General features: G+C 44.4%; 2 protein-coding genes across 6 annotated transcripts; one reads left to right on the forward strand and one right to left on the reverse strand.

Moving 5' to 3' along the window:
* The first annotated feature begins 8,529 nt into the window (after nucleotides 1-8,529).
* DAO (D-amino acid oxidase) lies at nucleotides 8,530-59,743 on the forward strand. 5 transcript variants are annotated; one of them, XM_083145930.1, is made up of 11 exons: nucleotides 8,530-8,629; nucleotides 39,578-39,790; nucleotides 41,192-41,306; nucleotides 44,465-44,541; nucleotides 46,575-46,640; nucleotides 49,670-49,724; nucleotides 49,828-49,932; nucleotides 50,440-50,522; nucleotides 50,647-50,764; nucleotides 52,384-52,482; nucleotides 57,654-59,743. In XM_083145930.1, the coding sequence occupies exons 2-11, from the start codon at nucleotides 39,597-39,599 to the stop codon at nucleotides 57,780-57,782; spliced, it is 1,041 nt and encodes a 346-aa protein (XP_083002056.1). In that variant the 5' UTR covers nucleotides 8,530-8,629; nucleotides 39,578-39,596; the 3' UTR covers nucleotides 57,783-59,743. The 5 variants fall into 5 exon arrangements, with proteins under 5 accessions (XP_083002056.1, XP_083002084.1, XP_083002065.1 ...); XM_083145958.1 differs by lacking the exon at nucleotides 8,530-8,629 and adding an exon at nucleotides 17,106-17,180; XM_083145939.1 differs by lacking the exon at nucleotides 8,530-8,629 and adding an exon at nucleotides 28,433-28,547.
* A 1,053-nt stretch (nucleotides 59,744-60,796) lies between these two features.
* Nucleotides 60,797-112,535, reverse strand: SVOP (SV2 related protein). Its single transcript, XM_083145907.1, has 16 exons — nucleotides 112,290-112,535; nucleotides 97,951-98,111; nucleotides 95,930-96,015; nucleotides 92,952-93,050; nucleotides 92,518-92,589; nucleotides 92,286-92,410; nucleotides 91,127-91,190; nucleotides 88,378-88,503; nucleotides 87,195-87,323; nucleotides 86,776-86,849; nucleotides 76,420-76,496; nucleotides 73,276-73,383; nucleotides 70,756-70,867; nucleotides 68,646-68,727; nucleotides 67,040-67,129; nucleotides 60,797-63,628 (listed from the first exon to the last, which is right to left on the reverse strand). Exons 1-16 carry the CDS (start codon nucleotides 112,322-112,324, stop codon nucleotides 63,422-63,424), a joined length of 1,647 nt encoding a protein of 548 aa, XP_083002033.1. The 5' UTR covers nucleotides 112,325-112,535; the 3' UTR covers nucleotides 60,797-63,421.
* Nucleotides 112,536-129,669: the final 17,134 nt, after the last annotated feature.

The following is a 129,669-nucleotide window of genomic DNA, read 5'->3' on the forward strand; positions in this document are numbered from 1 at the left end:
TTGAAGGCCCAGCGATTTGGAATTAAATGAGATCAATCATAAGCTTCTGTGATGCCGTGGGGGGGACTGGCACTCGTCGGAACCGGGTGGGGGTCGGAATTGACGGGTCCCATATTATCCTATGGGGAAAAAACGTTACAGCTTTGCCAGGTGATATCTCCGGTTCCCGGGGGGCTAGAGACACGGGGCTGGGCTCGTTGGAAAGCCCTGGTCCTCAGCTACAAAAGAAATGACAGGGGGGGCACGTGCCCGGGTGCCCCCCCCCCCTGAATCCGCCACTGTCTAAGACTGACATTATCATCTCCTGTCATCCACCATAACCTCACCTCCGACAATTGTATTATCTAATGATGGAATAACGATCTCCTCTAGCCAGGGGCGGATCCAGGATAAAATGACAGGGGGGGCACCATGATAAAAGAGGGTTTGGGTGGGGGAGGGGCGGTGTTAGTGGTGTCAGTGTCCATGCTAAGAGAGCGGCAGAGAGAGGGTGGGAATGGGATTAAAAATAGGCCCTGGCATTTAAAGTACGCAGGCCCACCATGGCGACAAAAATGAAAGATGTAGTTGTGCGCACTGAAGACGCGCTCCAGAAAATGGGGTGTGGCCACTCAACAGGGGGCGTGTCCTTGAGTGTAGTGTACCACACCATATACAACTTCTACACATTATACAACAAAATACTAGACTCAGTGGCGTAACTAGGATTTTTTTGTTCCCCCCCGCCATTATAGGAGGCGCCTCCCCCGCCCCCTAGCCCTTCCAACACAGCCCCCCCTCCCCCACTCCCCCCTTACCCCGCCACATGCCGCCGCCGCATTCCCTCTGCGCAAATCTCCTCTAGGCTCCGGACCGTCTCCTCCTGACGTACATTGCTAATGAAATGTTACATCACAAAATGGCTGCCCCCTAATAGCAGACAGTTTTTAAGGATGCTAGAGGAGGCCGCCGCCGCCTCCTCTAGCATCCCTACAAAAAACTGTCTGCTATATGGGGGCAGCCATTTTGTGAGAGGCAGTTTTCAATAGCACTGTACGACAGGAGGAGACGGTCCGGAGCCTAGAGGAGATTTGCGCAGAGGGAATGCGGCGGCGGCATGTGGCGGGGTAAGGTTTCTTATTAACTCTACGAGGGCGGGCGGAGGGGAGGGCTAGGGGGAGGGGGGGCCGCGCTGTCTGCCCACACGTCCTGGTCAGCCACACACAGTGAATAGTAACATAGCCCCGCAGCGCAGACCGGCGCCCACAGTTACACAGCGCCTCCCCGCCATGGCGGGGGCTGCGGGGCTATAGTTACGCCACTGACTAGACTCCATTATACTTGCCCATTACACATTACGCCAAATGGAATGAGCCAAAATTCACAAAATGCCACATGGATTGTGTCAAAATACACATAATGCCACACGGATTGAGCCAAAATTCACTTAATGCCACATGGATTGAGACAAAATTCACATAATGCCACAAGGATTGAGCCAAAATTCACATAATGCCATACGGATTGAGCCAAAATTCACATAATGCCACACGGATTGAGCCAAAATTCACATAATGCCACAAGGATTGAGCCAAAATTCACATCATGCCACACGGATTGAGACAAAATTCACTTAATGCCACATGGATTGAGCCAAAATTCACATAATGCCACATGGATTGAGCCAACATTCACATAATGCCACACAGATTAAGCCAAAATTCACATAATGCCTCATGGATTGAGCCAACATTCACATAATGCCACACAGATTAAGCCAAAATTCACAATACGCTTCATAAACATTACATTACATAAACATTGTCCGCCAAAGGCGCGCATTAAACATTTACACCATAATGTCCATTACACATTAAGTAACACACCATAATGTCCATTATGTATTATGCCAAACACCATAATGCCTATAAAAAATATGCTACATAAGTGCTGCTTATCTACATGCTCATTGCAAAGGGTTCCATGCTCATTGCCAGAGGTTCCATGCTTGTTGCCATGTGGGATTACATGCTCACGGGAAATGGGGGACAGCCGCCGCCAGGCAGAAGTGATAGCCACTGACAGTGGCAGAGCCTGGCTGTATTCAGAGCACTGCAGGTCCCGGCTATTTGAAATAATAACCCTCTCACACCAGAAAATGCATTCCCAGGTTGGATCCTTTTACGCCAGCCTAGTCCCTGCATTTTCTGGTGTGAGGGGGAGAGAAAACCACCCCTCCCCCCCTTTAACCAGTTATCTAATTTAACCAGCTATATTTTCGGAACCAACTGACACATTTATATGAGACAAGTATCATATTGAAGAACTTTTGAGTGGGCTTTGAATTATTTTGGTCCAGTGAAACTGAAACGTTTGGTTCCAGAGTAATCTGCCCTCAAAGAACATGAACAGCCATGAAATTACATTTCAAAAATAAAAAATCAGTTTACACGCAATATCTCTGGAACCGATTAACCAATATGGACCAGCCTGGTATCATATTGAGGGCCCAGCGATTTGGAATTGAATGAGATCAACCCCAAGCTTCTGTGATGCCAGAGAGGGAACTGGCAGCCATCGGAACTGGGTGGGGGTCAGAATTAATAATAATTTATATTATCCTATGGGGAAAAACGTTTTAGCTTTGCCAGGCGATATCTCCGGTTCCCGGGGGGCTAGTGACACAGGGCTGGGCTCTTTGGAAAGCCCTGGTGACAGGGGGGCACGTGCCCAGGTGCCCCCCCCCCCCCTGAATCTGCCAATGCCTCTAGTCCCATGTACGCTGTTTTGAAATCTTGAAGTTATCACTGATTGCTCCCTCTCCACTCTCTCTCTCTCTTGCAGTTCTACCTTTTCCATCTAAAAAAAATATTTTCCGGGATCAGGCCCTTTCTCACCATAGATGCTACTAAGGCCCGCATCCACACACTGGTCATAATGACTAAACTACTGTAATTTTCATCTATCTGTCCTCCCTGACAAATGCTATTTTCCACTTCTATCCATCCTCAATGCTGCACCTCTCCAAATGTGCTATGTCCACCTCCCCTCTCTTACAAGCCTTACACTGGCTCTCTAGTTCCAAATTCAATTCAAGCTTCTTGCACTTACTTTCAAAGCCCTCATCAATTCCTCTCCCATTTATATATCTGGCCTTTATATCCTTTTACACTTCCATTCTTGCCTACAAGATTTTATGTGTGGTGCTTCCTACCTATAGAATTCTCTACCACTTCATATCAGACTCTCCACCTCTCCCACAAAACTTTAAATGGGCTTTCAAAACCCACTTTTTCATCAAACCTAGCCATTTCTCATCCTAACCCTCTGTTCCATGCTCACTTTTTACTGTCTGTAAATACCGTTTGTTGTATCACTGTCTCCTTTTGTAAAGCGCACTGGAATATGCTGCGCTATAAAAGAAACTGTTAATAAATATTAAAAGGTGCATTACAGAGGCCAAAGAACATTACAAGGTTGAATAATGAATGTTCCGAGTATTAAAAGATGTTTTCCATTCCATCTTCTTTTATCCCTACATCTTAAAAGCTTAATTTAAGACAAGTTGATTTTAGTGAAAATGTTCTGCAGCTCAGATATCAAAGAAAGAGGCAGAGGGTAATACTTTTTGAAGGTGATTTTGTTAATTGCTCTGTAGCCTATCAAGGGTCTAAGAATGTGACCTTTGTTCTCTACAGAGAAAGTCTGCAAAAATATAAATCTCTGTCCATGTTTTATCTTAATGGAACAATCTTTAGGACAGAACAATGATCAGTGTGCTGTAGTGCAGCTCTGAGTGGTCAATCACTGTGAGCCAAACAAAAAATTAATAATTTATTAAAATAATCACATAAAATAATAATGTGCTGATAGCAATAAATAAAAAAGCACTTGCAGAATTTAGTCACTGTAAACAAGCAAATTGTTAAGCTCTAAGCAAATGACAGCGCAGGAATTAATAATTAAGCAATATAACTCAGCCACCTACTCATAATGACTTGTTGATCGTGGCCTCCACTTTATGTCGATAATAGTAGAACACAGTCCAGAACTGTTTGCTAAATTTGATTGACAAACTGCAGGTATTTTATAAAGAGTGATAAACTGGAGAAGTTGTCCATATCAACCATTCAGCTTCTAAAACCGCTTACAGAATAAAATCTCAGGTCTGACCCAGGATTTGGAACATGGGCCCTCATTCTGCTTGACTCAATAAGCTGCGAAGCTCGCAGCTTACCGAGTCCCAGATAGCCCAACCGGCCCTCCAAGAAAATATACAAATAGCAGCGCTGAGTAAGTATGCAAAATATTCTAAAGGCCAATTGGACTGGTTTTAAAAATAAAAAAGAACAATTTATTAGACATAGTATGACCAATGTAAAACAATGTAAATACAATTACTTTTTAAATGCTCAGGTGCTAGTGCACTAGACTTAAAACCCACACAGTTCCTGGTATATCAAAAACATTAAACGTTAGGATCTGTCCATTCCTATTAGGCCCTTTATTTCACTCCCAAGATGAAAAATAAAAGGGGTGTTGTGACCGTCCACTATGTATAGTCCAGGAATGCCACCCCTATAGACTCCGGACATAGCTCTTAATTACCCTTACTGTCCGGAGTAATCCCGGATGGGTTGTAACTCTAGCTAGCTCCGCGTGGTAATGGGACCAGGGTCGGATCACCTGTTTTATCCATTTACCCTGCCCAATAACCTGGGTTCCATCCAGGTCGCTACCGAGGTTGAAATGGTACGTCATTAGATACCAGATTTTTTACAGGGACCCTTTCAAACTGAGCCGTTACCCTGGTTAACATGGCAATTACCCAGGTCAAAGAGTTGGAGTGAATGGGACTTAACCGTCACTTATCAGACGGGATGCGGTCATTTGGTCGAATGCATTATGGTCGAATGTCATTACATCGAATCCATTAGGTCGAATTGCTAAAAGGTCGACATGATTCTAGGTCGACATGGGAAAAGGTCGAAATGATTCTAGGTCGAAAGGTCATTAGGTTGACAAGGTCATTAGTTCGACATTGTCTAGGTGGACATTCACAAAGTCGACATGGGGTTTTTCACTGTTTTTTGAGCCGACATGTGCTGACAGGCGGTATTTCATGCCCTACCATCCACTAGGGCGTGGTGGGAGAATAAAATAGTGTGCCGAGCGTAGCGAGGCACCGTGCCCGACGCATTGCGAGCGCAGCGAGCGATGCGAGGGGATGCAGTGCACTTTAAACTGTGTCCATGTCGACTGTGTTGACATTCAGGTAAAAAACAGTGAAAAACCCCATGTCGACTTTGTGAATGTCGACCTAGACAATGTCGAACTAATGACCTTGTCGACCTAATGACCTGTCGAACTAATGACCTTTCGACCTAGAATCATTTCGACCTTTTCCCATGTCGACCTAGAGTCATGTCGACCTTTTAGCAATTCGACCTAATGGATTCGATGTAATGACATTCGACCATAATGCATTCGACCAAACGATCCCAACCCCCCTATGGCGCATAAGCAATGCGAAAAGTTCAATACCCACAATCATTATAGACCTGACAGAAGGCTTTTCCTACAATGTACAGAGTAGTTGCCTCCTTTTGTGAAGTAGTGTTAGGTTCCTTTTACGGATTTAGATAAATTAAATCAGTTAATGAGGTGAAATTGTAGGGGGTGTTCCTTGCTGTTTATAGGGGTGTAAAGGCCCCCATACATTAGACCGACTTGTCCAAAGGACAATTTGCCAATTTCTACATGGGATAAATCGCATGCGATTTATCCCATGTAAAATTCCCGGGGAGCTGCGGAGGCAGGAGAAAAAAAAATTCCCGAGCAGCGTGTGGTCCGGGCTGCATGAAGAGCCTGGGGACTGTTGATGCAGCGGCGAAACGGGGTGTAAGCAGTGTCCGGGAAGTGCTGAGTGAACACTGCGGACAGCAGCAGCAGAATTTGAAAATTCAAAAGATAGGCTGGCCGCTGATCGGCTGAGAGTCAGCCAATCTCAGCCAATCAGTGGCCGGCCTATTTTTTGAATTTTCAAAGTCTTCCACCGCTGGCTGTAGTGTCCGCTCACTCAGCCTTTCCCGGACACTGCGGACTGCACCCACAGCCCCAAGACGTTTCACACAGCCCGGAAACATCTGCCCAGTTATTTTTTTACGTGCAGACTGCTCGCCCCACCGTCAGGGCCGGTGCGAGCTGTCCCAGCACCCTAGGCGAATCACCACTGAATTGCTTTGTTTGTTAAACTATTCATGTCCTTTTAAATATACAACATAAGAATGTGGCAGGACCCAATGAAACTTCTATTATTCGCTATTTAATTTTATGGCTTTGCTTAGAATGGATATAGGGGGTTATTCTGGTCCCATCGTTCCCCCCCACTCGCTCGCATGGGGGACCAATGTTTTGCTAATGCGCATTTCTGCCCATGTGCATATGCCGGGTGTGAGTGGGCATGGCGAACTGCTAGTTCACCGTCCCATTCATACCCACCAGTGCAGACGGGGGCATGCGGTGTTGGCGAGGGGGCGTGCCCATGGGAACGCCCAACATTTCATAGGTGTTCCCATGAAGTAGTGAGGAATAGCTTGCCGTCACAGCTTGCCGTCAGTATTCAACTGCCCACCCTTCACTCGCCGTTTCCACCTCGCTGGTTCGTTTCAGTGAGGTGGAAACAGCAAGGCTCGCCACAAAATGCAGCAGACTCATTTGCGACAAACCTTGCTGTTTAGGGGGAGAGGACGGCAAGGATTTACCCAGAACATTGAATAGAGTGAGCTGCTGGCGAGGGAGCTGGATGGCGAGTATGGCTTTTCCTCATTTCAAACTCCATCCTCGCCATACAAACCCAACTCGCCGCCGCTTGCCGATGGCATTGCATAAACTCCTATGAAGCAAGTCTAAAGCCCCATACACACAAAGGCCCTTCCGAGTGGATTTAAAAAAAAAAAGACAGGTTGTGTCAAGTTGGTTGACCATGCAGGTGACATCACTGAACAATATAATTTATTGATATTGTTAGGTGTGTATGCTCAATTCGGTCAGCCATGGCCGATAACATTAATGATATCGGCCTCGTTGCGTGTCATCTGGTGTGTACAGGGCTTAGGTCATAAGATGGGGCAGATGGATTTTTAAAGGGAGTGTATATACAAGGGATTTTTGAATCAAAAGCAAAAAATTGTTTGGGGATTCGCTCAGCTCTACAGTGATCTTGCATGGGTTTGGGTCATTGGGTTCAACACATAAAATAGGCCGACATGGCTTGACTCAACATGCTTCGGGCACGGTACCTCGCTGCACTTGGCACACTATTTTGTTCTCCCACCACACCATAGTGGATGGAAGGGTATGAAATACCTCCTGTCGGCACTTGTCTGTTCTAAAAAAACGTGAAAAACTCACGTCGACCTTTGCCTGTCGACCTTCCCATTGTCTACTTAATGCTTGTATGGACCTTCCAACCCTGTCGACCTTCAGTGGTCAACCCAATGCATGTTGACCTAAATAGGGTCGACCTAGTGACCGTATCCCTCTCTTGACGCTGCAAGCCAGGATTGTTAGGATCACTGCAAATCACTACACTGCCTTCACTAAGCCTTGAAAAGTGATAAAATGGAGAGTGATAAACCACCAACTAACCAGTCCTTAACTGTCATTTTTCAAACACAGGAGCAGATGATTGAAGCAGTGATAACGGAGGAGTTGTGATAAAGCACCTGTACTTTATCACTGGCCAATCAGCTCCTGACTGTTAAGTTACAGACTGGGTTTAAAAAGGGACAGTTAAAAGCTGATTGGCCAGTACCAGGCACTTTATCACTTCTCCTCTGTTATCACTGCTTCATACATCTCTGCCCCTCAGTCTTTAGCATGACAGTTAGGAGCTCATTGGCTAGTAATGTGGGGGTAATTCAGACCTGATAGCTGGGCTGCTATGGCAGCACCATAGAAAGTCCACACCCCCTTGTTTGCAGTGGCTGAGTATCATGTGACTGCAGCGATGAAGGATGGCAGATCCGGGGCCGGAGTTGACGTCAGCGGTCCTTCCTTCCAACGCCTTGGTCCGGCTACATTTTCTCCTTCCTCCACCAAACGCCAGCAGCCTGTCAATCAGAGTGTGTATGGCCAGTGATGAAAAGCAGTCATTAACTTTCAGCACATGATGGTCTTGCTTCTGTGCACTAAGATCAGTACGCATGCGTTCGATAATCGCTGGTGCTGCCAATTTGCAGACCAGCATACGGGTCTGAATCAGGCCCTTTGTCTCTCTCCACTTTATCACTTTTTACACTTATTACTTCTATTGGTGTTGGACGCTCAAAAATAAATAGACTCCTAAATGACTAATCTCTGCAACAACATAACATTCTGTCCATAGTCACAGCACATTTACATGTTGAATATATAACTAAAAGAAACGTTAATAGGATTACTGGCTATTACATTAGTGATGCAGACAGTTACGTTTCCCTACGTGCTACAATCTCTGATTTTACACTGGGTCATGTGACCATAATAACCTTTGTACATTTTTTAGAACTCAACCTTTGATATATAATTGATTGCGCATTTACAGCCCTCTGTGTCTAGCGTTTGCAGACAGACCTCTAGTAGTCTCTCGTAAACCTGCAGTTTACAGGTGAGTTTGGAATCTTAATGCTTCATACCAATAATAATGTGTAAATGCATTTATTGAAAAACATTTAGCTCACTGTACTTACTGGGCATTTTTTGGAATCTCTCATACTACATGATTGGAATTTGGAAGTGCCTATCTGTTATATAATCTTACTATAAACTGATGATGTGTGAAAGCTTCCACTGCCTTTTATCATGAAGTTTAGTTATCATATTATGACTATGATGATATGTGTCAATCAAAGTATTGATTCTATGGAAAACACCAAACCGGGGTCCCATGAATTTTACTACCTAGTGATTATACTACTTTTATCTGAAACTGATAATAACATAGATATTATAAAATCCATTTCTATTTCACCATGGAAACGCCTTCTGTCACCAACTCCACATCAACGTCGTCTTCATGAAGGCTTGGCATGAATACACAACAGATGGGTAGGGTGCCCATTATCTGACCAAACCATCTGCGACAGACCCATTACTATTTAGCCTAAATGAATTCTCCTTTTTTGTGTGGTTTTCTTTATATCACTACTCATTGTGTATTTGACTTGCTTGACTTTCCCTTTCCTTTTTTTCTGTACCCTTAAGGCCCCCATAGACTAGTGCGATTTGGACTGTATTCACCCGATTTTGATGGATCGGGCCAGGAAATTGGGTGAAATTAGGATAAAAAAAAAAAAACAGAGTTACATTATTTCTCCTTTCCTGATAGTAAAGGCAAATAATTGAAAAAAGGTTTGAGTTTTTGCCAATTTAATTTATCTAAATGCAAGGTGCTGTGAAAAGTGATGAGTATGCATCTGTCAAAGTGTAGGTGGTAGTCTGCACTGTACAATATACATACACAAACAGCCTGCATCTGGCTATGAACCTGCCATAGTGGTATACTGTATAATACCTAAGCTTTGGAGTTTGTACCACACCACAATAAACGTGTTATTTCCTGCTAAGAGTTGCTGACTCTGAAAATGACTTGTTTGCAATAATATGGGCTAAATAAGCTAATCCCAGCTTGCCATCCCTTGTGAATACTAATTGTTGTATTGTGTTCAGTGAAGTCCTATGGCATCACCATCTGTTCTATACCGTTATATTTTGTCTGACTGCCTAAATAGCCAACTCTTGTGAGTTTATATCTATATGGCTGTGTTAAGAAGAATACATATCTCATGATGATTAACCTGCTATGTTTCTGCTGATTATGACAGTCTGGGATTTAATATTAAACTTACTTGGAGACACAGTAATGCTGTGTACACATAATAAAACAGGCAATAATGACATTGGCGGTGCCTTGAATTGCCCAGTGTGTAAGCACCGACTGCGTGAGTATGATTTGTGAGATAGTCTGAACTTGCCAGATTTATAAGTGTGTAATGGACATATAAGGAAAACTGCATTGCCTTCCCAGATCCGAGCCAGCTGGGTGTGGTATAGGGTTCCGACAGTCATTAGCCCGACGTCAGGACCCCTTTGCTCGAATCAGACCGAATGGCGAGCGCAACAAAGCCCCTTGCAGGCTCGCTACGCTCGCCACTTATTCTATTCTCCCTCATGGGAGTCGTGGACCCCCACGAGGGAGAATAGCCGGTGGTCGTCGGGAACCTGTCTGTCTGTGTTTTAACAGTTGGGATCCTGACGTCGGGTAAATGACTGTCGGGACCCCGTACGGCACCCAGCCAGCTGATAACATCTATTTTGCCACCAAGCAGTAATTTATGAATAGAAAATATACTTCACATTTATGTTGAATTTCATTTCAACTGTAAATATATTCTGTAGTGATACAACAGGCGTAATACAAAAAATATTTCTCTATACCTCTATTCAAAAAATGAAATTCCCATGTGAAGCAGCTCCACCCGAGAATTTCATTAAAAGGGTTGAAAGGGTTGATCCGGATCTTAAACACCAGGTCTCTGACCCTGCAAATGACCAGGGTCGGAGACCCGGAGGCAAAAATCCTGTGTAGTAGAGCAAATCTCCGGGTCTAAAATCCTGTGTGAAAGGGGGGGTCTGACAGCGGAGGCCGAAAAACCCAGTGCTTCAAATGCCAGGTAATTGCCGGGTTATTCGATCACCGCTGTCTGATAGCGGTATTATTTACACTTTTCAAATGGAATTAAAAAACCAAAGGGGGTGATTCAATACCGCTCACTAAGCAGCAGTTGTTTGTTGCTTAGCGAGAGGCTTAACGCCATCTGTCATGTATGCAAACAGATCACATAACATGCTGCCAGAGGGGAGATAAATCATTGGATGGTCGCTGACATAAGTTGACGAGGGCACCATATAAATGTACTGCGCCTCCTTACACGGCTTGCTTTGCTTTGCCATGCTATTATATTCTCCCTCTATGTCCACGTGGATAGTTAAGTATGAAAAAGCACTTTAAACAAAAACATGAAAAACTCATGTCATGCCCTTTTTTACATCAACCTATTGCTTGTGTCGACCTTTTGCCTGTCGACCAATAATGGTCGAACTATTGACTGTCAATCAAATTACTGCTGACCTATCGACCACATTCCTGAAATCTTCTGGCTCCGGGTCAGAAAATTTGCTGGGTCACTTCATTTCTTATCTTTGGATTCTGCCTGTGCCATACTGGGAATAATGCCACAGGGGGACAAAGAGTATCAGGTGATTTTTGCAAACCCTTACTCAGTTAGGCAACAGCGCAAAATTTAACCGGGGGTGGGGGTGAACTTTTTCACTTTTAAAGAAAAATTGTTTTGCTTATGCAGATAGGATGGGCCGGAGACTTCTTTGCTTAAAAAATCCCAAATCCAGAGTTGCTAGGTTCGGGAGAGCTACATATCTACACTTCCCACTTAAATGAGACTTTTTCTTACGAGTGCTTTCAAAAGAGAAAAGGAAGTATGATTACGGTGTGAGAAATAAGGCCAGCATCTTTATTCTTGTCTTCTAGAACCAGTCACAGAATAAAGAGAAACCATTGTACAATCTGTCAATAACTAGTTTACTAATGTCCAGGACAAGTAGGAGTTCAGTGTACATAGTGTAGGCATTTAATGTCTCAGTAACAATCTTCCCAGACAATGACATTTGTTCAGAGAAGAGGTTGTGTTTGTATGCAGTTGTGGCAACTTATTTTGACAACAGGCTTATTATGTAGAAGTTGTCAAGGCAGTATGCTGTTAGTAGGTAGACAGTGTCTAGGTCAGTGGTTCCCAAACTCTCTTGAATTACAGCACCTTGGACCTTCAGCATTTTTTTTTTCAAAGTGCCTGAGGATACAAGTTTTTTTATTGATACGTTTTAAATTTAAAAAAATCTTAAATGAAGTACAGTAAACTGTAATCGGTACTTGTGTATTATCACGGCGTCCACTTCGGCATTTGCATAGTGGGCTATTCAGGGTAGTGAAATCGCATTGCATGCCATTATTGTATGGCATGCGATGCAATGCGATTTTCCTATGTAATATATTCACTGCTCTCTGTCAGTGAATACATCGGGTAAGATAAAAAAATGCATTGCATCGCATGCCCTTATTGTATGGTATACGATGCAATCAGATATCGGTTTCCGATTGGACATATATTAATGCAATTTAATGTGCTATACAATTAAATGACATATAATGTCATTTATTTAGGTCCCCCCCATTTTCCACGTCATCCCGAAGCGTGGCGAGCCCCGTGAGGGGCGGTGGAACACGTCCGGCAGACCTTTTCATACCCCCACTATCCACGTTGGCATGGAGTTAATTCTATATAGTGTGGTGAGCGTATCGTATCGCATCACATGCCATACAATAATGGCATGCGATGCGATTTCAGTACATTTGCGTATGTAGTAAAATCGGGCGCCGTGATAATACACAAGTACCCTGTCATCTGTCATCCTTAGGTTCAGTTATGTGGTGGTGTACAGGTGTGCTTCTGATTGTCCACATTGGCAGCCACTAGCACTGGTTTTTCTATCACTTGGGCTATAAGTAAATTGTTTTGGTCCTGGACCACCAACCTGAGGCACCCTTGTTAGAGCCTTGCGGCACCCCTGGGTGCTTAGGCACACAGTTTGTGAACCACTGGTCTAGGTAGAGAGTCAATAGGTTGATACCAAATGCTTCACATGGGCATGGTTGACATAGACAGGTCGACATAGCAATGGTTGACACATGTAATGGTCAACCTTCTGTCCGCTCAATTGAAGACGCCAGGCAGCAGAAGAGTTGATCTTCTAACACACTGTTCTAATTCTTTCTCCTGGATATCATTTAAAAGTATAACCATACTACAGTTATATCTTCCCTGTGATTACTGAGACTAATTATACAATATATGGTTATACTCACAATTATTATTATCGCGCGTAAATGTGGGTCGTTATCATGAATGATTAAAAAACAATTTTTTGATACAACATTACATTGAATTTGTCTGTAATTGTCCTATATAAGGACTAGATTAAGTCCCATGCAAGGACTTGATCCAATAAGTAGGAGCTTTAGTTACTCAAGTGTTAAACAACACCACCACTGTATAAATATAATTGACTATTATACAGTATTTTTGGAATCTTTGTGTTCATATGTTTTGTATGTCTTTTTGAGCTTTATAACCACTATATTTGTCTTTGTTAGCCAACAAGTTCAATCTGGGTGTATTCTGGGTGTATTTACACTTAAACAGATAGAGGGAGATAGGAGGGGTTGGTTTGGAAAAAAAACAAGGGTAGTGGATCAAGAATAATTGGATACAAAATAATTTGGTTAAGGTGTATATAAGGCTTAAGACCATGGTAATTTAACAAGGGTACAACATGAGTATCTTATTATGTTCTACATAGAAGAATGTATACAGTGCAAGAAAATATAACTCATGAGTATTAAAAAAAGAGTAAACAACAGTGGAAAGATGGTGTGTAAGGGCGCTTAGGTGATTGATTGATTCACTTAAATAAATAAATAAAATAAAATATATAATAAAATATATTTACACACAAATTCAAGTGGTCTTATTGCTGGTCTGATGTCCAATAAATTTGTATACCGGGGGGTTAACCTTATAAAACAAAAAACATCGCCAAACATAGTGCAATATGATTTAAAATATGACAATTTATTAGTCTTGCAGTACATTTACAAACAAACAGGATAAAGAGCATATAACCATCGATTGTGGTGAAGTATTCCTGTCCCACCAGGTTGACGACGTCCTCATCAGGTCCCAAGATTGAATGTAGGGAGACTGAGGGAGAGGGTGCCGCCTCCACAATCCTCCAACAATACTGTGCTTCCCGCTGTCACCGAGCTGACAAGCCCGTTGCAATGAGAGTCCTTTCACAAGTGACAGAGATAGTTGTGGCTGTTGTAACAATGAGATTTCTATACAGAGTTGCAGCTAGTCGTATTAGCTATTCAGGTGGGGTTACACAGATTAGCCACAAGATGTCACTGTTTACATAGTGTTATATCTGTGGAGCGTTCAAAGGAAAAGGCAAAAAAATAAAAAATTATCTTCGTTTATAGCAGGCATGTCCAACGTTGGCCCTCCAGATGTTTTGAAACTACACATCCCAGCATGCTTTGCCACAGTTTTGCTATTAGAGAATGCTAAAACTATTGCAAAGCATGCTGGGATGTGTAGTTTTAAAACATCTGGAGGGCCAACGTTGGACATTCCTGGTTTATAGTGAGTGTTCTGGTACTCTTTACCTAGAACGGCGACCATCGCGACCATCGCATGCACTAAAAAACGGGTGCGATGCGATGCCCGCGATGGCCGCGATTTCCCATAGGGATCAATGTTAAAAGTGTGATTGGACGCGATTTTAGTGTTCAATGGCTCAATGGCCGCGATTTTTCCATAGGAAACAATGTTAAATGGGCCACAGAGCCCAAATAGTCACCCTAAAGTCAGAAATGGCCCCCACAATTGTTAACGCCACCCCACAATCAACGTCAACCCGAAGCGTGGCGAGCGAAGCGAGCCCGAGAGGGGCGGCGGTACGCGTCCTCCGACCTTTTCATACCCCCACTATCCACATTGGCGTGGAGTTGAGAATAGAATAGTGTGGCGAGCGCAGCGAGCCACCGAGCCCGAAGCGTGGCGAGCGCAGCGAGCCCCGCGAGGGGACACGGATACCTTCACAGGTAAACGCGTCCCTTCGCGGGCTTCACAGGTATCCGCGTCCCCTCGCGGGGCTCGCTGCGCTCGCCACGCTTCGGGCTCGGTGGCTCGCTGCGCTCGCCACACTATTCTATTCTCAACTCCACGCCGACGTGGATAGTGGGGGTATGAAAAGGTCGGAGGACGCGTACCGCCGCCCCTCGCGGGCTCGCTGCGCTCGCCACGCTTCGGGTTCACGTTGATCGTGGGGTGGCGTTCAAAATTGTGGGGGCCATTTAAGACTTCAGGGGGACTATTAGGGCTCTGTGGCCCATTTAACATTGTTTCCTATGGAAAAATCGCGGGCATTGAGGCATTTAACACTAAAATCGCGTCCAATCACACTTTTAACATTGATCCCTATGGGAAAATCGCGGGCATCGCGTCGCACCCGTTTTTTTAGTGCGGGCATCGCATGCCCGCGATTTTTTACCCCCGATGACCGCGATGGACATCATGGGCGCCGTTCTAGGTAAAGAGTACCAGTGTTCTTATAGAGTTACACACCTTTGTTCAAGACTCACTAATCATCTCTCTCTCTCTCTCTCTCTCTCTCTCTCTCTCTCTATATATGTCTAGTGTCCATTTGTGTTCATGAAAGACTGCCATCTGTTGGCAGCGAGTGAAACTACATCTCTTTCTCTCTCACACATGCACAAACACAGAGGCAACCTCAAGGTAGCAGATTAGCTGTCAAAGCATTTGCATGTGGATCGCTGCACTCGCCACGCAGCGGGCCCGCTGCGCTCACCACGCAGCGGGCCCGCTGCGCTCACCACGCAGCGGGCCCGGGGCCTTGCTACGCTCGGCACACTATATTATTCTCCCTCTATGGGTGTCGTGGACAAAGAGGGGCAAAGTACCGGAATTGCGGCGGTCGACCACCGGCATATTGACCGCATCCTGTTAATAACCATAGCTCCCCCTCCCTTATCTGCCAGCTATATACAGGAACTAAATCCTGGTTTTCCTGCAGATTCTTTAATGCTTATTTTTGGATTTTGTAATATTGTTTTTCAAAATAAGTTTAAAGTGTCGAGAAGAAGAGGGATTTGGGTTTGAATGGATTGTAGACACTTCATCAGTATATTCTACCTGATCTGAGAGGATTTTTTTAGTTTGAATTTTTGAGGGAGTTTGTACATGAAGTGCTGTAAATCTTTGTACACTTCAAAGAGATCTAGCTGGCCTGATGGGGAAAATTTGAGTCTTTTTCTCAAAATGTTTACTTGTATTTAAGATTTTTGTCAATTTCAATTCATCTCCTGATCCGTGATTGTTGTTACTAAAAATGTTATCTACTATTAGTTCTTCATTTAATAGGGGTGATTTATTTTTTACCCATTACCCACCATTATGTTGTATAAATAGTACATGCACACTTTAACAAACCAATCATTTCAACAAGAGGGTATGTCACATGACTATGTTTGAAATGATTGGTTTGTTTGGGCTCTCACAAAAAAAAAAGCAAATGGTTTATTGCACATATGGGTAAAGAAATCACATATCACCTGCATCTGCAGATACATGTCCCTTGTTATTAGGGTTACCACTTGTCCCGGATAACTCCAGACAGACAGGTAATTAAAATCTGCGTCCGGAGCAGTGTCACTAGACCGGACCCCGGAGCACTGGACTGGACTATCAAACTCTGTCTTCTGGAGCTTGCAATGTTCGGTCCGTGGGGGGTGCCTGTCTGGGAGTGTCCAGTCCGAGGGGGGGGGGGGGGGGTTGGGTTGGGATGCCTGTGTTAGCTTTCACTGGGTACATGGGAAAGGGTCAGATAATAGCCCCCTTATATGGTCCAGACTGTTCTGGGTTTTTATTATATCCCTGAACCATGTGGGGAGGCTTTATTCTCCCCCTTTTCCTCTACCTGGTGACAGGTGTCACAGCAGCCCCACCGGACGGGACACCCCACGGGCAATGCATCCCCCAGACCGGACACTACAAGCTCCAGATTGACAGATATTGATGAATGAAGCATGTCTGTTCTTGTGTTCCGGGGTGCTGTCCGGTTCTGGTTTTTACCCAAAATCAAATACTGGCAACAATCAGTACAACAGAGAGATTAAAAAGAGTTTATAATATGTAATAAGTGTAATTTCACAGGCAATTACAGTAGACTATTTCACTCTTTGTACATTTTACAATCTGTTTTCAATTATTAACCAGCGTTTATCTAATTCAGAAAGTGTTGCCCAGAGTTCTGGTACACGCAGCATTGCTGGTAAGGGAGAAGTTAACACCCAGAATTCTCTAGAACAGGCTTTGAATGGCTCGCTGGCCTATCAATCTTGTTTGTTAAACCAGTAGTATTCCTTGGAGACAGTTGACACATTTGGTACAGCACTTCTTCCTGGTTGTAGAGTGTAGAGAGAGACATGGAAAAAGTTAAACGTGAGTAAACATGTTTGGATTACTTCTCCCTTCTTTTATATAACTTTAGTTATACAGTCATTTGATCACACTCCCTAACTCACTTTAAAATACTTATTTAGGTGGAAATATAATAGTACATCCACCTCAAACTGTGTAGAATAAACTACTGTTTGGAAAAGAGGCAGTAATATTACAGTTTATTATTTCTTTATGTATGCTATGCTATATACAGAGGATTAATGCTGATTTATCTGTCACTGGTTTTAAGTAAGATTACTTTACCATATAGCTTTTTCTGGTATTGATTATAGCTTGAACTAAAGCAATACAGTTAACCTTTGTTATAATATTGACAGAATGCCAACCCAAACATGACAGTCTACTACCAGATGCAAATAACCCTTAAAACATGTCCAATCCCGGTTTGTAGAAGTGAAATAGAGTGTACATGGTTTTTGGAGTGCTAAAGCTGGCCATACACTAGTGTGATTTGGCAACTTTTCACCCAATTCCGACGGATCGGACAGAGAAATGAGGGGAAAATGTCCAAATCGCAAGTGTTTTACGTTAGATACTATCCGATGCGCAGTCCTGTACACATCACATTGGAGTCGGAGATCCGACGTGCTGCGCGGACCGCATACCATATATTGTGTGTTATCGCGGGAGGGTCAGCTGTGACTTCTCACCTCGTAGAAGTTGCAGTAGTGTATGGGGGCCTTAACCCTTGTGCCAAGGGAATTTGTCAAAATAGGTGTGAAAATTGGCAAGCAACTTTTTATTTATTAACCCTTTGAGTGCCAATGTTGCTATGAGATATCCTCAAAAATGCCAGCGCCGCTCACAGCATTGGCATCAACAAAAACCGACATCTCAGCAAGCAACCCACCGGCTCTAGTCCTGCAGCGGTACAGATGCTACTCAGCACATGAACAGATTTAATTGGACTGATTAATGCATTCCCTGTGACCAATTATCCGCCATATTTGTTTGGTATAAAATCCCTCATGGGTACAGCATACATCTACCTTTAATAAAGCTGTTTGATATGGCGAAACACATTAGGTCCTCATTTACTTGCACCATTCAACCTTGGATCCATCCGAACCAGCACCAGGTACAACCTGCACCAACGTGCTTGCCACTTTGGACTTCAAACTTGCCACTTTGACTTGCAAGGCCTGCTCAAGCTGTTCTCTCTGGACTCTAATCACCCAGCTTCAGGAGGCAAAGGAGCATTGTTTAAATTCTACACATATGGCAGACGATACTATTACAATCGGGATGCAGTTAAGATCCCGGCGGTCGGGATCCCGGCGTTCAGAATCCCGACGCCGGAATCCCGACTGCCGAAATCCCGACTGCCGAAATGCCGACACTTTCTCCCTCCTGGGGTGTCCACGACACCCCTGGAGGGAGAATAAATTAGTGTGCCGAGCGTAGCGAGGCACCGGGCCCGCTGCGTGGCGAGCGCAACGAGCCCGCAAGGGGGGGCGATCCACGTCCCCCCCTTGTCGGCATTTCGGCTGTCGGGATTCCGGCGTCGGGATTCTGAACGCCGGGATCCCGACCGCCGGGATTCAATACTGAATCCTTACAATCTACTTAATTCCAGCTTGGCTCACTGGGGCATTGTAGGAACGGATAGTCTATTTTTGAAACTACCAAGGACTTAATGGGTGCAAAGTATTTCACATGTGCTTTTAAGATGTATCTTTGAAGTATTTATGGATAATGTCAAATGTAATCTATTTTATTTGTTTATGTTTTTATTAAATTATTATCAATTGTAAAATAAGTTTGTTTTTGCATTATTTTTTCAAAAAACATTTTATTTATAGTTTTACATTTTCATGATAAACATTGGTACAAATATGTAGCATAACATATACGTTAGATACAAAGGATCCACATAACATCATGGAGAAATTCTCATGAGAATAGCATTTACACTCAAATTTCAATTTCTTATCATTTCTAAATCATTGCGTATGCCATATAAAATAGTGGATTTGAACTCATTATTGATTGTCTAACAGTTTTCGATCTGCCTGCAAGATTTGTTATATATCGCAGGAATTTTGGAACAGAGGAAGGTTGACCAGGACTCTCACGTAGGACATAGCATGGTATCCATCATATCACATTTAATTGCCTAGTATCAAGATTAAGACAAAGTAATACTAACAAAAACACATATAAACACATATAAAGGTTACACACACACAAGGATAATACAAGGACAAGTGCTTAAAGAAGACATATATAGGAACATAAAGGATCTTCGCTCAATATAGCATATTTTAGGAGGATCCAAATATCTGTCATGGTCTGAAGAAGACCTGCATGTTCCTAGATTCTTGAGTTATATTGTTTGGATCTTATCTTATTATGTGTGTTCTTATTATTATGCTACTACTCTTATCTGTACTTGAACCTTGCTGTAACACTGAAATTTCTCCATTGTGAGACGAATAAAGGGATTCTATTCTATTCTATAATATGTGAGAAGCTCCAACAATGCACATCCAGATAATTTCTTACATTTCAAGTAAGAGCAGAGGTAGAGAGTTGTCTATATAGAAACCAGTTGGTGGTTTCAAACAACTTCAAAATATGGTCTATGGTGGGCAAGTCTAGAGAGACTCTATATAAAGACCCCATTTCTTAAAAAAAAAAAAAAAAGAATTATACCTTTTTCAACATCAGTTCCAAATATATAATTTTTAGTAATAGATTCTTGAGTTCTTTGATAGATGGAACATAGCATTGGATCCAGTGGTTTAATACCAGTCTATTAGCAGTGCCTAATACAGTGATGGCTAATCTCCAGCTGTTGTTGAACTACACATCCCAGCATGCCCTGCTACAGTTTTACTATTTGACCATGCTAAAACTGATGCAGGGCATGCTGGGATGTGTAGTTCAACAACAGCTGGAATGTCAAGGTTAGCCATCACTGACCAAATATAACAGTCAATATAGGCAAAAGTTCCTTTTTATTGCTTCCCAGATCCCATTCTTTAAAATTGAATAACAGACATGCAATAGGAGATTTGGCAAGTCTAATTTGAAACAGAGTTAATATAATTTATTAGTCTATTCCAAAAGTTAGCTACAGTATTCTTAAACAGTGCCATCAATTATGGAATAAGGATTCCACTCGCCCCTTACATTTCACACAGCAGTCTGATGTATCTGGCAACATGTGGGCTCTTTGTTGTTTTTACATTCCTTAATTACAATTTTGAGTGCGGCGACCATCTAGTTTTTTTTTTTCTATCAACGATGACTACTTCCAGCTTGTTTCAGTCGCAGATTAGTGGAAGCCTCAGATCTACTCACAATTGAACAGATGGCAAAAACGATTTGATGGATTGTGAACTCTGCATTGATTTGCGAAAGGATATCAATCATTGATCCATTCCCAATTCTCTCGTAAAGGGTCATATTCTCTTTCTGTCTGGACATCGGCTCTCTGTTCACTGCAAATTCTCACTTGAATAATCCATGCTGAACCAGGCCCCTAGTATGTACACACTGAATGATTTTAAGAATTTGTTGCACCGAATGATTCTTATTGGCAAATTAGTTCAAAAAGTAATCAAGTGTGTACATGACTTTACTTGTATTCCTGTAATTTTCTCGTGTTTAGGAAAAGCCAAGAAATTACATAATGCTGTTCTGTATACTGTTCTGCAATAAATGGTTTAAAATAAAGTACAAACAGGGAAATACCCAAATCCATTTTTACTCAACTTCTTCATTTTTATATTTTCTTCTGTATTACTGTATATAATACGTTGTTTTCTGCAAATTTCTAGTTCAGTTAAGTAGATAGTGAATTTTGCAACATTATTATTTTAATTAATTAATTGTGTTTCAGATAAATATAATATTAGACATGTACTTACATTGTTATGAATGCTGTGTGTGCCAAGTTGTTAAAAGATGGAATTCCCCTGCTGCATCATTAATATTGATAGCAATTGACAGTGAAACTATGACACAGCTGGGAGTACAGGACGAAAACAGGTGACCCGGAGTAACATGTCATCCTATCATGTGATGACAATATTCAATCCTAACACCACATACTGTACATACATACATACATACATACATACTTTTTTTTCTTCTCATCTGCATATCGGGGTTGGAGCTTGACGCCATTTTTGTCAACTTAGCCCCTCCGCAGACAGCAGTGTTTGCAGGCAGAGAAGGGGGAGGCAGAGGTGTCTGTGGGCATGCGGGAGACTTGCCTACCTTTCTGGGCAACCTAATTTCCAGGAGCTTCCTGGCCATTCTGGGAGCATAGCCAAGTGTGAGACACCCTCTTCAGTCAGTTACATACCATCACTGCCCAGTTCCTCAGCCAATGGCAATAAACAAGTTCTCTATCCTCTTAATCATTCTCACATTGGGGGTGATTAATGTTGGCTCGGTAAGCAGTGTACACTCGCTGCTTACCGAGCGGCTAGATGCTGCCCATCGGGCGAGTGAACTCATGCCCCCCTTCCCTAGACGAATGGCCACTTTTGCATGCAAATGGATGTTTACGCTCGCACATGCATTCACATGCCAGTGTATGGGGGAAAAACACATTCAATGGTCGACGACCATCGAATGATTGTTACACCCATTCACAAATAAAAGTCAATCTAGGCTGACTTTTATTTACGAGCGCCTGGACAAAAACTGGGCATTGGCCCGTCTGGGCATCCCCATGAAAACGCTGGGCGTTCCCCTGCTCTGGCCCGATGTCCACCCCCCCTGCCCACCCGCTCCCTCCCCTACCTGTGCGAACACCTATGTGAGTGTGATACTTGCCAGAGGCATTCACACAGCAGCCCTGCGCATGTGTATATTCTCATATATACGGTACTGTACGCATGCGCAGAACCGCACCATGGGTTCCCGGTCTGAATTTGCATTTTTGTGAGCCAACCTGACTCACCCAAAGTTGTAACACAATGCTTTATTATTTAAATGGCAACAAAAAATAGGGCACTACTCCAATAGCAAAACATTGCAAATAAATGCACAGAAATACTGTTTGTTTTTTTAAATAAACTTTTACTAAAGACAGTAATACATATAGGATGCTTTTCCTAGTCCCTAAGTAAGTATTTGTTCCATGTCTTATGCTGGGACACTAGGACAACAAGGGTCCGATCCCATCAATTCCGACCGATTGGATGTAGATTGTGTGGTGATTGGGCCCTTTTCTGTCCTGGTGTGGACCGATACCGATCCGATGTGCGGTCCCGCGGGTCGGTCGTTATTCAGATCCTACCTGCACCAACTCCTCCTCAGTCTGTGGCAGATTAAAGATAGTTAATTTGTTGGCAGCCGTAACTGACACAATGTAATAAGGTGGTGACAGAATGCTGACTGACTACGATAACTGCGTAACGCTGACTGACTACGCTTGCCGAGGGAACACTACGCTGATTTTGACAGGGACGCTGACTACGCTAAGCTAACTACGCTGGGCACGGGAATTGCCGCCGTGAAATACTGACTATGCTAACTACTTAAGCGGCCGTGGGAACACTACGCTGCTTCTGACAGGGATGCTCACTATACTAACTACGCTGGCCGTGGGAACACTACACTGATTCTGACAGGGATGCTACGCTGACTACGTAACTGCCACCGTTAAACTACACAGGTACCGAAACTTGTATTATAAATGCATCTAAATTAAGGATTACAATGACATTGTGTACATAGCCTAATATACAATGCAAGACAATTACATAAACCATGGGGGTTATTTTGAATGACTCGGAAAAGCACAATCACTCTCTAATGGACAAAACCATATGCACTGCAGGTGGGGCTGATGTAACATGAGCAGAGAGAGTTAGATTTGGGTGGGGGGTGTCCTTCTAACTGATATCTATATTGCAGTGTAAAAATAAAGCAGTCAGTATTTACCCTGCACAGAAACAATAAAACACCCAAATCTAACTCTCTCTGCACACATTACATCAGCCCCACCTGCAGTGCATATGGTTTTGTCCATTAGAGAGTGATTGTGCCTTTCCGAGTGAATCAGAATAACCCCCTATGTTATATCATGCTTTAGTACAGCAGACCGTGCAGTGTGTATAAGGACATGATATATCAATACACTGTATCAGTCTGTTGTGAGATCACTGGAGTATTACAGCGTATCCCGCTTTAACGTCAATGACTAATTATAGTCTCATATTTTCCGTGTACATATGCTTGTACATAGAAATTCATTCAGACATGATTGCTGATCTGGGAATTTGCATGCTGGATGCTTATTGAAGAACTGCACATGTATATGAAATGTTGCATGCACGATTCCATCCAACGATAAAATCCAGCGTAATTTTTTCAATCTCTGGTGACAGGAAGTGTACCGCGTTCTCTTGCATGGCTTGCGTATTCGACATGGTCACTGTCAAAGTGTACCGCGTCCCCTCGCATGGCTCGATGCGCTTGCCATGCTTCGAGCGAGCTGCCTCACTAGGCTCGGCACACTATTCTATTCTCCATCCATGCCAGGGGCTGACTGGCAAATCTCAGCCTGGGGGGGGGGGGCAAACACAAGCAAGTGGCCTCAGAGTTAGGGCGCTATATTTTAAAATGTAAAAAAAATGGTGCCTCTTTTGTGGGGATCCCGCTGGCTCAGTCTAAATGTACCATACCCAAATACACCTGTTGCTATAAGTATAGAGTCAGTATGGGGTACCAGGTTAGTGTCTTTTTGTGCATATGTATTAATCCTGGTGATGGTGGGAGAGCCTGCAGGGGCAGGGTGATGGTGGGAAAGTAGGCAGGGGGCAGGGCAATGGTGGGAGAGCCTACAGGGGGCAGGGTGATGGTGGGAAAGTAGGCAGGGTGATGGTGGGAGAGCCTACAGCAGGCCAGGGTGTCAATGGAAGAGCCGGCAGGGTAATGGTGGGAGAGCCTACAGGGGGCAGGGTAATGGTGGGAGAGCCTACAGGGAGCAGGGTGATGGTGGGAGAGCAGGCAGGGTGATGGTGGGAGAGCCTACAGGGGGCCAGTGTGACGGTGGGAGAGCAGGCAGGGTGATGGTGGGAGAGCCTGCAGGGGCAGGGTGATGGTGGGAGAGCAGGCAGGGGGCAGGTTGATGGTGGGAGAGCCAGCAGGGGACAGGGTGATGGTGGTAGAGCCTGCAGCAGGCCAGGGTGTCAGTTGAAGAGCTTGCAGGGGGACAGGATGATGGTGGGAGAGACTGCAGGGGGCAGGGAGAACCTCTATGTAGTAGGGATGGCCATCATTGCCATCAATGGTTGCCATTAATGGCAATAGTGCTACAGGCCATCGATAGTGATAAACTATGCAATGGATGACCATCAATATTTTTACCTATCGATGGTCATCCATTTTGTTTGACTGATTGGCCACGGGGTGGGGCTTCACAGCATTTTGAAAAAGAAAAGAGAAGCAAAACATCGGTTTTGCTGTGCAATTGATGGAGAGAAATGGTTCTCCCCCATCAATGGCAAAAGTATTCGACATCGGCCAAAAACCATAGATGATCAATGGCCATCCCTACTATGTAGTACTATGTTACTGTCTGTCTGCTGTATTAATCAGACCCAGCCTTCTCCTGAGCGGTTCCATTTGTAGTAGCAGAGACCCAGGAGGAAGGAAACTTTGAGAGTAAGAGAGCTGGGGGCGGGGCTACTGCAGAGCATGGAGAGAAGTAGGGATGGCCATTGTTGCCTTTGCCATCGATGGTTGCCATAGATGGAAAAAGTGCAACTGACCATCGATAGTGTAGTACCACTCAATGGATGAACATTGATGTTTTGACATATCGATGGTCATCCATTTTCTTTGATTGATTGGTCTGTGGGCCAATCAAAATATGGGGACAAGGCTTCGCGGGTGTCGGGGGTGGCACCTTGGGGAAAAAGCAAAAACAAAACTATTTGTTTAACCCCTTGAGTGGTGGGTTTTGCTGGGGTAGGACAAACCTACCAGGACAGGTTTGTCTTGCCCCAGCAAAACCCACCACATATCATAGGAGCCCCCCCCCCCCCCCTCACCTTCGCTCCAGCGTTTGTACGTTGGAGGCTGAGCTTCCCGCTAGTCCCATGTGTGACCACAGGTGGCAGGCTCGGGGATGTTCACGGCAGCTCGGGAGGACCCGGGCATCTGAACTCCTGAGAGCTCCTGGGTCCCCCCCGAGCCGCCCCGAACATCCCCGAGCCCGCCGCCTACATCACTGCTGTAAAGTGAATGGCGGCTCAGGAAGCAGCAGGGGTCAGGGGAGCACCGGCATATGATCGCCAGAGCAGAGGTGATGGGGGGGGGGAGGGAGAATTTGGGGGGGGGGGGGGGGGGGTGTGCCCGGGGAGGAGGGGGGGGGGGGGCTCTAGAGATGGTGTGCCATCGATGATAAAATTATTCAACATCGGCCATAAACCATCAATGATTTCTAATCATTGATAGTCGATGGCCATCCTTAGAGAGAAGGAGAGCTGATCTGCTGGTGGGGGATCTGAGGGGGAATCTGTCCATTATAAAAGATTCCAGGCTACAGGGCTCTTATGGTCTGGCTCTGCAACAACTATAAATCCCCCTTCTGGTGGCCTCATCTGTATTTTCCGGCCCCTCTCACTCTTCTCACACTAATGATCGCTGGCAGGAAGCAGCAGTGTGCACTGTGCAGCAGCTGCAGGCTGACACTGACAGCTGGGAGACAAGCACAGGATCCTGTGTCAGGTAATATGCATACACAGCTCGCAGGGGCCCTCATTCTGCAAAACTACTGGCCTGGGAACTCTATACAATCTAAGTGGCACAAGTGGTGTACCTATAGAGAAAAAAGAAACCTTCCACTTGGAATCTCCTTCCAGGTGGACCATACTACAATACTGTCTACTGTCTCTGTTGTTATATGAAGTATTGCCCTGGATTCTCTTTCCCCTACCTCCCACTTCCCCACCTGTCTCCACCCCTGTGTGTCTGTCCTTCGTGATCTCCTGCACCTGTCTGTATGTCTTGTACCTCTGTCATTTGTCTAGTTCCCCCCCTTGGGTTATCTTGGTCAGTTTCTTTACCGGCTGACCTGATAAATTCGTCGGTACCTTATAGACCTGTGTTATATTGACTCATTTGTACCTTACATAACCATTCTGCTATTGTTAATATCGGTTATGACCTCATGTGAGGTACCTCTTGTTCAAATTTGTACTGACTTAATAAAAACTATTCTTTAAAAAAAAAAAAAAACTACTGGCCTGGGGGGCACATGGCACCTTGCCCTCCGGCCCAACCCTCCACTTCTCCACGCCCTAGTGCAGTGGTTCCCAACCTTTTTTCTCTCCCGTACCCCTTGATTAGGCTTTTCATTGAAGAGTACCCACTCCTCTCAATTTGAAATATAGACAGTACTTATGAGTGGAGTGGAAGTGAGCGGTATGCGAATCCTTATGCATGTCCTTATATTAAGGAGTAGCGGACAGGAATCGTGCCCTTTCTGTGTCTGGCCGCTGGTTGTGTATTGTCTCCAGGGTTCCCACTAACACCTGTAGGATTAATGCTGCTGCTTCCTCCACCTGTGTCAGTGCAGGGCAGATGATTGCTGATGTCTGAGGGCAGCATGGGAAGCTCCCAGTGGATTGCTGGTCAGGCAAAAGCACAAGGAGACACTGATGATGCTGATGACGCTGAAGACAGAACCGTGACACAACATGGTTCTTCTCCATGACAATAAGGTCCTGTGACATCAAAATACTTTTTTTCATCTTCCGCCATTACCAATTTTATTTTCAAGTACCCCCAACTGTTATGCAGAGTACCCCCAGGGGTACTAGTACCCCAGGTTGGGAACCACTGCCCTAGTGGATGGTAGGGCATGTAATACCACCTGTCGGCACATGACGGCTCTAAAAAGTTAAAACTCATGTTGACCTTTTGATCTTGCAATTGTCTACTTGATGCTTGTGTCAACTTTCCAACCCTGTTGCCCTTGCCATGTCAACCTATTTCAGGTGTCCACCTTCAGTGGTCGCCCCGATGCATGTCGACCTAACGACCATATCCTGACAAGATACCAGTTTGGTGCTCTCCTCCCTCAAACTGTCCACAGCGCTATATTTTTGCTGCAGGTGCCACTAGTGTCTTGTGTAAAATCCACCTCTGGTTGCCTGCTCTATCCTTTGCACATAATACCCCTTCCATTCCTTACATATAGGCACTGATTTCACTGCTACCTCCACATGTACTAATGGGTACGGTATGATTTACCTACAATCAAAATCCTGACGGTCCTGGGGTCCACTGACGAAGTCCTATGCCGAAACGTGTAGGGGTGTGGCTTGTGTTATGCATTCCGTGCCGCTGAGTACAGAGCTGTTTTGCCGCCTGCTTCTAAGACGCTGAGTCGCCGGTGCCCGGAAATATCTCTGTACGAGAAGCAGCCTAAAGGTCCCGTGAGTCACATAGCTTCCGTGCCTGCAGTTTTGCCAGTGGTTGTGGTTTTATCTTGTGGTAGCCAGCCCACACCGGAGGAATACCTCGGTACGGGCTCAACCATATCAAAGAGAATTTTACATTGAATTTCACATCTTTTTTAATGAACGATATTACACTATGAGGCGCCCCCTCTATTTGTTTTAGGTTGGAATGCTGTAAAGCACCCGTGGGAATCGGGATCATTCGGAGGGGAGCTGCAGTCCACAAATAAGGATTGGACTTGTGTGGAAAGGAACACTGAGGAGAGTGTGTCCTTTTAAAAAAAAACATACGGACAGAGGGTGTCAGCGCACCTATATAATTTTGCTTGTGTGTATGTATATATATATATATATATATATATATATATATAGCACAACAACAGCAGCTGCCGCTGTTGCTGTGCTGTGATTGGACCCCAAAAATATTTTCAGAAGGCACCCCAGCAAGATGCTTCATGTTGGAGTGCCGGGCATCACCCAACTATATATATATATATATATATATATATATATATATATATATATATATATATATATATATATATATATATATATATTTAATGTGCCATACCCTAGCTGTTTGACATACAAACCATTAGCTCTATCACCAACAAGTATATGTAAAAATTAGCTAATTTTGCGGAGTGAATGAAAGGACAATTGATTCAATCGCTATCTCCTCTGCTGATGAACATCCACCCATACCCCATCCATCCACCCTACTAAAGTAATCTGACTGTAAATGCTGCATTATACTGTAGTAGAATATTTGCTTATGGGGCCACTCCCCCTAGCTGAGACCCCGCCCCGGGCAGCTGTATGTGACTGTTCTCAGTGGAGCGTGCCCCTTTCGCCGCTGACTCGCCTGCAGGCTGCAGCATGGTTTTGTTCCGCTGTTAGCAGCATACTGTAGGTTAGTAGTAAAGTGAAAATGAAACTGCCGCGCCAGCTATACGTTGCTGTATATTACTTCCTCGTGTCACGTCACACGGCTGCTATTTCCCCCCTGCTGCTGCTGCTGCTGCTGCTGTTGTTCTACAGATCGTAGGCTGAGCTGCATGTTTGTTATGTTCTGGAAAAGCTTTTCATCATGTCTGAAGCGCACCCACAGGTATCCCAGTTTCACATAGTGTAAAGTCATAATTACTTTTGGTCATATAGCGATGTAGCACTTACTAGTTACATATAAATTACAGCTAAAACAAAAGTTGCTTAACATATTGTAGATACTATTATGTTAGCATCAGGTGAGAAAGAATGTATGTGTACTGTTTGTTCTAGGTTAGCTCTGGCTGTAGGGCATTTACCTGCGGAGACCTCCAGTAGGGATTGTGTTGATGCTGTGCAGGGCCACATTCCACAATCTGCTAATCTTCTGAAAACGTTACTTAGCCTGCTTAATTTGGCATGCGCTTCGATTAATCTTATAAATACCAGGGCTGGCAAAAGAAATCTTGGGGCCCGGTACACTGATATTTCTGGGGGCCCCAATACCCCGCCCCCTTGAGCAGAACATTTTTAGTACACTGTAAATTAAACGTGTTATTTATATTATTTATTTGATTATAAAAGTCCAGATAAGCATTAACATGCATACAGGTTAACGCCACCCAGCTAAATTCTCCCACCTCGCTGCGCGAATCCCCTCTCTACCATGTGAGGGGATGTGTACGGTAGCACATCCCCTAGCATGCGGTCACAAGGAGGAGAAACCATTAGATGGTCGCTCACCAGCCATCGCTAAGAAAAGTCAGCCTGGAATGAATTTTTTGTACTTATGTAATATCTTGGCTCCCGTTTTTCTTATGAGACCGCGTCCGCTCGCCACGCTTCGGGCACGGTGGCTCGCTGCGCTCGCCACACTGTATAAAATCAACTCCTTGCGTAGTTGGATAGTAGGGGTATGAAAAAATGGGGTGCATTTAACATGGGAGCCCAGATAATACATAACTACCAAATTTTCTAGCGGATGGGGATGCCCATAAAACGCTGGATATTCCCCTGCTGTTACCCCCTTCCCTCCCATTATGGAGCGAACGGCACGGCGAGCGTGAAAGTGTGGTCAGCCACCATCGAATGATTTTGCCCCCGTACACTACCCTGCAAATGGATGTTTATTCAAAACATCCATTCGCAAAGCGGCGGGAATGTTCGGAGCATGGGGGGGGGGGGCTTGGGGTTGTTAGAAGGCTAAAGCCCCGTACACACGTGGGAGATATATTGCTCAGCCATATATTGCTAGCAATATATGGCTGATCTATATATTGCTCAGTTTCTCCTTTTCATCAGCGACCAGAGATGGTCGCTGATGAAAGGGAAACTCTGCCAGGGGGTGCCGCAGAGGTAATCAGCTGGTTGCAGGAGCAAGCTGGTCGCAGGAGCAAGGGGGCTAAAAACGGGAGCGCGCACCCGGCGATTTATCGCTGGTGTACACTCCAATCACTGGCAAAATGGTCGCCAGCGACCATATTTCCAGCGATTTCAGCCCCTATCGCCCCCATGTGTACACAGCATTACTTAGTGAACCAACCAGAATCACCCCCCAAATGTGCTTTGCAAGTGAACCTGAATCAGACCCCTTAATGTGTACACTCAACATTGACTGTCTCAGGGTTTAAAGTAAACAGATCTGTATAGGAAAGTACAACTGTAGTGGGGAACTAACATTATATCGTTCACAGCTCTTACATACAAATGGCGCCAATAGTTTAGGAGGAAGTAATGAAGTATCCAATGGAAACTGGCTAAATGTCTGCTCTGGCATTCCAATCACTACACTGATTCACAGAGGCATTCACAGCTGACAATGGGTGGGCATGGTCGGTATAATGGATGTGGGCACAGCACTCTGATGTCAGTGTGCACAACTCTGCATCCCCAATGAGACTAAATGACTTCACCCATAATACTGCCAAATCTCAGACAAGGCTCTTCTGGACTGTGGGGCAAGGTTTTATTATATGAATCCTGTCAGATCATTTGCAGCGTAAACAACTCTCTCCGTGCTGCTGTGTAGGTCTGTAATTTATAATGGGTAAGTGTGGCACCTTTATACACCTTTAAACATCGCATGTGGTATGACAGTCTGACAGGGATGATCCCGACGGTCAGTATCCTGACTGCCAGTGCGCCGACAGGGGGTGATCGCAAAGAAGCCCCTTGCAGGCTTGCTGCGCTCGCCAAGCTGCGGGCTCTGTGGCTCTCTTCTCTTGCCACAGATTCTATTCTTCCTCTATGCGGTCTTGGACCCCACAAGGCAGAATAGCCCCTGTGAGCTCTTCACATTTGGCAGGAATTCTATTATTATTGTTTATTTATACAGCAATTCCAATGTTTTTTGGAGTTTCGATGAAAGCCTGAGAAACACACACACAAACTCATGTCAACATTTTCCTTGTCAACCTATTGCTTGTGTGGACCTTTTGACCATGTTGACTTAAGGTATGTTGACCTTTTCAGGTATCAACCTATGATCGACATATTGACCTTGTTACTGTTGACCCTATGACCCATTCTGCACGTGTAGGCATTTATCACCCATTTCTAATGGGAAAAACAAAACAGATGCTTTGAGTGATTCTCGCCCATCTGTTTGTGTGTGTCACACTCTGCATGTGTAGGGATGCAATGAAAGCCAGGGATTGTTTGTGGGAGGTAAAAAATACAGGTATGTGTTATGACCGTTTCCTTTGGGGGGTGTCTCGACCTGCATTTGTGATTCCATCTGAAACAACAGTGGCTCCAACGTCTCACTTCCTGTGGTCATGCTGTGCGGCCATAGGGCAACTCAGAAGCCCAATAATAGACTGAGTGACCTTTGTCCACAGCCCCTGGGACTTGCAAAGAACTGGGTCGTTTTTCTGTATGAGGGTTGACCCTGGACTGAATTACCAGGACTTCAACTTTTACCTTTTTTTTTTTTTTTTTTTTTTTTTTTAGCGGATCTTCCATGGGTTGCCAGCTGTGTGAAAGGGTTCAACACGGGTTATTAGAAACGGGTCGCGGTTAACAGCACTTATTGGCTGAGACAGCGGGTCAGTGGCTGATTGGCAGGTTCTCCCTGATTGGCTGAGCGGCAGGTTTTCCCTGACTGGTTAAGTGGGCAGGGCCCTGGCACTGAACATTACAGTATTCTATCAACACCTTTTCAATGGCCAAATTCACAGAGATGTATTTTCCATCAATCCTATATCTCTCCTAGGGGCTTTGTTATGGGTATCATAGAGAGACATGCTTGTCCGGAATGTAATGAAACTTCAGCTGATTTGTATCACTGCCTTTGGTCCTGTCCTGTTGTTTCTGGCTGAGGACATGGAGTTCTACTACTGACCAGTATGCCCAGCTCACTCCAGAATGGGTGATTTTCAGTCTTCTACCCCCAGATATTCCAATTCCCAGAGATGTTAGTCTAATGTTAGCGGTTTTTGCATCTGTCTGTTAAACCATCTTGCATTTATGGATACAAAATGTGCAGAGACCCCTCCCCTTTTTCACATGGACTGGCTAGAGCATCTCTTCGAAAAGAGATCCATACAAAATAATTATGTGCTAAATGTGAGAGTTTCATAGACTTTCTGTAATAACGAGGCTGTATTCCAATGTTATATGGATGTGGTATGAAGCACGCATTTTTCTTAATGACTCTCTAAGGGGGGGGTACACACCAGAACGATTAGGGCTCAATTCCATCAATCTGGATTTAATTCCGACCGATTGGATGCAGATTGTATGTAGATTGGGCATGTTTAGATCCAATTCCAATCCAATGCGCGTCCCCGTTGTCGTTTGGTTGTTTTACAGATCCTACCTGCTGCTGGTAGGATCTCTAAAAGATCCATTCAACTGGATACAGACTCAGATCGGATTGGGATCAGATTGGATGCAGATCGTTAGCAGATCGTGTGCTCCAACAGATCGTGCGACCATCACACAATCTGCTAACAATCTACTAACAATCAGGATCGTTCTGGTGTGTACCAGGCCTAATACCTTTTGACTAATGGTGTGTACACACAGTGAGATTCCCTTGCAATGCGACTTCAGAATCGATTGCTATGCAATCTTTGGTAACTCTGTACTATTTACATAAAATTCATTCTATCTACATTTGATTGGCACTATATACTGTAGTCATTGCTGCCCTGTCTATTTGGCTATTCGATTTCAGCTGAACAGGAGTGTGCATTGGTATTAAATAGGGATAAAAAGCTTAAAAACATGTTCTACCTCCACATGATTTATATGCGATTCAATTTTGACTATATAGTCAAAATCGAATGTCAAATTGTACCATGTGTACACAGCATTAAAGTACAAGACAGTATAGACATGTACATGGTATATAAACATTGTTGCATCACGAGACAGGAAGCTGAATACACACTATATGATGTGCCATTCTGCGGCACCGCTAACGATATAGCGCTAAAACACTGAACAATATCGTTAACGATATTGTTCAGTGACGTCACAGGACCAAAGCCAGACAGGCAATGGCTGACGATATTGTCAGATTTGGCTGCACCCGCTAGAGTTTGCATGGTTAACGATACAGTGGGTACACACTGAACAATATGCATGATAATATCGTTACCGATATTGTTATCGTGCATAGCGTTAACGGATATAGTTAACAATTTAGTGGGTACCCTGATTTAGCATGGGAGGAACCAAGGGTTAGGTTCCGTTTAAGGGAGAATGGAGTAGAATATAGCCTGCGGGAAAGGCACCAGGGAAGAGGGTATAAACATGGGTGTTAGCCTACTGTACATACTAGCATGCTATGCTGTGTTACTGTGCTATGCTGTGTACAACTAGAGCTCGTTACTAGGTATGTTCATCATGCAGGACACTGTAGCGTTTGTCCTGCATGCAAAACAGTTTGTAATTTCAACTCTGACATAGTTTGCGTATCTCCAGATTATGCACCCATAACTCTCTATATCAAACCAATAATCTATAGTAACCTAATGGCCCTACACAAGGTGTACCCTAGCTCACTTTTTACTGTATATTTATACCCCATTATTTGAAAGGATCGATTCTTAATTCAATTGTAGTGGACACCTGCATTGATTGGTTTAAGTGAAAATCTGTAGAGAACAAAGGATTCTCTATACGCACTTTTCCACACCATTAGTGTGAGTACCCTGAAAGGTTTGTTAAATCCTAATAAATCCCAACCGATGGACAATAAGTGTCGCAGTTTACGTAATGTGTCCGTAAACTTTTACCCTTTATTCCTAACTACGGGCGAACCAATGCGTAGCGCCACGTAGTGTACCTTATCAGTGTATCTCACGCTACACCGATACCCTTATGGTGGTATCCTTTACAGTACTAAGTACTTATAACACACTCTCAATGTACCAGGTATTATTCCTGTAGACTCTTCCGCTTATTGCGAATAAATTACACAAGACTTGGTATAAATTTGGAGTAAGGGTAGAAAGTCCTTCACCGTATGTATTTAGTCTCTAATGGACAAAGGGGTAACAGAATATGAAACAATTACACCATTTAAAAATCTCGATACAATTCTTAACAATAACTAACGAAAAGGGGAAAAACAAATGCAAGCACAATCAGCTACAGTACAACTACAACAATACAAAGGTACAGTTACCGTCTCTCAACTCGCAGGCGCCACTCGAACCGGGTGTCTGTATTAAAAGTTCTGAGCACAGTCAAGTAGACCGTCCCTAGCCCGTGCGCAGCAATATATAGGGTACAGTAAAGTTCTTCATTGGCCAAGAGGTCAGGTTTCGCTTCTCCTGATTGGTACAGTAAAGATGCACAGCTGTGTCTTTGTTCAAGGCTTCGTCATCATATGTCCAGGGGTCATGTTGTGCATCTGGTTTCTTCTGGATTTCTTTCAGTTAGCCCTTCCTCCTGGCAATGTATAATTTAAGATATATATTGTCCATAACTTCTGACTGGTATATGCTGTGCTTTTCAGACAAATACCGGAAAACTGCGAGTTAGAGACTGATCACATTGATACTAAAAATGTCCATTAATACTATTTGTAGCGATATTAAACCTATAACTATATTTTATTATTTGTGATTGTCAAGTATAGGTCTATGTGTATTAGTATGGGTGCCCTTTGAGTTTTCACAATATTCCTACTTGCTTCTATACACTATTTACGTAAATATGCAAACTGAAATGGTGGCCATAGTATACTAGTGCGGTGTGGAGGCAGTACGACTTCGACAGGGGGAATCCCCCGAATGTATTAATTTTCCTTCCCTGTTAATATAACCTTTATCATAAGGCAGTGGTTCCCAAACTGTGTGCCTAGGCACCCTGGGGTGACTCAGGACACTTGCAGGGGTGCCTTGGGTTGGTGCACCAAGATCAATTCATATTATTTATGGTCAATGTACCAGGCAAAACCAATGCTTGTGGCTGCCAATCATATATGTGGACAAACAGAAGCAAATCCTGTCCCTCACCAGATAACTGTGATATATAAACACAATGCACTTAATTTAATATATTTTTTCAGAATTTCTCGATAAGAAGCATTTGGCCTAGGGGTGCCTTGAAAACATTTTAATGCTCTAGGGTGCCGTGATTCAAAAAAGTTTGGGAACCACTGTCATAAGGCAAAACTTCAAACTGTTGTATCAGTATTGCACCAGGGCGGCGCTTTCTCCTTCTTGTTGTTTTTCATATTCGTCAACAGACTTCTGAAAGGACCGTATCTCATCTCCATAAAAACCAGGAAAGTATCGTCCATATAGCACTATGTGATAAGTGAAGGGCTATTCTATCTACCCTGTATGAAAACACCCAGATATTTAATATGAGATGAATTTAAGAGGAAAAGGAATGGAGGAAGTTGACAAAGTATATGGGTGCTTGACCAAAAGCAAGAATTCAGATTTATCCGAACTGATATTTTAGCCAGAGAATTACTCCAAATTATTAATGATTTGAAGAGATGACGAAGAGGAGACCTCAATAATCAATGACCTTTCATCCACAAAAAGGGCTATTTTATGATCAACTTTAGCCACATGAGTTCCTCTGAACAGGGTAGAAGATCTTAAGGCTATAGCTGTAATAGCTTTTGTATATTGGGGATCTCTGACTAGAAATTGTAAATATGTTTGATAAATACATACTCTTATAATACTATAATGACTAACAGGCCAATATTAATCAGAAAATGTGAATTGTATGTGTTGTCACCCACTACTATCAGATGGATGTTTGTTTAATCAATGAATTTCATATATCATTTATGGCATACATCCTATATTATATGTGTGCCAATTTATCGCAGAAAGAGTGCCCAAATTGCAGGTGAATGACAGCAGATCTGATGCAATGCGCAGTCCTGTGCGTATTGCACCAGAGCCCGCAAGTCGCACAAGCAATCTCTTGGATTGCTTCTGAGGCGGGCATGCTTGGCTGAGATCGCATGTGATATATTGCATGCAAAAGGGCCACATGTGATATATCGCATGTAATCCTGCTGCCCGGGACAGCTCAAGGTGGGATCGCTGGCAACTTCTCCCCTCGGAGAGTAGTAGTAGTAGTGTATGGCCACCTTTACTGGTTTATTCCTAGTTGCACTTACCAGTACTAATTAAGTATCAGATAATCCTTCTGATATATTTTATTAAGGATATGTGTAATAACATAACCAATGTTTTTTTTTTTTTGGAGGGGGGGGGGGGGGGTACAACACTATAGCACCAACATTTCTATGTGAATTTGAATACTTTTTTTATTCCCCTGAAGTCGCCTAAACACTTTCTGTGAGAACCTCCCATTATGAATCTCTGGCACGAATCTCTCTGTGTGTGCGCTCATTGGGGGGGATGTTCTAACATCCACACCCCAGCTTCGCCACCCATCGCATTCATAATTATCGCATATGCACTAACATATGCGATAATTATGGCAAAGGACAGCTCTTGCGTTAATAGCTGTCCTTTGCGGTGAGAGTCGGCGGGTCCCATCGGGTCCTGGCAGCTCCCCCCTCCCTTCCTTACCCGGCGCTGCTGCGCTGGGCTCTCCTCCTCCCTGCACCTGGAAGAGGATCATAGTGCAGGGAGGAGGAGGTCACCGGTCCAGGCAGCACAGCTCTGTGCTGCCCGGACACAGGTGAGGGGAGGTCGGTGCGGGGCGGCAGTGGGTCGCGTTAGAAGCCCATAGGCTTCTATGAGGCATCCAGTCACGATAACCCGGCGGGGGATGCTTAGAGCATCCCAAAATGCGGTGAAACCCTGGTTTTTACCACATTTTTAGTTTAGAAAATCTCCCCCTATCTCAGAGATTCAGTTTAAGGGAAATCTCTCATGCTGAACCTCCTATGAATCTCTGGCACAAATTTATCTGTGTGCAGGGCCCTTAACAATTAATTTAATGTAGCAATATACAGTTTAGACAGCTTCATTATAGAAGGAAGTGGAAAATGTTTTTCGGTGAGATATGTGCTAATAGCATTATTACACTGTATCAGCAATGCATTGCACCAATAACTCTGATTATCACTAACAGCCTCACAAGTTGTTATTGCTGCAATCAAAAAGTTACTTAATGTTAGCTGCCAATTAAATGAGTCTGATAGCCAGGATTTTCCCTTTACTCATGATTATATCCATTGAAATCAGGTTTGTCTAGAATCTGATTATGAAACTGTGACGGGCACCATTGTTGTTTTGAAGTCAGCAGATTACACCAGTGTTGATCAGAGGGAAGCTTGTTTGTAGATTTGTAGCTGCACGATCCCCATTTACACTGGTGCATTGGTACCAAGATTTTAGCATGGCATTGCTCTGCACTTTATGGTACTTGTTTCCTATCACAGCGCCCAGTAAGCAATTTGCTTAGTGGGCTATTCTGTGTAGTGAAATCGCATCGCATGGGCCATTTTAGGGCCATGCGATGTGCGATGACTTGCGATTTTCCTATGTAATTTATTCACTGCTCTCTCAGCCCCAGGCCATCGATTCTGCCGTAAAATCGCATGCAATCGCATGTCATTTTATAGGGTATGTGATGCCATGACATTAGGTATACATCATATGATTGTATGTCCCCAAAAATAGGTTTAACGCACCCCCACTATCCACGCCAACGCGCAGCGAGCCCCGCGCGGGGCGGTGGAACGCTTCCTCCGACTTTTTCATTACCCCACTATCCATGTCGGTGTGGAGTTGATTTTATATAGTGAACCACCGAGCCCGAAGCGTGGTGAGGGGACGCGGAATACATGTAAAGTAATCCGCGTCCCCACGCTTCGGGCTCGCCACACTATATAAAATCAACTCCACGCCGACGTGGATAGTGGGGTAATGAAAAAGTCGGAGGACGCGTTCCTCCGATGGTGTAATGGTTAGCATTACTGCCTCACAGAGCTGAGGTCATGGGTTCGATCCCCACCATGGCTCTAACTGTACGGAGTTTGTATATTCCCCCCGTGCTTGCTTCGCCCCGTGCTTGCGTGGGTTTACTCCGGGTACTCCGGTTTCCTCCCACAATCCAAAAATATACAGATAGGTTAATTGGCTTCCAACAAAAATTAACCCTAGAATGTTTGTGTGTGCGTGTACATGTGGTAGGGAATATAGATTGTAAGCTCCACTGGGGCAGGGACTGATGTGAATGTTCAAATATTCTGCGGAATATGTATGCGCTATATAAGAAACTGTTAATAAATAAATAGTGTGTGTGGGTCGGGGGGGGGGGGGGGGGTGCGTTAAATCTATTTTTGGGACATACAATCATATTATTGTATACCTAATGTCATTGCATCACACACCCTATAAAATCGCATGGGATCGCATGCGATTTTGCGGGACATGCAATACTGTGGTGTAAAATTGAAAAAGAAATTACATGAAAAAATTGCATCGCATCGCATGCTATGCAATTCCCTTACAGTGCCGTACATAGAAAATCTGGGCGCCGTGCTACGAAACAAGTTCCCACTTCTTATAACCTTCAGTGATAGCAGATCATTTCAGTCATCATGGGATTCAAAATGCAACACAGATTGAGCTCTTTGGCTGGGGTGCCGGACAGTTTCCCAACAGTCGGGATCCCGACAGTCATTACCCGACCTCGGGATCCCGACAGTCAAAACCCCGACACTCGGAGTCCCGATGGCCATGGCTATTCTCCCTCGTGGGGTTCCTAGAATAGGTGGCGAGCCCGCAAGGGGCTTTGTTGTGCTCGCCATGCTGTCTGAGTCCGGCCGTCGGGCTAATGGCTGTTGGGATCCTGACTGTCGGGACCATATACCACACCCTTTGGCTGACCTCCTCCAATCTGTGCAAATACAGGGCTGGAACTGTAGGACAAGCATAGGTAAGTATATATTTTGCATTTATAAATTACTATCCTATTTTAATACACATTTCACTTTCTTTTATTTAGTCTATTAGGTGGAATTCATATCATATTAGTTAACCAGAACACCATTGCTTATTTAGAAGTTGGAAATGCATTATACAGTGAAAGCCTGTGGGGGATATTCAATGTAGGGTCACGACTGTTGGGTTGGCGTGACAGCGTGACCATGACCCGTTCTCGGCTGGCTCGACACTGATTTGGCAGGCGGGATTCAATGCCATGGCTGTCAAGTGCAGAGAAGGGGGCATAGCCGCGAGAAGTGGACGGAAATCGGCGAGCTGCGGCCGGGAGCTCGACAATTCCCGGCCATTCTCTGCAGAACGTGCCTGACCGCTTGTGAAGTTGGGCACGTTCTGCCGAGATCCCTGCTCAATGCTGTTGGGGAAGACAGTATTGAATAGGGCCCTCCGCTATTTCCCCTGTCGGGAATAGCGGCGGGAGATTGAATACCCCTTTATGTGGGTAATTGTGCTGTATGTATGTATGTGTTTGTTACAGTATTGAACATGAGAAATCAGCAGTCGGAAAGCTTACAGCCATGTGTAACCGATCTCTTGTATCCTGCAGGGTTGTAGCGATCAGAAACATGCACGTTGCAGTTATAGGAGCCGGAGTGATTGGACTCTCTACCGCGCTATGTATTCATGAACGGTATCAGCACTTGGTGCGACCACTGAGGATTGAAGTGTATGCGGATAAGTTTAGCCCACTCACTACAAGTGATGGAGCAGCTGGACTATGGCAGCCATATCTGTATGACAATGGAAACAAGCAGGAGACGTAAGTTGTTTTTTTTTCAACCTAAAACAGGTACATTGAATGCTATCCAATCAGATTCTGTCTGTCATTTCTCCATTGCATCATAGAAAATGGTAGTCAGAATCGTATTCATTTTTAGAAGCTTTAGTAAATCTACCACTTAGTGCCTAATCCAGACCCACCCCCTAGTGCAGGGGTGTCCAAACTTTTTGCGACGAGGGCCAGATTTGGTGAGGTGAAAATGTGGGGGGTCGACCATTAAGCCTGACATTCTTTGAATCATTAATCACATCAGAATGGTCCCCTCACTCTGCCCCCATTCACTCTATGTCCCCCAGCCTGCCCCTTCATTGTACTCCCCCCCCCCCCCAGCCTGCTCCCATTCACTGTATGTCCCCCAGCCTGCCCCTTCTTCACTGTATATCCCCCATTCACTGTATGTTCCCCACTCTCCACACCCATTCACTCTGTCCCACAGCCTGCCCCCCTTCTCTTAATGTCCATCAGTGCCTCCATTCATTGTATGCCCCCAAGCCTGACCCTCCTTCACTGTATGACTCCCATTCACTGTATGACCCCCATTCACTATGTACCCCACTCTGCTCCCATTCACTGTATGTCCTGCAGCCTGCCCCTGCTCCCCCTTCTCTGAATGGCCATCACTGTATGTCCCCCAGCCGGACCCTCCTTCACTGTATGTCCTCCACTCTGCCACCTCCCTTCTCTGTATGTTTCCCAGCCCCTTGTGTAAGCCAGAGGAAGGAGAGGCAAAGCAGGCACTGCAAGGACAGGAGATGCTTGGGCTCCCGCTGCTGCCCTCCTCCACTCTGCATGTTACGGGAGCAAGCTTCCCCCTTGCTGCCCCCCTCCCCAAACACTGCTGTCACTGTGATTGTGGAGTAGGGTGATATACGATTGCAGCAGCAGGGGTAGGACGCCAAACATATCTGACTGTGGCGGCCGGCACCTCCTCACTGCAGCAGACAGCAAGGTAAAGGTGTGCTCACCAAGGCCCCACCTTTAGTGTCCTGTGCTGTGCTTCCCACATCTGATGCTTTGCCCGCTTCCAGCTGGAGGCTGCGGGCCACTTGAAATGACAGCACGGGCCGCAATTGGCCCCCGGGCCTGACTTTGGGCATGCCTGCCCTAGTGCCTTAAACAAACTCTTCACAATGATTAATATGGTAGTATGAAGATGCGTTTATATGAAGTCAGTCACATGATCATACTAGTCCGCTGTCTGTCCTTCCTCCATTTCACCATTCAGTTTGCTACCTTACAGGAAAATTATTATTACTCAATAGACTTGAACATAGGCTTCAATGAAGGTGCCTTGGGTTTTATATCTGGTTTAGCAATACATTCTGATAGAGGTTCACAAACCACTATAATCACTTATTTCTAATGATCTTAATTTTTTAGCCGATGGAACAAGGAAACTTTTGACTATTTGCTAAAGTTTGTACACTCCGAGGATGCCCAAGACATGGGGTTGTTTCTGCAGTCTGGATACAATCTTCTGAAGGAACCTGCACCTGTATGTAATGAAATTATACATGGTTATGCCATATGTTTTATTTATGATTGTTCGATAATATTCAGCAGCTTTCTTAAGGAGCATACACACTGAGCAAATTTGTGCTATTTTCTAAGCAATCTGTCTACATTGCTTAGAAAGTAAGATGTGTGTAACTAAGTCAGTGCATGCAGTCAAAATCTAGTCAAATTGCTTAGCAAGTGACTGCAAATCTCTCTGTGTGTACAGAATAAGCGATACTGATCGCAATCTTTCATTCTGAACCACTACCCGGCTTTTTTTTTACTTAAGCAAAATCACTTAGCAAATTTGGTTAGCACAAATCTCTGCATGTGTATGTGTTCCTCATGAGAGATCTGAACTCAGGGAAATTGCCTACCCTAAATAGCTTAGCAAAATTGCTTAGCACACATCTCTATGTGTGTATGCCCCTTTAAATACAATTATAGAGACTGGCCAACAGTAAACGGGCTGAATGAGCCACAACATGACTAAAGCATGTTTCATATAGGCAGTGAGGAAAATAAAGGAACTACATTTCACATTATCTGTAATACACTTTGGCTTGGGGGGGGGGGCTTGGACTGCACACCCTAATTCCAAATATAATAAGAAATGCTATAATGTTGATATCTGAAGTTCCACCCAGAAAAAAAATAACCCTGGTCCTCTGGCAGTAGCTGGCTGGTGCTGAGAACACTGGACTGGGAAACTGAAAGGTGTCTTCAGATGACCTGTCGGCCTTGAAGCCGGAATGACAGCGGTGGCTTAGGAGCCATTAGGACTTGTCGACAGCCTGGAAGCCAGAGATAACTGTTGGCAACCTGGGGGTCATTAGGAGTGATCCGTAGATGACTGGTGATGGCCTGGGAGATGTTAGTTGTGTTGACGGCCTAGGAGCCGATGATGGTGGTCGATGGCCTGAGAACCAGAGGGCGAGTGTTGATGGCCTGGGAGCCATTGGGAGATGTCGACGGCCTCGGAGCCAATGACAGTTGTCGGCCTGGGAGACGGAGGAGTGACGACAGCCTGAGGGCCAATGACAGTTGTCGGCCTAGGAGACAGAGGAGTGTTGACGGCCTGGGAGCCGCTAAGAGATGTTGACAGTCAGGACACTGTTGGCGAAAGCCTCTGGTAAGGTACAATAGCCGCAGGTTGACCTGGGATGTCGACTGTCAGGACTCTGGTGGAGAAAGTCTCTGGTAAGCACAGTAGCTGGTAGTCGACCTGGGTGTCGACGGTGACTGTCAACGGTCTGGACAAGATGGTGACAGTCTTGGGTGAGATGCAATAACAGGCGATAGGCCTGGGAGCGAATATGGATGACTAGCCTGGGATGGAATGAGCTTGGAGTGACTGGCAGGAGATGGGTTAACCCAGGGCTGGGCAACACCGGCCCTCCAGATGTTCGTGAACTACACATCCCAGCATGCCTTGCATCAGTTTCAGCATGGCCACATAGCAAAACTAATGAAAAACATCCTGGGATGTGTAGTTCACTAACATCTGGAGGGCCGGTGTTGCCCAGCCCTGGGTTAACCAGATCAGCAACAGTAGGACATAGGAAACACTGGAAGCACTCGGTAGCCTGGACCCTAGGAACTTCTGCCACTGGAGTAAGCACACAGGGAACAGAATAAACATTTGCACAAGGCAGGGCGGCTGGGCCAGAACTCTGACTGATATCCCCCTTGCCTGTTTGTGATTGGCTGAAAGTCACAGCACCAATCAGAACCAGGAAGTACCTGATAATACCTTGGTTCTGGACACAGGTGTACAGGTCAGTGTTCAAATGGAGAATACTGAACCACTGCTAGTAGGGAGCTAAAGGGTTACAGCTGTCAGAAAACTGGGTTAGAGTCTCACAGGTGTCTAGGGAGAGCTGACCACAGTTTCACATACGCAATGATTGCAGCCTAGGTGCAGGCTGAATGAATCCAGGCAGAACACACCGAAAGACCATGCAGAAACTGGGGAACAGAAGAACAATTCCCCAGGTTTGTGACACTGTGTATACATAACATATGCATACTGTGTGTGATGGGCAAAGCAAAAACCATTTGTTTAACCAAATTTAATGTATATGGGAAGAAGAAAAATATATTTTTGCTGGGGCAGTAAGAGATACAGTTCATGTTTGGATTCTTGGGAGGACCAGTAATAAGCTGTGTACACACGGGGGCGATAGGGGCTGAAATCGCTGGAAATATGGTCCCTGGCAACCATATTGCCAGTGATGGGAGTGTGCCCCGGCGATAAATCGCCGGGTACGCCCTCCCGTTTTTAGCCCCCTTATGATCGCTGGTCGCAGGAGCTTGCTCCTGCGACCAGCTGATTACCTCTGCAGCTCCCCTGGCAGAGGTTCCCTTTCATCAGCGGCCATCTCTGGTCGCTGATGAAAAGGAGACACTGAGCAATATATTGCTGAGCAATATATCTCCCCGTGTGTATGGGGCTATAGAGTTATAATCAACTCTTGAATATGTTCTAACTAATACTTTTGTTATGCTGGTTTAACTAATGAGAACAAATAAATCTTTATGGATCAGATCTGTGCAGGTTCACACCCCTTTTTGCTAGAAATCCAGACAGCAACATTTTCAGTACTAGTTGAAATTTTCCTCCTTTGCATGAGCTCCAAACAGAACCTTTGATGATGACCATAGGGATGTAATTAAAATGACTATAAAATTGTAATAAAGTGGCCGGTAATAACGCAGCAGCCAAAAAGCCCCTAACTGGCTAGTATTGAAACATGACATTTAAGAGCTAACTTGCTGCTGCGTTATTACTTTCCAGTTTTTCACTTCACTATGCTTAATACATCTGTCCCAGTGTCACAGGAATACAAAAATCAACTAAAATTACAACATCCCTACAAATTTTCGACTAGCTATCAACTTTACACCGGTACTTGTGTTAATTCTTTCTTTCCATTTCTCCTCATGATTATGTTCAATAGAACCAAAAGTGTTTCCAGAGCATAAAAACTAGGAAATGGTCTTTATTTCAGTTGACGTTTGTACACAGTGATATTTTCATTACCGCAGTTCCATATATTTTACATATAAAGTGTGCCTGCTCCTCATATATCCATATAATTGCCAGATTTATTTCACCTCAGGTTGCTTATTATAAGTATGATTCATGTTTTCCAGGATCCTTCATGGAAGGATGATGTCCTTGGATTTCGCAACCTGACGCCAAGAGAGTTAGAATTATTTCCTGGATATAGGTGTGTAAGCCACATATTTACATTTACCTGCCAGGAACCTTCTTTCACATTCTGATTTCATAAGAGTTTCTACCAGCTCTTGTGTTCCTTGTTGTTTAACAAAATTAGAGGACACATGCAGACTTAACCGCATTTGGTCATTATTTTGTTTTGCAGGCAACAGGGTACATAATTTATATTGTAAACCCATGTCACATGTACTTATTACATGACAATATTTATTACAATGTAGCCGGGGATTATATACTTTTTTTTTTGTTTATATAATTAGTTTTTTATTATTATTTATATAGCACCACCACATTATGTGGGGAATTACAGAGACTGTTTAATCATTTACATTAGTCCCTGTCAATGCTTGATCTTTCAGTCTGATAAGTGGCCACAAAAAAAGTATTAATGTCTAGCATTCTTATCTTTTTGGTGTTGATTCCTTCGAAAGCATTAGGCAGGGAACCCATACAAATGAAACTCACACATGTTGTATAGAATTACAGATACAAAGGGATCATTTCTATACAAAGCTATATATATATATATATATATATATATATATATATATATATATATATATATATAGAATAGCTCTTTGTCCTCATCACTAGATGCCAGTTCTCTCGTCTTAAGAATTGAATGGAACCTGAAATCTTTGAAAGTGATTTTTTTTTTCTATATTGAAGTACTATTTAATTTTATTGATTGTCTGCTATTTAATGACTGTAGAAGCAGAATAGTTGCCACAGAATTCTTTGTTAAATAGGCTTTCCCGTTCACAGTGGTAATCTTATTGACATTGCAATTACCTCTCTGCTGAGGCTAAAGCCTTAATAGTGTAGATGGGGCGAAATGAAAAGAGACCAATCACAGGGTTTTCTGTGTTGGATGTAGACCCTTTAAAGAGTAACTGGCCAAAAATGTTCCTGCTTTGCATACAGTCGCAAAACATTTTCAATATCACACAAATTATTCCTAAGCATAGCCAGTATAGTAATCCTCCAAGTGCACCTTTCACCTACATACAAATGAAGATATCCATAGTGTGGGTGTTGTACAGATATTCATGAGAGTACAACCAATAGCGAGCAGTATTTCAGGTTGATTATAGGAGTGTCTGTGGCTGACTCTCTATGGTGCTGATCCAGAAGTAACTGTGGTTTTGTGCATTTTCAGATGTAAGCCTGTGCCACTCATTGATTTAATGCCACCCTCCGCATCTGACATTTTTAGTGTCTGCACTTGTCTGAGACAAAATCACCATTTCAGTCTGTTAAAAGGCAGCTTTATTTAAAAAAATATAGCCCCATTGGTCTCCCACCTCCACTTCTAAATTAAAGAGACAAACTGAAGATTTTTCTAGGCAGCCTGAGCTCAGGGGACTGCTCTAAGCAGCTTTTTTTCAGGGCTCCTTCATTTATCAAACAACCACAGCTCAAAAACAGGAGTGACTGTGAGCTGAAAGACCAATCATAACCCCTCCAAAGCTGGTGAACAAAATAGTTTTTCTTTGAAGTCTTTTTTCTCTCTGCAATAATGCCAATATTGAAGAGCAAGAGCCATCTAGTGGAAAATGTTTGTAACTGCAATATTAACTAAGGGCCTGATTCTACTTTACTAGGTAAACTATGAGGATTGCACCATAGATGCCACCCCACCAAATTCAGCCCCGTCCAAATGAATTAGAATCAGCCCTGAAATTCACCCTTGATATGATCAATTACTATTATTGTGAACAATAATAATAACTAATAATAATAACAACCTATAACCCATATAGCTCCCATATCCCAAAATAAAATAAACAAAATATTTTGAGCACAACTAAGATATATTATTAAACATACTAGTTAAATACTAGTTTAATTGCAATTAAAAAAATAAGTGGCAGAAGCAGGCAATTGAATAGCTGGTGAAATGGGACATTGAAGGTATGTGGCTAGGGTTCTAGATTAGACTTTTATAAAAATGTATTTTCTAAGTATTTCAATCAAGATGTTTGACTGTATACTGTATATAACATTATATTGTTATTGCAGCTATGGCTGGTTTAACACCGCCCTGATGATTGAGGGGAAGAGTTACTTGCCTTGGCTGACTAAAAAGTGAGTTCCACCTATAAGCCTATCTGCTTTTTGTGTTAAGCTGGGTACACATTACATGACAGTGCATATGGTATGATAGCGCTAACAATTTACCTTAAACTGCCTGGAACTAGTGGACAAACGGTATAGTTCATACACATTACACTATATTGGTAACGATATAGTTCAGTGGCCACATCCAGGAGCGTGCTGTCATTGATGATATAGTTAGGATTAGACTGCATGTACAGATGACAGAGGGGGGACAATAGCAACCCGCTGAAGTGCACATCATTGACAAACTAGTGCGTACAGATTAGCCAATATGCACGGAAATATTGTTAACATTATTGTGCGTATCGTTAACGAGAATTGGCTAATGGGTACCCAGCTTGAGATCAAAGTGTATCTGTGTGGAAGTGAATTTTTCATAGTACAGGCATTGATGTGGATGTGACTTTCAAAAAATGTATTTCCATAAAAGTGGCATATTCAATATATATTATGTTGTGCATGATAATGACTCTTTAGGCCCATACACGCTTTTAGATTTTCATTTCAAAAGACTTTGCCAAAATCTTTGATAGATTTATCTGTCACCAAAGTAGTGCGTACACAATGAGCTATTTTCCCCAAAGAGCAAGAGATTTTCAGGAGGTGAAAGACTTTGCTGAAAATCTTTCATTATAAGCTATTTACATAATAGGCAGGGTTTGAATTCCAATGGTGGGAGCAGCGGCCATTTTATTCAGTGCATTTCTGTTCTTGGTGCCTGATTCATTGGGCTGCGTATATTGAGAGCCCAGTAATCAGGTAAACGCAGGGCACGCGCCACCACTAAGCAGCTCACTGGAGGGCGTCATTTGGGAGCAGCTTCCTCCCTTGGTTAGAGCCAGGTGAGCAGCGCCCGCACCAAACCCCCCCCCCCCTTCCCCCACCCGAGCGGCAGCCACAGTCCACACACCCCCTGGACTCGGCGGCCGCATCACCTCCTCCCCCCCGGACTCGGCGGCTGAATGAAGCTCCTCCCCCAGACTCGGCTGACACAGGGGCCGCTTCACCCCCTCCCCCTGGACTCGGCCCGCCACATCACATCCCCCCGGCAAGCAGGGAGCACCCACCTCCACCGCCTGGGGCGCTGCGGTGTGTCACACTCGCCCTGGGTAAACACTGCCCCATGTCGCACCGCCAGGGAGAAATCGCACCCACCTGCACGGCTGCGATTTCATTTGCTGCCGTGCACATAGGTATAAACAAAATATACATTGGTGGGCAGTGGTGCCAGTTATGTATACATTACTGGCTTATACATTACGTTGGTGGGCAGTGGTGCCAGTAATATATACATTGCTGGCATGTGCCAGGTGCCGGGTTCATATGTATGATTTATGTATGATTTATATTTTTGATGATGATATTATAGTTCTGCACTGGACGTTTGCTTCTTAGCCTGGTCAGTTGTCCTGAGGAAGGGGCGCAATGCCTCGAAACTTGTCGACACTTACAAGCTGACTTTGTTTTTCACGTTTGTTATGATTTGAATACAGTTCATCACGTTGTTTGAGAGTGCCGCCTCCTGTCTTCTTTTGCTTGGGACTCTGTTTCCTTGTATCTGGAGATACGCTGCTATAGTTAACCTCTGGAAGGCACCTCACCTGAGTTAACCCCTGTTGGACCAAGTGCCAGTCTGTTGTCCACATATATATATATATATATAGATATATATATATATATATATATATATCTGGCTTGGAGACTAGCACTCCCACTGCATGGTATAACTTTGTCTGGTGCCTTCACAGCTTGGTAGCAATGTAGATAGGCAGGTAGGTGCTGCACTCGATCTATAAATCAATTCACGACAGTACAATGTCTGTAAATTATCAACGTTTCACTGCTCGATTTTATTAGGCACTATCGTTCGGATACGATAGTGTCTAATAAATCGAGCACTGAAACGTTGCCTAAATATGGCAGTGTAACGTTCCATGGCCTGTGCATCTGCCCCCTCCTAAATACTGCAGTGTAATGTTCCATGGCCTGTGCATCTGCCCCCTCCTAAATACTGCAGTGTAATGTTCCATGGCCTGTGCATCTGCCCCCTCCTAAATACTGCAGTGTAATGTTCCATGGCCTGTGCATCTGCCCCCTCTTAAATTCTGCAAAGTAGCGTTACATGGCCTGTGCATCTGCCCCCCCTAAATACTGCAGAGCACCGTTACATGGCCTGTGCATCTGCCCCCTCTAAATACTGCAGAGCAGCATTACGTGGCCTGTGTATCTGCCCCCTCCTAAATATTGCAGAGTAGCGTTACGATCTGCCGCCTCCTAAATATGACAGTGTAATGTTCCATGGCCTGTGCATCTGCTACCTCCTAAATGCTGCAATGTATCATTATGTAGCCTGTGCATCTGCCACCCCCTAAATACTGCAGAGCAGCGCTACGTGGCCTGTGCATCTGCCCCCTCCTAAATCCTGCAGAGTAGCGTTACGATCTGCCGCCTCCTAAATGGGTGTGGTACAGGGGTCCGACAGTCGGGATCCCGACGGTCATTAGCACGACGTCAGGATCCCGACTGGCCGGACCCAAACAGCATGGTGAGCGCAACTAAGCCCCTTGCAGGCACGTTGGATCGCTATGCGAGACACCTATTCTATTCTCCCTCTATGGGGGTCGTGGACCTCCATGGGGGAAAATAGCTGACGGCCGTCGGGAACCCGGCTGTCGTGTTTTGACAATCGGGATCCCAACTTCGGGTAAATGCCTGTCGGGATCCCAATGTCGGGTAAATGCCTGTCGGGATCCCAACGTCGAGTAAATGCTTGTCGGGATCCCGACTGTCGGGACCCCATCCGGCACCCCTCCTAAATATGACAGTGTAACGCTCCATGGCCTGTGCATCTGCCCCCTCCTAAATGCTGCAGTGTAGCATTATGTAGCCTGTGCATCTGCCACCACCTAAATGCTGCAGTGTAGCATTATTTAGCCTGTGCAGAATAAAGGTGCAGTGGACTGTAACTCATTTTTTTCCTGTATTATTGTTTGCAGATTATTAGAGCGAGGAGTCACATTTATCCACAAAAGGGTGGAGAGCTTTGGAGAAGTAAGTGTTCCGTTTCTTATTCATGTTCCGTATGTGCAGTTCAGAATTGTTCGTTCATCAGCGAGATAAAGTCATCACTAATCCACCTCCCCTGACTCCACAGCTGGCTACGCTTGGGGCAGATGTTATCATTAATTGTACAGGTATGCGATCAGGGGACATGCAGTCTGACCCAGAACTAAAACCAGGACGAGGACAGATACTGAAGGTATGTGTCATTTATTGGGAAATGCCGTAGTCCTTATCTTCTCTTTCTATGCTTTAGATGCCATAGAACAGCTGTGGGCTCTGATGATTTATTGAATGTTGGTGCCTAAGGAAGCACAATAAGTATTACTGCGTGCACTGACACCTGAAGTGTGCGTCTCACTCCTCGCATATTGGGCCACATACAGTAGATGTACAAAAGGGAAGGACCTGTAAACGCCATTTGCATAAGGTTGTAGATGGGTGACGTCCAATAGACGCTGCTGCGTGCCACTCAGAATGAGGCCATTTGGGGTAATGTGTGTGATACATTTGCTCTGAACACTGAGTTTGCTTTCTCCCCTAAATGCCATTATGTCCTCTGTCAATTTAATTTATATGACATTGCTGCTTTTATGTCATTATTTGGGCTTACGTTTCTTGTCTGACATACATATTGTAATCAGAAGAACTGTGCCTTATCCTCTGGAAAATATAAGCATGTAGAAGAAATGTATTATGTTTTTAGGTCAAAGCTCCTTGGATGAAGCACTTTATTCTGACACATGATCTCAAGACAGGCGTGTATACCACACCATATATCATTCCCGGGTAAGAAACAGACATAGTAGTTACGACTGCATAGCCTGCATGTACATGGGAAATTGATGTTGCATAAATTGATTTTTACAACATTTTTGATACCCTGAGGGTTTAATAAATGCTTCCTATGCAGGTCTGAGACGGTTACTCTTGGAGGGATTTATCAGCTGGGAAATTGGAACGAAGAGTCAGTCTCCAGTGATCATAAATGGATTTGGGAAAACTGCTGTAAACTTGTTCCCAGCCTTAAGGTGAGAGAAAGGGAAGAGGTGGAGGCAAATGTCGCTACCTCTTCCTACACAGCTGCAGGAGGTGTATTTTGTATAAAAGATGTACACTACTGGCTTCCCAGATCTGACACATCATCAGATCCACAGTGCCATCTTCAATGGCCCATCAGGCTTCTTAACAACCCACAGGCTGTCCAACTGAGTTATACTGCCATGGCCTGCAAACTTGTATCTGAGGTATATGCCACTAGCTTCGGCACACTCAGAACACAGGGCCGATACACTCCCATTTCCTGGAATGCTCCACTGACCCACACCCAAATTACTGCAGACTGACTCTCGCACAACGTCTACAGCTGCACTGTGTGTGCTGTTGCGGGGCCAGATCTGCATGTCCGCAGAGCAGCTGCTACATATGTGCAGATCAATTAACATCAGACACTTGTGTGAAAATTTAATTAGCATCCAAGAGGTCCAATCTGAAATACATTAGACATTTTTGATGTGATAATAATACAGAAACATGACCATAGTATAGCATAATAATGTCAGCACCACTCATTAATGACATAGATGTGATACCTTTTAAATATCTAACCAAAAAAAATAAAGAATAAGTAATTGTTTAGGTCGGACGGAACATGTATGCTTTATCTCCATGAAAGAGTGTTCAGGTCGGACGGAACATGTATGCTTTATCTCCATGAAAGAGTGTTCAGGTCGGACGGAACATGTATGCTTTATCTCCATGAAAGAGTGTTCAGGTCGGACGGAACATGTATGCTTTATCTCCATGAAAGAGTTTTCAGGTCGGACGGAACATGTATGCTTTATCTCCATGAAAGAGGAGGTTTAAGAGTTGTGAGAAGTTTAGATCAGGAAGATAAACAAGGGAGAGAGTCAAATTCCCTGAAAGAGTCCAATTCTATGATCAGCAGGGTCAAGTTTATAAGCATTACACATAACAGTGAGAATGGGAGAGGTAAAACAAAGAAAGACTGTCACAGAGTATCACTAACCTATTCTTAGGGGTTTATTTACTAAGAAGTAGATTCTGATTGGTTGCTATCTGCAACATCTCATCTTCAACAGAACTCCCATAGTAAATAAACCCCTAGTAGTACGGTACTGCCAAACTCACAGTTATATGGTCACAGCACCAGGGGGCTTTGTACAAAAATCTGCCAGCCTATAGGTAAGATGGTGCAGCATTACAATTTACATGCTGCTGCAACAGCCTGCAGTGGCAGTTCATGGGTAATTGGACTGACCCTTTAGCATGAGTTAAAGGCTGACCAGAGAAGAACCAGATCCTAGAAGAACCAGAGAAACTGAGAACTGCAATTACCAGTTTGATATTTATAACAGAGAAAGGGACATACCAAGCACGTGTAATGTGCCAAAATATAGGGCATAGATGTTCTTATCAGGTGCATCTGTGCACCATGACACCTGCTGCCTTTGCATTTGTTCTACTGTTATCAAACCTTCTGTTTTACAAGCTTTAACCACAAGCTGCTGTTTGAGCTAATGGCAGGAGGAAGTTATAGAACCTCAGGGTACCACATTCATTGCAAGTTTAATGGTCCTTTTTTATTTGATAATAAAAGCAGCTTTATTTAACTTTGCTCCATTTGCAGAATGCAAAGATTATGTATGACTGGACGGGGCTGAGACCGGCACGCAGCAAAGTGAGGCTAGAAAGAGAGTCCTTTGTGTCTGGACCTCTTAAGAGTGACGTAAGTACAGATTTATACCAGCCACTCCTTGGAACAGAAAGTGTTATCAGTAAACTTAAAATATTGTGCACATACTTCATCCCCTGCCTGCCCACTCTGAGGCTTATTTGGGTATAGCAATCTGCTGCGCACATCATACTTGGGGCAAAAGATGCATGTAAGGAAAAGTGCATATGTACAGTCAGGTGCTTCTCAGGACAGGAGTTTTGTCCAGTGTTGGGCAAAGAAAGTATAGAGAACTGTTTGGCAATGCTAGTAGTAGATGCTTAATGACATTACCCTAGCTGGTGTACGTCATAATTAAACAAAGTGTCACACAAGGGAGAATGTTGATAGTAGAAAATCTCATGTTCCACATAAAATTACATGTTCCTAAGACACAATATATCATACAAACACCTGTTTCTTCATGTTTTGCTAGACAAATGAGAATCTGCAATAGTCATTGTAGAAATGAAAAGTAATGCAGAGACAGTCTTATCTTTATGTCCTCTTAAAGAACACAGCCAAAGAGAAAAACTCAATCAGCCAATCAGAAGTGGCTGCATAGTAGTATTGTATACGTTGTGTATCGTTGCACCAGTCCTTATGCTCCGACAACATACGCATCTCTTGAAAGGTGTTTCTATGGAAGCGTTCATTACTACGGGGGGGGGATTCAGGTTGGTTTGCAAAAGCAAACTCCTTCTTTAATGGACAAAACAATGTGCACTGCAGGTAGGGCTGATGTGAGAGAGAGTTATATTGGGTGGGTTATTTTGGGTTATTTTGTTTCTTTGCAGAGTAAATACTGGCTGCTTTATTTTTACACTGCAATATACTTACACTGCAGTTTGAACATACTCCACCCAAATGTAATCTCTGCACATGTTACATCAGCCCCACCTGCAATGCAGCATGGTTTTGTCCAGTAAAGAAGGCATTTGCTTTTGCAAACCAACCTGAACTAGGTCCTACTGTGCTGCAGTTACATCCTGAGTTCAGCCTACGCGTACAGTTCCTGTCTTTGTACCCTTATTTCTTTGTCTGTTCATTTAGATTGAGATATATGCTAAAATAAAGTTTAACTTTGGTCACAATAAAGTGTATGAATACCAGAAGCATGTTCCCTCCACTGGCCGCTCACAGAGGAGTAGTACAATGCATTCCTAGCACAGGATGTGCATCTCTTCTTCTCCACTTCTTTAGTAGGTAAGGGGAAGACGAGATAAAACCACAAATTCATATAACCATAAGTCGGCTCAGGAATGGCCGTGGATTCCACATAAAATAAAGATGGGAAAATATAGTGTAATACTATTTACTGGGACAGCGATACAGAGGCTGTTAGCTGCGCCAGAGAAAGCCAGCTCACCCTGCTGTCTGTGCAGGGTGAGCTGGCTATGCTGCAGACAGACCAGTGCTGGATCCTGGATTGGTAAGTATATTGGTGTAAAAGTGAGGTGTGTGTATGTGTGTGAAATAAAGTTATAGTTTTCTGTGTGTGTGTGTGTGTGTGTGTGTTTTTTTAAAACATTCTTTTTACAGGTGGACTACAAGTCCCAGCGGGCCCATTAATTCCCTGCATGCTGGGACTTGTGGTTCTCCAAGTCCCAGCATGCGGGGTGGGTCTGCTGGCATTTGTAGTTCTCCTACATAAAGCAATGTTAGGTATGTGAGAATTAACCCAATCATGCCGGCGTCCACTGGCCACGGACGCCGGTGACAGCCCCGGGCTTCAGCCCTGGACGGGTGAAGCCTGGGGGGGGACCTCTTTATTGGGGGGTCCCCACTCCTCCAGGTACCCCGTCCAAGGCTGACCAGCCACGGTGCTCATGTTTCGGCCGGGGGACCTTATATAAAAAGTGTCCCCCGGCTGTGGCATGACACCGCGGGCTATTGGAGCCCGGTGCTGGTTTCAAAATACAGGGGACCCCCAGATTTTTTGTCCCCTGCATTTTTGGAACCAGGACCGGTCTAAGAGTCCAGGGCTGGTTTCAGAAATACGGGGGACCCCTATGCTTTTTGTACCCCGTATTTTTGGAACCAGGTCTGGCTCAATGAGTTATGGTTATGCTCAGGAGGGGGGACCCCACGCCGTTTACAAAAAAAAACACTTTAACACATTTTTAAACACAGGACCATGCATTGAAGTCAACGTCCCTGTCGGCGATGGCGTCCGGTGTCCGGGTCCGACGAAATCCATGGAGGAAGCTGTGGAAGGAAACCATACTCACCTGTCCCAGCGCGACGTAGTCCAGGTAAGGGTCTTTGCAAAAAAACAAACCGAACACCCCGAATCCAGCCGGACAGAGAGCCGCACGGTGTTTGTTTACATCGTGCGGCTCCGCCTCCCGAATGCCGCTATTGGCCGCCTTGCGGCCTAGCGGCTCCTGATTGGCCGCTAGGCCGCAAGGCGGCCAATAGCGGCATTCGGGAGGCGGAGCCGCACGATGTAAACAAACACCGTGCGGCTCTCTGTCCGGCTGGATTCGGGGTGTTCGGTTTGTTTTTTTGCAAAGACCCTTACCTGGACTACGTCGCGCTGGGACAGGTGAGTATGGTTTCCTTCCACAGCTTCCTCCATGGATTTCGTCGGACCCGGACACCGGACGCCATCGCCGACAGGGACGTCGACTTCAAGAAGGACGTCGACATGAAGAGGAACGCCGACACAGGACCGGAGGATATCAGGACCAGGGCTACCTACGGGAAGAAGATAGGTAAGTATTAGTATGTGTGTAATGGATGTATTCAAGTTTTATTTTAAATGTGTGTCAGTGTGTTTTGTGCACTATTTTTTTAACTGTGGAACTACAAGTGCCAGCGGGCCCTTTAATGCCCAGCAGGCTGGGACTTGTGGTTCTCCAAGTCCCAGCTTGCTGGGGAGGCTTGCTGGCACTTGTAGTGCCACAGTAAAAAACAATAGTTTTATCTATTTTTTTACACCATTTATCAGCTCGATGCCCACCGCCCAGGGGCATCGAGGACAGCACCAGGCTTCAGCCTGGTCAGGTAAGTCCTGGAGGGGGGGGACCCCTTCATTGGGGGGGTCCCCACTCCCCCAGGGCCCCTGGCCAGGCTGACTGGTCGGTAGGGTTAATGTTTTGGCCGCGGGACCTTATATTATAAGTGTCCCCCGGCTGTGACATTACCCTGCTGGCTGGTTTTGCCTGGGGCTGGTTCTTAAAATACGGGGGACCCCTAGTCATTTTGTCCCCCGTATTTTGGGAACCTGCCCCGGACCTGGAGCCTGGGGCTGGTTGTTAAAAATCGGGGAACCCCTATTTGTCGGGTTCCCTGATTTTTAATTACCGGCCCCGGCTCCCTCAGCCTGGTGCTGGTTACAGCTGTGGGGGGGACCCCACGCCGTTTTTTTTTTTAATATTTAATTTTTTTTCTATTTTTTTACACTGCAGCCTGCACGGATCTGACTGATCCGTGCAGGCTAAAACGCAAATAGAACAGGAAAATGGTGTTCTATTTTCCTGTCGTATTTGCGTGGGTGTTTTACACCACTAAGCAGCCGTATTATCAGTACGGCTGCTTAGTAAATCAGAAACCACCATTCTTTTGAATGGTGATTTCTGTCGTATCCTATCGATGGTGTAGGGCATTCGTATTTGTAACTACAAATACGAATGTCCCATCTTTAGGACTACGAATTGTTGTATTTTTGGGATTGTAAATCCCGAAAATACAAATTCGTAAAAAAAAGGTGTATTTCTCTCTACGAATACACCTTTTTTCTACGAATCCATTTTGGTAAATGTCCCCCTAAATGTCACCTATAGTAACTGAATTTTTGGGTGTAGACCCCTTATAGCAGGTATTTTAGTAGCGTTTATAAAAGCAATTAATGCAAGCTGAATAACCTACAGTTAGATAACATGGGTTAGTGTGTTGGTTAATTGTTAGTACCAGAGATATTTCAAGGCAGTTCCATACAGTCAGAGGTGACAGGATTATCCTTATGTAACTTGTTAGTAGATTAATGCCAGTTTGTGCACACAGTCACTAGCAGTATACCATAGGATTACCTTGCTGTGGATTCATTTAAGGTTCATGTCTGGCCAGACAGAAGTCATGATAATACCTTGCAATGGAGCAGATGCTCCCTTGTGCCTCCCAGTTGCTGACACTGAATGTCTTTAGTAGGCAACTTTATCCGGAGTGAAACACCAGTGCTGATGGGCAGATTTCTGCAGGTACAAGACGTCAATCTTAGCATGCATAAAAGAGATGGATGTTTGGAGCTCTTACACGTTTCCCCGCCTGCTGTGAGCTTCAGAGGCTTCCTCAGAGAGACTTTTTGAAGAGTGCAAGGAGCACTATTCTGGGAGCCACATAATGTAAAAATTTAAGCATTCTAATAATCTTTATTATTGCCTAATTGATTTGAGTTGAGCCTGATATTTATGTTTGGGTTTTGTCACTGATTTAGTTTTAAGCTGCTCGTTTTCTTCAGAAATCTTATGTGGATTCTATGACCATTCCTGAGCCAACTTATAGTTATACAAATTTGTGGATTTACCTCATCTGACCCTTACCTACTAAAGACGCGGAGAAGACGCCCATCCCCTGCAAGGGATGTATGGTACTACTCCTCTATGAGCGCCAGTGGAGGGAACACGCTTCTGTGTATTCATACACTTTATTATATGTGGTGCGGGATCATCACTTTAGTGTACCTTCTACAGGCTGGCTCAGTGTGCATATTGAGGAATTCTATTCTGTCTTTTTTACAAAAGTTTAACCTGAAGCCTCAGACCCCATCTTGTCCACAGAGACACCTACTGCCAGCAAATCACGCTTACATACAAAAGCGGAAACATCAGACACACATTGGTTGACTATGTCTATGCTGCCTCTGAGAGGGCGGCTCTCCAGCTGTGTGTGATTTAGCAGTGACTGCAAATTCACCCAGAAATAAAGTCCTGGCACAGCTGCGTTTTTCGGGCCACTTCTTGTCACATCCATCAAACGGTGACTACCTGTCACTCACTTTGCAAATTAATCCTCTGTGCATGCAAACTTGCAGCTTAATCACTGTACCTGTGCAGTGCAGGCTTGGCGCATGCGCAATGGCAAATAATCTCTCCACTACATCGCCATTACATACATCCCTGAATCAGGTCCTGTGTGCATAAAAGTTGGTCAAAAGTAATGCCTATCCTTATTCTCTCCTTCAGCTTATACATAACTATGGCCATGGAGGATATGGTCTCACCATCCATTGGGGGTGTGCTATGGAGGCAGCCAAGATTTTTGGGCAAATTGTGGAAGAAAAGAAACACAGAAGTCCTAAGCCTTCCCTGTGATCACCAGGGCTGTTATTCAGATGGTACTTGTATTGCAATTATTATAGCTAGTTCTTGAAGCAGGAAGAAATCAACTCGATCATGTCAGAAATGAGTATAATAGGCTTCCGAAGACATAGCATGGAAGCTAAGCTAAATCTCTATTAGATTGTAACTTAACCTTTTGAATGCCAAGTGTATTGGTTAACATAGATGTGAAAAATGTCAAGCAGACATTTTTATTAATCAGAATGACCTGTAATGTTTACCTTTATATAGGTTGAGTATCCCGGTACTTGTATCAAACTATCGAAAATAAACTACCTTAACTCCATGCCAACATGGATAGTTCATACCCCCACTATCCATGTTGGCATGGAGTTGATTTTAGATAGCGTAGCAAACCACCGAGCCCGCAGCGTGGGCGAGTGAAGCAAGCCCCACAAGGGGGCTCAGACGCACGGCGCCATCAAACTACACAAGTACCAGTATCCCTTATCCGAAATGCCTGGGACCATGAGCATTTTGGATAAGGGATTATTCCGGATTTTGGAATATTTTTCTTTTACATACTCACCTGGTCCCCCAATGTCTACAGTGTCCCCTGGCGTCCACGGCGACCATCGGATTCGTCTTCAATGGCATTCCTGGTCCCAAGGATCCATTGCACGCACGCAATGCATTTTTGGGACCAGGGATGCCGCTAAAGACGAATCCCATGGCCACCTGGGGGACGAGGTGAGTATGATAAATGGTGCAGGGGGGGGGGGGGGGACACGACAAAAGAAAACCTATGGTTTTCGGAATATTTCAGTTTTGGCATATCTGATAAGGGATACTCAACCTGTATAGGACATTTTTTTACACATTTTTTTATTTGAATCTATGTGAGAGATGCTGCCATTTTTTAGCAGATATTTTGAACATCTCTCACAGAGTTGCTGATACTCAATGGATTAAGGTGAACATTTTTCATATAAAAAAATCACTTGTGATAATGAGCAATAAGCATACATTCTAGAGGGGTCGGGGAACTTTTTACCTTTTAACCAAAAATATATTTAGATACGCCGATTTGTACCACACACCGTGATGTACCGCCATTATACATATGCCACAAACTGTGATGCCCATTATACATATGACACACACCGTGATGCCCATTATACATATGCCACACACCGTAATGGCTATTATACATATGCCACACACCGTGATGCCCATTATACATATGCCACACAACGTGATGCCCATTATACATATGCCACACACTGTGATGCCTATTACAGATATACCACACACTGAGATGCCCATTACATATAATCATAGGTGCCGCTTACCTACATGCTCATTTTTAGGGGGTTCTTTCTCAATGCCAAGGAGGTTTTATGCTTGTTGCCAAGAGGGTAGCAGTCTGACAGAGAGTGGTGGGCTGCCCGGCTGTCTTCAGAGTGGGTCTGCAGCAGCGCAGCATTGAAACTGTTTTGAGCACTGTTTTAATGCTGAGCTGCTGTGGACCCGCTCTCACTCTGAAAACAGCCAGGCAGCCCACATCTTCTGCTCGACTGTCACACTGTTTCAGTGCTACTTCTGCGGACAGTGAAATTAATTCCATTGAGCGACCGTCCATTACTCCCAGGAATTTAATTTTTACCACATTTGGGGTCATTTACCGACCACAGTTCATGGGGAACTTCATCAGAATCACATTTTTAGCCAGATATATTAGATGAAGTGTGTAACTACTGGGTAGGACAAATACTTTTTGTGGGTTATTAGAAAATAACAAAAAAATTGGTCTGACATTAGTCCTGTAAATTCAGGCCTTGCTGCAATAAATGATATCACGGTATTCCTGATATATGGACTTACAGTAGCATCTGGTACCACAGTATCTCTGTATGTGCAGATCCATCTAAACAGCAAAAATCACAGTCTGCACACCAACACTAAATAAAGAATATTTGTATTGTAAAGGTAAATGTCTGCATTGTCTCTGTTTGTAACTTTGTGTGCGGAACCCGGTGATGAGTTCAGAAAAAGTCCCTCTTACCAACATGATAGGGGCTAATGAAGCAATCTTGTCTGGCAATGTAAAGAAAGCTCATATAACAAAATAATTTCCACTAGTCCTTTGGACTAGGCTTGGAATTAAATATTTGGGGATGGTGTGCAAAGTGCTCAGGGTCCCCTAGGGGACACACTGCATAGGCATGAGCTGGTCAGCACAGGGAAGGAATTCCTGGGGCACACAAAAAATACATCCCCTATCCTAGGGCTATTCTGCACACCCCTTGGGTGGGAGAATTTGTAATTGGTTGTAAAAAAAAATAACAAACTAATTATTATTATTTTTAATTTATTTAGCCCTGTCTTGCACCTGTGAAAATATTACTAAAACACAGAACCCTGACAGTCAAGGAAAAGGTTTGTATTAAATATAAACACCCCAGCACTTGTTCTGCCATTTAGGTGGAGAGAATGAATAGTCTGGTCCTAAAGCTTTTTTTATTTACGTATCACCTTGTTAACATGGCCGAGTGTGTGGCTTCAGAACATGTTGCACATCGCCAGCAGATGGGTAGCTAAGCAGCTACCAGCTATTACATCGCCCAGTTTGGAGACCAGAGTTGCCAGAATCTTGCCCTGATTTTTGGCAATTAACAGTAAGTCACTAAAAATTCTCCACCAATTTAATCCCCCTGCCATCTTATTTGGCTCAGGAGCTGCAAAGGAGAACCATGAATGTCACCAAGATTATGGACACCGTTAACACTGGGCACTACATAGGCACAATGGGCAACAGGTTAGACAACGTCAGTTATTATGATGTGCTGAAGTCTGACTGTTAGTGTGCCCTGAGGAACAAGGTTGGGAATGTCTGATCTAGTATAGGCTATTTCTGATATGTAACAGCACTATAAACAAAACTAGTTTATGTAAAAAATGTATAAGTATAAGCTATTTCTTTATAAGTATAAGCTAAACGTATAAGCTATTTCTGATATGTAACAGCACTACAAACACACAACTAGTTAATGTAAAAAATTTATTCAACATAAAATATTCAACTTACAGTAAGTTCATATTCAACAAGGCATTGTGGACAAAAGAGGAGATCATACAACAAGCTTCTTACGCCGAGACGTTTAAACATTGAAATGCATTCATCAAAAGTCTGTACATTCAAACACACAAACATTCACATTTCTGTTGCAACTGCTGACATCATACATACAGTGGCAAGCAGAGGCAAGCAGTGATTCATACCCTATTCTCAGCTATCCTGAAGCTGACCCGGGAATGGTATGGAATGGTGTCCGTTGTTCTTTATAAACCTATGTAATTAGTCTTATGCTGTGTACACATGGTGAGATTAGACATTCGATTTTGACTATATAGTCAAAATCGCATGCAGATCGTATGCTGATCGTAAGCAGATCGCAAGCAGATCTCACAGGTTTTTTACCTTTCGATCCCGATGCGCGCTCCCGTGACAGCACAAATCGAAACCCAGATAGACAGCGCAGCAATGACCATATAGTGCAAATCTAATGCTGATTGCATGAATTGTATGTTAAAAGTACAGAGATAGCAAAGATTGCATAGCACTCGAATCTTAAATCAAATAGCAAGGGAATCTCACCGTGTGTACACAGCATTACTCCCTTAACCTGTGCATCTCAGTACTGCAGAGGCATGATAATCTATAGATTCAGTAACGAGGTATACAATTAGTACCAATTTATAGGCAAAAAAAACGGACTCATTTGTCCCGTTTTCGCCCGTCATTTTTTGGCTATGCCATTTTTTTGTGTGGAGACGAAAATGCATGGGTGAAAAATAACTCAAAAATGGCCAAAAATGCCCTCCATTTCACCTAGACAGTGGAGAATACTTGGATTGTCAGCTAATTCAATGATCCACGGAAAAAACAATCATCACTAATTGTTTATAAGATCAGGTGCATCAGAACAGGAACATATTGTTATTCATACTGGGGTTCCCAATCAGTACATTCAGTGAACTCCTAAGTACATCTCAAGCAGGATTTTAGAAATTGGCAGCAAGTGCAGACTGTATCAAAATCTAAGTGCAGTAGACAATGACCTGATGCCAGATGGCCTAAGCCTGGAACAAGATGGTACAAATGAATTCTAACAGAACAAAACAAATACTCTCATGTCATTTACAACTGTTTACTGAAATAGAAATCATACATTTAACATAGGGCTAGCAGGATTACTGTTTTGCAGATGATATTTAAAAAGACAGACTGGTGTAGACTAGCTACGTGGGCCTTAAATGCTGCCAAGTTTATAATGATCTTTTATAGCCTATAAATACCAACCAGAGGGGTCACAGTACGTCTTTGTTGGTTGCACTGCACAGATCTTTTTGGTCTCTAAATCAATTTATTCAGAGCTACATTAGGCAACACTCAGCCTTTAGCAGAGTTACATGACTCACAGCTTGGTTAGGCAGAGGTAACTGTATGAAGCTTGGAAAAGTGGTATGTATCCCCATAAACAACATTGGGGTAGATTTATCAATTGTGCCCTAACGTTCCTTTTGGGCGCAGGTTCGCTTCACCACTTTATTGTGGTGAAGTGAGCCTGAATTTCGCCCGAATCTATTAATCTTTGGGTGCACGTTATGGGAGTGCGTTATCCCCTCCTGCCGGGGATACGCTTCCTCCCATAACGAATGCTCTAGGCGTCCGGCAGCGTCTTCTGCGCATGCGCCGGATACCTTGGTCTCACGTTGTGTACCCGGCGCATGTGCAGTTTTCCGCTTGCTGGTCTCCGGCGTCTTCAAATTCAAACTGCGCATGCGCCGGGTAATGTTCGCCGAGGATGCTGTGTACCCGGCGCATGCTCAGTTTGAATTTGAAGACGCCGGAGACCAAGCAGTAGGAGGAGTTATAAAAGAGAGACCCGCAGCGCCAGAAATTAATGGCGAAAAGAGGAGGAGAAAAGACAAGTAGCGCGCGGCCACAAATCAGCTTAGTAAATAAGGTAGGAGGCAGGATCAGACAGTAATATAACGTCCCTGCGCTATACCAACTGCCCCACACCGCTGCACCTCAAACACCCACATCGCGGGTGTCATAGATCAGGGGAAGCGCTATCCCCTGCAATAACGCACAGGGATAGCGCATATTCCCCTGATCGATGTTTAATAAATCTACCCCATTATGTGCAAGGTGATAATGCACCAGCCAATCAGCTTCTTATGGTCAATTTACATATTGGAGCTGATTGGCTGGTGCATTATCAGGATAGATTCCACTTCTCCAAGCTTCATACATTTACCTAATGTGCAGAACTCTTCAGTATCTAGAGGCAATGACACACCCAAAGTCCTTTCTCCACAGAAATCCTCGTCCTGCTTTGACATCTTTTGTTAGTGCTAAAAATACAACTTTTTTTCCCCCAATTTAAATCTACATGGTATATAGTACATGTATTTCCCTGTGGCATCAATGTAGCACGTTTCTCAACCCTATTGCAAGGATCTAAACAGACATATAATACTGTACTGTAGATCTTTAATGTAGAACATCTGCCAATGTTGTCCAATCTTCAATTCATGTGATGGTAGATGAGACTGAAAGGCGATCCATGTGTGTCTGTGCATCGGGTAATGTGCGGGCGATGTCACTCTTGGGAGTCAGAGTTTGAAGGAGTCACTCCAGACGTGTGTGCTACTCTTCCCACCATCTCCTGGCCCCATTCTCTGTGGCTGGATTCCTGCAGGCCACGGCCTTTGGTTTCAATGGGGAGGAAGCAAGACGCCAGAGCTGCTAGTAAACAACAACCACTGTATACCAACACTGTGAGATATATAGACGACTCAAGCATCACCTGGGGATATGAAAGGAAGATTTATGGATAGTTAGTAATCATTTATAATATCAGAACTGGGTCACATCTCAGAGTCACTACTGCTTGGTAAAACTGTGCATAATCTGAGCTATTGATGACAAGGTCCAGATTTATACTTGCTTAACCTATAAAGCAATTGTCTGTGTTTTTCTTATAAATTCTGTATTTTCAAATAAAAATAAATCGGTATACAAATGCATGTTTTAATATAAAAATAGAAAATGCATGTACAAAATGGGGGTTATTCAGACCTGATCGCTACTCTGGTATTTAACCGAGCCCTGCAATCAGATATGTCACCGCTTGTTGTACAGCTGCAAATCCATGTGCAACTTTCTCTTCATCAAATACATTTTCCAGTGTGTGCATTCTGTGTGTAACCCAGACCCTTCCACAAGACAGAAACAGGCTGATCAGGGACAGAGCTGACGTCACACACTCCTTGAAAACGCCTGGGTATGTCTGCATTTATCCTGACACGCCACAAAAATGGCCAGTTACCACCCACAAATGCCGGCTTCCTGTCAATCATACAGCGTCCAACTTCCGATATAAATGCGTAGTGATCCGTACACATGCGCAGTTATTCGATAATAGATCGCTGTGTGATTCTTCACAACAACAATTAGCTCTGAATAACCCCAAATGTCTGCTTCTGTGGCTTCCTAGGTGAATGCAAATTCATTAGCAACTCACTCACCAACTAATGATTTTCCCCGCCTGTGAATAACCCAGAAGCTACTCTTCCTGTGCAATAGAAACAGGCTGATGGAACCCAGAGCTGACGTCACACAGCCTTCCTCACACAGGTGGGAGGACCTGTGTTTTCCCTGACACACCCAGAAAATGGCTGTGTGACAGAAACTGCCGGCTTCCTGACAATCAACTTGCAAAGAGCCATGTGCAGGCACTCTGCTATCTGTACGCATGCACAGTTGTTCAATAACCGACTTGAAAAAATGAGAGCTGTGATCCGGTCTGAATAACCTCATTAGACAACACCATTGCAACTTGCATCAGCTCCACCATTGGTGCAGATTCTTTGTCAAAGTATGACCCCTAATGTGAATGATTTATGCATCTGACTTCTCTACCACTAAGGTGACCCTTCCATAACACACCCATTTTCATGCATCTGAATAGCTGCCTCCCAGTTTGCTCTCCCAAATGCCCAGTTACATTTCTGATACCTATGTGGACATTTACTAAGCTGGGAGTCCTATTTCACATAGTATCTGATTGGTTACCCATAGCAACATCCCATATGAAATAGAACTCCCATTTTAGTAAATTTGAGTCTCCAGCCCAACTGCTATCTAGCAAAGAAATCACCAAACTCTGTGAACATCGACCATATTTATGCTATAACGATTACTTTTATATATGTGGTTACATATCATCTATATATATGTCTAGTGTCCGTGAGTCTCCGAAACACTGCCAGCTGATGGCAGAGAGTGAAACTACATCTCTTTCTCACACAAGCACAAACACAGAAGATAGCAGACTAGATTTTGAAGCTTTTGCTTGGAGCGGGATTACTAGTATGTGAGATACATTTTGTATGATTGTTTTGACAAATCAAGACTAAGGCTGTTAAACCGTTCAATAACATTTATTTAATTAATCAAAGTGAAACATAATTACTATAGATAATTAATATACAGAAGATATTTATTGACTGAGACAGTAAGCCTGATTCAGACATGATCGCTGGGCTGTGTATCTTTGCAGCTCAGCGATCAGGCAAACGCCGCCCTGCCAGAGTCCCCCCCCCCCCCCCCCGCCACTGCGTGCACACGTAGAAAAACCATTTAGAATCACTAACCATCAACAGTTTTCCCCCTGTTCACAGTGCCCAGTAAGACTAGACTTTCTAGGCGCTGTGATGGCCATGGGTAGAAGGAGACCATTGCTGACGTTAGCAGCCCGCCCTCCCAACAGCTTGGCAAGGCCTGCATTTTCCAGGGCACTCCCGGAAAACGCTGGAATGCACCCCCAAACGGCCGGCGGCTGCCCTTCAACTTACCGATGGCCAGTGATGGCTAGCTATTGCTGCCTTTGTTTGCATGATCAGCAGGTGCACTGTGGACCATGTGCAGTTATTCAACAATTGCCAGGGATGCGAATTCGCTGGCCCTGCGATCAGGGCTGAATAAGGCCCAGTGCCACAGACAGGAAGTTTTGGTGCTCTTGTACCCCCGTTAACCACTCGGTACAAAACGAAGGTGGAAAAATACCCAGTTATGGGCCAGAGCGTACTCTGCCATTGCCCCACCCTAGTCTTACCATCTAGTACGTCAAATAGTTTGTGGGGCTCCAAGCTATTGCCATATATTACTTATTTCTTATTCAGCATGGTGAGGTTCCTAGTTTACTGCTGTACAAGGTTCTTGTTGAGACACATCTTGTCGAGACACAGTAAGCTTGGACATCTGGCTGAACTTATGCCTCTATGCAGAGTTTATGTTGCAGATTTTTTAACTGCAAATTGGCCCTCATTCAGCATCAGTTGTAAGTTAGCGAATTCTCACAAAATTACAACTACAGTACTACAGGCATTCGGTAGCAGCGAGTCGCCTAGCACAGGAGAAAAAGGTGTGCGTGTGATGGCGCACCCCCCCCCCCCCCCCCCCAAACAGTCCGGACAACTCAGGTGCCCCATACACACTTGCTCATCTCCCCCGCAAAGGTCGCCGCACCTGCAATGCTTGCTCATCACCACCTTGCATTGTGGTCACATATTTTGCAATACGACTGCAGTTTAATTCGCTGTCAGAAAATGAGCGCACACAAATGCAGGAATGCAGACTAACGCTTCCTGACCGAATCTACTCAGAGAGTCAGAACAGCACTGGGAAGGGTTGTACTCATGTAGGCAGTTTACTGGCTTGTAAATGGTTCTACACCTGTGTGTTCTGCCATATGCATTTTGGGGAGAGGTATCAAACCCTCTAAAGAGGACAAGTGGAGAACGTGCTCGTAGCAACCAATTAGATGCTAGCAATTATTTCTTTTTGGACATTCTATAAACTTATAGCTGGAATCTTATTGGTTACTGGTGGCAACTTCTCCACTTGTCCTCTTTAGTAGCTTTGATGGATCTCTCACACTTTCTGACCAGTAATAACAACAGCAGTAATAAAAGTGAAATGTAAAGGCTGCCATACATCTACAGATGGGCTGGTTGGAACAAAAACCTGGTAATAGATGTGTGACAGTTTTTGGCAGTTTTCCAGCATTTCAAAGCAAATGGTCAACTGTCATTTACTCTCATCCATTACCAGGTTTTTGTTCCAACTAGCCCAATCTGACAATCGATCTGTAGATGTATGGCAGCCTTAAGAAATGAAATACTTCTAGCATACAGGAATTTCTCTGAAATGTTACCTGTGCAATAAAGGGTGTAATAAGAGCCCCTACACGTGCCATCCCACTGCACGTCCCTAGTCCTAGAGCTCTTGTAGCTGTTGGATAAACCTATTAGCAAAAGAACAGAAACCCACTTTAAGACACCATACAAGTAGCAAATACATAGATTACATAAACATCCAGCATATTGGAGAGAAAAATATTTTAATATATTTATTTCAAGCTGATTATATATTTTCATATGGTAGCAGGGATGGGCTATAGCAGACAAAGGAGATTTGTCACTCAGTAATTGATGCAAAATTACATTGCTTCATTGCCTTCCTCCAAAGCAAGGTAGAAATTCCAAAATCTATTGGATACAGGTGTCAAGCTTCTTAATAACAAACATTAGTTCTCTGCGTTTCAGCTGACACGGCCCACTTTCATCAGGAGATTGCATACAGATGCACAAAGACAGTTTAATCAGTGCAGAGGCTTTTCAAACTGTTTTTGCATCTGTATGCTAGCTCCTGATGAAAGGGGCCATGTCTACTGAAACAGAGAAATAATGTTTATTAAGAAGACTCTCATTGCCACCTCTATCCTTTGCGATTTTGGAGTTTATCTATCATCGGGCATAAGGGCCATGGGTTGGGTTGCAGGCTCCAGTAGGGCACCCTGGCAAAGTGGAGTGCCAGTCTATGGGGGTGGTTCTGACTGATTCAGTAAGCTGCGAAACTCGCAGCTAAAGCTTACTGAGTCCTTATGGGATGTTGTAGTTAGGCCAACACAAGAAAGGTTGACTCTCCTTAGGTTAACACCGGAATGTCGACAGGGTCCTTAGGTTGACCGGCGTAAGGTTGACAATGCAGAAGGTCGACACTTTTTAAAATGTTTTTCCCTACTGTGGTTCCAGAACAGGCGGTAGTTCATGCCCTACTATCCACTAGGGCATGGAGGGAGAATAGAATAGTGTGCCAAGCGTAGCGAGCAATGTGCCCGAAGCATGGCGAGTGCTGCGAGGGACTGCTGTACACTTCGAAAGTGTCCTGAACTAGGCGTCTAGATCTAAACACCTAAAAAAATATGTGTCGACCTTCTGCATTATCGACCTTCCGCCGGTCAACCTAAGGAGTGTCGACCTTTCTTGGGTCGACCGAATGATTCATACTTTTCCTTATGATGCAGCTGTTTCCACTCGCAAGCATGCAAAGGGGATGTGTCATGAAGAGCTTGTGAATTTGAACTGCCATTGATAAGTGTAGAGTTATATCCAAGAAGGAGTGGTGTGTTTAAAAGGTGAACTGTGTAATTAATCTGAGGGGATTGTTTGCTTTGTGTGTTTAAATTGTTAATGTTTTTTATTTTTTTCCCAGTATATTGCTGCAGGTGGGAGTGGTTATCTGCTCAAGTCGGTAGCTGATTAGTATCAGCAGTATAAAACAGCAGGAAGCAAGTGAATTTATTGAGCTTGTGAATTTGAACTGCCATTGATAAGTGCCATTTTTAAGTGTAGAGTTATATCCAAGGAGTTACATCCAGTTACATTATGCGCATACGCAGTACAAAAACATCGGTCCCCGAATCAATCTGAATGACCTCCTATATATATATATAAATTGTAACTAAACCAGGCTTTTACCTCTGGAGTATATACATAGGCAGCTTGGAATCCACCTGAAATGAAGGCTCTTGCAATGAAGAGTAAAACAGTGAGGACATTCCTAGGGACAAAGTTGAAAGAAAAGCAGAGGACAGTTAGTACCGACAGATGATTCTAAGGAATTTTATGACAGTGTGCACTGGGGGAATATTTAAAAACTTAAAAAAAGAGTGGATGCGTCGCCAATAGCAATCAATCTATTGATATAGATTCAGAATGTTCTAAAATCAGCAGAATTACAAATAGTTGCTATGGGCAACTTTATAGAGGTTATAGTAAATGTTTCCCTTTCATGTGCTTCCTAAATAAAGCGGATATCCTCCTAAGCAACAGCAGTTCACTGAAGATTAGCCAGTTACTGTAGGTAAGATATACGACTACAGCTAAGATGAGAGCATACTACTTTACCCACTGGAAGGGAACCTGCAGCACACAAGCTATTGTAAATATAAAACAGCTCAGTAGCCACAAATTGCTAGCAATAATTGACAGAAGCAGGCAGTAGTGATTCAAAGGCTGGACCGGACTGTAAGCATCTGTGTAGATAGCAGGTAAATGCTGAAAGGGACTGTGGGGGTTATTCTAGTCCATTCTTTCTGACAAAATCCTTCTTAGATGGACAAAACCATGTGCACTGCGGGTGAGGCAGATGTAACTTGTGCAGAGAGAATTAGATTTGGGTGGGGTTTTTCTTCAAAGTGAGATCTATATTGCAGTGTAAAATCATGCAGTCAGTATTTTCCCTGCACAGAAACAAAATAACTCACCCAAATCTAATTCTCTCTGCACATGTTACATCTGCCCCCCTGCAGTGCACATGGTTTTGTCCATCTAAGAAGGATTTTGTCAGAAAGAATGAACTAGAATAAACCCCAGTATCATTAGAGATGTGCTGATTTGGATTTACGCCGATCTCAAAATGACATTGTATTGGCTATCTGGCTGTCACGTGTTTTGGATAATTTGGCATTAAGAAGTGAGTGAATCCAAACCCGCACATCTCTAATTAGCATATGAACTTACATGCTCTGCCAATATTCTGTTCTAGCTTAGACAAACAAGGATAAGCCAATATGACAGATGGTCTAAACATCATTGCTAAGTGATAACTGGTCGTTTGGAGTGATCATTATTATATGGATCTATGGAACATGGGATAAACAGGTGTGGATTGAAAGGTCTACAGCAGGCTTGTCCAACCTGCGGCCCTCCCACTGTTGTGAAACTACACATCCCAGCATTCCTTGCAATAGTTTTAGCATTCCCTAATAGCAATACTATGGCAAGGCATGCTGGGATGTGTAGTTTCACAACATCTGGAGGCCCGCAGGTTGGACATGCCTGGTCTACAGTGTCTAGATAGAACATCAATAGGTCCATATGCAATAGGTCAACGCAGACAAAAGGTTGACATGCAATATGATGAAATGGAAAAGGTTGACACATGAAAAGGTCAACATGAGTTTCACGGTTTTTGTGTCAATGTCGACACTTATTGGCATGTTCCCTCAATTAGTGTAACACGTACTCTCTGTTGGCGCTTTGCTTGGCTATTCCCAATTGAAGTCCATATATATGGTAAAGTATGAAAAAGTCCCCAAAAAATTGACATTTTTTTGTGTGAAAAACATATGTCCACCTTTTCCTGTGCCGACCTTTGTCATGTTGACCCTTTGTCAATGTCAACTTATTGCATGTCGACAATTTGTCAATGTCGACCTTGTGCATGCTCATCTTTTGTCTATGTCGAGCTACTGAACATTGACCTCTTTTGTCAAACTCTTGACTGTCTTCCTAGATACTGTAGACCAGGCATGTCCAACGTTGGCCCTCCAGATGTTTTGAAACTACACATCCCAGCATGCTTTGCCACAGTTTTGCTATTAGAGAATGCTAAAACTATTGCAAAGCATGCTGGGATGTGTAGTTTCAAAACATCTGGAGGGCCAACGTTGGACATGCCTGCTGTAGACCTTTCAACCGCTTTCCGGATAAACAAACCTCATGGCTGAGCTCACATTAGCATATTATTATAGGGAAATCAAACCTTATTCATGGATATATTTTTATAGGTGACACCTTTACATACCTCCCAACACAAAGGAATAGAAGAAGAGCACATAAGGAAAAAACAAAGAAACAAATTGCCATTGTCTTCTTCCGTCCTAGTCTGTCAATGATCCATAAGGTCACCAACACGCCTGGTATAAAAGAGACAGAATGGTTGGTGAGATCTCAATGAAATGTGTTAGGAAATTAGAAGAACAGATCCACCTCCATGAGGATACGTCCATGCTGATGTGCTTGATTGTGGTTCTAACTTTTGTAGACTATCACCTGATTTAGAACATTGATTTGGTTAAATCCCATCAAAATAAATTGTACTAACCAAGGATCACTAACAAGACAACTTACGCAAGGGCCCTACAACTTGGACGTATTACATGTTCCTAAAGGGACACTATGCTGCCATTAGCAGGTCCAAAGTCAATAATAGTAATGAGTTGTCCAGATAAAAAAAAAAAAACACAGACTGGCAACCATATCCAGATACAGTAATAATAGTGATAATTCAGACCTGATCGCTGGGCTGCTAATCTTTGAAACACATCAATCATTAAGCCACTGCCCCGCCAGAGTGAAATCCCACCCAAGTGAAAGGCTGTGAATGGCATCGCAGCCTTGTGAGTTTCTGCACATCCATTTGCAATCTCTCACCATGGGATATTCTCCTGTGTGCACTGGTTGAGTAGCCGGGACTTACTTGGCGGCTGCAAAGAAATAGGCTAATCGCGGCCGGTGCTGATGTCAGAGGTCCTCCCAGAAAACAGCTGGTCCCGTCTGCATTTTCCCTTGTAAATTCCTGGAAATGGCAGCCTGTCAGTCTCCCTGCGTTTGGCCAGCATTGAAATTTGACGCCGGCTTTTACTGCAGGGAGGATTTGCGCATATGCACTACAATCCATGATTCGATAATCACTCGGGCTGTGAATTCGCAAACCCAGCAATCGAGTCTGAATTAGGCCCAAAATTAAGAACAGCAGCATGTAGCTTGTAGGTACGAACAGGAGCATTTACAAACTGACATGGTATATTATATATCAGGGTTCTGTAATAGATGAAGTGGTAGATTTAAGAATGAGAGATATTCTTGTAACCACTTGTTAAATGTAACAAATGAAGATAGAGCCAATAGGCTCCTAACTGCCCTGTTTGAAAAATTACAGGATCTGATTGGCTGGAGCACACTTATCATTCGTGAAGAGTGATCACAAGATTAACACTCATCAAATCTTCCCTACAATACATTTGCCTCACCTGCAAAGCACATGGCGTTAAACTAAAGGAAACCAAAAGGTAAACAACACACCAACATTACTTCTGAAGGACTGCATTAAAACCACAAAACTCAGGAACATCAGGTGGCCTGAACTCACCTTTGCCATGAGAACACCTGGACCAGGCCCACCACCAATACGGCTGAGAACACCAGGACTACCCCTCTGAGGGGAAGCACCAGGGCCAGCCTATATAGCAACACAGTCCCCTGTAAAGGTGAAGCACCAGGGCCAGCCTATACACTGTAGCAACACAGTCCCTTGTAAAGGTGTCAGTCCCCTGCAAATGTGTGTTCATGTCTTTTCTCTCCCCCCCCCCCCTCCTGCAGCATACATCTACCTCACCATGTGCTATTCCTGTAATGTGTATTTCCACAGATTGCACACCCTGCCAGCGCTGACCTATGCAGTGCACCAAGCTGGTTGCCTCAGATGGTACCTCTATGGGCAGGATTTGGGTCACGTGGATGTTTCTGTGCAGGGTTTATTATACTACTACACAAGTATTTGCTTTCCATTATATGCATTGGGTCCTTGTATGGCTCGCCTCCTACAGTGTAACCTTCTTAGTGCACCCACCATGGCTGCCTCATCTGGTGCACTTGTGGATGGGATAAAAAATACATGGACCTGAGTATACATTGAAATCATCCATTTTGGGTCATTTCTTTTAGGGGTAATCTATTCCATCCAGGGTAATCCTACGCAGAGTGCCTAAAATGGCTGCCGCACCTGGTACCTTGTCAGGGTGGAGTACACAACCCATGGAAGTTAATATCCAAAATGCTGCACCAACCTATGCTTACTGTGTGCTCAAGGGTTTCTTTTGTCTGTGAACTGTCTGTTACTGTACTACCTACATCCTCTGTATTATGTGCATTGGTTTTTAATGTCTGTAAAGCGCCTTGAGTCCTGTCGGAGAAAGTGCGCTATATAAATTAAACTTACTTACTAACTACAACGTTGAACATACTGTAACTGGGAAAATCTTTTTACAATAACCACATTCTATCAGTGGTGGAACTTAAGTGGATGGTAAGCCCAAATGCAAAAATATAATTTGGGCCCCCTACCCAAGTTCACAATATGCAACACGGCAGTGGGTGACAGGAGGAGGCAGTGGATGAAAGGGGCAGCAGTGGGCCTCTTAGTCCTCAGGGGCCTGGTACACTGCACCTGCTACACCAATGCTAGTTTTGCCTCTATCTTATACATAACCAACCTTATGTGTACTTTGTACTGTAAATAAAGGACTATTATTTCTGTACTGACCAGGGAATTCTGATAGTGTGGTCCATAATAAATCTTTATAATCTTCAGCAGTTAAATATTCACAGGATAGACTGCATTTTGGCTTGACTGCTTTCCTCCGACTGGAAACTGCCCAAGTAAGAAAACAGAACATGAGTAAATGGCACAGCCACAAACTGTGATGCAAGATAACATTATTTGAATATATGGATTAACAATAATACCCAGCTACTAGTGTATCCTAAGAAGGGAGTTGATAACAGTATTTATGTAGAGGGGTCTTGTCCCCTTCATACTTCTTTTATAGAGTTTATAAAGTCTCCAGCAACCATGTTTGCCTTACTGTAACAATGTTACTGTGAACATGCAGCACTTCCAGGTGTTAAAGTGCAGTGACGTGCGGTGAGGTCATTGCCTGGGGAGGCACTGACCTCACCACCATACCCCCTCCCCCACACACACACCCCCCCCCCCCCCCCCCCCGGCGGTGCTACATATGCAGCGGCCGCCGGTATATGCGACCAGTGGTGTAGCTAGGTGCCACAGTGCCCGGAGCAAGGGCATGTTTCGCGCCCTCTCCCCTCCCCCCCCCCTAATTTGTAGTAGGGTTTTGCGCGGAGAAAAAGGGGGCTGATGATGGGATGATGAACCATACCCATGATGATGCCGTGGGCTAGCAATGAGGTGTGCTTGTTGGAACACGAAAGCTGCCTGCCTGTCACAGCCACATATGTTTAATAATGATAAACCACAATTATAGCTCTTGCATTTTACAGCCGTTCCCTCATCAGCTTATTGGATGGGTTACTGTCCATGTGTACAGCTTCCATCTTATGTAGATGGCACAGAGGTAACCAGAACAAAGCAAAGCGCTAAGTATAATAAATTACACTGGTATAAAATTATCTTGCATCAAAATTATACTACCCAACATAAGGCTGGCTCAGGACAGCAGAGCGCTGCTGGACCTCTCCAGACAAGTAAATAATGCTGATGGTGGTAAAAGCAGGAGCAGCTTTTGAGGTGGGGCCTGCCACTGGCTAATTTAAGGGTCAGGCCACCTCGGGGCACATTACAGTTATACTGGCTACTGGGGCCTGGGTACATCACACACTCTATATACCCATTGTGCACCATAGTAGCAATGACATATGCTGCAGTCCTACAAATACTGATTGGAGAATCCTGCTGCCCGACACATAAATAATAACAAGCCACCAGGTATCACTCTGTGGCTCGGTGGGAATGGGATATGACCCGCAGTCTCTCACACAATCACTGGGATCCATGTATCAGATTTCCCCTGCAGTGTACTCACACCATAAGGGGCTGCTGTATAACACCAGCCGGAGCGGTCACATACTGTACTACTCTATCACCTTGGGTTCCGCACACTCACCTGCTGCTGACTCACCGCACCAGAGGAGGGGGGGGGATTCAATTGCTGCGCATGGGTCATAGGGTAGACACAAAGGCAGACAGTCCATGTATACTGTTCGCCACCATCAACCCCCCTGACCTCCCGAGTCCCGACGTCCAAGCACTTTTCGGATCTCTTCCTGTCACTTAAGGCAAGGCAGCAGCCGCTGCACTATTCTCCTCAGTAGTAAGCACCCGGGAGTGACGTCAGGTGAGGGCGGATGTGTCCTTGCTATGTTGTCCCAAATCTACTTCCTATAACGCGGAGGAGGAGGTTTTTATGGCACCGTACGGGGTACTGATGCTGGGCAGTGGGCACATCGGGGAGCGGGCGAGCAGGGCGGGGGACCCGGCGGCAGAGTCGCTGGCCGAACTCCGCGCTGCTGCATGTGTGATTGGACAGCGGATCCAGCACTGGATCTGCTGGCCCAATCACATCTGGGGGCGTGCGTTTATACTGGTGCCGCTGTCATTGCGGCATCAGTATAAGTGCCGCTTCCCCATTCATTTTCAATGGGCTTTTACAGCCCATTGCTGCGCCCTGCCCCCTGCCCACCCCTACCCGCCCCCCGCTGCCCGGTGTTTTAATGGTAACAGCGGGAGGCACCTCTCCCGCTGCCTCCCACTCTCACATGCAGCAGTGGGAGGCAGCCGGAGAGGTAGAAATGATGAAAATAGTAAAAGAAGATATATAAATATCTTCTTTTTATTATTTTCATCATTGTGACAGGGGAGGCTCTGCCTCCCCTGCCTCCCCTGACTGCACGTCCCTGTTAAAGTGTCATAGAATGGAAACTATCATAGAGGAACATACAGAATATTATGAGCGTGACTAGGAGGGTTACTTTTTGTACAAAAAAATGATATACAGATAGCCGGTAGCTGCATTGTACCATACAGACATTGTGTATAGAAGAGCGCTGCGCATTAGTGATACCGCAACTTTCTTATATGAAATATCAACCATAAAATGCCGAAATCATAGACCACAGGTTCTCAAAGTCGGTCCTCAGGACCCCACACTGTGCATGTTTTCCATGTCTCCGCACAGAATCAAGTGAAATAATTATCTCCACCTGTGGATCTTTAAAAATTAGTAATGAGTGCACCTGTAGGTTGACCTGGAATACATGAACTGTGTGGGGTCCTGAGGACCGAGTTTGGGAACCACTGTCTTATACAGCCAGGGCACCTGTGATCTCTAGATATTCCCATAAAGTTATGGTTCCTTTAGCTGTAGTCATTTGTTTCCACAAAAAGGGCCTTATTCTGATTCACTCTCAGAGGCAAATTCCTTCTCAAATGGACAAAACCATGTGCACTGCAGGTGGGGCAGATATAACATGTGCAGAGAGAGTTACATTTGGGTGGGGTTTTTCTTCAAAGTGAGATCTATATTGCAGTGTAGAAATAAAGCAGTCAGTATTTTCTCTGCACAGAAACAAAATAACTCATCTAAGTCTAATTCTCTCTGCACATGTTACATCTGCCCCCCTGCAGTGAACATGATTTTTGTCCATTTGAGAAGGAATTTGCCTCTGAGAGTGAACCAGAATAAGGCCCAAAGCCTTGGATAAGTCACTTAAGTTACACAGATGTAGGATCTGTATAGGCCTTGCCCCTGCTTATTCTGTGCCCCATCCCCCACCTCCTTTATTTCCTCTTATTATTGTAGACTGTTTCTATTACAATCAGTATAACAATAATGAAAAAAAAAGAAACACGAAGAAGTTATTTACTACTTACCACTGCATACATCTCCAGCTTGGAACAACTCTGTTGTTAAAAGAACCAACCCATAGTACGAAAAGGCATTGGAAAACCTGCAAGATGGAATAACACCTACTTTATCTTTAGTGTTAAACTGAATGCAAAAAACTTTTGTACATATGGGGTCATGTATATGTAATACTGCTTTCACATTGCAGAAATGGGTAATGACACGGTATTCTTAAATGGGACTTTAAAACGGGTCTGAGCCTTGAGACCTTTCACATTGCAGGTGAAAACCCTTTTAAAAATCAAATCATTTAATACCATTCAAAATTCAACCCGTTTAACCCCCAAGGGACACGTTTCAAGCCATTGAAATAGAGCCATTCACACTGCCTAAAAAATGGCTTTAAAACGTGTAGGACTCTGCTTTTTAACCGTGTTGAAATACCGGTTATCTTTAACCGGTAAATCAACTATGGCACTTTCACATTGCAGCCTTAAACGTTTTAAAATGGGAAAAAAACGGCAATATACCGGTTTAAAAGTGCAATGTGAAAGGGGTATTAGAGTGCACACAATCCTGATCTGTGCGGAAATTCCCGCATTCTTACGGAGCGGTCCGCACGCCACGGTGTTTTGCCGCGTGCGGCCATCGTCCGTAGAAACGCCCACGTGTCCTCCGCATTCGGACGGACTCACTCTTTAAGAACAGGGCGTGTTTACGGACGACATACAAACCATGCGTGTGCGGGAGAAACACTCCGATTCGGCACGGTATTACAGAGTATTACAGAGTATGCTCGGGAATACCGCATCCGACCGGGAGCCAAGCGGTGCTACCGCACGTAAGCGGAGTATTTACGCCAAACAACCCACTATGAAGTATCTTCTGCAAGACATCACATGACCCACTTATTCAATTACCTATCCTCATAAAAAACTGCTTATTTGGAAATGGAATCAATTAGATTCCAATATATCCTTACAAGCATGCCTAACACATGCATTGCACACATTAACCCTTACAGCAATGTAAGTGCAATGCTTTGTATTACACCCTGTGTAAAAGATTATAAACAATCTACACATATACTATTTAAAGTGCAAATAAAACCAACAACTGTGAACTTGCATAAAGAATTTTATTAACGACCCAATTAACATAAATATAAAAAAAGTAAATAAGAAATTAAAGAAGCAGGTCCTTCAGGTCCTGCAGGTGTGCTTGCGCCAGCTGCAGCTGGTGCTCCAGTCGCCGGAGGGCCCCATGCACACCCTCATCTGCCGGTGTGGTGTCATCTGTGGGCATGTCAAAGGGGCAACAATTAGTCATGTTATTCTTGCATACATTTCACATCCTGCGACATAAATTGCACAAATGCTAGGTGACATGTGTGTATATATATATATATATATATATATATATATCTATGTAGAGCATGGGTCCTCAAACTGCGGCCCTCCAGATGTTGGGAAACTACAAATCCCAGCATGCCTTGCCACAGTTTTGCTATAAGGAAGTGTTAAAACTGTGGCAAGGCATGGCGGCATTTGTAGTTTCACAACATCTGGAGGGCCGCACTTTGAGGACCCATGATGTAGAGAGATAGAGACACACATAGATAAATAGATATGACACATATATACATACATGCTAAGTTATTTACTACATACTGTATTTTGTGGCCTATACACTTTACTCTGCAGAAGACATAACAGTCATATTGTTTCTTCTCAGTCACAACCCACCCATGACTAACCAATGACAAGCAGGTCATGGGCTCCGTCAATAAGAACTTGTCACAATCTGCTCAGTCTATAAGTTCAGTGATGGTTCGTGGCATGGGAGTTATGCAAATGTAAGGAATGCACAGTACACATCCTCAAATTCATAATTCTGTCTAAACCAACCTACAATTCTGTGACGGGCAAAAAAAAAACTGAAGTACAGGGGGTGTTTAGGTAGAGGAGGCTCCTGGGACACTGGCAACTTCTGACTCCATTCCAAGGTAGGCCGGGCCATACTCCATTTATAGCATACATCCTAGAGTTTATAAATAACATTCACCAACAATATAGATTCCACTATTTGATGGGTCATAATCCACGCTTGCAGCAGGTGAATTTAAGCCACAAATGATCCACTCATCCCTTTACTCCAGGATCCAGTTTAACTACAACGGTTATGTGGCAGTCAAAATGGACCTCCAACCCATCCCACAAACCTGTGTAATTCAGAGGTGTCCTGGATGAAAGGTATGCCTTGGACACCCCATCTAACCCGTACCTGTATCTGTAGCTACCCACTTTGGGGTCTATATGATTAGTATGGGCCCAAAATTTGTAATCAACAGTGCTAAAAAACAAATACCAGTACAACTACTTCATGAATTATGCATTATGTCAACATACCGATCTGCGCCGACTCCGGTGCCTGGCACGCCTCCTCCCCCTCTGAATTGGAGGTGTCCGGGGCAACTGTGGCCTCCTCAGCCCCCTCCTCTGCCATCTCCTCGGGCACAACATCCTCCTCCTGCAACTCCTCCTCCACCTCCTCCTCCACCTCCTCCACCTCCTCCTCCTCCACCTCCTCCTCCTCCACCTCCTCCTCCACCTCCTCCTCCAACTCCTCCTCCACCACCACCACCACCTCCTCCTCCACCTCCTCCTCCTCCTCCTCCGCCACCAACACCTCCTCCTCCGCCACAAACTCCTCCTCCTCCGCCACAAACTCCTCCTCCACCTCCTCCTCCACCATTTGCTCCTGGCCAACTTCCTCCTCCTCCACCCTTGCCGGCACCTCCTCCTCGGGGTGTTGGCCCTCGTCCTGGGCCAGGCCTGCCTCCGCCTGTTCACGGGCCTGTCGGGCTCGGGCTCGTGCTGTGTGGTAGAAAAAAACATCATGGTCAATGTTGGCTCATTGTGGCACATTTATTAATCCAAAACAAGACATACATGGAAGGGTGATAATGATGGCAAACGATGCAGGAAAGTAGCTCCTTACTGTTAATGGACTCCAAAGTGTGTCATTCAAATTATTATGTGATGGTTAGTAATTTGTTCCCACATTACAACCCAGGCATTTATCAATGTGTAACACATATTAGATCGGGCACATTGTATGCATCAGAATCCTCAATGCTATGGCATTACATATAAAAGCCTCATGACTGCATGTTAACCAGGAAGAAGCACACATAACAGTCTATGGACTTTTAAACCCATGGACACCCACTTATCATGAGACACATTTTATTGCTTATATATGCTATGTTGTAAGTGCGAAATTTCATAGCTAAAATACTCACATTCCGCAATTTCGCCCCTTAGTTGTGTCAGCAGCTGGGGCTGGCGCCTGCGGAGGTCGGACCACCGCCTCTCCAGCTGCCCGAGGGACCTACGCACCCGAGTGCGGGCGTAAATCCGGCGCCCTGCCGCAGCGTAAGCCCTCCGCTTATGGCGGTTGGTTATGAAGGGCCCCGCACGGCCCAGCCTTGTCTCCATGACGGAGACAAGAACTCGCAGCTCCTCATGCGTGAAGGGTTCTGCCCTCCGTGTCTCCGCCATGTTGACAATGGCATATATCAACCAATCAGGTGGTGGCATTGGTTGATCACAGTTATTTGTGTTAATAACTTTATTGTTCATTTTTACATTAACAGCGTCTCTGCGCCAACACAAATGGTGACAAATTCGCATGCCTTCAAAACCGTAGTGTTGATGTATGGGAATGAACAAATCTGATATATATAAAACACAGTGTGTATGCACTTAGCAAATCCAATGAGCCCGCGCTCCGCCAAGCAACGCGTGCTATAGCTTAGCAACGCATAGCTGTAGTTAGCATTACTTACTCTATGCATATATGTGTATGCGTACATTTATGTGTAAAAGACACATACACACACTTGCAGGTATCCGGAAACCAGCATTATACAGCAGCCCTGCCTGCCTGCCTGCCTGCCTGCCTGCCTGCCTGCCTGCCTGGCTGCCTGGCTGCATGCTCCTTGAAATGTTGAAACATGTGCATAAATTCCAACATCATATATATATATATATATATATATATATATATGCAAACAAATCATACATCAACACAGGAAATAATCCCCTACACATTATAGAATAAATCAATGTACTCACCAGTCATCAGGGATAGTATCAACTACAATAATGAAGATATAACAAACACATTAGATGCCTTGTCCAAGGTATAATAATTCCCACCTATATTGAACTTCCCCCAAAACCAAACACATATGCTAAATATCTCCTATTTCTTTGGCATTAGGAGGGCAGGCTGGCTAATGGTCGGTTTGTAACACTGACAACTAACACACTGGACTTATTTGAAGGGGTGATTGTGACTAAAATGGGTGTGTTAGGTCAACTCAATAACATGTACCTGAAATATCTTTGCGCCACAGAGTCCCGCAGCTGGTATCCCCTCCGGCATTCAGGGGCGCGGGATGGGCGCATGGGCGGATCTTGCGGCTCAGATGGTACCTCCCACTCCTCAAAGGGTATCTCACGCCGCACAGCAATGTTATGCAAAAATACACACAGGCCCACGATCCTCGACACCATTTCAGGCGCATATTGCAAGTCACCACCAGTGCGGTGGAGCACTCTAAATCGACCTTTTAAAAGGCCAATTGAGCGCTCCACCACTTGCCTGGTGGCAACATGCGCCACATTGAATGCCTCCTGTGGGCCCGGTGCTGGGTAGCTGTACGGCGTAAGTAGCCAGGGCGTACATGGGTAACCGGAGTCACCCAGAACCCACGCATCACGGCCTTCCAGCTCTTGTAGTCTTTGCCATATCCCGGTTTGTCGGATGACATGCGAGTCATGGGCACTTCCGGGAAACTTCGAGTTGAAGGCGAGAATTTCCATGGATGGGCCACATACCACCATCACGTTCAGTGAGTGGAACAATTTGCGGTTCCTATATATCTTCTCACTTCGAGATGGAGGCACAAATGGTACATGGGTGCCATCCACAGCCCCTATCACATTAGGGAAGCCAGCAATTTGTTGGAAGGCGTGCTGGCTTCTGCCCAGGGTCTCGGGGGCAAATGTCATGGCCATGAAGTGCCCCTTGCGCCTGAACATGGCCGACGTCACACGCCTCAGGATTCGGCAGAAGGCCGGCTGAGATATTCCAGCAAGTACTGCCACTACTTGTTGGAACGATCCTGAGGCGCAGAAATGCAACACCGCCAGCAGCTGTGTGTGAGGCGGAATTGCTGTCGTGATCCCGTGTAGAGGTTCCAAATCGCTCTGAATTAGGTTGAGCAGATCCAGAATTACATTTGGGGGTAACCGGTACCTAGTAAGTACCTCATCATCGGGCATAGCAAACAGAGTCACCCGTGTGCGATAGATTCTAGCACGTCCTGGCCTCCTTGGGCGACGAGTGGGGAGAGCCGCAAGTGCCCTTAGCCTCCTCTCCATGTAGCGCAGAATAGCTTCTGCAACCTATAAAGAAATGAACATAAATACTGATGCACCTATGCACATAATGGCCATATCCCACTACAAACTGATTTGTAGCCTTCTATACGTACAATTGATGGCCGCCCCGTGTAATCACGCAGATCCATTTGACTCTCTAATGATGACACAATAATATGAACTCAATACACACCGTCCAAAACACACAGATAAAGGTGTCAGCATTTTTTGCCAACTTCATGTACTATGAGACATTTCATCTATTGCTGTGACATGTTGTCCTGCAATAGATGAACCCACACAGGTTTAAGACCTGTGAGTGAAATATTGAACATGTGACATGTTGCAATAATGATACACACACTTTGCTGGCCCAACAATCTGTAGGCAGTGAGGCAATGGTGCATACCTTCATACACTTACATAGTGAATGGATATCATATCTACAAGGAGCATGGAAGAGCTTACCTTAGACCCTGACAAGTCGTGATCTGGAGACAACTGATTCTACCAGCAACTCACTATTTATTGGGCTCTCACATGTGTTGTCTATAACAGTAGAGATGAGTATTGGCTGACTTGTGGCGTGGATTCTCTAAGGGAATGGGCTACTTTTAGCTTGCAATCAAACGCCATCATACGCCAGTAGTCATGAATCAAATGTCATGTAATGCTAGCAAATAGCATGTGTATTGTGCAATAGTCCCAGGTGTATCCGAAGATTCTATGCAATGTTATAATTGGTGACCAGTATTTCATTTAGAACTTTCGCCAGGTTTTCCACAATGGAATTTCCGCCACCGTATGCGGCGCGAAAGAACAGCGACGTACGCTCACGCACGGAACGCAGCTGCCGCTGATGTCCGCCAAACAGGATACTCAAACAGTATAAAAAGGTGTATTACAGGGTGACAATGTTGTTGCTAACATGTCTGGCTCCCAACCAGAGTTAGACCCAGAGCTCCAGCAACTTTTTGCCCAGCTGGACTCCAGCACCACCTATGTGCCACTGCACATGCAGGCAGTGGGTAATGAGGAGGCTGCTGGCCCTTCTACAGCAGGCCAAGCTGCACATGACCATTGGACAGCAGAGCAACCAACACCTGGCCCTTCTGCAGCAGCCCAACCTGCAGCTGGCTCATCTGCACCATCAGCAGATTTGTTTGGAACACAACAGGGGACTTCACAAGGTAGTACCATGGCCAGCACTTCAAGTGCAGCGACTGGTGCCAGGGGGCGTGGCCAGGGACGTAGCAAGGGGCGAGCCAGTGCAACAGCCGAACCACCAAAAAAAAACAAGGCATATGAAGCACAGGAGCTGGCCATCCTGGTTCCCCGAGCACGTGATTGGATAGAGTGCCCATCCGAGAAGCTGACACACACACGCCGATGGAAGATTTGGGAACAGATAACGGCAGAGATTAATGCAGTTGCGCCACAAGTTCGTGAGACGGACCATGTGAAGAAGAGGCAAGTTGTTTTGTCATACATGTGCCCAGTAATAGCCAAGTAATGATTTAATGGATGCTTATATGCATTTTGCAAATGGCACATGAGGTTGTTACGATACACATACATTATTGCCATGTTATTTCCTTGAGAGTCAGAGTAGGGTGATTGTGAATGTGTATTGTAACGGTTGATATCATAGTTGCATGTAATATTATATATGGGACATTAATCACATGTTGTAATATGTAGCACATAGCAATGGCTGCAACAGCTAACATTGGGAGTGACATGTATTAATATGTCAACTTACATTGCAGGTGGCAGGACTTCAAAACCAACCTGAAGAGGAAGATGACCAAGCGGTGGGACCACAGCCAGACATCTGGGGCCGGCCCCATGCCATCAGGGCTAGAGCTCACCCCCCTGGAGGAGATGGCGGAGAGCTGTATCTCAGTTGAGGAGATCAGGGGGGTGAGCACGATGGATAGCGAGGCCCCAGCTGAAGTGTTTGCGTCTTTTCTGGAAGGTAAATATTGGTCATGCCATAAACTTGTGCAAGTAATTATCGTAGAATGTCTCCTAATTGTGTTTATCTTTTCCCACAGACACCCCACCGCTTGGTGAGGACTCTGCTCAGGAGGTGGAGGAGTCCGTGCCACCTGGCCCCAGAGGTAGGCCTGTGCAGCAGCAGGCATCGGGCCAAGCCGATTTGGCCGCCTTGGCCCAGGTGCTTGTGGACATCAACCAGCAGGGAGATTTCGCATCAGAACGGATGCGTAGGACCGAGGAGATCCTGGCGAGCTTGGTCAGCACCCAGCAGTCCATCGCTGGGAGCATGCAGGCCATGGCTGAGTCACATCAGGCCATGGCTGCAAGTGCTCAGGTGCTGGCCGAGCAAGCCACCCGCCAAAATGATCTCCTCCTCCACCATAATGAGCTTATGGTGGAGCTGGTTACCAGCAACAGGGTCCTAATGTCATCCGTTTCTGGTGCATTACCAGCGGAAACACTCCCTGCTGGCAGGAGGGGTAGACCAGCCAACCCCTCCACATCATCTGCTCCACCTGCCCCAGCATCTGGGCGTCCCCGAAGAGCTGCTGCACAGGCCAAGGAGCCTACCAAGGCCAAACGTGGTCGGAAATGAACTTGTGGCCGCATTAATCTCTACCGTTATGTGTTCCCAAATCTTCCATTGTGCTGTGTGTGTCAGCTTCTTGTGTCCAATCACGTGCTGAGGGGAACCAGAACCCTTGCTTCATATGTCCTTTGTGGTTCCCCTGTTGCCCTCTTGTGCCTGGCATTACTGTCAGCTGTACTTGAAGTGATGGCCATGGTACTATCTGGTGAAGTCCCCGGTTGTGTTCCAAATGAGTCTGCTGATGGTGCATATGAGCCAGCTGCAGGTTGGCCTGCTGCAGAAGGGCCAGGTGTAGGGTGCCCTGCTGGAGAATGGTCAGGTGCAGCTTGCCCTGCTGTAGAAGGGCCAGCAGCCTCCTCATTTCCCACTGGCTACATGTGCAGTGGCACATAGGAGGTGCTGGAGTCCATCTGTGTGCTATTATATTTGTGTTTTATTATTATTTATTTTGCTGCATTCCTGGCATGTTGTTTATAGTTTTGATGTTTAATTTTATGGTCATTGCATGACAGTGGCATTGAGTGTGACATGAATATAAATAAATGTGTTTACTTTACCCAAAATGTGTGGTTTCATGAGTACATGTCGAATACACATGTGTATTGCTAGTATTAATATTCTGTCATGTCAATTGTTAGCAGTTTTTAAGTGTGGGACAAGTACAGCATATGTGGGGGATTACTAAGGTTTCCTTGAAGCAGCAATGGTTTCAATTAAAGCACTGACAAGCGTCCTATTAGTGAGTAATGAGTAAAGGAGTAGATTGTATTGGGTTCAGGTGTTAATGGTTGTAGTCATTAGGCGTACGTTCGCCTACCGCATGAACGAGTGGTGTCCGCAAAGCAATAGTACACTTGTGGACACCGCACATTTCAGCCCTTTTTGCTCGCGTGCATTCGGAGTGGTTTCCGAATGTACGCCCCCCAACATAAGTGTACTCCCCCGTGTCCGCCCATGTTTCCGCCCCGTTTTGCCCACTTTGAAACTACGCCCATGTGTCATTCCGCATGACGCCCATAATACGCCCCTATTTCCCGACTGATTGCGGGGACCAGTTTTGGACGGGCTTTGTCCGAACTGGTACCGAGTCAAGGCGTGGCACATGCGCGTAGCGTTCTCCACGCATGCGCAGACGCCGTAAAGACGCTATCCGTAAGAACGCGGTAAAGTCCGCATCAATCAGAATAAGGGATGTCGGCCCCAGGCAGTTGAAAGATTGGTCCTCTGATCTGACGTGCTACACGTCCAATCCGTTGGGATTGGGAGCAGATTGCATGTGCTTTTAAGCACATGCAATCTGTCATTAGATGGCTCATACAACCGGGGTCATGTGACACTCCCTCTCTATATCTAGCAGAGAAGAGAGGTGCAGCTTCCGGGCAGCCCATGGCAGTGGAGACGCTGGGAACAACAGAAGTTTCCAAGCGGCAGACGGGCGGGCAGCTGAAGAGAGCGGTAGACGTCCTTTTGCTCAATTCTGTCACTACTCTGAAAACAGTTTTCAGAGGATTGCTGCATTCGGGGTATTTAATAATGACATAACACAGCAGATGTGAGCAGATTGGTAGTTGCTGGCAACCTGTATATTAAAAAAATACATTTAAAAACAGGATTTTTGGTACTCCTATCCTTTTGATCTAAGTAGGCCAGTCCCCCATTTGAATGAAGCTTTAATCATACAATTATGCAGCAGCTGGATTGTATGGCAGATTGTATGACAGACTGTGAGTGCATTGTGCGTCCAAAAACCACCAAGGACTGCCGGGGAGTTGAAGGAAAGTTGGACACAATGGTGATTGTTAGCAGGTCTTTCTGATGTATGGCCACCTTAAGGCTGGATTTGAAAATATAAATCACTATTTATACCATGTACATTCCCTGTTAGAGCAGCAAAGCCATACTTATTCCACAGGAGCAGTTCCTGTAAAGTGGGCGGGACATATGTACAGTAATGCGGCAGGCGGGCAAGTAGCACTTGCACATGTGGCAACTGATTCAGAAGTGGATTCGGTGTTCATGCCGCATGCAATTGGGCAATGTATTAAGTCTGAGTCTGTGCATGTGTCCTGACTGTTAGTGCTCAGAATCACAGGTCAGAATCGGATATAGGGTCTGTAGAATTTGGTGGGCATTCTTTGGAAGTAATGGGAGTGACTAAGTACTGTAGTTACGTGTGTGTCGCTGTACGTAGCTGCATCCAAAGGCCCACAGCCAATAACACAGCAGGCCAGGTTCAGACAGAGACCGTGGCCGTGTATGCATGTGACTCGGACTCTTAGAGTAAATCATGTAACATACAGCGCACAGCTACAGCACATGTGTGTTATTAAAGGACTTACCATATAAACCAAAGCAACAGAGTTGTACGTCTGAACTGGGGTGAGAAAAGGTCACGTATTTTACCTCGATCCTCCTATAATAAAAAAAATGGTTACATTTGTAACTTCTGTTTTTTTTTAACCTTTAAACTATATTTACAAGGCTAATGGAGATCATAGGGTGGCAGAGATCACACTACTGCTACTTTTCATGTTAACCTGTTTTGGAAATCATCAAATGTAGCATGGATCAAATCAACAGACTATAGCACAAGTTATTCATATGGCATCACCAGCTGTAGAAGTGCTGCACCACTGCTTTATGGGGGTGGGAGAGCCAAAACCACTACCGCCTTATAAGTGCTGCCTTCTAGCTGCTGTAACTGACAACATTGTAATCGCACACTTGTGTCATCTGATATATAGTACAGGGTACATACCTGCCTGGATAAGATGAGTTTCCCTAAAGGCATGGGAGCACCATTCTCAGTTGCAATACGTTTCAAAGTAGCGAGTGCTTTCTCCTGATTGCCGGATAGGACATCATACCTGGCGCTCTCAGGCAACCACTACAAATGTCAATAGCACATGGTGAGCAGATGAGATATTAGTAAATGCAACTAAAACATCAGGGGGATTTAATTAAATGTAAGTTTCTAACAGAACCTATGTGATGATACATAGCTGGGAAATGTAGGACTCGGTCAGGTACCATACAACCCTCAATGTATAGAGCAGAAAGTTTTGCATTGCGAGTCCGGCGGCCATGCAGGACCTACAAATCATTATGTCCTTTTAAAAAAACTTTGGAGAAAAAAAAATAGTCTGGCTGATCCACATGCTCAACACAGCAGGGCGAGAATGAGGGGGAATGTCACATTAAAAATCTAAAATCTCTCCGATCATCACATCATGTGATGGTGGTTGACAAGGTAATCATAAAGCATAGTGGGAAATCTCCACATTTATTCATTTGATAGCAGTCTGAAGAAATAACTGTGCTTGACAAAGGGCCATGCCAGCCCAAAACATTGTGGTGGTGAAGAGTGTGTGTTGTATATTTTGTTTCCACAAACATAAATGATCAGTCCAACTCTTTAATTGCAGTGTGAGAGAACATGCAGAAAAAAAAATGACAAGTGATAAGATTATTGTTATGCAGTATGCTAAATGGATCTGATGGCAATAAGTGGTGAGTGATATTAATTATTAATTTCACTCAATTTTAATCAGTTATAAATGACTAACACATTACTCCAATGATTTTCATTATTGTCAATATATGTTGATGGTTCAAAATTCCCTAATGCAGTGGTTCACAAACTGTGCAGTTGGAGGTCCAGGATCAATTCAGATTAATGATGGTCAGTGTAATAGGAAAAACTAGTGCTGGTCGCTTCCAATCATAAAATATAAGGACAAATAGAAGTGAATCCTGACACTCACCACATAACTTAACATAAAGATGACACATAAACACAATTTAGTTAATTTACTATGCAGTATATCTAAGAAACTTTTGGCCTAGAAACGCTGTTACTCTAGGGTGCCATGATTCAAAAAAGTTTGCAAACCACCAGCCAACATTTCTTGCTTAATAAATTATATTTGTTAAACACTTACAAAGCACAAAATGGAAAAGAGCATAAGTGGCAGGGCAGAGAGTATGAGAAGCCAACGCCATCCCAAAGTGGGCATCACAAAGATAGCCAGGAGGACCTCAAACACGGTGCCCACAGCCCAGAATATCTGCCAGTAAGAAAACACGCATTAGCAGGTTGCATCAAAATCTGGTATTGATGGAAACTGAAATTGACGACAATTGTTAGAATTTATTTATTGACAAAGAGATATCTAAGCTGTACCAAACATTAAAGTAATACAATGTACATTTATACACCCAAATAATAAAGTAATACAATGTACATCTATACACCCAAATAATAAAGTAATACAATGTACTGTACATCTAAGGGGCAGACTAGATGGGCCAAGTGGTTCTTATCCGTCAAATTCTATGTTTCTATCTATACATCCATATAATAATGTCAAAATATTTACATAAATACACCTGGGTAATAAAGTAATACAAATCTATACACCCAAATAATAAAGAGTACTTGTGTACTTTCACGGCTCCCATCGCATGCCATCGCATGCCATATGTAGTGGCATGCGATGGGATGCGATTTTTGCAGTTTTTAAGCAATTTTTTTTAAAAATCGTATGCGATTTTTAACAGAAATGCATCCAAATGCATTGAAATTAGTATCAAACATGTTCAATGGCCCCCAAATGTCATTTTTCAGGCTGTACCACCCCCACTATCAACGCGAACCCGAAGCGTGGCGAGCGCAACGAGCCCGCGAGGGGCGGCGGTACGCGTCCTACAACCTTTTCATACCCCCACTATCCACGTCGGAGTGGAGTTGGAGTTGAGAATAGAAAGTGTGGCGAGCGCAGTGAGTCACCGAGCCCGAAGCGTGGCGAGCACAGCGAGCCCCGCGAGAGGACGTGGACACCTGTGAAGCCCGCAAGGGTATCCGTGTCCCCTTGCGGGGCTCGCTGCGCTTGCCACGCTTCGGGCACGGTGGCTCGCTGCGCTCGCCACACTTTCTATTCTCAACTCCACGCTGACGTGGATAGTGGGGGTATGAAAAGGTCGTAGGACCCGTACCGCCGCCCCTCGCCATGCTTCGGGTTCGCGTTGATAGTGGGGGTGGTACAGCCTCAAAAATGACATTTGGGGGCCATTGAACATGTTTGATACTAATTTCAATGCATTTGGATGCATTTCTGTTAAAAATCGCATGCAATCGCATCGCATGCGATTTTTTGCTATGCGATGGACATCGTGGGAGCCGTGATTGTACACAAGTACCTAATAAAGTAATATAATGTACATCTATACATCCAAATAATACAGTAATACAATGTACATAAATACACTCAAATAGTGTAAAAATACTGTAAAAAGGTGCCCATACACGTTACAATAATTGGATGCATTTTTGAGTAGATCTGCGTGCGATGCAATCTGAACCTAGTTCAAAAAGTATGTGCAGCAAATACTTTTTGAGATGCGCGATGGGATGAGCGCGGGAGCGCACATCGCACCTGAAAAATGCACCGTGTATGGGCACCTTTATACAATGTACATCTATACACCTACAAAATAAAGTAATAAAATGTTCATCTATACACCCAAATAATAAAGTAATACAGTGTACATAAATACACTCAATAATAAAGTAAAGGTGCCCATACACGTTACAATAATTGGTGCGTTTTGGACTAGATCTGCGTGCGATGCGATCCGAACCTGGTTCAAAAAGTATGTGCAGCACATACTTTTTGAGCTGTGCGGTGGGATGAGCGCCGGAGCGCGCATTACACCCAAAAAACACCTACAAAATAAAGTAAAAAAAGTTTATCTATACACCCAAATAATAAAGTAATACAATGTAGTGTACATCTATAAACCCAAATAATAAAGTAATACAATGTACACCTATACAGCCAAATAATAAGGTAATGCAATGTGCATCTTTACATCCAAATAATGAAGTAATACAATGTACTGTGCATCTATACATCCAAATAATACACCTAAACAATTAAGTAATACCATTTATATTCACCCAAACATTGTGGCAGTCAGAAGTCAGTGAATTGCATTTTATACATGATAGAACTGGTTTACATAATTCAGAATAAACATAGAGTTTGTTATTATTTTTCTTTTTTTTTTTTTTATCAGGACTGTAAGCACTCTTTCCTAATAGTAAAACCCCAAGAAAATCAGAAGACTTATTGGGTGTACTGTAGGAGTAAGCTGGGAAGCAGCGGAACATACCTGGGCATAGAGTCTGGTCCATTGTAAGACATGAGCAGATCATGAGACACATGCTACTGTTACTGTATGTCGTGCTACTGTACATTGTTGTCACGTGCTTCGTGTTTTCCTCTCTAAATCTGAATTATTCAAGTGGTCCTGAGTTTGTAGCTTAGAATTTAAAATGTGCAAAATGAAACAATTGAGGGTAAAGCTGAGATTTACCTCTATGAGAAGGATGCACTTAGCTCTGGGACTTAAGCAGCCCATACACGCTGCTTTGTGGGCGTCCTTTCTGTGCTGTACTGGCACGGATCAAATCGCATTGCATTGCATGTGCACACGTTGTGCATGCAATGCGATGCGATTTGATGAGAACTAGGTACAAAACGTATGTGCAAGCACATACTTTTTGTACTGTGCGATGAGGTGCCGCGGGAGCGCGCACCTCAAAGCACACATCGGAACAGCACGCATAGCAGCGTGTATGGGCAGCATTACCTCTATGAGAAGGATGCACTTAGCTCTGGGACTTACCTCTATGAGAAGGATGCACTTAGCTCTGGCTTTCATAGGTAGAAACTCTGCATATAGTGTTACACTGGTCAACACACATATGAAACAAAGGAGAAAAAGATAACATTTTAGTATACAAATTCCAACAGTTACCAACATTTCAAATCATTTTCAGATAATACTGCAAGCTGGTGCAATGTGATACTGTCTATAATCCCTAATATCTCATGGTTACTGGATACATTACATTATTATCTTACAAATTATACATTGGCCCAGTATTTCAACTTGTGTACTGAGCAGGGCTGAACACAGGGCCAACCTGGCTCACCGTGCTTTGTGAACACAGAGGCAAACATAGGTTCCACCCTCTAGAAACCTATGCGGACCATTGGAGCAAGTGCGGGAGTCTGTGGGTTCTGTAGAAGGAAGTAGTGCTGACCTTGGACATAAATGTTCTTTTTATACCCTGTATACTGTATGGAATACAGCACTGATATTTAACACTATAGATGGTCTATAGTATAGACTGTATCAAACATATTTAACTAATATAAAAAAATGCTCAGGAAAAAGCTAAACATTGCATAATAAATAAATACCCAACATAGAATCAGTTATACCCCTTTCACACCGTACAAACAACCCGGGTCACTCCCGGGTTGTTGCCGGGTCGACTCAGGTTGGCATGTGGTGTGAAAGGGCAAAAAGGAAAAACCATGGTCCAGAAGCTAGACATTCCAACCCAGGTTAAAAGAAAGGTTATTCCCGGGTTGGACCCGGGTTGCTCGACCAGGGTTACCCGTTCACACTGTCCAGCAACCCGGGTCCCGTTCACTTCTATGGAGGAGGCAGCAGCATCACCTCAGTACTGCCTCCTCCCCCGTACCCATCTGACGCGCTGCCACTTTGCTCTGCCCCCCTGGATGACGTCAGCGACTGACCCATGTCCATGTCCCAGGTGCGACCCAGCATTTGCGATGTGAAAGGGGTATAAGAGACAGAGCTTTAAAGGCAAAATGAACTGAAATAGTTGAACATATTTAGAAATAAACAAGGTTGTCACAGCAATCATGCTAAGTGATCAATGTGAGTCCCAAGGTCCAGAGACCAAAGAGAAAACATAACACATGGTAATATGCCTCTGTGTAAGAGAAGTCTGGTTATTCAGGGAACTTACGACTGAGGAACACCTCCAATTCCAAAACCAACCAGTCCCCTGAGCACAATAATCCAGCTGTAGACTGGTGCAAAAGCACTGAGGATCCCATAGTATAAAGTCCAGAACACACTGATCTTCAGACCCTGGATAAAATTAGGGAGAGGGGCACCATGTGACATAATATGCAGATATGGGGGTCTATACATTGTGATCTGCTAAAGTGTAAAATCTCTTTGTCTCCAACACTTACCGTTTTCCTGCCATATTGGTCTGAGACATTGCCCCAGAGGGATGAGCTGGACATCATTCCAATAAACACGACCTATTAAAATAGCAGAAAGGAATGTACTGTAAGCAATCATTGTGTAACGGTGTCCTGTAATGACAAATGGGATCTATGTACTGGAGATATGGTTCTGTTTGGCTTTAACCATCCTGCATTATGTATAACTGAGGTGCCCTGCAAAGAACAATTTGTGTGGACCATTTTATATATATATTTTTTCATCTTCATGCAAAACAGAATTTATTACCAAGGGAACTGTGTTAAATAAAAAACCATGATTCAGCTAATAATTTCACATACAAGCATAACTCTGACAGCTGAGCTTTGTGCTAACACAGGGTAAGGGCAGGTATTACATCAATGCAACATCAGCAATAAGGTCCACAAACTGGTCTTACCGATGTGAGCAAAGCCACCTGCCAGCTGGGTAATCTCCATTCACAGTGGAGCTGTGGTGCCAGGATGCTAAGAATCATCATTTCCATTGCATCTGCCATCTGTAAGAATACATTATAGCAATACAGTAAATCTGGCTGTTAGAGGAATAAAAGAAGGGCTTAGAAGTTATTTTACATCAACAGGACCTCAATATTAAACAAGTAATGTCTCATATACCCATTGCAAGGCATTATGGCAGAAACATTTTACAAAAAAAGAGTAGTAAACTATAAACAATTCTGTTCAAATAAAATGATCAGACCACTTTTTCCTCCCATTTCTACATAAATAAGAACAGGAGATATTAAAAACAAAGTACAAACGTGCACTAACACAAAGCAGCCAATCAGAAACTATCTTCTTGTGTAACCAAGATCAACAAATGTATGTTGCCATGTATGCACAAGGGCCAAGGGGATAAAGGGTTCTTGGACTGCTTTGGAGATTCAACAGCAGTTATATTTACTGTTTAAAAAAAAGGAGCTGGCCCCTTCCACCATGTGTAAGTCACCATGTGTAAGCCACCATGTGTAAGCCACCATGTGTAAGTCACCACATGTAGAGCCACCATGTGTAAGCCACCATGTGTAAGCCACCACGTGTAGAGCCACCATGTGTAAGCCACCATGTGTAAGCCACCACGTGTAGAGCCACCACGTGTAGAGCCACCACGTGTAAGCCACCATGTGTAAGCCACCACGTGTAGAGCCACCACGTGTAGAGCCACCACGTGTAAGCCACCATGTGTAAGCCACCACGTGTAGAGCCACCACGTGTAAGCCACCATGTGTAAGTCACCATGTGTAAGCCACCATGTGTAAGTCACCACATGTAGAGCCCCCATGTGTAAGCCACCACGTGTAGAGCCACCACGTGTAAGCCACAATGTGTAAGCCACCACGTGTAGAGCCACCACGTGTAGAGCCACCACGTGTAGAGCCACCATGTGTAGAGCTGGATTAAATAAAAACTGTCAATGTTATAATACACAATGAAATTAGTGAATGAGCTTCCTATTCAGAAGGGGCCCAAGAAGCCACTGCACCAGAGGCAAGCTTCCTCTCTGGAACCGTGTATAAATGTGTACTGTCTATTCTAAATTAGTTCAATGTGATCCCCTATTACTATAACCTACTCCTCACAAGCCCACCTCCCGCATCTCACTTTTAAGTCTTTTATTAATTCTGCTGCCTGAATCCTTTTCTTCTCCTGCCATTCTACCTCTGCTTCCAATAGTTCCTCTGGCAATTTGTCCACTCAGAATAAAGTTCAAATTCTCTCAGACACCTTCATCTACAGCACCATTCCCTCACACACGCTCTCTACTACTTATTTCATTCTCTCAATCACTGCGGCCTCTCCTCCTTCCTCATTACTTTGCCCCATGTCCCAGATTTTTTTTCCATGCTGCGCCTATCCTCTGGAATGTCCCCCCAGACTCTATAAGATACTCAATGTGTAATTGCCAGTACGGCTAAACAGTGTATATTGATTTATGTAGCCTGTCATTGTTTGGGCTTGATATGTGAGGCGTACTGGGTCACTGTGTGGGCCTTTATGTTTATATGTCACTGTGTGGCCTTCAGCCCGTCAACTTAAGCATGGGAGGACAATGACCATTCCTGTGGTAACCAATGGTCATGCAGGTTGCAAAAGTGAGATGTAAGGTAGTTATTTTCCTTCTAGACCACACCCATTATAGCTAGGCCACGACCCCTTTATTAAGCCACACCCTTTTTTGCGTTGCGCGCACACTTTTTTCACTACCACATTATGTATGGGGGAGGGGGGGGGGCACATTTTTATTTCTTCGCACTAGGAGATAAATTGTCTACAAACAGCCCTGATTACATCGTACAATAGATCAGCGTTTGTCAAATCCTGTCCTCATGAAACACATAATTAGTAAAAACCAGACAATGAACCAGCTATGAAAATATAAACTGTTGGGATGTGTGAGCACTGAATTTGGTAAACCCATCGGCCAGTTGATTGTTTTCTGCTGTCACAGCAGTGGCGGAAGTCTCGGAGGCAATGGAGTCATTTGCCGCCGGGCGCCATGTTTGAAGGGGACACCCGGCTAACATCCATTGCCTCTGAACTCCAGCCCCTGCGCGCCAGCCAGAATATTGTATGAGAGCAGCGCTGCAATGATTAGCAGCGCTGCTCCAGGAGCTCAGTGAGAGGAGGAGACGGGACTTCCTGTCACACACAGAGCCCCTGTCTCCTCCTGACAGCCTTGCAGCCCGTCCAGCTCTTCACCCCCCACGATCTTCTGTTTATAGTGTTTGTTAAACTATTTATGTGTAGTGTGTGTGTGTGTGTGTGTGTGTGTGTGTGTGCTTGTGTGTATCTATATAGGGCTATGTTTATGTGCATTTGTTGCTATGTGTGCATATATGGCTGTGTGTTTACAGAGGTGTGTGTGTGGCTGTGTGTATACATATGTGTGTGTGTGTGTGTGTGTGTATACATATGTGTGTGTGTGTGTATACATGTGTGTGTGGTTGTGTGTATACATATGTGTGTGTGGTTGTATGTTGCTGTGTGTATACATGTGGGTGTATGTGCATATGTAGCTGTGTGTATACATGTGTTTGTGTGTGTTTGTGGCAGTGTATAATTGTGGGTTTATGTGCATATGCGCTGTAGCTACTGTCTGTGTATACATGTGATGTATGTGGCAGTGTGTATACATGTGGCTGTGTTTATATGTGTGTTCCTACGTGGCTGTTTGTATATGTGTGTGGCTGTGTGTGTGTGTGTGTGTGTGTGTGTATACAGTATGTGTGTGTGCATGTGCCTCTGTGTGTGTGTGCATGTGCCTCTGTGTGTGTCTGCATTACAGGATGAACATCACACTTCTGCCTCCGGGCATCTCTTATAAACTTACGCCACTGTGTCACAGTCTACATTTAGGAGTAATAGAGTTACTTGCCCAGGCCAGTCCGGTAAGGACTGAGAGCTTCCACTGGAATTTCCCAAAGCCAATTGCTTCCACAGCATCTTCCACCATAAACGTATCTGTAAGAAAAAGAAAACCTAGCTGTATTCAGTTTTGCACCACAATGTTCAGCACGTCTGCTAGAAACTGCTGAAATAATTAATCATATTAATATTTTGAGTATGATTCTATTGACCACAAGTCTATCTACAGATGGAGCCGCTCTTGTTAGTGCGGCTCCCGGCAAGGCTATAGCCATCGAAGCCAGGAAGGGGGCGTGCCCCCATTCTCCCAGAAGCTCTGCATCGGGAAGTACAGATGCCGGCTGACGGACCGGTATAGTGGGACGTTCAAACGCCAGTCTGGATAAGAGGGGCTCATTCTGCACAATAAAGGTGCATACACACGGGGCGATTTCAGCCCCTTTTCTAAGTGATCTGACTAGATCGCTTTGAAATGAAGCACTGAATGCTCCGTGTGTATGCCCTGTAGTGATAGCGATGAACGGTCCTGCACATCGCAATCGCCCACAGGGAAAGCCAGTGCTACATTGCGGGGCTTTGCCTATTAAAAATAGGCACCTTCCACTCAGCATGATTACCTACAGTATGTGGTGGAGATGTACTGTATCACCTATATCAGTGGTTCCCAACCTGGGGTACTAGTACCCCTGGGGGTACTCTGCAGACCAGTTGGGGGTACTTGAAAATAATATTTGTAATGGCGGACGATGAAAAGGTCTTTTGATGGCTGAAGACCCATTGCCATGGAGACAAACCATGTTGTGTCATATGCCTGGGAGCTTCCCATGCTGCCCTCAGACATCAGCAGTCATCTGCCCAGCACTGACAAAGGTGGAGGAAGCAGCGACATTAATCCTACCGGTGTTAGCGGGAATCCTGGAGATAATACACAACCAGTGTCTAGACACAGAAGGGCAGGATACCTTGCTGTATACTACTCCTCCGCTCCTCCTTAATATAAGGACATGCATAAGGATCCACATACCGCTAAGTACTGTCCATATTTCAAAATGAGAGGAGGGGGTAATTATCAATGAAAAGCCGAATCAAGGGAAACGGGAGAGAAAAAAGGTTGGGAACCACTGACCTATATGATAAGATGTACTTTATCACCTCTGAGGTGGAGATGTACCGTATCACCTCTGAGGTGGAGTTGTACCATATCACCAATGTGATGGAGAAGAACTGCATCAACTCTGTGGTGGAGATGTACTGTATTACCTATGAGGTGGAAATGTACTGTATCACCTATATGTGGTGGAGATATACTGTATCACCTCTGGGGCAGAGATGTACTGTATCACCTCTGTGGTGGCATGTACTGTATCACCTCTGTGGTAGAGATGTACTGTATCACCTATATGTAGGGCTGTCGAGAGTTATGCCGGGCCCAGGTAAAAAAAATGTGGGATGTGGCCTTATCATGGGATGCGTGGCCACTTCCCGTGATAAGGCCACGTCCCCAAAATGTTTAGAGGGGGGTGAAAAAACACTCTAAAGTCGGGGGGGCAGCAGCAGCAGAGGGGGAATGGGGGGGTCGAACCAGGGCCCCCCGTCAGGCCCCTCCAGCAAGCCCGGGCCCGAGTAATTAGTACCCGCCCCTCCCCTCCTCTTGGCGGCCCTGCCTATATGCTGAATCAGGTCCAGACACTGCTAATTCATTGTGCTTCCTTTTTTTATCTTATCTTTAAGACTTTCAAATCGAGATATTGGATTAGACCTCTGCCAGGAATTAGGTACCAAGAATTTAATATTTGTTCTGCTTGTATGGCTCTAATTTCCATTCACAATCATAGCTTCAACATAATACAATTACTAATTTATACATATAAATACAGTATCATAGTAGTACCTATCTGTGTATACAGCTCTGTCTAGCTTTGTCCAGAAAAATCCTCTATGACCAACTACAATAACACATATCTCCTGTAAGTGCAGCCTATGCATGAGACTTTCACTTTTCATTTGATCTAGACAAGGAGATATTCTTACCATCAGTAGGGTTTGCAAATTCCTTTGGCACTGTGGTTCCATCTTCCAGCTCCACTGCTTCCAAATCTGTGTGTACTGGTCCGATCTGAATCTCATGTTCCCCAGAGATGTTATCCTCTTCCGATCTGGAACTTTCCCCAGTTCGACGGAACTTGACAACACTGTGAAATGACATCTTCTTTTACAGTATATGCATATTTTATATATGTTGCATATGATTGCTTATCCTCTTCATCAAGGGATTATGCATATGGTTGCTTATCCGCTTTAAATATTCCTCTTGTTGCAAGGGTTTAATAACCCAGTTATATTATAACATAATGTAAAACCATGCCATGGCTGTTACTGCCTGCACACGTTACATCTGCCCCACCTGCAGTGCACATGGTTTTGTCCAGCTAAGAAGGAATTTGCCTCTAAGAGTGAACTAGAATAAGGCCCATAATGCCCACAGTAATAGAGCCACATATAATACCTACAGTAATAGTGCCACTCATAATGCCCACAGTAATTGTGCCACAAATAATTATTTCCCACAGCAATAGAGCCACTCATAATGCCCACAGTAATTGCGGCACACATAATACCCACAATAATAGAGCCACACATAGGGCCTTATTCTGCTTGGAGCGTCCGGGCCGTACGCGTACGTCCCGGGGTTTTTCACGATCTGCGCATGTGCAAATACGCTAATGCGCCGGCGCGAACACTCCACAACGCTTACGGCCGGTGTCTCAACGTGCGAAAAAACCTGTACGCGAGCGTACGGGTAATGGGGCGGCATAGGGGCGTGTTGATGGGAGCGGCCGAAATAATGAGGGAAAATGGGCGTAAATATGGGCGTACACGGGGGTGTGCACCAGAAATGAGCGGTGCTACTACCGCACGATCGACTAAGGCACCGTTCGTTTCGGACACCAAACAGGCGGCCGCCAACCGCCAGCTAAAACCACTCCTACAGATACCGCTTGCCAGCGTGCGCCTGAGTTGGCTAATTAACGCTGATTAGTACTTAAACACATACACCTGAATGTAGTAAGCAATGCTGCAGTCTATTAACTCCAAACCATGATTTCACTGCCTGCAAGCCACACATGCAGCACGCAAACACATTGGAAGCTTATGTTTCTATACTTCTCCACATTTAAACGTTTGTTTAATTTAAGGTAAGAATCTTTTTATACGCTAAGGTAGGTATTTGATAAACAGACACATTCACTACCTGCTTTCATAGACTTTACGCAGTAGCACACTCAATCTACACAAGTCGACATGTGTCAACGTGTTCACTCTAATACTAACATAGGTTTTGTATTTAGGATACAATAACATAAACCACATCTAACACCTACAAAGGATGTTTCTGCAATGTTTGAAGCACATGACCACTATTTTCAACACAATCTTTGTATAGTACCCCAAATTATGACCTGTACCACTATCTCATCTGCTATGATTTGGATTTCACTACACTCTGGATGTAAGATGCCACCAATCACATTATTGCACTCTCATCTCTCTAACAAAGGATTCCTACATCTGCTTATGACACTGTCAAATCATATATATTTTAAAAGTTATGCATGTTTGTTCACAAGCTAATTTATCATGTTTGGCCCATTCACACATCTTTTTTTAGGGAGGACACATATGAATTCCTACACAAATGTACCTTTTCACCCTTGTTTGTCTGCCTCACCCACTCCATGAGGAAAGCATTGTTCTGGACCTGCTTTTACCTACTACTGTAGGAGCTACCTCACCTGCACACAAACTGCTTTCTCACCTATTAAGTTGCTCTGCACATGTGCTGACACAAACTAATTAGCAGGGAAAAGTTGGATAGGAACATGGGAATGGCCATGGAGAGGGTTACACATGGGAAACTTCCACCACACTTCAACAAATGTTCAAAAATACCCTGGTCAGTAAGTACACATAAATCTAGTATTTGTTTCACACAAGAAATGACACATACCACAATTTAGATTTAATTTGTAAAATAAATTTATTTGCTGTTCAGCATCACAGCTTGACACTTTAATGTGAGAAATCAAAAAAAAAACAAATAAAATAGACACACAAATAATAAAACAGCCAGAACAAGAGGTTGCATATCTCCAAACATGTGTTACCCTGCAAATGCAATGGTGAAAGAAATGGGGACACCAGAATACGTACTGCAACAACCAGGGTGAATACTAAGCAAGATACACACCACCAAAAAAAATATCCTGCATTTGTAGAGGTCAAAATACGAACTTTCATGCCCATGGCACGCAAATGGATCGATGGGCAACTCAGGAAGCGGATGTCCAGTGCAATTTAAACCTTTGGCCTCCAACCACAGAGGAAGTGACCCAGGTCTCATTTGGGCCCTTTTTTGCCCCTTTTAGATGGGGCCTTGGGGACAGGGGCCTTGGGGTCAGCTGGCTTTCGGCGTCTTCCCCTAGTCGCCACAGGAGGGTCAGCCGAGGTGGAAGGTTGGGGAGCAGCTTGGGGTGGGGCAGCAGATGGGGGATTGTCCCTTAGGGACCTGGCGGTGGACAGCTGCTCCGCAATAAGTTCATTCTGGCGGCTGAGGTGTTGGCCAATGCTTAGCATGCCAGCCGCCAGAGTTTCATTAATGCGGTTCAAGGCCTCAACCTGCAGCTGGTTTGTGGCCTTCCACTCCGCCAGAAAATCCGCCACCTGCTGCTGACGGATCGCAGCATCCACCCCTTGCTGCTCGATCCTGTCCAGCGTCACCAACAGGCTCTCACTCAATGTCTCCTGAGGCTGGGGCTGGGGGCGACGTCTTGGTGGAGGCTGGACCACCTGCTCCACATGTGGCTCTGCAGAGGCCGATGCTGCCGGTACATCCTGACTTTCTGCTTCTGCTAGGATAAGAATTGAAAACAATGTCACCATCACATACGCAATAAAAAATATCTTTCTAAATACAATGCATTACTGTGACTTACCATCAAAAGCAGCAGCAAAGACCTCCACCGGGAGCTCACTGTCCATATTGGAGATCCCCCTGATCTCCCCCACATCGATCACGTCACAGGAGTCCAGCTCCAGGGGGGTAAACTCCAAATGGTCAGGCATAGGACCGCTCCCGGTGGACATGCTGTGGTTGTACCGGTCAGTCATCTTCCTCTTCAGGGCACTTTTGAAGTCAGTCCACCTACAAGTTTAAAAATACAAATATCACCATGAGATATGTGCACCACTGTGCTACGTGTAGGGTTACCACCTAGTCCCTTTAATTCTGGACACATGTTACTTACACAGGTTCTGTGGCAGTTTAAAATTAGGTGAAGTGGAGTCTTGAAGTCAGCCAGCCACAGAACCTGTGTAATTAATATGTGTCCGGAATTAAAGGGACTAGGTGGTACCCCTAGCTACGTGACATTTCCTAGTGTGGGTGATCTTTTGTGCCATGTGTGGCCAAATATTTCTTTGATGGACAAAACCATGTGCACTGCAGGTGAGGCAGGTGTAAAACCCCACCCAAATCTGATTATCTCTGCACAAGTAACACCTGCCTCACCTGCAGTGCACATGGTTTTGTCCATCTAAGAAATATTTGGCCAGAAAGAGTGAACTAGAATAAGGGCCTCAGTTCCTGCTGGAGACTGCTGAACAAATTGCCCTGACAAACACACTAACCTTTTCTTCACCGCGTCCCAAGTTCTGACCACTGGTGACACCTGGTTCACTTCCTCTGTGATCTTGTCCCAAAGGTTTCTCCTTGCACTGGCACCTGGCTTCCTGGTTGCCAATTCAATCCATTCGCGTGCCCTGGGCACGAGAATTCGCATTTCGGCCTCTACAAATGCAGGGTTTCTCCTTCTGGTGGTGGTATCCTGCTCAGTCATCACCCTAGATGTTGCAGCACGTTTTCTGGTGGCCCCAGCTCTCTCACCATGCACCTGCTGGGTCACACCTGTTTGGAGAGATGCAACCTCTTGTTCTGGCTGGCTGCTTGGCCCTTGTGGAGCTGGTGGAGGTTCAGCAGGGCCTGTTACTGAGGGGCCCGCTTGATCTTGCAGGCGACTCCTCTCTTGGGCCCTCCTTCTCCGCTCCTCTTCCCTCTTCTGTAATGCTTGAAGCATGGATTCGGCTTGTGCTCTCTGCAGAGCGTCCTCTGCTGCTGAATCGTCAGAGTCAGACATGTTTGCAGCAATTGTGGGCTGCATCTGACTGAATATTTATATGTTAATCTCCCGCCACGAACAAGGGGGCGTATATTTTTCCCCGCAAGGTAGATGCAAATTGACGCCGATATTTCCCGCCGATAATTGCCGCTTAAATTACGCAGGTCTCAATGCACCTGATCAATCACCCGTATATGTATCTACACAGGTTGTGGAGCATTGTGGGCTACATCGTGAAATGTGTGCACCTGTCATTCCAATGATGAGTGTTGTCAGCTGGTATCTGTTGGAGTTCGTGTATGCTTTGCGAGTCACATTTCAAAACATCACGTTATAATGCTTTCCTTACATATGTAATGTGTATGAAATTGTCATACAGCAACATGTTGCATTGTGGCCCTTTAGGCAGCGTAGTTATAAGTAGAGGGTTGCGTGTATTATTTTCCGCCTACTGTATATACAGTACTCCTCCCCATGCATATCGCTGTATCGTGCCCCCTTTAAGCAGCGTAGTTATAAGTAGACGGTTGCGTGTATTAATTTCCGCTTACTATATATACAGTACTTCTCTTCATGGCAATTGGTGTATTGAGCCCCCTTTAAGCAGCGTAGTTAGGAGTAGACGGGGTGCGTGTATTATTTTCCGCACACTGTAAATACAGTACTTCTCTCTTCATTGAATGCATGCTGTTGGTTGTGGTGTGTATATCGGAACGGTCCGCGTAAGTTTCTATTCGCATCCAGTTTGTTAATATAAGAGGGATTAATAAAGTTAATACCAAACAAACAATTTTTTCGACCAATCAGCAAGCACCAAAAGTGATATATGTACCTGCAATTAATAACTGCGCCATTGCCAATATGACTTCTACAAGAGCCAGGCCCTTTTCTACATCTGAGCTTTTGGCCCTGGTGGAAGTGATGGATCGTCACCTGGGGCCCAGGGGCCCATATGTATCTAATGCGGACAAGCGGCGGGCGTATAATGCTGCCCGCCGCCTGATATTTTCCACAACCGGCGTCCGCAGAAGCCTGGGCCAGGTTGAGCGGCGCTGGTCCGACCTGCGCCGGCGGCAGCCGGTTCTACTCAGCAGCCTTCGCCGCCATATTGCCCGATGTAAGTTTTGATTACTAGTATGTCAGCGTTTTTTAGCAATGTTTGGTGTACTTTTTATAAATATGTTCCTGAGTATGGGGGTGTATATGGGGTGTATAGGGGGTGTATAGGGGGTGTATATGGGGTGTATAGGGGGTGTATAGGGGGTGTATAGGGGGTGTATAGGGGGTGTATATGGGGGTGTATAGGGGGGGTTTAAGTAGTTGATCAGTTTTTGGGTGTAGGATATCAAATAGTTTGCATGATAAATGTCTGAAATTTCACAGCAATGATAATTTTGAAGGTTATGAGCATGACTAATGTGAATTTTTCTTTCCCCCTTTTTTATGAAACCCAATCTTCGATTTCTATGCCATCAACATGAACATTTCAGCACGGGCAAGGGCACGCATTGAAGCCCGGGAGCAGGCAGCCCGGGACCAGGCAGCCCGGGACCAGGCAGCCGAGGAGGAGGAGGAAGAGGAGGAGGAAGAAGAGGAAGAGGAAGAGGAGGAGGAGGAAGAGGAGGAGGAGGAGAAGAAAGAGGAGGAGGAAGAGGAGGAGGAGGAAGAGGAGGAGGAGGAAGAAGAGGAGGAGGAAGAAGAGGAGGAGGAAGAAGAGGAGACCCAGGGTGCAGTTTTCACCCACACAATTTCCCCATCCCCCACCCCCTCCACAACCCCCACCCCCTCCACAACCCCCCCCCCCTCCACAACCCACACCCCCTCCACAACCCACACCCCCTCCACAACCCCCACCCCCCCCCCTCCCCACCCCATTTCCAACCCCCTACACCTCTCCACCACCCACCCCCAAACCTCTCCACTCCCCAGTAACACCCAGTACCTCGGGCAAAAGACCAGGACCATCCTCCTTGCTCCTGCCTTCCCCAACCACTCCACAGCCAACCAGCGGCGCCCAGGATGGCTCAAGTAGCCGTAAGTAAATAATGTGTCTAATGTTGACCTACACATTTCTACACATAAACAATCACAACAACCACATATGTGTATCCAACATCAACATTAGTTGCAACATATCACTGCAGGGCGACCATGAGGTGTGTCCTGTCCTTCTCCAGGAACAAGGGTCCCCTTGGTGGTTTTTTTGAGTGTGGCCATGCCTCACCCCTTGAATAATTGACATAACAGTACATCCAATGAGATATCCGACATTAGTGGTGTGGTAGTTATGTGGCTCCAGGTGTTGGGTAACTCCAGTTCCCAGCATGATGTGCAACACAGGGCCAGATTATAATGGAGGCGCAAGGGGTCAGTGCCCCTGGGACCCCCTCTAGCTAGGGGCCCCCTGTGGTTGTCATTTTTTTTTTTTTAAAAAGACAATGTTTAAGTTATGTTTTTTTTTTTTTGCTAAATGTTTTGTGCATGGGTGGGGTAGTGCTGCAGCTTCACCTATCTGCCAATGTGACAATGATTTATGGTGCTGAGCATCGGGAGGCAAGGCACACTGATTGCACAAGTGTGCAGTGCATTTCTGGGAGTTGACTAAGTCCCATGACACTTTGCACCAGAGGACAGAGGCTGAGAAGTTTGTGCTGAGCTCTGATTGGTGGAGCTCATTACATACTTCTCAGGTCCATGGAGAACAGCAGCAGCAGCTTAGTCATAGGAGGGTTTTTAATCAGAGGCAGCACTAGGACTGTGAGGTCTCCTCCAGAGTAAGGGGCAGAGGGACAAACACAGGCTTTTCATGTGGTGTGTGTATATATATATATATATGGTGTCTATTATTATTCCGAGTGCCGCCAACCCCCTGTCTATATATATATATATATATATATATATAAAAATATATATATATATATATATATATATATCCCCTGCAGGTAACCATTGACCAAGTTTATTCTGCCTTTACTCTATGTTTTGACAGTATAATATTCGGCCATGCAGTGTGCGGCCAGTAATGACAAGTGCAAGGGGGCCCCCCGCTCTAAAGTACCCCGGGCCCCCCAAAGGCTTAATCTGCCACTGGTGCAACTTAAATGTAGAGATTGTTTTGGTAATAGTGTGTGAGGCCATGCGGATGCATGCTTTACAAACATAGCTGTAGGCCTATAATTTGTACAGCAATGTCCTAAATTTAAAATAGTAAGGAGTGCTTAAGCCACAACAATGTCATAACCCTTAAATAGCACAGGCTAATTGTGAGGTTAGAGGACAGTCCCCCAAAAACAAAGTACCAATTGGGATACAGCATACATTCATTGATGAAGGAGTAATTGAATTAATGTTATTTACTATGTACAGTATGTGCAGAGCCGGCCTTAGGCATAGGCAAACTAGGCAATTGCCTAGGGCATTTGGAATGCCTAGGGGCACCAGCAGCTTCTGCTGATTAAAATGATATGCAGCATGCCTATATTCTGTGTGTGAGTGAGGCTGTATCTGCATATGTATTCATGGAAATCACTGTAACATAGCATTCCGTATGCAGGTACAGCCACAGTCGCACACAGAATATAGGCATGCCATATATCATTTTAATCATTGGAAGCTCCATGTGTGCTGTCACATAACAATGCAAATAAGACGAATTTTCTGCAAAAAAGGCACCCAACTTTAGCAGAACTGGCCAGGAGCTGCATGGCCTATTGAGTCAAGATGTATGAGGAAACATCTGTATCCAAGCAGAGGCAGAGGTCACAGTGTTAGCGGCTGTGCGAGTGCTGTCTGCGGGTGGGTTGGTTGTGCAATAGTGTTTGGCATATGTGTAAGGGGCATTATGTGTGTCATGTATAAACGCATTATTAATGTGCGACATATGTGTAACAGGCATTATGTGTGTCATGTGTATAAGGGCATTAATAAAGGTTGGCATAATGTGTAAGGGGCACTATGGTTATATGGACATTAATAATGTGTGTCATGTGTAAGGGGCATTACTGTGTGGTATTATCAGGGGTGCCGAGAGAAAGGGGTAGGGGATACAATTTACCCAGGCCAAAGTCTGATGGAAGGGCCCAGTGGGGGCCCGGGCCCCCTCCCCTTAAGTGACAGCAGCAGCTGCAGCTCTTCTCCTCTGCCCAGCACACACTGCTTTGTGCTGAGTTGCAGTGTGGCCATGGAGGTGCTTAAAATACAATATTTTCTCAGGATTTTTTTCTAAGGGTATAATGTGAATAATGTGAGGAGTAATGTATATAAGGTAAAGTGGTACTACTGTGTGATGTAACGTGAATAAGGGACACCATCACATGATATAATGTGAATAAAGTTGCACTACTGTGTGCCATAATTTGAATTGGGGGTACTATTGTGTGGCCATGCCCCTTCCCAGCAAGAACACAACCCAGTTTGGGCTGCGCACCAAATGTGTGCGCTGTTTCTATTTATAATATTGCGGGTATGGGCACCAAAATGATGACTGCTATGATGAGGGTTGATGGTGCTGGGAAAGGGGAGCAGGGTCAGAGGCGGAACTAGTGGCGGTGCTAGGGGGCACCAGCCAAAATCTTGCCTAGGGCGTCATTTAGGCTAGGGCCGGCTCTGAGTATGTGTGTGTTAACATATTTTTTTTTAGTACTGTGTTTACAGCAGACCCATCTTCAATGTAGTTTAAAAATGTATGTGCCCTTCACACATAACTCACAACTTTTTATTATGTACAAATACAACAAACATTTGTGTATGTTATATATTAATTTTTTTTTTTATCCCTTCACTACAGACACTGAACAGCAGCAGGAGGAGGTGGCAGCCCTTATTCGGGAGATCTTCCTGACCCTTTTTTATTTGCAACTTCTTTTTGGCCTACTGGAGGCCCGCATTTAATTTTTTTTTATCCCCCCCCCCCCTTATTATGTTTGTAATAAATAAAAGTTTATATTGTATTATAAATTGCCTGTGTTTTTAATAATAAATATGTTAGAGGGCTTGTAAGGGTAGGTACATACAGATGTGTAATGTAAGTTATATTAGTAATTTGAGGTGAGGGGTAATGATTGATGTGTAAATGTGTGTGTTTTTGAGTAAAATAACACATAGTGAAAATGCATGAATGTTTAATGTTTTTCGATTAAAACATCACACATAACATCAGGGTAGGTATACATGTTACACATTTTGGACAAACTAATTATGGACATAATTTAGTACATATACAGAAACACCAACATAACTTGATTTAAAAGTAACAGCAATATGGGGACACATAGATAGTGATTAAAATGCCACATTAGAACATAACAAATATACATGTAATGTGGTTTAAAATGTAGTTTTATTAGGTCTTTATTAAGGTAGACAATTGAGTTAATAGAAAACAATAAGTGAATAACAAATAGATTAATTAATCAATTGTCAGATTAGTAGTTGAGAGGCAAGATTTGCAGGTCCATATATGTGAAGGGTATGCCAGCGTGCACGGACGTACGCTCACTCTCACGAGCGGTGACATAAGCTGAGTTTTCCATTGAAAACAATAGGGACCCGTCCGTGCAAGCTGGCGTACGCTCAGATCGCCGCAAGAAGGCGGTGGGGAGACGGAGGAAAGACGGCCGTAGACGGCGCCGTACGCTCAGTCGTACGCCAGTTGTCGGAGTGTAAGGGCTGGGCCGGCCGCGTACGTTGCCGTACGCTCATTTGTACACCACTCCCCTTCTACGTTATTTCTGCCCGTACGCAAGCGGCTGATTTGTGGGTGGACTTAACCCTAACGGCCGCGTACGGCTAGCGTGCGGTAATTGTGAACGTACGCACGTTTGGCCGCTCCGATCAGAATAAGACCCATAATAACAAAAAACGTGACTGTCCAGCTGAAAGTGAGCAAGTGAGCACTGGCAGCTCTGGCAGTGTCCCCACTCACTGACCTAGATACTGTTCCAGCAGTAGCGCCCACATCTCGGCCTCAGACAAGGTCGCAGTCAGGTCTCAGCTCAAAGCAAGGCCATGGGCACCATCATCGTGGCTCTAGGCAGGTATCCAATTGCTGCAGGAAGCCCCATCCCGGCTGCCCCATTCTTCAAGGAGGACACGGGCAGCCTCAAGCCCATAATAAACTGTTCCCACCCCCCGGGAAAATAGTATGCACTGAACGATTTTCAGTCAAGTGATTTTCCCCATCATCGTTGTCCATACTCGCTGGGCAAAATCGCCTAGTGTGTATGGACAATGAGAATAAAGCTGCCAATATTTATCCTGAACAGAAACATAATAACTTCATCAAATCGAACTCTCTCTGCACATGCTACATTTGCCTACCTGCAGTGCAGCATAGTTTTGTCCATCTGCATAAATTGCAGCATTGCTAACAAGTCTGAATAAGGCCCATTGTGTTTAAAGAGTAGCTGACCAATGATAACCATGATTTGTTCACTTGTATTTAATTCTGCTAGTTGGACTGGTCGTTAGTTCGACAGGTCATTAGGTCGACAGTCAAAAGGTCAACATGGGGTTTTTCACTATTTTTTGAGCCAACAGACGGTATTTCATGCCCTACCATCCACTAGGGCGTGGTGGGAGAATACAATAGTGTGCCCGACGCACAGCAAGTGATGCGAGGGGATGCAGTGCACTTTAAACTATGTCCATGTCGACTGTGTTGACATTCAGGTAAAAAAAACTGTGAAAAACCCAATGTCAACCTAGACACTGTCAAACTAATGACCTGTCAAACTAATGACCTTTCGACCTATAACCATGTTGACCTTTTCCCATGTCGACCTAGACCCATGACGACCTTTTTCCATGTTGACCTAATGTTGTTGACCTAATGACTGTCGACCATCATGCTGTAGACCAAATGATCCCAACCCCATGTAATAATGGTTACATTTTGCTGTTGCAGACAGTGGTTCGCTCATATCTATGACATTCTGTATTTAAGAGTTGTAAGTTTGAAAAGATATCTGAACCAGTTACTTTCAACCAGGGCCCTATCTGTGTTGAGTTTGTATGTTTCTCCCACATTTGCATGAGTTTTGTCTGGGTGTTACAGTCTTCTCACACGTTCCAAAGACATCAAGTATGAAAAGTAACATTAGCTCTGGGGAATGACTGTATTGTAGGCAATATAGATTGTAAAGACCATTCAGTTGGTACTAAATTATGTGAATGATAAATTATTAAACATTATTTTAAAAGCACCCTGGAATATGTAGACACTGCATTATATAAAGAACTACTAATAAATATAAAGTAATCAATAATGCAAATAAGTTAACAACAGTTATGAATGTAAAAAACACTATATTGTTATATATCCACATTTATAATGTGGCATCTGTTCGCCTAAGAGCTCCAAGTCGTCTTTATTTTCTTATTACAAATAAGAGTTATAGGGTGAGATTTAATAGGATGAGAGATTCAGAAAGTGAGAGATTTGGTGAGAAATCTCCAGGTTTTTTAAAGCGACAATCATTTACACTGCAAGATCAAACTGGTTTTGCCGTGTAAACGATTGCCGCTTTAAAAAAACCTGGAGATTTCTCACTTTTTGAATCTCTCATCCTATTAAATCTCACCCCTAATGTCATGGTACTAAAATCTGGGTTTGCATATTTCTATGGAGGTTTCCATATCATGTCACTTGTGCAGGTTTTGGGAGATGGCACCCCTTCAGTCTCTGTGACAATAATGATGACTAAATGATAAAATAAATGAGTGAGTATACAATGTGGCCAAATATGTGGGTGTTGTCTGTTGTGTACTGTAAAGAAATGTCTATATACTGCATAATAATCTACTCAGTATGGAGGGGTATTTACAGAGCCAACAATAACAGACTAGAGGGAGCCAAGTTCTGCCATTAGGCTGTTTGTACAAATGAGCTAAAACATTGGAAGGAGGAGTGTCATTTAATAGAGGGGACCAGCAGCATGCCAAATCCATATCAGTGCAAGAGCTGCTGGAAGACTGAACTGTGACTAAGATCATACATGTCGTGGATTTCTGGTCCCAATATTCAGCAGTGGTAAATGTACAATTGGTGGGACATAATAAGGTAGTGAAAGTATGTTCTCTGCTTTAAAGGCAGAAGGTCCAGCTTACAGGGAGGAATTTACGTAGATGGGAGTTCTATTTCACATGGGATGTTGCTGTGGGCAACCAATCAGATACTATCTATTATCTACTAGGAGGTGCTAAATAAATAAGAAGTACATTCTGATTGGTTGACCATAGCAGCATACCGTGTGAAATAGAACTCCCGTCTTTGTAAATTTCCCCCACGGTGTCTAGACAGTCAATAAAGTGACACCAAAAGGTTGACATGAAAAAATGTCGACATGGTCAAAAGGTCTACATGGAAAAAGGTAGACACATGAAAAGGTCGACTTGAGATTTTCACAATTTATTTAATTGTTTGAACTTTTCTCATACTTTACTATTCCATGTAGACTCAATGGTGGACTACAATGGCTGTCCCCGATGCCCCAGGGCGGTGGGCCCCAGGATGATTTTTTGAGTAAAAATAGAATAAAAAACTATTGTGTTTTGTTGTGTAGAACCACAAATCCCAACATGTGGGGCATTAAAGGGCTCTTTAACGTAGTTCTACAACAAAACCAATTCTGCAATAAAACACAGACACATAAGAGAATTAAAACTTTAATATATACTACAATCATTCATACATACTCATCTATGGATTCCAACGTAGGCTTGTCCACTTGTCCAGTAGAATCCCATCAGGTATCTGCGGAAGGAAATTGTACTCACCAGGGCCTCCGGCGTAGATCACACCCTATTTAATCCATAATAGGCATCCATTGGGTTTAAAAAAAGGAAAACACACACCCGTAACACTAAGTGGACGAACCGTTTTATTAAAGTTAATCGGTTAATTAAGCAGAAACTACTCCATAGACAGACATGCTGCTGACATCACGCAAACATAAAACAATGATGCGCCTGTACCAGGCAAACACTTTAATATAACAAATAATGGTACTTGTTTCCTAGAACGGCGTCCATCGATGCCCGCGATTTTACATAGAAATGCATGGTAAAATGTAAATCGCGTCGGTCGCATCGCATGCGGCCAAAAAAATTGCATGCGATGCGACTGACGCGATTACTGATTTTACATAGGGAACAATGTTAAATGTCCCAATTGACACGATTTTACATAGGGAACAATGTTAAATGGCCGAGGGGCGGCGGTACGCGTCCTCTGACCTTTTGATACCCCCACTATCCACGTCGGCGTGGAGTTGAGAATAGAAAGTGTGGCGAGCGCAGCGAGCCACCGAGCCCGAAGCGTGGCGAGCGCAGCGAGCCCCACGAGGGGACGCGGAATACGAGCCCGAAGCGCGGCGAGTGCAGCGGAATACATGTTAAGTAATCCGTGTCCCCTCGCGGGGGTCGCTGCGCTCGCCACGCTTCGGGAGCGTGTTCCGCGTCCCCTAGCCACGCTTTGGGCTCGGTGGCTCGCTGCGCTCGCCACACTTTCTATTCTCAACTCCACGCCGACGTGGATAGTGGGGGTATGAAAAGGTCGGAGGATGCGTACCGCCGCCCCTCGCGGGCTCGCTGCGCTCGCCACGCTTCGGGTTGACGTTGATGGTGGGGTGGCGTTAACAATTGGGGGGGCCATTTCACACTTCAGGGTGGCTATTTGGGGTCTGTGGGCCATTTAACATTGTTCCGTATGTGAAATCGGGTCAATTGGGCCATTTAACGTTGATTTTTTGGCGCTGTTCTAGGAAACAAGTACCCAAATAATATATACTATAGGGACAATAATAAATGACAGAAATTGCTTACAGATAGATGAGCAAACACCTGCTTTGTGATCTCCAATGTAGGGGATTTCCTGCACATAAACATACATTGCTTTCAGGCATCCCTGCTGGCAGCCAGTGATTGGAACACTAACATGATGAGACCTGCTCTCTGTGAGAACATTACCCTGAATTGCTAATAATTACAAGTCACAGTGCAGAAAACAGATTGGATAGCACATCTCTAGCATGTCAAATGCTATATGTTATCACCAAGGTGTGTACCAGGCTTTTTATCCCACCTGTCATGACACCTCCACAACATGCACGGATGCAAGGAGATGCAGCTGAGCTGGAATAGGGCCAGACTCCGGCTCTGTAAGAACATATTTCCCATAATGAAGGTGCTACTCACGGGAGATGCCTGAGCTGGAATAGATCATCCTCCATCTCTGTGCGCGGTGTGGTGCAGATGTCCCCAGTGCTCTCATGGCCTCTCACATTGTGCTGGGTGCAGGAGGTCTGCGTGCTGGACAGCTCCTGTAAGCGCTCAGCACACAGGCAGCAGGAACGGGTCGCACTGTACAGCGACGATTCCCGGCCACACAGGCCCACCTTCCTGCCCGGCTGCAAGGCCGCTCTCCATTGGCTCTCTCTCTCCTAGACCAACATCGGTTACTGACAGCAATTTCCTATTGGCTTTCTCTCTTCCCATCCTATTGCATTTGATCAATGTAAAAATGGGGTTGGCGATAAACTGATTGATAAAACTCAGCTGTGAGCTTAGTCAGCTACCTTTATTATGCAATAGACAGTCGAACTAAAATAAATCTACAAAAATTATCTATCTATCTGTCTGTCTGTCTGTCTGTCTATCTATCTAAGATAGATAGAATTGTTTTATACTTTTTCACATCTCTGATTTCTGACTCATTCATCCTTTACTCCCCAGGGAGTGATAGATGGCAATATAAAGTACAAGGTGCTTATAAAATATAGTAGCTTAGTTCTCTTTCATGCATATGATTTGTGTGTGTGTGACAGAAACATACAGCATTAAATATTTGCTTTTTAAAGTTAGAATTCTAGACAGCAAATAAAATCAAACATACAAATATAACCTATTTAAAGGATTTTTTAAACCGTAGCCACAAAATGCATTCTTCACTTTTTTTCTTAATAATTTAACCGCTCAATAACCGTAAATGTTTACCTCAATGCCCGTTTTTTACTGTACACAATTTTAGAAATTGTTTTCAAGACGTCTTTCATTTGCAACCATATTGGAGTATAAGTACGATGGTACTGGCTGGCTGAGGTAGTGGGTAAATACTGGGTGTATCCCATGTGTCATATAGGACTGACCCCGCTCTACACAGCAAAAACACTTGCTGCATTCAGTGGCGGATTCAGGGGGGGGGGGCACCCGGGCACGTGCCCCCCTGTCATTTCATTTTGTAGCTGAGGACCAGGGCTTTCTAACGAGCCCAGCACTGTGTCTCTAGCCCCCCGGGAACCAGAGATATCGCCTGGCAAAGCTGTAACATTTTTTCCCCATAGGATAATATGGTACCCGTCAATTCCGACCCCCACCCCGTTCCGACGGCTGCCAGCATCACAGACGGTTGATCTCATTCAATTCCAAATCGCTGGGCCTTCAATATGATACCAGGCTGGTCCATATCAGTCAATCGGTTCCAGAGATATTGCATGTAAACCGATTTTTTTATTTTTGAAATGTAATTTCATGGCTGTTCATGTTCTTTGAGGGCAGGTTACTCTGGAGCCAAACGTTTCAGTTTCACTGGACCTAAATCATTCAAAGCCCACTCAAAAGTTCTTCAATATGATACTTGTCTCATGTAAATGGGTCAGTTGGTTCCGAAGATATAGCCAGTTAAATGCAGGGACTAGGATGGTGTAAAAGGGGCCAACCTGGGAATGCATTTTCTGGTGTGAAAGGGATATTATTTCAAATACCTGGGACCTGCAGTGCTCTGAATACAGCCAGGCTCTGCCACTGTCAGTGGCTATCACTTCTGCCTGGCGGCGGCTGTCCCCCATTTACCGCGAGCATGTATTCCCTTTGGCAATGAGCATGTAATCCCACATGGCAACGAGCATGGAACCTCTGGCAATGAGCATGGAACCCTTGGCAATGAGCATGTAGATAAGCAGCACTTATGTAGCATAATTTTTAATAGGCATTATGGTGTTTGGCATAATACATAATGGACATAATGGCGTGTAACGTGTAATGGACATTATGGTTTAAATGTTTAATGCGCACCTTTGGTGGACAATGTCCCTGTTTATGAAGCGTATTGTGAATTCTGGCTCAATCCGTGTGGCATTATGTGAATTTTGGCTCAATCCGTGTGGCATTATGTGAATTTTGGCTCAATCCGTGTGGCATTATGGGAATTTTGGCTCAATCCATGTGGCACTATGTGAATTTTGGCTCAATCCGTATGGCATTTTATGAATTTTGCTCAATCCATGTGGCATTATGTGAATTTTGACACAATCCATGTGGTATTATGTGAATTTTGGCTCAATCCATTTGGCATTATGTGAATTTTGGCTCAATCTGTGTGTTATTATGTAAATTTTGTCTCAATCCGTGTGGCATTATGTGAATTTTGGCTCATTCCATTTGGCATCATGTGTAAGGGGAAAGTATTATGGGGTCTGGTATTTTATTGCATAATGTGTAGAAGATGTATATGGTGTGGTACACTACACTCAAGGACACGCCCCCTGTTGAGTGGACACACTCCCTTTTCCGGAGCGCGCCTTCGGCGCGCACACAACTACATCCTTCACTTTTGTCGCCATGGTGGGCCTGCATACTTTAAATGCCAGGGCCTATTTTTAATCCCATTCCCACCCTCTCTCTGCTGCTCTCTTAGCATGTACACTGGCGCCACTAACACTGCCCCTCCCCCACCTAAACCCTCTTTTATCATGTTGCCCCCCTGTCATTTTATCCTGGATCCGCCCCTGGCTGCATTCATTTGTGTCCTCAGCCATTTAGAGAGCTAAATATTGAAAACACCAGAAGAATTTGTCAATCAATTCCAATAAGCTTGGAGTAAGACATACTGTACATGGCTGCCGTTTGCAGACAACCATGTTCATTAAACAGGAAAGATAGTATATGTCAGGGGAAATTTCATGGCCTGTGCTGTGTTGAGGGTCAAGGCCTTGGCTGTTAAAGATGCCCAAGTTTACGAAAATAAGATTTTTTTGGGCGTATTCATATTTTTGGCATTTACTATAAATTTTCATATTCGTATTGATGGGACATTCATATTTGTATTTACAAATACGAATCAATACACCATTGAATGAATACGACAGAAATCACCATTCAAAAGTATGGTGGTTCCTGATTTACTAAGCGGCCGTATTGAAAATACGTCCGCTATTTGGCGTAAAACGGCCACGAATGGGTGGCCAAATATGGCAGGAAAATACACTTTATTTTCCTGTTGTATTTGGCTTTAGCCATGCAGGCTTCAGTGTGTAAAAAAATTGTTAAATAAATAAATAAATAAATAAACATTGTGGGGTCCCCCCACAGCCGTAACCAGCACCAGGCTGAAAGAGCCGGGGCTGGTATTAAAAAAGAATCAGGAAACCCAGCAAATAGGGGTTACCCGATTTTTTTAAACCAGCCGCAGGCTCCAGGGCTGGTTCCCAAAATACAGGGGACAAAATGACTAGGGGTCCCCCGTATTTTAAGAACCAGCCCCAGGCCAAACCAGCCAGCAGGGTAATGTCACAGCCGGGGGGACACTTATTGTATAAGTTCCCGCGGCCAAAACATCACCCTACTAACCAGTCAGCCTGGCCTGGGGCCCTGGGGGAGTGGGTACCCCCCAATAAAGGGGTCCCCCCCCCTCCAGGACTTACCTGACCGGGCTGAAGCCTGGTGCTGTCCCCGGTGACCGTGGAGCGGTGGTCACCGGGCTGATTCAGTGTAAAAAAAAAGAATTAACTATTGTTTAATACTGTGGAACTATTAGTCCCAGCAAGCCTCCCCCGCAAGCTGGGACTTGGAGAACCACAAGTCCCAGCATGCGGGGCATTAAAGGGCCCACTTGTAGTTCCACAGTAAGAAAAATAGTAAAATAAACTCACACACAGACACATGAAAAATAAAACTTTAATACATCCAAAGCCCACACAAACTGATACTTACCTATACTTACCTATCTGGGTCCGGGCCTCCATGGTCCAGGGTCCGGTGCTCCAGGGTCCGTGGCTCCATGGTCCAGTACCTTGGTTCCTGGGTCCGGGGCTGCAGAGTCCGGGGCCTTGGTTCCTGGGTCCGTGGCTGGTCCGAGGCTCCAGGGCTGCAGAGTCCAGGGACCAGGATCCGAAGAAATCCATAGGGGTACCTGTGGAAGGAATTCCAACTTACCAAGGTCCTCCGGCGAAGATCTGTCCTCTTCTGTCCGACGTAGTCCTGGTCTTCAGAAAATAACAAACACCGGACTGTTCCGGACGGTACCCGAGGCGGACTGAGGAGAGACGCAGATGATTCATCTTCCGCGCCTCTCCTCCGAATGATTCTATTGGCTGCCTAGCGGCCAATCAGGAGCCGACTTTCTCGGCTCCTAATTGGCCCCTAGGCGGCCAATCAGTATTCTTAGTAATTCGTATTCTTAGTAAATTCCCCCCTATGAGTCAGGCAAGCTGGGGATCACAGTGTGTGCATCACAGTGTGGCAGCTGGTAGTGAGTGATGCTGGACCAGATGCAGTAAGCTTCAAAAGTGATAAAATGGAGAGGGATAAACAGCCAGCCAATAACCTCCTACCTGCCATGTTACAGCCTGTGTTTGAAAAATGTCAGGTAGGAGATGATTGGTTGGTTGTTTTAAGCCCTGTACACATGCATCGATTTTTCCCGATTTTCGATTCGATTTTGCTTATAGAAGCAAAATCGAATCGAATCCTAAACAAAATCGAATGGTTTTTGTGTCACTTTCGATCTACATTCGATTTGATGCGCGCTCCCGTTTTCACAAAATTGAACAGAAAAATCTACTGTGCAGCCAAGGAAATATCGAATTCGATCTAGTAAATCGAATGTGTACAATGTACCATGAATGTATATTGAATTCGATATCAAATTTGATATCTAATGCAAAAGTACAGAACTAATGCCAAATCGAATGGAAAGATCTAATGGAAAGATCTAATAGAAAATCGAATCTAACATCGAATAAAAAGCAAATCGATGTGTGTGTACAGGGCTTGACACTCTCCAGTTTATCACTTTTTGAGGCTTAGTGCATTTGGCCCTTAATGTTTATATTCTCAACAGGCCAGTTGTGTAAATAAAGATTTTTTCTAACCGTATATTACTATAGCACCAGGGGAATCTTATGCCGCTTTGTAGGATCATATGGTTGTACAGGAACAAAACATGTATGGATTGTAGCAATGCTTGTATACTTTACTGCCACTGATTGAGACTGATTGTTCCCTAATGTTTCTTAAATATATGTATGGCATCTGTGCAGAGCAGTGCAACTATTTTCAATATTGCTATACCATACCTCCCAACTGTCCCACTTCTCTTGGGAACGTCCCATTTTTTGGGGACATTTCCGGGCTGGCAGTGTCCTGCGGCAGGGGGGGGGGGCAGTTGGGAGTCCACCCCATCATCCGTGAATATTCGTATTCCTGCCGTCAGAGGGGCTGGAGGCATTGCTAGCAGCTCACAGAGCCGAAGGCCAGGCCTCCACACCAGTGAAAATGGGGGCGTGGGAGTATCACCAGTATAGACCATGCCCCTTGTCACTAGGACACGCCCCAACATTTTTGACAGCGCACAGTGGCCTTCTTCACCTCTCTTCAATTTTGGGAGGTATGCTATACATTTGTATCTGTCATGTGGATACATTAGTATGATAGTAGGGGAACTACTGCTGCATTACTGGCTGCAAGTGTTCACTTGGCACCCAAATCAGTTTGGTCTATTGAAGAAAGAAAGCATTTCTAAAAAATTCTCCAGACTAGGTTAAGGACAGGCAATAATATTGTAAGTAAGGGTGGGCTTGGGGGCAGATTGACACTGCGCCCAAGGCCAGTACACTTTTAGCCATCACAAGCCACAGCTGGAAGTCAAGCAGAGATAATTACCCTGCCACACTCAGCATTCAGTACCAGACACTTATGGGCCCCACACACAGCACAATTTTCAGGCATTTTGTGAGTGATTTTACCAAATCGCTCAGAAAATGCATGTAAATCGCTGTGTATATAGCCCACACAGCGATTTATATGCGTGCACCCGCCGTTCTGAATCTGCCCAAGATTCAGAACGGACGGGCTGTACAATTCAGAACAGTCGCTCAGAAAGCTCCTGCTCATCTCCCGCATGTGTGGCCGCCGGCAGATGAGCAGGGCTGTTCTGAGCGGCTGAAGCCCCGCTGAACGCCGCCGATGCACCTGAAGTCAGTGGACACCGGAGTCTGGACACCGCCGCCGCCGCTGATCCCGACGACATCAGGCACCGCCGGAGACCACCGCCGAGCCGATGACGTCACACCGCCGGAGACCGCAGCCCCTCCTGATGACGCCGCGGGACAGAGAGGCCGTGATGCTGGACTCCGGAGTAGGTAAGTATATATTTTTTTTCCACTGTGTCACCAATGTTTGGGGGGCGAATATCACCTCTGACTCAGGGGTTAATTATTTAGCCCTGTGTGTTTGAGCACAGTAAGCATCTGGCAGCAACACTATACCACCAACGTAATATCTTTTCATTTCTCCATCCTGGGGTGGGGGACCCACGCACTCATTAATATCTCCACCAATATATACCACATATATATCTCTATATCTTGCACATGACTAAGGTGCTGTTTTAGCACCGAAACAGCTGTCGTGCGATGACCGTTGGTGGAGAAGGACCGGTTTCTGTTCCTTATGTCTCTTCATGACTGCTAAGTATATTATGCCTATACTGGACTCCTCTTTATGAATTTTTTTGTCACTCTGCACTTTAAAAATTAAAAAAATGTTTTGATACTTTTTCAAAAAATCTGAAGTTGCTGGCTACCAGTTTTGTTTTGCTACATTACTCCACATATCTGAGCCTGGCACTCAGTCCTTCTCTAAGTTTGTGTGTGCGGTTTATCCATATATATATATATATATATATATATATATATATATATATGCAGGGCTATTTTTCAGCAGGCTCCAGCAGGAACTGAGGCCCTTATTCTAGTTCACTCTTTCTGACAAAATATTTCTTAGATGGACAAAACCATGTGCACTGCAGGTGAGGCAGGTGTAAAACCCCACCCAAATCTCATTATCTCTGCACAAGTAATACCTGCCTCACCTGCAGTGCACATGGTTTTGTCCATCTAAGAAATATTTTGTCAGAGAGTGAACTAGAATAAGGGCCTCAGTTCCTGCTGGAGCCTGCTGAAAAATAGCCCTGTATATATGTGTATATATATATATATATATGTGTATATATATTTATGTGTAAATATATATGTGTATATATGTTGCTCTTTTGTGAGACTCAGGACGCCATGATTAAGGGCCTTGTTAGGTCCGAAACATCGGCTTATCTGTTGTTGGCTATGGAATAAAAAAAGCATTGCCTTATTTGCTGCTTGGTGAGTGCCCTGATTCTGTGGGATTTTGAATTTGGACCATAAGCTTTGCTTGTGAAACTGGCGGGAGCACCTCCGGATAAAAGTACACCAAACCGTGAGTGCATTGGAAAAAATACATATACATATATATATGTATATATATATATATATATATATATATATATATATATATGTATATATATATGTGTATGTGTATATATATGTGTGTATATATATATGTGTGTATATATATATGTATGTGTTTATATATATATATATATATATATATATATATATATGTATATATATATATATATACACAGTGCAGTTTGATGGCATGTGCGGCTGTGACAGTCGTGACAGATTTGAAATCTCCCATGCTGAATCTCCCAATTTGAATCTCTGACACAAATCTCTCTGTATGTGGCTCATTGTCTGAAATGAGCCACAGGAGTGAAATCTCTTGTGCTGAATCTCCCGTTATGTATCTCTGGCACACATCTCTGCGTATGTAGGGCCCTTTAGTCATGTGATGCCAATCCCCTGCGCCCCTCCCCTCAATTAGCAGACTCCTGTGACCTCCCTCTGGTGAATCAAACCCCCCCCCCCCTCCCTCCCATTATTTTGCAACCTCCGCCAGTGCTGGTCCAATAAGAAGTAATGTAGTGGGTGATTAGCAGTGCGTCTACTTCTTTTACTGCAGCAATCACAGACAGAGCCACATTCTCGAGTTGACATGCAATGTAATCTACCACATTCTTTCCCAATCTACTGAGCATAGGCAGGTGATTTTCTTTGCCTATAGCACTGAAAAGTGTAGATGTACAGATGTAGATGTACAGGTACATCTAATGCCAAGGGTGGAACTACCATAGGTGCAGCCGCTATAGGGCCCAGAGTGGAGGTGATAAAAAAGGGTGGAATGGCATCTTCACTATGTAAGTTACATATGTAATACTAGTAAGCCTGCTCGAAGCAAATGCTTCAAAAGCTAGTCTGCTACCTTGTGATTAACCTCTGTGTTTATGCATGTGTGAGAGAGAAAGAGATGTAGTTTCTCTTGCTGCCAAAAAGATAGCAGTGGAGACACACAATCAGACACTAGACAGATATATCGATGCTACATATTTATCACCATTGGTTGGTACATGGGTGCCCAAGAAACTTTTGCTATGAGGATTACAGACAGTGGCGTATGTTCACCCATGACGCCCGGAGGCAAGATAAATGTTGGTGTCCCTCCCTATAGATAGATAGCGAGATAGAGACAGAGAGAGAGAGAGAATGTTAGGGAGAGAGTGTTGGAGTCTGGAAATTGAGGAAATGAGAGGGGTAGAGCAAGAGAGTGTCACAGTTAGAGAGAGGATGTCAGGAAGAAGAAGAGAGAAGAGCGAGCGAGGATGTCAGAGAAAATGAGGAAATGACAAAAAATTACTGACATTTGCCTTTGCAATGGCACCAGCAACAAATACTGTGCTTCTGTCTGAAAAACTGACTTGCTCCAACAAATAGTAACAAGAATATATTTGCATCATTTTGGTAGTAATGGAGAAGATTTAGCACAGGCATGTCCAACCTTGGCCCTCCAGCTGTTGAGAAACTACACGTCCCAGGATTCCTTAGCACAGTTTTGCTAATAGGGAATGATAAACTATTGCAAGGTATGCTGGGATGTGTAGTTTCACAACAGCTGGAGGGCCAAGGTTGGACATGCCTGATTTAGCAGATCTTGTTGCTACAGGTTGAAAATTGTTTCGGTTAAGTGAAGATGATCGAAAAAGCTCCACAATTTCAGCAGGAAGTCATCTGTTACCGCTTACGTTTATGGGCTCGCTAGGCAGCAAATGTACCTTGCTGAATCATGCCCACTGTTTAGTATTATAATACACAAGCAACTGAAGTGTTTTGCCCTTATAAAAAGCAAGTCTATTATACACCTGGACAGGCTGTTAGTCTACTTTAGGGCACACAACTATTTATAAGGCCATAGATGGGCACGTGAGGGGAGATGTGTATAATATGTATATAATGTACAACTTGTAGTTGAAAAGGACTTTGGGTCTGATTCAGCGAATTCGATTTATTGCTGAATGACTGAGCGTGTACAGTACGTATTGCGCATGCATGAGTGAAAATAGCGGCAGAAATTGCATATAGTTCATAACCATAAAGCGAATGCAGGATGAATGACAGGAAGCCGACGTTTGGAGGTGTAAATGGGACATTTTCTAGGACTGCCAGAAAAAAATGCAGGAGAGACCAAGCATTTTCAAGGAGGGTCTGTGATGTCAGCAACTGGCTTAATCAGCCTGTCTCAGTCACAGAGTTGTGGAAGGGTCAGACATTTGCACAGGCTGGAAAAATAATTTGCTACATCATGAATTCTATGTTAGTTGTCAGGGCTAGGGTCTCTGGTGTTCCCGGCTGTGGAACACTGGAGGTTTCAGGTATGGACAGTTCATATATCACTGGCACTGTCAGCAGCGCGTAACGTCTGCCCGACCGGGACGCGTCATTTGTGCCCGGCCAGGGGACCCAAGTCCAGGAAGTTCCTCAGCGATGCCTGGCAGTTGCTTAGTAACAGGGGGACACTGGGTGGCATGCGCTCGGGCACCTGATTACAATAATAATCACAGGGGGCTGGTCTCATGGCAGGAGGCTGGTTGGCCAGGGCATCCCTTTTAGGAGATCTGGCCCAGCTCAGCCCCGCCGGTGATATTGTTCCTGCAGTATGTCCCGGCCTCACTGCTGTCCTGGTCAGCGTTCCTGTCTTGTCCCGTCCTGTCTGCCATCTTGTGCAGCTGGGGGGAGTGGTCCTGTCGCTGAGTCTATTTCAGGTTCTTTTCCTTTCGTTATTTACTTGTGGGAAAGCTGCCCTGTTTCCTTGGTTGCTTTGTATTTCCCTTGGTCTGGTTCTCTCAGGTGTGGAGAGGCCCACGGTAGTGGGGATACGCTTGTTTTTGGGTACCGTTTGTTATTGTGTACTCATTACTTACTTTGGCATGTTTTGCGTTGGAGGCGCCCCGGTCCATTTGTGTCTGGTGTCTATGACTGGGTCACACTCCCCGTCCTTGGCCTGGTGCCGTCAGGAAGGGTGTTCCGCTCAGATAGCGCCGGTTAACTAGATCTCCTCTTGGCACTACCACTGACAATCGCCGTAGTCTTGACACCACTTAAGACCTGGTTACATCGGGGTTGGAGCGGGCCTAACTCACTCCTTCAAATGCAGCAACTACAGGAGAAGCTTAGCTACCTGCAGACTACAGTCACCTGTCCGAGTAGGCCAACAGAGTCCGTGTAGGGTGTGCCGTGGTCATCCTAACCAGCGGTCCTGGCTGAGGGCTCTGCCCACCACCACACTCACATACATGCTACGTTAGAGGCACTGTGGGCACAGCTCGGTGGGGTAAAGACCGTCACTGCTATATACTGTATTTTTAATGCATGAACTAGGAGGTGACAGTGGGTATCTCATGTTAACCTGTACAGAAAAAAATTGGAAGTTGTGGTGCGCTGTCAACTGCTGCTGGCATAGGGTTGTCTGGCCCTAGTATATATGATAAGCAAACAGAAAGAAATGCCAGAGCAGGCTGTTCCAATGATTTAGACTAGACGGTTCTCAAAAATGAAATGAAGTATTTTAATTACTAAAAATACATGAAATAAATAACACAAAATATCACGATAATATATCTTTAAAAATTGAACATATATAGTTCTGATGCCATATTGAGCGCTGATTGCATGAATTTGGCAAGGTGTGTATTAGAATTGGATACTGCTAACGATTGGTTTGTTATATTATCATCAAATGATCCCGTCTGGTGATTGTTTGATCCAGATATGAGGTGACACGTAAGTCCAGATTACCCTATGATTCCAAGGGCTCAGGGTTCCCATTTTGACGTTTCATTTTGTTGTAGCTGGAACAATTAGGAATGGGCAAATCCCAAAAAATAGAGTCCAGAATTGCAGGCACGCCAGTGGGGAGTGGACAGGTCACACAATTGGAGATGGAGTGGCAGCGGATCGATTGGTAGGCTCAACGCGTTTCCCCGGCACTTATACGTCCGGCTTCATCAGGAGCAAGCTCATCAAGTCATTTTAAAAGATTCCTCTCAGAAGTAGCAGTACACCCCCATACTTCTAGGTGCCACATTCACAATTGCTTCATATATAGAACTAGACACGCCCTTTGGGTGGAGCATGACACACACCCTCAATGGGGCACATTGCAAAATTCTATTACCAACTATAATCTCCCTGAAATTAGTTTTCAAAAGTAGGCAAGTATGATTCTGCCTTGAAAAGTGTTCAGGGGATTAAACGGGTTGACTGATATGAATGGTACTTAAACGGTATTTAAAACGGTAATCTACTGCAATGAGAAGGCTCAGACCCGTTTTAAATACCGTTTAAAAATACTGTTTTTTTAAACGTTTTGGCAGTGTGAAAGTGGTATAAAATAAAAAGATTTGTGTCATTACTTCTAATTTTTCTTATACATGTATTTTTGTTGAAGTGGTTGGGTGTACCCTCACTCACACAAAGTACGGCTAGATGTAAGCTTATAGAGGTATGGAATACGGTCACTAGGTCTGCAAGCATTAGGTTAACAAGCAGTAGGTCGGCATGCATGAAGGTCGACATGCAGGATGGTCAACATGAAAAGTACACAATCACGCAAAGAGTATTTAGGCAGCGCTTATTACATAAAAATATAAGTATCGCAAGTGTTTGATAATATAATACATCTTTACTTATAACCACAATTCATATACAAGTAATATAAAACACAGATAATAAAAATTAATGAGAATGAATAAAAACACTTTCACGTTCTCAGGTGATAAATTAGGGGTTTTGATGAAGGCCCATGTGGGAATAAGTCACAGACGTAAGTGCAATTTACCAATTTGTATATACCACCGCTAGCTGGTGGGCTCCGCTCCCCATGCAGTTGCAGTCCTCACTAGTTGTACGGAGCTGTTTGGCACAGGTTGCCCACAAGATTGGACTTGCGTCCTCTCACACAGGTGGCTAAGGGGCAGATTTATTAAGCTTGGAGAAGAGATAAACTGGAGATAAAGCGGAGAAAAGGTAAAAGGAGATAAAGCACCAGCCAATCAACTCCCAACTGTCTTTTTCAAACACAGCTGATTGGCTGGTGCTTTATCTTCTTTTACCTTTTCTCCGCTTTATCTCCAGTTTATCTCTTCTCTAAGCTTAATAAATCTGCCCCAAAGTGTGATTAAGCCGCAGGAGGAGTCCAGGATGCGGGATACGCCAGTAGAAGTGGGGAAAAGGAGAAAAAAACGGAGCAGGTTTTCTGGATTGTCCACAAAGGGCTATGGTATCCCCAATGTTATCAAAGGTCCTTTGATAACGCTGCAATCGGCAGTGAAATGCGTTAGATGCCTTCCTTCACGCTCAGGACCCAACTTTGGGGATACCATAGCCCTTTGTGGACAATCCAGAAAACCTGCTCTGTTTTTGCTCCTTTTCCCCACTTCTGCTGGCGGCCCTCCAGCTGTTGATGAACTGCACATCCCAGCATGCCCTGCTACAGTTTTGCTATTTGGCCATACTAAAACTGTTGCGGGGCATGCTGGGATGTGTAGTTTAACAATAAATATATATATATATATATATATATATATATATATATATAGTCCATGTACCCCACAATATCATGCAGGGAATCGAGCACTCTCCATATAACAAACATTCCAACAGTGACATCAAATGGTATATCATGGGGCATGATGGAATATAAATAACCAGTATACCATTTGATGTCGCTGTTGGAATAAATTACTCTATATTTTTGTATAGAAAAGTGGAATGATTTGTTATATGGAGAGTGCTCAATTCCCTGCATGATATTTTGGGGGTACATGGACTATGTTTGAAGCTTATGGTAGTACATAATAACCTCTTATCGAACACCCCAAAGTTGACTTTATTGCATACTTTCCTACTTTTGAAAACTACTTTCAGGGAGATTATTGTTGGTAGTAGAATTTTGCACAGTGCCCCATTGAGGGGGGTGTGTCATGCTCCACCCAAAGGGCGTGTCTAGTTCCATATATGGAGAGATTGTGAAAAGAAATTGTGAACATGGCACCTAGAATTGTGGGTGTGTACTGCTACATTTGAGAGGAACCTTTTAAAATGACTTATGTAGATGTGTCCCAAAGCAGTTAGTAAGAGATACTATACTTGGTAAAGGGCTGGGAAATGGCGCTGATGATTCAATGTAACTGTACCTATCTGTCATTCCTTTTTTCATCAAAAATGTAGCAGTGTAATGTGGGCTAGGTGAAATGAGGGAGATTTCTAGACTAATGTGGGAGAGAGGGAGATTGCTGCTATTTCAGGGAGTCTCCTGCAGAATGCAGGAGGGTAGGCAACTATGCTTTATTGAGTGAGATTCTATTTTGGAATATATATATATATATATATATATATAGATTCCAGGCGGCGGCACTCACCCAGCAATGAAGCACAGAGGCAGGAGATAAACTTTCTCAACGTTTCAAACCTTTAATTAACGGTTCTTCATCAGGATACAAAATACAAGATCAAACAATAAACATATTTATACATACCCCAGTGCTCAATTACCCAATGGCCGCACAGCAACTTTGGCGCCTTCCGTTCCGGTCGTGGCGTCAACGTCAGGTGCGCACAATCAGCGCGTCACAGCGCCCAGAGAGCGCGTCACTGCGTCTGATGCGCGTCTTCACGCTGACAGACGCTCAACTAGACTGTCACAGGAAGGACCAAGCTGCCATGGAAACCACATAACAAACAGAGCGGTCACATGACACGCATCTGATCTTACATAAAAACCCCACAATAGCAGAAATCAATCGTGAAAATGAGTAAGACATATTGACAAATACAGAAAAAAACAGAAAAATATAATAAAAAAGGAACGAGTACATAATATGGAACAGACATCATTGTTATAATATAGTGAACTGTCATAAATAGAAAAGTCAAGAATATATTGAAGCAAAAGTGAAATATATCAATAACGGACAAAAAGTCCGAAGCAGTCTCAGTTAATTTATAAAAAGCAGTGTAGACCTTTAAATTCATTGAGGCCACGAGGGGACAGCGTACCAAGACGTTGTATCCAACGTGCCTCACATTGTAACAATTTTTTTGAACGGTCTCCTCTGGTAGTAGAAACAGGAATGTGATCAATAATGGTGTATCGTAACATAGGAATCGTGTGGCGGGCTTCTAAGAAATGCCTCGCCACAGGTTGATCACTAACACCTTTCTCCAAAGCAACTTTGATGGCATGCCGGTGATTTGCCATCCTCTCTCTCAGTGTACATTCGGTTTTCCCTATGTAACTGAGAGAGCAGGGGCAAGTAATCATGTATACAATAAATTTAGTCATACATGAAACTCTATGCCTGATGTGGAACCTCTTGCCACTAGAAGGGTGGACAAAAGAATCCCCAGTGACCAGAGCACTACATGTGATGCATTTAAGGCACCTAAAACATCCAGGTTTGGTGCCCAAGAAAAGTTCACTACCACTTTGTTGTAGTTTGGCAACGTCAGTTTTAACGACAATGTCCCTTACACTCCTGCCACGAGTGTAACAGGACATTATCGTGGTGTCGCCCAATCCAATGGTGGGATCCATCTGTATTAAGGGCCACAATTTTTTGGTGGCCTTACTCACTACATTGCTGTCAGTGTTGAAGTGATTGACCCAAGGCAATCTGTTTTGAGTTACATGTTTAGGTTGGTATAGTAGTAAAGACTCTCTAGTTTTGGACATCGCTTTAACCCTGGCTTCATGTAATAGGGATGCACTGTACCCCCTTTCCAAGAATTTCACAGACATAGTATTCATATGTTCAAGTGCCAAAGCATCTGAACTACATATACGCCTAGCCCTTAAAAACTGGGAATAAGGGAGGCTGAACTTAGTCGAGGAAGGGTGACAACTGGTGGCATGTAAGATGGTATTACGGTCAGTGGGTTTCGCAAACACAGAAGTTGTGATGCGTCCCTCACTGACCGTAAGAGCCACGTCAAGGAAATTAACGGATTCTGAATCCACAGTAAATGTTAATTTCACAGGACTAGAGGTATTGTTATGTCCCTCGATAATGGACACGAAGGTGTCACGTGGCCCAGTCCAAATCATAAAGAGATCGTCGATGTAACGCGTATAAAAAAATATATACCGCGAAACATCGACGGAAGAAAAAAACATGTCTTTTTCAACGTCCATCATGAACGCGTTGGCGTACGATGGGGCGAAATTACTCCCCATCGCACAGCCAACGCGCTGAAGATAGAACGTTCTGTCGTACAGAAAGTAATTGTGCGTAAGCACCAACTCAAGCAAAGTCAACACAAAAACAATATCAGGTCCCTGATAATTGGGGTTATTGGTTAGTAGCCTCCGCACAGATCCCAGTCCGGCTTCATTGGGAATAATCGTGTAGAGGCTAGTAACATCGATGCTACACAATAAACTGTCTGCTGGAATGGGGCCCAATTGTAATAAACTGTTTAGAAAAGCAGTGGTATCCAGTAAATGCCCTTCAGATGCCCTAATGCAAGGTTGCAGTAGGGCATCAATGTATGTAGAAACTTTTTGAAATAAAGACCCTCTGGCAGCAATAATCGGTCTGCCAGGGGGGGCCCTGAGGCCCTTATGGATTTTGGGCAAGGTGTACAACAATGGAACAACTGGATCAGTTACTTTAAGTGCAGAAGACAATTCGGATGAAATTACCCCTTCTCTAACAGCAGTGTCAAGAATGTGGTTCAAAACTTTACTGAATTCAATGGTAGGATCTTTATCGAGTGGCATATAAACCGAGACATCAGCCAATTGGCGTGAAATCTCAGATTTATAGTCCACCAAGTCTTGTAACACAACGGCACCGCCTTTGTCAGCGGGCCGTATGATAATATCTGTGTAATTGCCTAGATCACGTAAAGCACAAAATTCATCACGAGATAAATTAGAACGAGTATTTCTAAACTTAGTACCAGCAACATCATTAGCCACATTGGTTTCAAGTGCCTGCATAAAGGTTTTAATATTGTGATTCATAGAAAAAGGATCAAAAACTGAACGAGGTTGCAATTTCAATAACTGTGGGGGAATATCAGGGGGTGTTAAGCATAAAGGGGCAACAACAGTCTTATCATTCTTATTGAAGTGTTCTTTAAGCTTTAGAGTCCTATTTAGCTTATAGCGTTGACGCCACGACCGGAACGGAAGGCGCCAAAGTTGCTGTGCGGCCATTGGGTAATTGAGCACTGGGGTATGTATAAATATGTTTATTGTTTGATCTTGTATTTTGTATCCTGATGAAGAACCGTTAATTAAAGGTTCGAAACGTTGAGAAAGTTTATCTCCTGCCTCTGTGCTTCATTGCTGGGTGAGTGCCGCCGCCTGGAATCTGTTTATTTAACCCATTGGGGTTATGGATGGCACCCCGCTATTATACTATCGTTGAGGAAGTGCTGCTCACCCCTGGACTTTATATATATATATATATATATATATATATATATATAAAGGACGCACTCTCCAGTATATTAAATGCAAGTAAAAAAGCTGTGTATTTAGCAATTCAAAAAGACATCAAAAAATGTACTCAACGTTTCTGTCCCATAAGGACCTTCATCAGGAGTTCTGCAACCAGTCAGTTAAAGCACAGCATGGGCCAAGCAGCAGGATCCTAGAGCTGCTTGGCCCATGCTGTGCTTGAACTGACTGGTTGCAGAACTCCTGATGAAGGTCCTTATGGGACAGAAACGTTGAGTGCATTTTTTGATGTCTTTTTGAATTGCTAAATACACAGCTTTTTTACTTGCATTTAATATACTGGAGAGTGCGTCCTTTTTTTCTATATAAATGGACTCTTATGTGTTCTGGATGTCACCCTAGAAGATGTATATGCTGGATGGAGTGCGGTCTTATGCTATGGTGATATATTTCAGGGTTGCCGACCCTCCCGTAATTTGCGGGAGTCTCCCGAAAATCGGGTCCTTCCTCCCGGCCCCCGGAAGGGTGGGCAACCCTCCCGGAATCAGGGGGACCCCCACTGAGCCCCTCGATCGCGGCATTTATATGCCGCAATCCGCGGGTCTCAGGGGAGGGGGCGGAG

This window comes from Crinia signifera, chromosome 1, assembly GCF_055691185.1.
Source record: "Crinia signifera chromosome 1, ASM5569118v1, whole genome shotgun sequence".
Classification (NCBI taxonomy): domain Eukaryota; kingdom Metazoa; phylum Chordata; class Amphibia; order Anura; family Myobatrachidae; genus Crinia; species Crinia signifera.

Coding starts and splice junctions, on each gene's coding strand:
- DAO (XM_083145919.1), top strand. CDS start 28,693: ATGTTTGTTATGTTCTGGAAAAGCTTTTCATCATGTCTGAAGCGCACC. Junction 46,641..49,669: donor TTGCCTTGGCTGACTAAAAA/GTGAGTTCCACC, acceptor TATTGTTTGCAG/ATTATTAGAGCGAGGAGTCA. Junction 49,725..49,827: donor GGGTGGAGAGCTTTGGAGAA/GTAAGTGTTCCG, acceptor CTGACTCCACAG/CTGGCTACGCTTGGGGCAGA.
- SVOP (XM_083145907.1), bottom strand. CDS start 112,324: ATGGAGGATGATCTATTCCAGCTCAGGCATCTCCC. Junction 96,016..97,950: donor ATTTGCAAACCCTACTGATG/GTAAGAATATCT, acceptor TTTTTCTTACAG/ATACGTTTATGGTGGAAGAT. Junction 92,411..92,517: donor ACCAATATGGCAGGAAAACG/GTAAGTGTTGGA, acceptor AATTTTATCCAG/GGTCTGAAGATCAGTGTGTT.